The sequence below is a fragment of the Aulonocara stuartgranti genome (assembly GCF_965226115.1).
Source record: "Aulonocara stuartgranti genome assembly, chromosome: 9".
NCBI lineage: Eukaryota > Metazoa > Chordata > Actinopteri > Cichliformes > Cichlidae > Aulonocara > Aulonocara stuartgranti.
In genome coordinates this window covers 14452638-14596816 of record NC_138960.1, presented here as the reverse complement: position 1 = coordinate 14596816, position 144179 = coordinate 14452638, and the positions used below count along the sequence as shown (strand labels likewise).

Sequence of the window (144179 nt, the reverse complement as noted above, 5' to 3'; positions counted from 1 at the left end):
GCACTCCTGGCTGCGTCAAACAATGGGTCAGAAAAGACTTCACAGTCTTGCAGTCATGTCTATTGAAAAAGACACGCTTCAGCATCTGAGTCACAACAGAGTGATTGACCGATTTGCCACTCTTAAAAACAGACGTCATTCTTTGATGCTTCCACCCACCAAGTAACTGGTGATTGCAGCCAGAAAAATGTACTTTTTTATTTTCAGTTTTTTTTCTTGTTATTGATGCGGCAAACACATTTCCTCTGTTTTTTTGTTGTACTGTATTATAAAGCAGACTGAAATAAAACAATAGATCTATTGGTGGCCTAGGATGTTTAATCTGTCCAAAAAAGTAGGAAAACAATTTCTCAGTCTTTGTTTTCTGTTTGTGAAATTTTGTGCTCATTCACTACGTTCGTTCATGTCGTGTACATCTCTTGGGGGTTAAGCCCCCCCTGTCCTTAAAACCTAGTGACGCCCCTGTTCCTCACCAAAACTGACTGTTGGACCACACCCCTGGTTTCATGAGAAGTTGTTTCAGCCATGATTTCTCTTCCTGTATTTCAGAGTAAAGACTGAAGTGACAAATGGAAACATGTTTAAAAAACGCAATGTGAGAGAGACGTTGAGGTCCTTGGAAGTTACCCTGGGTTTTTCTGTCACCCTGCTAGATGTTACACACCTTGTCATTGGACTGATTTCTACTGCTGGACTACTCCTGGGGAGAGTAACAATACTCTTACTAATTAGCTCCCTTTCACACCTTTGGGGATATTTATTTTTGTGCTTGCAGCGCTGTGAGCCAGAACAGCGAGAGAAAAATCTGCAACAGCAACGAGCCGAATGCTTAAGTGAATCCCAGCAGCTGCACATGTGCTACGCTGATTTAGAGGATATCTTTGCTCTTCATAATTCATAACTTCATAATTACACCCTGTGTAATTATGAAGTTATTGAGCTGCACATACTTTACGACCTGCTTAAGTTCGAGGTCACAGCGTCTGTAGAGCAGCTGGAACATAATGAAGTCTACAAGGTTAAAGTTTTATCTTCACTTGTTGTTCTCTCTGCTGCTTGGTTTGATGGATCTGAGAGCTTTTGTTTTTATTACTGTTATTATAATTATCATTAATATTTTACTCTTTAAAAGCTTTAAAATAGTGTTTGTGTTTTGAAAAGTTGATTTAAGAATTGAACAGAAACATCTGTCATAAAAATCGCCCAAAGGCACAGAGACAAACTCAAAGGATGCAACCTGTAACTTTCTCTTCCTTCATGTCAGCACCATCATCGATTATTTATAGTAAATGCATATAGCAACAGTAACACTTTAGTTTGGATTTCATAATTTCTGTAACTGGAAAATATTATTTTGTTTAAAGACAGAAGTGAGTGCGTAGTTGCAACATTAAAGTGAAATATTTAATAGTCTAATAACAGATTATGTGTTGAAGCTGTCGTTTCAGGAGGAGAGAAGCTGCAGAGAGGCGTGTAAGACTGCAACTCTGCTTCCTGGTCCCAGCTCTGGATAGTCATATTTTAGGGGGTTTAATAAATGTGTCCATATTTCTAGAAATGAGAGCTGCTCCATCCAAAGTGGGATGGATGCCGTCTCTCCTAACAAGACCAGGTTTCCTCCAGAAGATTTGCCAATTATCTATGAAGCCCACATCGTTTCTTGGACACCACTCAGACAACCAGCAACTTAAGGAGAACATGTGGCTAAACATGTCACTCCTGGGCTGTATCCCAATTCAGGGTCTGCCGCGTTTTAAGGCCGATTACGTCACAGCAACGCGACGAAGGCTGTCCCAATTCGAAGGCTGCTCGAAATGCGGCCCTCAAATGTGTCCTTCATTTCCCTGAATTTTAAAGATGTGTCGGTGTAGACTTCGTGGCCCAACATATCCCAGATTGCATAGCGCGGCGGTGGGTGTGGATAATTTTGCCGAAAAAAATGGTGGAAGCGGAGCGGCCAAAGTGTAAACGTTTAAAAGTAAGTACTGTTATGATGTCTCAACAGGACCTGGAAAAACTAGTCCATGCATTCATTTTTAGTAGGCTTGATTATTGTAACAGCATCTTTACAGGTCTACCTAAAAAAATCAGTCAGACAACTGCAGCTCATTCAGAACTCTGCTGCTCGAGTCCTCACTAAGACCAAACAAGTGGACCACACCAGTCCAGCTCTGAGGTCTTTACTCTGGCTGCCTGTCCGTCAGAGGATAGACTTTGAAGTTCTGATGCTGGTCTATAAAGCTCTGAATGGTTTAGGACCAAGATACATCAGTGACCTCCTGACCCAGTATGAACCTTCCAGATCCCTCAGGTCACCTGAATCCGTTTTTTTTATCAGTTCCCAGAGTCAGAACCAGACACGGAGAAGCTGCATTCAGATTTTATGCTCCATATATCTGGAACAAACTCCCAGAAACCTCAGATCAGCTGAAACACTCAGTTTATTTAAATCCAGGTTGAAGACTCACCTGTTCTCAGCTGCATTTGAATTACATTTTGAATTGCATTTGAATTGCATTTGAACTACACCTCTTATAAGGTGTAGTTACACACCTTATAAGAGAAGCACATGAGAAGAGAGGCGACCTAGCTGTATTGTGGCTGGACCTAAGTAATGCGTATGGGTCGATCCCACACAAACTGGTTGAGCATGCTTTGCACCTCCACCATGTCCCCAGCAAGATCAAGGACCTAATCCTGGACTATTACGCCAATTTCAGGCTTAGGGTCACTTCTAGGGCAGTTACTTCAGACTGGCACCGACTCCAAAAAGGTATAATAACAGGCTGTACCATCTCAGTTACGCTCTTTGCCCTGGCAATGAACATGGTGGTAAAGGCTGCGGAGGTGGAGTGCAGAGGGCCGTTAACAAGGTCAGGTGTTCGTCAGCCCCCTATCAGAGCCTATATGGATGACCTCACCATTACAACATCATCAGTTCCCGGGTGTAGGTGGATCTTGCAAGGTCTTGAGAGACTCATCTCATGGGCAAGGATGAGTTTTAAACCTTCCAAGTCAAGATCGATGGTACTGAAGAAGGGCAAGGTGACGGACAAGTTCCGGTTCTCAATTTCAGGAACCATTATTCCATCCATAACGGAACAACCAGTTAAGAGCTTGGGGAAACTCTTTGACTCCAGCCTGAAAGACTCTACTGCTATTCAGAAGGCAAATGAGGAGCTGGGAGCGTGGCTTATTAAGGTGGATAAGTCCGGCTTGCCTGGAAGATTTAAAGCCTGGATCTACCAGCATTCCATCCTGCCCCGAATCCTGTGGCCCTTGCTTGTCTATACAGTTCCAATAACTACTGTGGAATCCCTTGAAAGAAAGATCAGTGGCTTTCTTCGTAAGTGGCTGGGACTTCCTCGCAGTCTCACCAGCGCTGCCTTGTATGGGACAAGCAACAGCGTGCAGTTACCCTTCAGTGGTCTCACAGAAGAGTTCAAGGTGGCTCGCACACGAGAAGCCCTACAGTACAGAGATTCTAAAGACTGCAAGGTGGCATCAGCAGGCATTGAGGTAAGGACAGGAAGAAAGTGGAAGGCTGAGAAGGCAGTTGAGGTGGCGGAGTCACGCCTAAGGCAGAAAACACTAATGGGGGTCTTAGCAACAGGGGGAGCAGGCTTGGGGTACGTCCCAAAGGCCCAGGTCAGCAGGGCACAGGGAAAGGAGAGACACCAGCTACTCCAGGAAGAGGTCCGAGCAGGTGTGGAGGAGGAGCGAGTAAGCAGAGCTGTAGGCCTTGAGCGGCAGGGAGCATGGACAAGGTGGGAGGGCACCTTGCAGCGCAAGGTCACCTGGGCAAACATCATGCAGGCAGACTTCCACCGGATCCGATTCCTAGTGCAGGCAGTATACGACACTCTGCCAAGCCCAGCAAACCTCCATCTGTGGGGAAAGCGCGAGACACCTGCCTGTCCCCTGTGCTCTGGAAGAGGGACCCTAGAACACCTCCTTAGCAGCTGCCCAAGGGCCCTGGCCGATGGTCGGTATCGTTGGCGGCACGACCAGGTGCTCAGAGTAGTTGCTGAAAAGATTGCCTCAGCAATCAGCACCAGCAAGCATCATCATGCTCCGAGGAAGGCAATCTCTTTTATTAAGGCTGGAGAGAAACCCGAAACACCTGATGACCGTAGGATACATCACTGAAGATGCGTACCAGTGCATCCAGGAGATGTGTCTTTATAGAATAAAGCACCAAATCCACACTTTTAAGCTTAAATTCTTTTTAATCAATTTTAAATCATGCTTTTTATTTTTGTTTTTTAATGTCTCTGTAAAGCACTTTGAATGACCTTGTTGTTGAATTGTGCTATATAAATAAACTCGCCTTACTGAATACTATGTCACTTATTTATGTGCAAATGTTTAATAATGAAGAACATTAAAGCATTACTGTTGGCCACATGTCGGCAAAGTTATGTGACATTAGTGATGTTTGTACTAACTTGGTTTTAAAGCCTTTAAAATATTCGCTGTTCAATAGTCGACCTTAATCTTACAGAGAATGTGATGATTTTATGGATAATTAAAGTCAGTCATATATCCACAAACACAACAAGCTGAAAGTCAGTGATGCTGCTCGGTTTGCAGTCCTGAATATCACGGCACAAGCAGGATTCACTGCACTGTTAATGTTAGCTATGTTATATTGCTGCCTCTGTTCGGTGGTGTCGAGCCAAACGGACTTTAACGTGTGTTTGAACGAGCTGACGGTTCACTCGTTAAGCTGAAAGAAAGATGCCTCCGTGCAAGCTTGAACATGTTGCGTGTGCCGTCGGAACTGGATTTCAGTCTAAACTGGTGTCCGTGTTGGTCCTGCAGAGAATCAGAGTTGGAAAAGTTGTTAATGTAGCAAAAAACAAAATGTAATGCATTTTGTTCATAATCTCTTTAAAGTCATGATCTTTTTTTTTATCGCTGTCACTGGAGTGGGTAAATGAGTCTGCAAAGTTAAAAAAACAGATTTACATTTATTGTTTATTACTTTTATCGTCATCATCCCATTTATACACATTTAAGAAATAACGTGTAAAATAACCTTTTGTTTGCATTTGGAGACTCGGCGTTTGAACCATCCCAGATATCTGCACCAGGGAACCAACTTCTCAAGCCGGTAAAAAGGTCAAGGACACAGTTACACGATCGCTAAACTAACCTGTTTTTGAATAAAAGAAAACCATATAAGCATGATCCCTGGAATCTCGGTTTAAAAAAAGAGAAGCACTACAAATTACTTTTCTTATGTTTAGTATACAGGAGTTGCTGCTCACACTCTGAGTTGCACTAGTGTGTCTGTCAGACGCCCGCACGCGCAGTCACGCCGGACACTTCCTGACCTTATTTCCACGAGCCCTCGACTCAGCTGCAAAGTTCTTACGGGGTCAGTTTCATCAGAATTATCTGCCATCATTCAGACATAAGTTGAGCAATGGTTTAACCAATTTTTTCCATCAAGCCATGAAGGGATGCCGGAATTAAACAGAACATAGGATGTAAGTTAAGGAAATATAAGTTTGACCTTGGAGCACATCTCCTTCAGCGTTCACAATAATGGATTGCATTTCTCTCAGTCAACTGACTGTTTAGGGGGGAAAGCGGCTAATAGTTAGTGGGCTCTGTGTTTGTTGTTTTTTAATCACACTAGGAGTGAACAAAAGCAGAAAACAACCCTGTAAAGATGCAGACTGTGATAGTCTGGTATATACCACAAATCTTACCAGCTGTAACTGAGTTTTTTGTGGTTTAAGTTATAAGTACGTGTCAAGACTTCTGTCTCGCAGCAACATTGCCGATGTGATCCTTCTTTTTTGTTCCCTATTAATGATCTACGGTAATATGTGATATTGCCCCCATAAAATAATAAGGCTTTAATGAAATCATTGTGATACAGAGATTTGGATTCTTGTGCGTGCAATGTGCATGAAGTAGATAAACAAGAAATTTAGTCAAGATTGGATGTACTTCTGTGTTTACCAACTGCTCCAAACTGACTTTATGCTTCATACGTGTCAACTCAGGGAACTCCTGTTGTGACCTCCCCTCTGTGAGCACACACACACGCACACACACGCACGCACACACACACATGCACACACACACACATGCACACACACACATGCACACACAGAAAGAGAGAAACAGAGATCATTAATGCAGAGGATTGCAGCAGCTCTTGTATTTTCACTCTCTGCTGGATTTTAGATGAACAGTCACATAAATCTCGCTCCAAATTATTTGAAAAAAACATCAAAGTATCACAGTATCGTGTTTTTTTGTTAGGGTCAAACTTCTCTTTGGGTAAAAATTAAGCCAACATCCAAGTGTCAAAGGTCGGTTCCAGGATGAAGGTCAAAGGGAAAGTCCCTGGGACGCTTCCGGTTATGTTTCCATCCGGCGTAGTCATCTGACGGGTCCGTGCTATATCGCCCTTCCTGACCCGGACTGGTATAACGTTTTGTAGAAAAGTTTGATCGATTCGCATGTCTGTCTGTGCTATGCTTTACAAACACTCTTAAAGAAAAACAAACATCAGCCAAACACACGGTTCATCCTGATTGTCAGGTGTCGGCCATCCAGATTCCAGAGGTGCTGTGAAAGGTCATAAAGTTAACACTGTGCTGTAAAAAGAAGGCTGGAGTGCACCGAAACTGGTAGAGATGCAGGTATCTGGTCGTCCTGGGTTCCACAGACTATAAGCTAAAAAGAATAAACACATTAAATTGCTGCACATTTGTAGAATAACATTTAAGATTACTTTAAAAATATTTTTTTATTACATTAAATGTAAACAGTCAAATGGAAGTCTTTCTAAAGTTATATCATGATATTTATATTATGAAAAGCAGATTTTTGACAATTTAAGGTTTTTACATTTTTAGATAAAATAAACACAAAAAAACAAATAACAAGAACACAAAACTGGCAAACCCAACCAAAACTGACCAAAATCTACTGAAAATACTCCCACATGACAGAACCTCTCCTCTGCCTCTCTGGCTCCATATCTCTCAATAGAACGATCTGTGGTTTGCTATCTCTCACCATCAGAACACTCCACAAATCCTGCGAATGACTCACTTCCTTATAAACAGTGTTGGCAAGTTATTTTGAAAAAGTAATTAATTATAGTTACTAGATACTTCTTCAAATAAGTCACTTAGTTAGTAACTGAGTTACAAGATTCTGAAAGTAATGAATTACTTGAAAAGTAACTATAGCGTTACTTTAAAAAAACGTTTAACCCTCTGGGCTCCAGGGGATAATTGGCCATTTTTAACTACTTTTGATTTTACCTCCATATTTCACCTTTACAAACGATTTACTTTGCCTTGTTTGGCATCATTCTTTTCAGCACAACCTCACATGTCTGAATTTACAGTCATGTTCTCATTTTGACATACTGTACTGACACAATTGATCTAAAATCAGACAAAAACATAAAATCCGAGTAGAAAAAGTTATATATTTTACTGTAACAACCACAAACATGTTTAATGAATCACATTTCATAATTTTACATGCAAATATTAATTGACAATTTTAAAATCATATGCAACAGTTTGTCGATGCAAGGCTGAGGGTGCTTTTGTAAGATCCAGGAAGAGGTGGCTGGAGGAGGGAGAACAAAATTCTGCTTTTTCAGGCTTGAAAAATACAGATCCAAAATCAACTAAATATTAATGGCACTGTCTTTGACAATCCTAGAGAAATTTCACATTTCTGTGCCAAATTCTATACTAAACTGTACAACTCAAACTATAATGAGGATGTCTCAACACTGTTTCTCAATAATATTAAAAACCTAAAAACTATTGTTGTGGAAGATAGAAGTCTCTGTGACAGCCCTCTGACTGTGGAGGAAGTTTGTAATTCTATTTCTGCACTTCAGGCCAACAAATCTCCTGGCACAGATGGTTCAACTGCAGAGTTTTATACATCATTTTCTAATCTCCTGGCTCCGTTCTTACTGCAGGTTTTCATAGAAAGTATAGAGAATAACACCCTCCCTCCTACTCTTACTCAGGGTCTCATAACACTTATTCCAAAGCCAAACAAAGACTTACTTCTTATTGATAGTTGGAGACCCGTCTGTCTGCTCAATAATGACTATGAGATTATGGCTTTAGTACTTACTAACAGAATTAAAGAGGTCTTGGATACAATTATCGATGAGACACAATCAGGCTTTATAAGAAATAGATACATTTCTAATGACATTAGACTGGTTTTAGATCTACTTGATTACTCTGATTTGGTATCTGACAATAGCTTCATTCTCTTCCTGGATTTTTAAAAGGCTTTTGATACAATTGAACATCCATTTATTTTCCACTCTTTGGAAAAATTTAGCATTTTTCTGTAAAGCTTCAAAACCTTGTACACAAATGGCAATAGCTCAATTAAAATGACTAACGGCTCCACCCCGAGATTTGACCTGTTATACAAGGAATCACCATAGCTGATAAGGAGCTCATCATCAGCCAGCAAGCTGATGACACCACACTCTTCTTGAAGAATGCAAATCAAATCCGTCCAGCCCTTAGTGTTATTAGTGATTTCTCTGAGGCATCTGGTTTATGTCTAAATCTAAAAAATGTGAATTACTAGCAATTAAAGGCTGCACTGCAAATGCTATCTGTAACATTTCTGTTAAAAAAGAAGTCACATACCCAGGACTGTTAATATCCCAAGACCAAAAGTCAAGATGCTCATCAAACTTCACTCCGATTATACAAAGTGTCGCGGTTCGAATTTTGAGGAAGAGACCTACGACTGAAAGTCCAGAGTGGGTCAACACAAAATATTTTATTAAAACACCTATAAATGGTGAAAATAGACACTGCAAAACATCAGGCTCCATCTCCCTCCGCAGGGAGCGCAGACAGAGTCCTCGGAGGTGTTCAAAAAGTGTTTTATTACACACACACAGTACACGTACAGTGTGCGGGGAAGCCTTGATCTTTCGTCTTCTCCTTTCTGCTCTTTACAGAAAGCTTTATAGCCTTTAATGACGTCAGGACAATTCCCAGACCTCCTCTATGTTCAGAACAACAAGACTTTCCCAGAATTAATACCAGATGTTTCCACTCATGTTTCCTGGGAACCTAACCAATAGTGTGTAGAGTGTGTAGTTTTGTGAAATTGTGGGTTCAGGCCAAAGAGAGTTGACTATCCTTATCTGACCTGGGCCTGCCTGGACCTGCAGCCAAGCTGGTGCTTTCTAGAATGTGTTTTATTCTGTGTGCTCTGAAATAACTGATAAATGATACATGATAAACTGATGATAAGCTGATGATAAGTAATACAGACTAATGAAGTAATGATGAAATAATGACAGTGCATGTAAATGATAACACAGTGACAGTAAAATAACATGTTTTTCTTGACAAAAGAAACACAAAAAAAAGTTCAACCAGTGGCTGCAAAGGGATTTATCTCTGAAAGGTAGAGTTTTAATTACTAAAGCTGAAGGGATATCCCGACTGGCATATGCTGCTCTCTCCTTACATCTGGATAAGAAAATTAGTAAAGACATCGACCGCATGCTCTTTAATTTTATATGGAAAAACCATAAGCAGGTCCTCTTAGCGTGGACCCTCATTTATAAACACAACTTTTCACCACACATATAACTCATCTGGAACAACAGAGATATTTTATTTCTTTTATTATCACTTTTCCTGGAAACTTGGGTCCAAAATGGGATCCTATTGGTGGCTCAGCTGGTTAATAAAGAGGGAGTACGACTTACTTACAATGAATCCCTTACACTATATAATTTCCCGTAAGTGTTTGGGAATTCTCAATGGTGCTTGGTGCCATACCCTCAGGTACTTTAATGTTATATAAAAACACTGACAGTTCAATATCTACCTCAGTCACTCTCCCTGATCCAGCTGAGTCAGCAGTGGGAAAAATCTGCTTTTCACAGGAACTTGGTAACAGCAATAAGAGAATACGTAGTTTATTCCAAGAAGATATCGTGTCTCTCCCATATATATAATATCTTACTGGAACCAACATGTTCCAGATATCACCTGGAAGACCGTCTGGATGATCCCATAAATATCTAATTGTAAACAAGGTGAAGGAAATCTCATATAAAATTCTTCATAAATGTTACCCAGCCAGTCACTATATGGTAACATTTAAAAGAGACATAAATACTAATTGAACTTTCTGTGGGGATCATCCAGAAACTGTAGCACATCTTTTTTGGTACTGTTCCTCTACACAGAGATTCTGGAAGAATTTAGCAGTTTTGTTATTGTCCATATTTTAAGGGAGTTTTCTTAATGATGGGGAAATGTTTTATTCTGTTTCTTTAAGTTCACCAGGAAGAATGATAAATGTTTTTTATAATACATTTCTTAATACGTTTAGCTAAATGTTCTATCCATAAATGTAAGTTTATTAATAAAACACCACATTTCTGCTTTTTTTATAAGGATATGGAATTGTACATACAATCAATATCAGACTCAACCAACAAAAAGGAGCAATATTTATATATGTTGATTTTTGCACGTACTCATATAATTATTTTTTTTACCCCTGGTTTTGTATGTTCATGTTCTGTTCTTTCTTAAACTTCATCTATTTGTATGTTGTATACTTATTGTGTTTCAATAAAGTTCAGTAAAAAAGTACGTTCTAAATGAAGCTTCAGACGTCACTAATCACGTGACTCTGGCCAAACGAATCAAGCCTCGACACAGTGCTTCTGAAGCAGTTAATCTTTCTGACACACGCACCGGAGCGTCAGCTTCAAGCGGACCATCACTACCTCTCACATCTAAAGGTAAGTGTCAAGGTAACTTTGAACTGAGTTCAGTCAATCTCGAGTTTTTCGAAGTTTTCTGAATGAAGTTTTCTGTTGCTCTCTGTGAGAGGAGACCGTTAAAAGCGAGGCTCTCCAGAGTGTAGCAAAACAGGAAACCACAGCTGTGTGTGTAAGTGTGCAAACGAATAGATTAGAAGTGCAAGTGAGCCACGAGTAAAGAAAGGTCAAGTTTCGTGAGTTGTTTTTCTCAACACTGATCACGCGCTCAACACTCTACACATACTTGCATCACACGCGCGCTCTCGAGCATCAGTATTGTACAATTCTGGGCGTCACGTGAGTTGCAGGCGTTACCATATAACGGAAATCTCCATTGTTCTGTAGCTGAAGGCTTTTCAGTGAGTTTTTTGGACATCCTGATAATAATGAATTACAGTCGTTCAGCCTGGAAGTAATAAATGCATGAACTAGTTTTTCAGCGTCACTCTGAGACAGGATATTTCTAATTTTAGAGATGTTGCGCAAATGGAAGAACGCAGTCTTGCATATTTGTTTAATATGTGCATTGAAGGACATGTCCTGGTCAAAAATGACTCCAAGGTTCCTCACAGCGTTACTGGAGGCCAAGGTAATGCCATCCAGAGTAAGAATCTGGTTAGATACCATATTTCTAAGCTTTTCAGGGCCGAGTACAATAACCTCAGTTTTATCTGAATTAAGAAGCAGAAAGTTAGCGGCCATCCAGGTCTTTATGTCTTTAAGACATTCCTGCAGTTAATCGACCTCTGTTGGGGGTAACGTTCAGATAGCTGCTCTGCTCTATGTTGGTACAGGGCATTGAAGATGATAACAGTGGGTGGATTATATTCTTAAACTTAGTTACAGCGCTTTCAGAAAGACATCTACTTTGATAAAGTCTACTCTCCACCGCTGTGTAATCAATTATTGTAAATGTAAATGTTATCAGGAAATGATCAGACAGGAGAGGGTTTTCAGGAAACACTGTTAAATGTTCAGTTTCTATGCCATATGTTAAAACAAGATCTAGAGTGTGATTAAAGTGGTGGGTGGGTTCTTTTACATTTTGAGAGAAGCCAATTGAGTCTAATAACAGATTAAATGCCATGCTGAGGCTGTAATTTTTAGCATCTACATGGATGTTAAAATCACCCACAATAATTGTTTTATCTGAGCTCAGAACTAAATTAGATATAAAGTCTGAGAAATCAGACAAACTCTGTGTAAGGCCCAGGTGGACGATAGATGATAACAAGTAAGACTGGTTTTACAGCTGGGGTGGAGAATGTTAAGCATCAGGCTTTCAAATGAATTGAAAGTCTGTCTTGGTCTTTCATTAATTAATAGGCTAGTGTGAAAAATTGCTGCCACACCGCCCCCTCGGCCTGTGCTTCGAGATTTCTGGTAGTTAGAATGACTCGGGGGTGTTGATTCATTTAAACTAACATAATCATCCTGCTGCAACCAGGTTTCTGTAAGGCAGAGTAAATCAATTTGTTGATCAATTATTAAGTCATGTACTAACAGGGACTCTGAGGAGAGAGATCTAATATTTAATAATCCACATTTCACTGTTTTACTCTTTGGTTCAGAGGTGGATACTGTATTGTTCTTTCTTTGTAATTGTTTATGTTTAAGTTGTTTGTTGCTGGTTTTTAGTTTGTTTTTGTCTTTTTGGAAGCTGACACAGTCTCTATGGAGATGGGTTTTTTGGGGGGGGGGGGTAGCAGGAGGAGAGAAGCTGCAGAGAGGCGTGTAAGACTGCAACTCTGCTTCCTGGTCCCAACTCTGGATAGTCATATTTTGGGGGGTTTAATAAATTTGTCCATATTTCTAGAAATGAGAGCTGCTCCATCCAAAGTGGGATGGATGCCGTCTCTCCTAACAAGATCAGGTTTCCTCCAGAAGGTTTGCCAATTATCTATGAAGCCCACATCATTTCTGGGACACCACTCAGACAGCCAGCAATTTAAGGAGAACATGCGGCTAAACATGTCACTCCTGGTCTGATTGGGGAGGGGACCAGAGAAAACTACAGAGTCCGACATTGTTTTGGCAAAGTTGCACACCAATTCAATATTGATTTTAGTGACCTCCGATTGGTGTAACCGGGTGTCATTACTGCCGATGTGAATTATGATCTTACTGAATTTACGTTTACCCTTAGCCAGCAGTTTTAAATTTCCTTCAATGTCGCCTGCTCTGGCCCCTGGAAGACAATTGACTATGGTTGCTGGTGTCTCTAGCTTCACATGTCTGAGAACAGAATCACCAATTACCAGAGTTCGACCCCCGGCGGGTGTGTCGCCGAGTGGGGAAAAACGGTTAGACACATGAACGGGTTGGTGGTGTACCTGGGGCTTCTGTTTAGGACTATGCTTCCTCCTCACCGTCACCCAGCCGCCCTCTTTCCCCAGCTGCTTGGGGTCTGCCGGGGAACAGCTAGCGGGGCCTACGCTATCTTCGGCTGCACCAGCTACAGGGGCCTGACTAGCTATGGGTGAATGAAGGGTGCGAAGCCTCCTGAGTCTCCAATTCAGTAATCCTGGCCTCAAGAGCTGCAAATATGCTACATTTGTTACAGATATCATTACTGCTAAAGGAGGCCGAGGAGTAACTAAACATCTGACACAATGAGCAAGAAAGTGCAGGAGGGACAGGTGAAGTAGCCATGGTGCTAACGAGTCGGCTACGAGCTAAGCTAAGCTAGCGAAACAGTACAGAGAAAGTGAGTGAATACTTTGGCTATAAATTAGGTAGTGAGTACACAGAAAGTGTGCTTCGCATGAAGCACGTGAAGATTATACTATGAAAAAGAATGTATTTAAAAGTTGTTAATTAAATTGCTAAGCAAATAAGCTACTCAGAAACACCACTGTGTTTGAGCAGGAACAGGAAGTGATACTCTACCGCAGAGCGAGCGAACACCAAGTGACAGCGCCACCAAGAGTCTTATCGTTGCAAATCGGTGTGTCGGCCCACTGGGCATTTGATTCTAATAACAGGCCTCAGTCTCTCCTGCTACTGGTCTGCCATACTGCTAAATTTGGTATCCGTGCTCAAACCTTTTGTGTCTGTTTGCCCACTTGGGGAAGCAAAATTTTTTTGTTTTTTGTTGTCAGATGAACATATGAGACACTTTGACTCTTCAGTGCAGTGTGGAGCCTAACAAAGATCTGTTTTGTGTCCCAGCTGATCAGCAGGAGGAGAAGAGTCTGACGGAGCAGCAGAGGAACATTTTCAGCTACTTGGACTCAGCTCAGCCACTACAGAGAAAACAATGAGCTCAACACAGAAGGTGACAGACAGAGCAGGGTGATATGACCAAAAATATTTATCACGATATACATTTGAAAATTTGCGATAACAATATAACTGACGATATAATTGATGCAAGACAAAATACTTTACAACTCCACAACTTTATTAGTGCAAAAAAAACCCCATCAATGTATTTGCACTTAAACAAGTATGGGCTCAAAATGTGGTCATAAATATTTTGTACTTGTAAAAAAGATTTGTATGTGTAAAAAAGATTTTTGTATGTGTAAAAAAGATTTGTGTGTGCGTAAAAAAGATTTGTGTGCGGACTTAGAAAAAAAAACCCTGCAAGTTACAAGTGCGGATTTTGACCCTATTTTTCTTCCTTTCATCTGATTGTTACATTTGTGATTGACATGACATTGACCAATCAGATGAAAGGAAGAAAAATAGGGTCAAAATCCGCACTTGTAACTTGCAGGGTTTTTTTTTCTAAGTCCGCACACAAATCTTTTTTACGCACACACAAATCTTTTTTACACATACAAAAATCTTTTTTACACATACAAATCTTTTTTACGCACACACAAATTCGTTTTTACAAGTACAAAATATTTATGACCACATTTTGAGCCCATAAACAAGCAGCTGTTTTTTATGTGTATTAAAATTATATAAAAATTTAACAGTGCAAATGCAAATGTCAGCCAATTTCCTCTGGAAATGCCTTTTGGTTAAACTGTCAGCAAGCAATTTGCATTTGCACTGTTACATTTTTATATAACTTTAATGCACATAAAAAACAGCTGCTTGTTTAAGTGAAAATACATTGATGGATTTTTTGCACTAATAAAGTTGTGGAGTTGTAAAGTATTTTGTCTAGTGTCAATTATATCGTCAGTTATATTGTTATCGCAAATTTCCAAATGTATATCGTGATAAATATTTTTGGTCATATCGCCCTGCTCTACTTTCATGTGTTACTGTTTAGGCTTAAATTGGTTTGATGTTTGGTGCCTTTTTCTTAATGTAAAAAAACCCTCAGGTTACAATCAGACATTTTTCTTGCATTTGATTTGATAAATTTTGATCTTTTGATTGATAAACTAAAATGTTATGGATTTTCACCAGCTGCTTTGTGCTGGAAAAAAAAGTTATTTGGACAGAAGATAGCAGAAGGTTTATTGTAATGGTTATTTCTCAGTTATGAACTGCGGTTTACCCCAAGGCAGCTGCCTCGCTCCACTTCTCTATTCAGTTTTCACTGACGATCTGCAATATGTCTTGGCTTAATCTTGGGTATGCCAATGATTCCACCATGTTTTATTCAGCCAGTGACAATTCTGAATTGACCAACGTGTCACAACAAAATTTGCTGAATATGTTTGACTGGATAAGTAAAAACAACATGATTTTAAATGTATTTAAATCCAAATCTATGTTAATTAGAAGCAGATTAGTCAACAGCCCACAACTGAGTCTTTCCATAGCCAGTGTTAGAACACGTCACCCAGATGAAACTACTCGGCGTTACCATAAATCACCACCTTTCATGGTCTCAGCACATCGATTGTTTTTAAGAAAATGGGACAAGGCATAGCTATGGCTATGAAATGCTCTTTCTGTATCACTTCAATTATGAAAGATGTCATTAATGCACTAGTAATGTCTCATCTGGAGTATTGTTCAATCATTTGGTCAGCAGCTAATAAGACAGATCTTAACAGACTTCAGTTAGTCCAGAATAAGGCGTCCAGATTAGTGTTAAGATGTTCATGCTATAATAATATTGATAAAATGCATAATCAACTTTCTTGGCTTCCTGTACAGACTAAAATATTCTATGGCTTACTTGTATTTAGGGCTGCTCGATTATGGCAAAAATGATAATCACGATTATTTTCACTGAAATTGAGATCTCGATTATTTGACGATATTTATTTAACCCTTGAAGACCTACCATAGAACCAAGTCCGCCAGAGCTTATATTTTTTTTTTACATGTTGTAGTGCCATTTGTGGGAGCATTTCAAGTTGCTATACATCAATACAACTGTTATAGCCCATATTTTAATAACATGTATGCATTAAGTCCATAGTAACTACATTAATTGCAAAAAAGTGCAATAAACTACAAATAAAATTGAAAATCGTTTTTGTTTTGTTACATATATTTCTACTTGGAGAAATTTAAGAAGCTTATCCCTCAAAACTTTAAATACAAAAAAGTTGCAAAAAATAGTTTACAACAGGAAATTTATTTTGAGTGTCTTCATAGTTTTATTTTGGAGATACAGCAATTTTTATATACTGCAGGAAAAACAAAAAAACAATCCTATGATGCAAATTTGCAAAGAAAACAGCAGGTGCATCAAAATAAACTATTTAAAGCAGTGCAATTCGAGTTTTAAGCATCCCAGCAACTATTCAGAAAAGTATAGAGTTAAACATGACTTATAAAAGCATCAGTATTGGCTTTTAAGGCCTACAAGTAAAAAACTTCATTTTCCGCGAAAATGACGTCACTTCCTGTTTCGGGCAGGAAATGACGTACATGCGATAGTTCGCGTTGACGTCTTGTTCAATGTGGGAAGTGTTATGAACAGCTGATTGGATCGGCAAAGCGTGTTTCTGGAATATTATGTTTTTGTTCCTGCAAGCGCTTTTTATGCAATTTTTGCAAAGCTATATGTGGAAGGAAACCGTGACAGAGGACAAGCTGGTGGCATAAGATGTAAGTACAACTCCTCCGGTTTCATATGCAAAAAAAATTATTGCGCTAGCTTACGCGGTTCAGGTTCTACAGGGATTTAAAAATAGTTACGCAAAACGGAGCGTGCTGCTCTGACCGGCTTTAAAGGGTTAACAATAACAATGTATTGAATAATGACTTTAAAAAAATAATATAAAATAGTGTGCAAATACTGATAACAGCGCAAATGTTTGCAATATAAAAAATAAATGAAAAATGTAAACATCTATGTTTAGTGAACTTTGCAGTGTTGCTCTGTGGTGCAGCTACGACACCGTAGCAAAGTTTACACACTGTCTACTTGATCCACGTCTGACTCCGTGAACCCATAATGTTTCCACACCACTGAAGTTTTATTTTTTTTACCTCTCTTTTCAACCAACGGCAGTCACTCTTCTTTCCAAATAAGCTCTGCTTAACTTTCCGAGCTTCCCTCGGGTCCTCTTAATTGTTGTGACGTCTGTTCGAAATGCAGAGAAGTGCGCTCGATTTGCCACACGGAGCAGCGCGAGAGTAAAGCACGAGGGAGGGGCTAATAATCGGCTCAGTCATTTTTAATGATCGCTGAAAGCCCAGATCGTAATTGTGATTAAAATGCGATTAATTGAGCAGCCCTACTTGTATTTATAAAGAAAGCAATTCTGTTAAACACACCACATTTATTTCTGCTCAGCTGCAGTATCCAGATGAAATACATAATCATATTACACAGTTTTCAGCAAACTGCAATTTAGTAAATGCTCGAGTTAAAAGTAACTTTTAGAGCAACGTTTAAGTGGAATAAATTGCCTTATAACATTAGAGAATTATTCAAACTATTCAGAACTTCAATGAACACTTAACTATGGAAGCCCGTTTCCGCCACTAAAAAAAAAAAAAAAAGGATCCATAACTCAAAATTTCGAGTTAATTTCTCGAAATTTCGACATATTAACTTGAAATTTCGACATACACTCAACAAAAATATAAACGCCATACCTTTGTTACTGCTCCCATTCCCCATGGGATGGACGTAGAGACCTAAAATTCATTCCAGATACACAATATAACCATCCCTCCCAAACAGTGGTCACAAATCAGTCCAAATGTGTGGTAGTGGGCACATCTGCTATATTGAGATAATCCATCCCACCTCACAGGTGTGCCACATCAGGATGCTGATCTGACATCATGAGTAGTGCACAGGTGTACCTCAGACTGCCCACAACAAAAGGCCACCCTGGAATGTGCAGTTTTGTCTCACAGCAAAATGCCACAGATGCCACAAGCAATGAGGGAGCGTGCAATTGGCATGCTGACAGCAGGAATGTCAACCAGATCTGTCGCCCGTGCATTGAATGTTCATTTCTCAACCATAAGCCGTCTCCACAGGCGTTTCAGAGAATATGGCAGCACATCCAACCGGCCTCACAACCGCAGACCTCATGTAACCACACCAGCCCAGGACCTCCACATCCAGCAGGTTCACCTCCAAGATCGTCTGAGACCAGCCACCCAGACAGCTGCTGGAACAATTGGTTTGCACAACCAAACAATTTCTGCACAAACTGTCAGAAACCGTCTCAGGGACGCTCAACTGCATGCCCGTCGTCCTCATCGGGGTCTTGACCTGACTCCAGCTCGTCGCCGTAACAGACTTGTGTGGGCAAATGCTCACATTCGATGGCGTCTGGCACGTTGGAGAGGTGTGCGCTTCACGGATGAATCATGGTTCACATTGTTCAGGGCAGATGGCAGCTGAGAATGTCCCAGTTCTTGCATGGCCAGCATACTCACCGGACATGTCACCCATTGAGCATGTTCGGGATGTGCTTGACCGGCGTATACGACAGCGTGTACCAGTTCCCACGAATATCCAACAACCTCGCACAGCCATTGAAGTGGAGTGGACCAACATTCCACAGGCCACAATTGACAATCTGATAGACTCCATGCGACGATGTGTTGCACTGCATGAGGCAAATGGTGGTCACACCAGATACTGACCGGTTCTGGGTCCCCAGACCCCCAATAGCGCAAAAAACTGCACATTCCAGGGTGGCCTTTTGTTGTGGGCAGTCTGAGGTACACCTGTGCACTACTCATGATGTCAGATCAGCATCCTGATGTGGCACACCTGTGAGGTGGGATGGATTATCTCAATATAGCAGATGTGCCCACTACCACACATTTGGACTGATTTGTGACCACTGTTTGGGGGGGATGGTTATATTGTGTATCTGGAATGAATTTTAGGTCTCTACGTCCATCCCATGGGGAATGGGAGCAGTAACAAAGGTGTTGCGTTTATATTTTTGTTGAGTGTATTAACCCGAAATTTCGATTTATTAACTCGAAATTTTGAGTTAGCGCTGCCAATCAGTAATTTCCTCGTCATTTCCTCGTTACCCGGAAGCTGAAGCCCTCAGCTACAAATGCTACAGCTAAGCTACCGGTATTACATCCAGTCGTGAATGCACAGATTGCTGAGTGTTTTCAGCCTGGCTTCACAAATGATGAAATCCCTGTGTTATTAGCTGAATCACATGGTGTTACTATCAGCAAACGTACTCGCAAAAGCGCCAATTTGTTGGGATCCGTTTTTGAGTGCACGTTCCTCTGCGCCATATGCTTCTTGGTAACAAGAAAGCGACCTCATTCACCTATATTTTTGATTGGCAGAGCTAACTCGAAATTTCGAGTTATATTTCTCAAAATTTCATCTTATGGATACTAGCTGTTTTGTTTTTATTTAGTGGCGGAAACGGGCTTCCATACTTAAAAGCCGATTCACAGAGCTTTTAGTTGTTGTAAATATTGTAAGAGATGATTTGTTTTTGAAATTTGTGTAATGTGCCTGAATGTTATTGATATTATTATTATTATTATTATTGATTGCTTATATTTTAACAATTGTGAAACCTCACTGTGGATGTAAGAGCCAAATTATGTGGATATCTTGAATCCACGTTATTGTATAATATTTTATGTGATAGTATTTGACGGAAGATGAGCAACATCTGTTGTGGAAGCTAATGGGGTTCTTTTTGAATAAACAAATAAACAAACATAGGATTTATTATCACTGAATAATTATGTATAAATCTATAAAAATTAAAGAAATATGTAATAGGAAACGCACACATTTTTATATTATAAAATAATATAAAAGTGTGTGTGCATGTGCGCGTGCAATCAGGAGGAATGGGCATGATTTTAGTGTTTGAACAGTCATGAATTATTTTTAACAGCAGGTTGGATGTAATGTGTTAGAACTACCAGCAGGTGGGGATAAGAGACCTTTAAGGTGTTTGGTGCCACACTCCACCTTCATGTTTAAAACTAGTGTTAATGGAGGGAGTTTGAAGGTTGAGTTTGTTCCACGACTGCATTTCACTCACTGCCTCTGTTTGTATCTCTGTCACTGCAGGACCAACATGGAGCGAGAAGTCAGCGCTCTCAGGAGGCCGACAAACCTCACAGAAGAAAGAGAGAGAAAAAACACACCTGTGACGAGTGTGGGAAGGATTTTACTTTGAAGGCTAATCTAAAACAGCATCAGGTCGTCCACAGTGGAGAGAGACCGTTCAGCTGTGACTTGTGTGGAAAGTCTTTTTCCTGGAAGGATTCCCTAAAACAACACCAACTCATCCACAGTGGAGTTAAAGCGTACAGCTGTGATCAGTGTGGCAGAGCTTTTACTCACAGTAGCAGCTTACAGAAGCATCTACTTACCCACTCTGGAATTAAGCCATACAGCTGTGACGAGTGTGGGAAGGAGTTTGCTAGGAAGGATAAACTAAAACAGCATCAGGTCATCCACACTGGAGAGAGACCGTTCAGCTGTGAGTTGTGTGGAAAGTCTTTTTCCTTGAAGCGTTACCTAAAAGGACACCATCTCATCCACAGTGGAGTTAAAGCGTACAGCTGTGATCAGTGTGGCAGAGCTTTTACTCACAGTAGCAACTTACAGAGTCATCTAGTTACCCACTCTGGAATTAAGGCATACAGCTGTGACATCTGTGGAAAAACTTTCAGCCAGAGAGGGAAACGAAATATACACCTACGCATTCACACCAGACATGATGTGTACTGCTGTGAACAGTGTGGCAAAGAGTTTATAACACACACACAGTTACAACAACACATGTTTATCCACACTGAGGAGAGACGTTATAAATGTGACCTGTGTGAGAAGACTTTTAAAGCTCCACATTACCTGAGACTACACCAACAGATCCACACCAGAAAGAGACTCTACAAGTGCAGTTACTGTGAGGTATGTATTTATATTGTTATCTTGTCATTTTAGCCTGACTGTTTGGAACAACTCTGCTCATTAAACTTTGTTAGCATGTTAGCAATTCTACTGCATGGAAAAGCAGCTCTGAGTGATTATTCAGATTTTCATGTCAGTTATGATTTTAGTATTACTGTAGTATTATGGTGGTAGTATTGTAGTTATTGCAGCCCAGTAAACTGAGTGTGTTAACTGAAACAGTCAAATGTAATTGGACGTCTGCAGAGATGCTCTTTATTTCAGGTGACGTTCAGGATAAAAATGTTGAAGGACTGACTTACACTGTCTTTGTGTCTTTGTTTAGAAGCAGAGCGACACAGATGGATCCAGTTCTCAACCCTGTCATCACCGTGGTGGTGGGAAAGACTTTCATTGTGACCTTTGTGGAAAAACTTTCAGTCACCAACACACCCTAAAAACACATCAACGTAGACACACTGGAGACAAACTGAAATACTGCAAAGAATGTGGGAGAAGCTTCACCACATCAGGTGCATTAAAACGGCATGAACTGATTCACAGTGGGGTTAAAAAGCACCTCTGTGATCAGTGTGGGTCATCCTTCACCACTGCATGTAAGCTTAAAACACACAAACGAGTCCACACAGGAGAGAAACCATACAAGTGCAGACACTGTGACAAAAGCTTCTCAGATTCAGGTAATCGTTACTATCATGAACGTGCACACATGGAAGGAAACTACAGCTGTGACCAGTGTGACAAGAGCTTCAGGAATCTCAGTTCATACTCCACACACAAACGATCCCACGTTACTAATAAACTGTTTCACTGTTACCAATGTGCCCAAACATTCACCTCATTGTCTGCTCTGTGCAAACATCAGCGTGATCACTCAGGGCTGAAATCACTCCCATCACTGGATCACAGTGAATCTGAAGAGACAGAAAGATCCTCTGGTTTCAGTGTCAGACTCAAAAAGCTTGAGATCAGGCTCCACAGAGTTCAGATAGAATCATTTAAACTTGTGTTGAACTGAACTGGTTGCTGGGCTGAACTTCTACATAATACAGATTTACATGGGATCTTATTTTCTGTTGTTTTACTGAGTCAGTTTTGTCCTTTTTTCTCTGTCCTGGTTTTGCTCGTCTGTAAATAATTGAAACTCAGTCAAATAGTTCATTGTTCTCCAGCAAAACGTTTTGGAAACTCATGTTTAACCTTTAAACTCTGACATGTTTTAGCACACAAGGCTTCATCGGGGAGTTCACTCATGATTGGACCATGAGAATAAAGGTTTTTAGTTCTTTCAAAGAGAGTCTTGGAGGTGTTTGATGTTTTTGTTTTTTCTACAGAAAGGAAGAAACTATTTTTCTTGCTTTGTGTAGTGTGGAAGTTTTTAATGTTTCTTTCATCTGTGATGTTCTTGAATGTGTTGACATGAAGATGGTACAAATAAACTGTCCTTTTAGCTTCAGCTCCTAATTTATTCATTATTTATGGATGTAGCACAGCAGCAGTGTCTTGATTAACACATGGAGGGCTCGGGATCTGATGGTAAATAATGTTTTGTGTCCTTGTACACATCATACAGCTCAGCTGTTCCACAGATGTCAGGTTTACACAGTGGGATGGTTTGTAAGAACGCAGCTCTCCTGTGGATAAATCCTTACTCTTAGCCTCAGGACCTCACACAGTCCCAGCAGGTTTGGTCAGAAGATTTATACCTTATACCAAAACGTCACTGAGTCTCCTGGTTGAACTGGCTGCATGCATCTCTGAATGTAAATTGGTGCACTATTAATAGATCACTCTTGAACGGTATCGTCACCCTAATTTGCCCACTTAGTAAATCTCACTCATGGCCAAGAAATTGAAATAAATCTTGTTTCCCTGCTGGATAGTGATCCACTGTAACTCTGCTCCTCCTTTTTGTTTAGGATTTCTGTGGCTGAAGTAAAATTCCCTCCATCCATCACTTATCCCAGCTAACCCAAAGTAAAAGAAAGTTTTGCTCATCTTAACAAAGCATTACAATAATGGGCATTACCAATGCAAACTGAACTAGAAAAATTTGCATTTCCTGCGAAAATGCAGTGTGGATGCTTAAAGCTGAAGCTGTATGCAAAAAGTAGCTGAAAAAGCTGAAAAGTTGCAGAAATTGTAAAAACTTTGCAGAAGCAAAAGAAGTTTGCTAAAATGGAATAACTTAGCAGAACTGCAATATCTTAGAGGAAACATAATACTTGGCAGAAATACAATAGCATAGCAGAATTTAGCAGAAATATTGTAACTTACCAGAAACATGATAACTTCTCAAAAATACAAGAATTTAGGAGAAATAGTATAAGATAACAGAAAGAATATATTTAGCCAAAAATACTTAAACATTACAGAAACACTATGATTTAGAAAAATAGTACAACAGAGCAGAAATATTGTGATTTACCAGAGACACTGTGATGAACTATGAATATTGTAATTTTAAATTAAGACTTTGTTTTAGCACAAATATTATAATTTGGCAGAAATACTATAATTTAGCAGAAATACTATATTAAGCACAAATCCTATAAAAAGCAGAAATGGTATGATTAAGCATAAATACTACATTTAGTAGAAATACTTTGTTTTAGCACAAATCCCATAAAAAGCAGAAATACTGTACTATGATTTAGTAGAAAAACTATAATTAATCAGAAATACTAAATTTAGCAGAAATACTATATTAAGCACAAATCCTATGAAAAGCAGAAATAGTATGATTAAGTATAAATACTACATTTAGCAGAAATACTATATTAAGCACAAATCTTATAAAATAGCAGAAATGCTATGATTTAGCACAATAGTAATAAGTTAAACAGAAAAATTGGAAAAGCAAAATGGACAGCTGAAAAAATGCTGAACATGCTGAGGTTCCCTCAAATATACTTGTTAAATGACAAAAATCTGCAAAAAAATTTATTACAGCCACACAATCACAAATATGTACACATGAGGAAACACACATGCACATAGAGACCCACACACAAGATCCAATTCAGTCAACCAGTCTAAATATATTGAATTTAAATCTTAGAATGAGATCATCCCATTAAAAGCCTCTCTCTCTCTCTCTCTCTCTCTCTCTCTGTCACAGACACACACACACACACACACACACACACACACACACACACACACACACACACACACAGGGAGAGAGGACTAAGTTTCTAGGTTAGCCTGGGAACTGCTGAATTTGAATCCACCAATCAGAGAGCCTGTGCACTTTTCCCCACCAAAACAGGTGCATCTGTTTACACACGCAGCAGCACAGAGAGACACAGGATTTTTGCAGTCTATTTCTCATAGTGACGACTCCCTCAAACAACTGACCGTAATTTCCTAACCGTAGGGGCTAGAACGGTCATTCTTACACCGTTTTGTTCAGAAGAGGTGGGGGAATCCTCAAGTGTTGACAATTTAATATTAAAATATGAATTTTTAGAGATATATGACATGGATGACTTGTTGACTTAGAAGCCACGAATTCCCCAATATGCAAATTTGAATGCCTGAGACCACATATGTGATTGGCTGGCTGGGAAGCCGTGCAGGCCCTGATTTGTGGATTTGAATTCCTCAGCCCTCAGATATGATTGGCTGGCTTAGAAGCCACGAAGGCCCCAATATGCAAATTTGAATGCCTCAGGACACTTATTTGATTGGCTGGGAAACTGTGCAGGCCCTGATTTGAAAATTTGAATGTCTCAGTCCTCACAGAGGATTGGCTGCCTGGGGACCTGGCAGAAATATATAGAAATACTATTATTAAGCATAAATACTACATTTAGTAGAAATACTATGTTTTAGCACAAATACTATAAAAAGAAGAAAAACTATAATTTAGCAGAAATACTATATTAAGCACAAATCCTATAAAAAGCAGAAATACTATAATTTAGAACAAATAGTATAAAAAGCAGAAATACTATAATTTAGCAGAAATACTATGTTAGGCACAAATCCTATAAAAAGCAGAAATACTATAATTTAGCAGAAATACTATGTTAGGCACAAATCCTATAAAAAGCAGAAATACTATAATTTAGCAGAAATACTATATTAGGCATAAATCCTATGAAAAGCAGAAATACTATGATTTAGCAGAATAGTAATAACTTATTGAAACACAAATGCACAGAGGGACACACAAACACAGGCTCTAATCCAGTCAACCAGTCTAACTATGTTCAATTTAAATCCTACAATGACATGCTGCCAAATAAGGGCAGGGTCCTCTCTCTCCCACTAAACACACACACACACACACACACACACACAGGGAGAGAGGACTAAGTTTCTAGGTCAGCCTGGGAACTGCTGAATTTGAATCCACCAATCAGAGAGGCTGTTTACGTTTTCCCGCCAAAACAGGTGCATCTTTTTACACACGCAGCACAGAGACATAGACCTGCTTCTTTCAGTTTATTTCACATAGTGAGGATTCCCCTCAAACAAATGACCATAATTTCCTAACCATAGCGGCTAGAGCGGTCATTCTTACACCGTTTTGTTCAGAAGAGATGGGGGAATCTTCAAGTGTTGACAATTTATCATTAAAATATGAATTTTTAGAGATATATGACATGGATGACTTGTTGACTTAGAAGCCACGAATTCCCCAATATGCAAATTTGAATACCTGGAGCCCACATACATGATTGGCTGGCTGGGAAGCTGTGCAGGCCCTGATTTGTGGATTTGAATTCCTCAGCCCTCAGATATGATTGGCTGGCTTAGAAGCCATGAAGGCCCCAATATGCAAATTTGAATGCCTCAGGACACATATATGATTGGCTGGGAAACCGTGCAGGCCCTGATTTGAAAATTTGAATGTCTAAGTCCTCACAGAGGATTGGCTGCCTGGGGACCTGGCAGAAATATATAGAAATATATAGAAATACTATGATTAAGCATAAATACTACATTTAGTAGAAATACTATGTTTTAGCACAAATACTATAAAAAGCAGAAATACTATAATTTAGCAGAAATACTATATTAAGCACAAATCCTATAAAAAGCAGAAATGGTATGATTAAGCATAAATACTACATTTAGTAGAAATACTTTGTTTTAGCACAAATCCCATAAAAAGCAGAAATACTGTACTATGATTTAGTAGAAAGACTATAATTAATCAGAAATACTAAATTTAGCAGAAATACTATATTAAGCACAAATCCTCTGAAAAGCAGAAATAGTATGATTAAGCATAAATACTACATTTAGCAGAAATACTATATTAAGCACAAATCTTATAAAAAGCAGAAATACTATATTAAGCACAAATCCTATAAAAGCAGAAATAGTATATTAAGCACAAATCTTATAAAATAGCAGAAATAGTGTGATTTAGCACAATAGTAATAACTTAAACAGAAAAATTGGAAAAGCAAAATGGACAGCTGAAAAAATGCTGAACATGCTGAGGTTCCCTCAAATATACTTGTTAAATGACAAAAATCAGCAAAAAAATTTATGACTGCCACACAATTACAAATATGTACACATGAGGAAACACACATGCACAGAGAGACCCACACACAAGATCCAATTCAGTCAACCAGTCTAAATATATTGAATTTGAATCTTACAATGGGATCATCCCATTAAAAGGCTTTCTCTCTCTCTCTCTCTCTCTCTCTGTCACACACAAACACACACACACACACACACACACACACACACACACACACACACAGGGAGAGAGAAGTAAGTTTCTAGGTCAGCCTGGGAGCTGGTGAATTTGAATCCACCAATCAGAGAGGCTGTGCACTTTTCCCCACCAAAACAGGTGCATCTGTTTACACACGCAGCAGCACAGAGAGACACAGGATTTTTGCAGTCTATTTCTCATAGTGACGACTCCCCTCAAACAAATGACCGTAATTTCCTAACCGTAGGGGCTAGAACGGTCATTCTTACACCGTTTTGTTCAGAAGAGATGGGGGAATCTTCAAGTGTTGACAATTTAATATTAAAATATGAATTTTTAGAGATATATGACATGGATGACTTGTTGACTTAGAAGCCACGAATTCCCCAATATGCAAATTTGAATGCCTGAGACCACATATGTGATTGGCTGGCTGGGAAGCCGTGCAGGCCCTGATTTGTGGATTTGAATTCCTCAGCCCTCAGATATGATTGGCTGGCTTAGAAGCCACGAAGGCCCCAATATGCAAATTTGAATGCCTCAGGACACTTATTTGATTGGCTGGGAAACTGTGCAGGCCCTGATTTGAAAATTTGAATGTCTCAGTCCTCACAGAGGATTGGCTGCCTGGGGACCTGGCAGAAATATATAGAAATACTATTATTAAGCATAAATACTACATTTAGTAGAAATACTATGTTTTAGCACAAATACTATAAAAAGCAGAAATACTATAATTTAGCAGAAATACTATATTAAGCACAAATCCTATAAAAAGCAGAAATAGGATGATTAAGCATAAACACTACATTTAGTAGAAATATTATGTTTGAGCAAAAATCCTATAAAAAGCAGAAATACTATATTAGGCACAAATCCCATAAAAAGCAGAAATAGTATGATTAAGCATAAATACTACATTTAGTAGAAATACTATGTTTTAGCACAAATAGTATAAAAAGCAGAAATATTGTAATTTAGCAGAAATACTATATTAGGCACAAATCTTATAAAATAGCAGAAATAGTATTATTTAGCACAATAGTAATAAGTTAAACAGAAAAATTGGAAAAGCAAAATGGACAGCTGAAAAAATGCTGAACATGCTGAGGGTCCCTCAAATATACTTGTTAAATGAAAAAATCAGCAAAAAAATGCACAGGGAGAGAGAAGTAAGTTTCTAGGTCAGCCTGGGAGCTGCTGAATTTGAATCCACCAATCAGAGAGCCTGTGTACTTTTTCCCGCCAAAACATGTGCCTCTTTTTACACACGCAGCACAGAGAGGCACAGGATTATTGCAGCCTATTTCTCATAGTGAGGACTCCCCTCAAACAAATGAAAATAATTTCCTAACCGTAGGGGCTAGAGCGGTCATTCTTACACCGTTTTGTTCAGAAGAGATGGGGGAATCTTCCAGTGTTTACAATTTATCATTAAAATATGAATTATTAAAGATATTTGACTTCTAATGCACCATAACTGAGTAGAGCGAAGCAAAAACTGCCTTGACTTGCCCTCAAACAACGCTTTCTAACTCGAAATCTATTTGGAGTATCGATATCATTCTTTCACCGTAAGAGACAGCAGGCTTTGGTGAACAATCATGGAAATTTTCAGGTCTCTGTGGAAATCCAACAAAAAGTTATGACGAGAGAAAAAAGTGGTTCATTTCCACAGTTTGAAATCTGAAGAAATCTGAGCGAAGGACAAATTTCCTACCCTCAAACAAGTCCAACTCATTTCAGAACGGTAATAGGTGAGAAAATAATTCTTGAATTGTGAGCGTCACGAGTGTCTGAAGATATACCGGGACAAGCCTCATGTCTTAACTTTGCTTCGTTAAGGAGATATGACGATTCGAATATGCCTCTCATTACAGAAATGCAGCGGTGATTTTGAACAAACTCTCCATTGACTTTATATGGAGAGTTTTCTGACCTTGTGTTAGTCTGAGGAGATTTGCCAAAATTATATAAATCCCACAACAATGATGGTGACATTTTCTGAAAGCCAGCAAAAATACCTACGTTTTGATGTATAATTTGTGGAAGTTGAGTGAAAATTGAGCAAGTAGCAGGAAGTTGTTCGGACATGAAGTGAAAATTGCAAAACCTTCAGTGGCACACTGGAAGCCAAGAGCATAGCAACCATAACAACACATGTATTTTGTGAAAAATCACAATTTTGCAACTGAAAACTTTAAGAGGCATAAAAGTAAAACGGTAAAAGATTTGAAAAAGCTGAATCATACCTGAATAGCCCAATAATTTGTGAACATTTTAAAATTTGAATGGTTGTTCTAGGTGAAAGTATGAGGAAGTAGTTAAGTTTCAAAAACAAGCAAATTTTAGCAGAATTGCTGAAGTTTCCCATTCATTTCAATGGGACAAATTAAAGGAAAAAAGCTTAATATTTTAAAAAGTATAATAGCAAAAAATAGCAAAAGTCATAGCCGGAAAGAGCAAAAATAGCAGAATAGTTTAAAATTTGAACGGTGAAAATCGGCTGAAAATTGTGGAAGTAGTTCTACGGCGAAAAGTGTACGGAAGCAACTTGAAGAATAACTAGAAAAATTTGCATTTCCTGCGAAAATGCAGTGTGGATGCTTAAAGCTGAAGCTGTATGCAAAAAGTAGCTGAAAAAGCTGAAAAGTTGCAGAAATTGTAAAAACTTTGCAGAAGCAAAAGAAGTTTGCTAAAATGGAATAACTTAGCAGAACTGCAATATCTTAGAGGAAACATAATACTTGGCAGAAATACAATAGCATAGCAGAATTTAGCAGAAATATTGTAACTTACCAGAAACATGATAACTTCTCAAAAATACAAGAATTTAGGAGAAATAGTATAAGATAACAGAAAGAATATATTTAGCCAAAAATACTTAAACATTACAGAAACACTATGATTTAGAAAAATAGTACAACAGAGCAGAAATATTGTGATTTACCAGAGACACTGTGATGAACTATGAATATTGTAATTTTAAATTGAGACTATGTTTTAGCACAAATATTATAATTTGGCAGAAATACTATAATTTAGCAGAAATACCATATTAAGCACAAATCCTATAAAAAGCAGAAATGGTATGATTAAGCACAAATACTACATTTAGTAGAAATACTTTGTTTTAGCACAAATCCCATAAAAAGCAGAAATACTGTACTATGATTTAGTAGAAAAACTATAATTAATCAGAAATACTAAATTTAGCAGAAATACTATATTAAGCACAAATACTATGAAAAGCAGAAATAGTATGATTAAGCATAAATACTACATTTAGCAGAAATACTATATTAAGCACAAATCCTATAAAAGCAGAAATAGTATATTAAGCACAAATCTTATAAAATAGCAGAAATAGTATGATTTAGCACAATAGTAATAAGTTAAACAGAAAAATTGGAAAAGCAAAATGGACAGCTGAAAAAATGCTGAACATGCTGAGGGTCCCTCAAATATACTTGTTAAATGACAAAAATCTGCAAAAACATTTATTACAGCCACACAATCACAAATATGTACACATGAGGAAACACACATGCACAGAGAGACCCACACACAAGATCCAATTCAGTCAACCAGTCTAAATATATTGAATTTAAATCTTAGAATGAGATCATCCCATTAAAAGCCTTTCTCTCTCTCTCTCTCTCTCTGTCACACACACACACACACACACACACACACACACACACACACACACACACACACACACAGGGAGAGAGAAGTAAGTTTCTAGGTCAGCCTGGGAGCTGGTGAATTTGAATCCACCAATCAGAGAGGCTGTGCACTTTTCCCCACCAAAACAGGTGCATCTGTTTACACACGCAGCAGCACAGAGAGACACAGGATTTTTGCAGTCTATTTCTCATAGTGACGACTCCCCTCAAACAAATGACCGTAATTTCCTAACCGTAGGGGCTAGAACGGTCATTCTTACACCGTTTTGTTCAGAAGAGATGGGGGAATCTTCAAGTGTTGACAATTTAATATTAAAATATGAATTTTTAGAGATATATGACATGGATGACTTGTTGACTTAGAAGCCACGAATTCCCCAATATGCAAATTTGAATGCCTGAGACCACATATGTGATTGGCTGGCTGGGAAGCCGTGCAGGCCCTGATTTGTGGATTTGAATTCCTCAGCCCTCAGATATGATTGGCTGGCTTAGAAGCCACGAAGGCCCCAATATGCAAATTTGAATGCCTCAGGACACTTATTTGATTGGCTGGGAAACTGTGCAGGCCCTGATTTGAAAATTTGAATGTCTCAGTCCTCACAGAGGATTGGCTGCCTGGGGACCTGGCAGAAATATATAGAAATACTATTATTAAGCATAAATACTACATTTAGTAGAAATACTATGTTTTAGCACAAATATTATAAAAAGAAGAAAAACTATAATTTAGCAGAAATACTATATTAAGCACAAATCCTATGAAAAGCAGAAATAGTATGATTTAGCAGAAATACTGTATTTAGCACAAGTACCGAAAAGTACCAGAAATACTATGATTTAGCAGAATAGTAATAACTTATTGAAACACAAATGCACAGAGGGACACACAAACACAGGCTCTAATCCAGTCAACCAGTCTAACTATGTTCAATTTAAATCCTACAATGACATGCTGTCAAATAAGGGCAGGGTCCTCTCTCTCCCACTAAACACACACACACACACACACACACACACGGAGAGAGGACTAAGTTTCTAGGTCAGCCTGGGAGCTGCTGAATTTGAATCCACCAATCAGAGAGGCTGTTTACGTTTTCCCGCCAAAACAGGTGCATCTTTTTACACACGCAGCACAGAGACATAGACCTGCTTCTTTCAGTTTATTTCACATAGTGAGGATTCCCCTCAAACAAATGACCATAATTTCCTAACCATAGGGGCTAGAGCGGTCATTCTTACACCGTTTTGTTCAGAAGAGATGGGGGAATCTTCAAGTGTTGACAATTTATCATTAAAATATGAATTTTTAGAGATATATGACATGGATGACTTGTTGACTTAGAAGCCACGAATTCCCCAATATGCAAATTTGAATACCTGGAGCCCACATACATGATTGGCTGGCTGGGAAGCTGTGCAGGCCCTGATTTGTGGATTTGAATTCCTCAGCCCTCAGATATGATTGGCTGGCTTAGAAGCCATGAAGGCCCCAATATGCAAATTTGAATGCCTCAGGACACATATATGATTGGCTGGGAAGCCGTGCAGGCCCTGATTTGAAAATTTGAATTTCTCAGTCCTCACAGAGGATTGGCTGCCTGGGGACCTGGCAGAAATATATAGAAATACTATGATTAAGCATAAATACTACATTTAGTAGAAATACTATGTTTTAGCACAAATACTATAAAAAGCAGAAATACTATAATTTAGCAGAAATACTATATTAAGCACAAATCCTATAAAAAGCAGAAATAGGATGATTAAGCATAAACACTACATTTAGTAGAAATACTATGTTTGAGCAAAAATCCTATAAAAAGCAGAAATACTATATTAGGCACAAATCCCATAAAAAGCAGAAATAGTATGATTAAGCATAAATACTACATTTAGTAGAAATACTATGTTTTAGCACAAATAGTATAAAAAGCAGAAATATTGTAATTTAGCAGAAATACTATATTAGGCACAAATCTTATAAAATAGCAGAAATAGTATTATTTAGCACAATAGTAATAAGTTAAACAGAAAAATTGGAAAAGCAAAATGGACAGCTGAAAAAATGCTGAACATGCTGAGGGTCCCTCAAATATACTTTTTAAATGAAAAAATCAGCAAAAAAATGCACAGGGAGAGAGAAGTAAGTTTCTAGGTCAGCCTGGGAGCTGCTGAATTTGAATCCACCAATCAGAGAGCCTGTGTACTTTTTCCCGCCAAAACATGTGCCTCTTTTTACACACGCAGCACAGAGAGGCACAGGATTATTGCAGCCTATTTCTCATAGTGAGGACTCCCCTCAAACAAATGAAAATAATTTCCTAACCGTAGGGGCTAGAGCGGTCATTCTTACACCGTTTTGTTCAGAAGAGATGGGGGAATCTTCCAGTGTTTACAATTTATCATTAAAATATGAATTATTAAAGATATTTGACTTCTAATGCACCATAACTGAGTAGAGCGAAGCAAAAACTGCCTTGACTTGCCCTCAAACAACGCTTTCTAACTCTAAATCTATTTGGAGTATCGATATCATTCTTTCACCGTAAGAGACAGCAGGGTTTGGTGAACAATCATGGAAATTTTCAGGTCTCTGTGGAAATCCAACAAAAAGTTATGACGAGAGAAAAAAGTGGTTCATTTCCACAGTTTGAAATCTGAAGAAATCTGAGCGAAGGACAAATTTCCTACCCTCAAACAAGTCCAACTCATTTCAGAACGGTAATAGGTGAGAAAATAATTCTTGAATTGTGAGCGTCACGAGTGTCTGAAGATATACCGGGACAAGCCTCATGTCTTAACTTTGCTTCGTTAAGGAGATATGACGATTCGAATATGCCTCTCATTACAGAAATGCAGCGGTGATTTTGAACAAACTCTCCATTGACTTTATATGGAGAGTTTTCTGACCTTGTGTTAGTCTGAGGAGATTTGCCAAAATTATATAAATCCCACAACAATGATGGTGACATTTTCTGAAAGCCAGCAAAAATACCTACGTTTTGATGTATAATTTGTGGAAGTTGAGTGAAAATTGAGCAAGTAGCAGGAAGTTGTTCGGACATGAAGTGAAAATTGCAAAACCTTCAGTGGCACACTGGAAGCCAAGAGCATAGCAACCATAACAACACATGTATTTTGTGAAAAATCACAATTTTGCAACTCAAAACTTTAAGAGGCATAAAAGTAAAACAGTAAAAGATTTGAAAAAGCTGAATCATACCTGAATAGCCCAATAATTTGTGAACATTTTAAAATTTGAATGGTTGTTCTAGGTGAAAGTATGAGGAAGTAGTTAAGTTTCAAAAACAAGCAAATTTTAGCAGAATTGCTGAAGTTTCCCATTCATTTCAATGGGACAAATTAAAGGAAAAAAGTGGAATATTTTAAAAAGTATAATAGCAAAAAATAGCAAAAGTCATAGCCGGAAAGAGCAAAAATAGCAGAATAGTTTAAAATTTGAACGGTGAAAATCGGCTGAAAATTGTGGAAGTAGTTCTACGGCGAAAAGTGTACGGAAGCAACTTGAAGAATAATAATAATAAAGAATAAAGAGAAACAGGAACTCAATAGTGTGGATGCTTAAAGCATCCACACAATAATAATAAAGATAATAATAAAGAATAAAGAGAAACAGGAACTCAATAGTGTGGATGCTTAAAGCATCCACACAATAATACAGAAGATGAAAGAAGAGACTTTGATCAGTTAATAAAGCTCATGATCTTGATTCATTGTGGCTGCTACACAGATACTTCTGGGTCACTTCTCTCAGTTAGGAACCTTCCTCACCAAACTGACTGTTGGACCACACCCCTGGTTTCATGAGAAATTGTTTCAGCCACGATTTCTCTTCCTGTATTTCAGAGTAAAGACTGAAGTGACAAATGGAAACATGTTTAAAAAACGCAATGTGGGAAAGACATTGAGGTCTTTAGAAGTTACCCTGGGTTTTTCTGTCACCCTGCTAGATGTTACACACCTTTTTATTGGACTGATTTCTAAATTAAATGCGACGTAATATTTGCTCTTGGTTTGTTTCTCCTGTACAGAACCTTGCAGTACAACAGAAACCTAAAAACATTATTTGTAGTTGTTATTCTTAGTTGTTCTGCTGCCTAAATACCACAGGGTGTAATTATGAAGTTATTGAGCTGCACATACTTTACGACCTGCTTAAGTTCGAGGTCACAGCGTCTGTAGAGCAGCTGAAACATAATGAAGTCTACAAGGTTAAAGTTTTATCTTCACTTGTTGTTCTCTCTGCTGCTTGGTTTGATGGATCTGAGAGCTTTTGTTTTTATTACTGTTATTATAATTATCATTATTATTTTACTCTTTAAAAGCTTTAAAATAGTGTTTGTGTTTTGAAAAGTTGATTTAAGAATTGAACAGAAACATCTGTCATAAAAATCGCCCAAAGGCACGGAGACAAACTCAAAGGATGCAACCTGTAACTTTCTCTTCCTTCATGTCAGCACCATCATCAATTATTTATATAAAATGCATATAGCAACAGTAACACTTTAGTTTGCATTTCATGATTTCTGTAACTGGAAAATATTATTTTCTGTAAAGACAGAAGTGACCGCATAGTTGCAACATTAAAGTGAAATATTTAATAGTCTAATAACAGATTATGTGTTGAAGCTGTCGTTTCAGGAGGAGAGAAGCTGCAGAGAGGCGTGTAAGACTGCAACTCTGCTTACTGGTCCCAGCTCTGGATAGTCATATTTTAGGGGGTTTAATAAATGTGTCCATATTTCTAGAAAGGAGAGCTGCGCCATCCAAAGTGGGATGGATGACGTCTCTCCTAACAAGACCAGGTTTCCTCCAGAAGGTTTGCCAATTATCTATGAAGCCCACATCGTTTCTTGGACACCACTCAGACAGCCAACAACTTAAGGAGAACATGTGGCTAAACATGTCACTCCTGGGCTGTATCCCAAAGGCTGCTCGAAATGCGGCCCTCAAATGTGTCCTTCATTTCCCTGAATTTTAAAGATGTGTCGGTGTAGACTTCGTGGCCCAACATATCCCAGATTGCATAGCGCGGCGGTGGATGTGGATAATTTTGCCGAAAAAAACGGTGGAAGCGGAGCGGCCAAAGAGTAAACGTTTAAAAGTAAGTACTGTTATGATGTCTCAACAGGACCTGGAAAAACTAGTCCATGCATTCATCTTTAGTAGGCTTGATTACTGTAACAGCATCTTTACAGGTCTACCTAAAAAATCAGTCAGACAACTGCAGCTCATTCAGAACTCTGCTGCTCGAGTCCTCACTAAGACCAAAAAAGTGGACCACACCAGTCCAGCTCTGAGGTCTTTACTCTGGCTGCCTGTCCGTCAGAGGATAGACTTTGAAGTTCTGATGCTGGTCTATAAAGCTCTGAATGGTTTAGGACCAAAATACTAGTGATGGTGATATAAAGCCTCGTGATGAACTGAAGCTTTCATCCAACTGGTCGACTCATGGTTCGAAGCATTGTGATGATTCATTTGCTGTACTTCGCCATCAAGTGGACGATTCAAGTGAAACAAGCTCTGTGATTATAATGATGTGACGTGTAAACCGCTAAACTGAATAAATAAATTGTTTTCATGATTATTTATCCCGAATATTGTCTCAGTATGTCTGATACAAAAGAGAAAGTGGAACCTATCAGGACAGAGTTTTGGTATGATTGTGTAACTGTTAGAGCTGGGTATCGTCACTGATTTCTAGAATCGATTCGATCCGATCTGGGTAAATTTTTCCACAGACAGTCAGAAATGTTATAATTCAGATCACGGATCAGTACATTTCCATAATTTTATATCTATAAAAAGAAAGATGAGATTTGCGAGACTTTATCAAAGGTGTAAGCATCACAGCAGATGCCTTTGTATCAAAGTAGCTGAGGCTAAAACAGAAAAACGATTTTATAAAAATATTCTGCAGTAGATCAAAAACGAAAGAAAACCATTAATCAACATATGAACATTACCTGATGCTGCTGAAGTGAAGCAGAGAAAAGTTACAGAGGTTTAGAGACACGGCTAAGCGTTTTGCATTTTGCATAATTTTAAAAAGTTTACATTTGTTCAGTAGCCTACTGATAAAATCACACTTCATGTAGCCTACTGAACAGCAGAAATCAGGTTTTCTTTTTGGAAGTAAGTAAAAGGGAAAAAAACAGCGACCGACAGCGCTGTAAACAACGGTAGACTTGTGCATAACAAGCAAGCGAATAATGCAGAAAACTGATTTTTAGACGGGAAACTGTTCTTGGAGTACAGAGAGAGACCACGAGCTGTGCATGAAGTGTGATTTTATCGTGGTGGAAGCAAAATAGCAAAAGTCAGAGGGAATTCATGGCTATGTTTATGTGAAGCGTAGTTTGGATCTTCTTTTGCTGCTGGTTCAGTCAATATTGTTTGGAGAGGTAAAACCTACAGCTTCAGAATCAGCGCAAAAAGGGCGTAAAACACAAGGCCCGCCGACAGATCAGAACCAGCGAGCTGTCGGATTTCGGCCCTAACCGTGTCCGTGCCGTCGGGTGAGAAAGGCCACATCTCACTGATTCTGATGTGTCGGCGGGTCCGCGCTTTGTGTTTACGTCTTTGTGCATAATAGCCTACGTGTATCTGCTGTCATTTACTGTTTTAGCTGTTTGGTGGTTGTTGAAATTTAGTGAAGTTTAACCTGAGATTCTGGCGTTTGGGGCAAAATAAATTTATATTAAAAATCGATTCAGGATTTTAATGAATCAATATCACGTTATCCAAGCTAGAATCGATTTTAATCGATAATCAAAACCCACCCCTAGTAACTGTGTAATCATGCTTATGTACATCTGGATAATGACACAAACTGTGTGGCGCTCCACTTTTTAATAAAGTAAAAGACATTATAGGATCTGTAGTGTTGTTTATTTATATTATGGTACTTATCAGTTGTGATATTTATTACTGTGTGCATACTTTATTAGAAGAGAAAAAAAATCTCTTCCTTGCTGGTTCCATCGAAGAAGAAATGCTCAAGTAACTGTGTAGCACGTAGGTAATCCAATTCCACAACACAGCGTGATGAGGGAATCAGCTGTGTTTTGCTGCCCATTTTATTTCGAATCTGGCGCGAACCGGAGAGCCAGTTCCTGAATCAGTCACGTGGTACGGACTGCCCACGAGGCCTCGAACGTCACTGCATACGTAATCAAAGCGAGCCTCGATACGCGCTTCACAAAAATTCCCCCGAGATTACTCGACACGCTTCGAAGCTTCGACACATCACTACCTCTCACATCTAAAGGTAAGTGTCAAGGTAACTTTGAACTGTTCAGTCAATCTTGAGTTTATCGAAGTTTTCTGAAGGACGCTTTCTGTTGCTCTCTGTGAGAGAAGACCGTTAAAGGCGAGGCTCTCCAGAGTGTAGCAAAACAGGAAACCACAGCTGGGTGTGTGTAATGCTGGGCTTATGCTGGGCTTACACTGTGCGATTTTTGGCCCATTTTGAGCCGATTTTTGAGTCGTGCGACCGTTTTGGCGATCGGCCCGATTTTGGCCTTCATCGTGCGTCGTGCATCGCGTAGTATACGTGGGCTAATGCTGGGCAGACACTGCGATTTTTTTCAGTCGCGCGATTCAGCTCCTACTCAAACTGTACGTTGACTCGCAGGGGTTAGAAGTTCATAGGTCACGGTGCAGGGTCTCACACTATACGGCCCGATGCTCTGATGCGACCTGAGTGCTCACACTGTGCGTCCATAAAATGAAGGTTATAACGGAAATTCTGTCGCTCGCTCTCCCTCTCTGTCTTTCACTCACACAAACACACCACCACCATCAACTTTGCTAAATTGCTAATGAAAAACATTGATCAGGCAGCTGTGATTGAGCAGCAGTGTAGATCCAACTATTTTCACCGTTGTTGTGGTCGTGATAATTTTGTGAGGCCACATCGAAAAGGCTCGAATGAGCTTTCCAAAGTTCTACAAGTTGTGCTCCCATCGCTTGTGTCCAGATCACACACATGTGCTGTGCCGTCTTTTTCGCTGACATTTGTGTTTGCGCGTGCGCAGTGTGACAAACTGCAGTGACACCCTGGTCAGTTCTTCTTTCATTGACTGAAGGGTACCAACAATTTTGTCCACGTCTACGGCGCTACTCCCTCGGACCGAGAAACCCCTCTCTCTCGGGCCTGGGTGACGGTATTGCTCTTGAGCTCATGTAGAGCACACTGTCCTTGCTAGAGACAGATGAAGGCGGATTCCTCTTCACTCAAGTCTTCCTCCGACAGCTGGCTTCACCAATTCACTGTTGCTGGCTGCAAAGGGTTACTACTCACTTGCAGGAGTGGCCGCAACCACTGGCAATAAGCTGCTCTTTATAGAGGACTCATGCTCGGGGAGACGTTTTCTGGTCCACCCTCTCTCCCAGAAGAGCCCCGGGAACGCTTGTGTCATCTTTGCATACCTCCACAATTACATATTGTTTAGTCTTTAAAAAAAAAATTGAGGTTTTCCGTGTACCACCAGAGAGAGACTAAGTACTACTAGTGGTATGTGTACCACAGTTTGAGAACCACTGTTCTAAACCATGCTGTGAAACTCCTGGGGACCACCCCTTAAGGGTGAGATTAAAAGTATATGTGTATGACTGAGGGGCTGCCCCTCAGATCTGCTCTGGGAGAAACATAAGAATGTAGAAGAGGTGAAGGGAGTGTGTTTTTAAAAAAACAAAACAAACAAATACGTTCGATAAAGTGCTTTCGGTTCGGTATGCATATGTATCGAACAATACAAAATCTTTTATTTGTTTTATCAACTTTTCTTCCAACGATGCTGTCTGTGTTGAGCGCTCAGTAGATCTGTGTTCGACTACCCCGCCTAGGCTGCACTGTCGAGTGCAGATCCACTGAGCGCAGCGCAAGCTAGCAAGACAGAAGCCAAGCTCGTTGCAATATGGCAACTGCCTCAACGCTACCCGAAATTGAACCTCCCCCACCTTCATTCAGATCTGGCGTTTGAAACTATCGTGATGTTCATGTGAAGCATGACCCTGAAGGTAAGCGCGTCATGGACAAAAGTAAAACAGTATGTCCGATGTGCCACGCAATGCTCAATTGGTGGGAACTATTGCGTTATCGCAGTTAGCTCGTTAACGTGTTGATGCCGTCCAGCCCCACGCACGGGGCGATCCATGGTAACTCGTTAAGGGAGATTTGCAGCGTTATGGCGTTAACGTCATTTTAACGAGTTTAACGCTGACAGAACTAGTGGGAACACAATGAATATGACTGCACATTTATGCCGACATCATCCTAGTGCAAAGACAAGTGGAAGCAGACAAAAACAACAAGCACACATGCCACAAACGTTACCAGAGTCATTTAGGCAGCCGTTAGCACATGATTCTCCTTATGGGGACCTGATATGTTTAATATGCTGCTGAGAGTATAGCCCAGAAGAAGCGTATAGAATAGCTTTTTTTTTTTGGAAAGAGCCATTTCTCTGTAATAAACTCTCTTTTCCAAAGATGAGTGATTCCTCAATCAGATTTATTTATTTATTTATTTTTGTTGTTTCATCAACATTAAATTTAAAAACTGTACTTTTGAGTTAAAATATATATTTATAATGTTAATAAATGACTAATTAAAAAGGCATGAACTTTTTTTTTTTGTATCGAAAAAATATCGAACCGTGACACCAAAGTATCGAACAGAACTGAACTGTGAATTTTGTGTATCGTTGCACCCCTAGTTGGAGGTAAAAGTGCTATAATGAAAAACATTTCAAGAAAATGTAAAATAAATGTATTCCAGGATAAAACACAGCTGTCTTTGTCTTAACGCTGCAAATCGGTGTGTCGGCCCACTGGGCATTTGATTCCAATAACAGGCCTCAGTCTCTCCTGCTACTGGTCTGCATACTGCTAAATTTGGTATCGGTGCTCAAACCTTTTGTGTCTGTTTGCACACCTCGGGAAGCAAAAATTTGTTGAACATATGAGACACTTTGACTCTTCAGTGCAGTGTGGAGCCTAACAAAGATCTGTTTTGTGTCCCAGCTGATCAGCAGGAGGAGAAGAGTCTGACGGAGCAGCAGAGGAACATTTTCAGCTACTTGGACTCAGCTCAGCCACTACAGAGAAAACAATGAGCTCAACACAGAAGGTGACAGACAGAGCAGGGCGATATGACCAAAAATATTTATCACGATATACATTTGAAAATTTGCGATAACAATATAGCTGACGATAAAATTGACACTAGACAAAATACTTTACAACTCCACGACTTTATCAGTGCAAAAAAACCCCATCAATGTATTTTCACTTAAACAAGCAGCTGTTTTTTATGTGCATTAAAGTTATATAAAAATTTAACAGTGCAAATACAAATGCCTTGGAGCAAATGTCAGCCAATTTCCTCTGGAAAATCCTTTTGGTTAAACTGTCAGCAAGCAATTTGCATTTGCACTGTTAAAAATTTATATAACTTTAATACACATAAAAACAGCTGCTTGTTTAAGTGAAATTACATTGATGGGATTTTTAATAAAGTTGTGGATTTTTAAAGTATTTTGTCTCGCCTCAATTATATCGTCAGTTATATTATTATCACAAATTTTCAAATGTATATCGTGATAAATATTTTTGGTCATATCGCCCTGCTCTACTTTCATGTGTTACTGTTTAGGCTTAAATAGGTTTGATGTTTGGTGCCTTTTTCTTAATGTAAAAAAAACCCTCAGGTTACAATCAGACATTTTTCTTCACTGAACCAAGCTGGTCATTTTACCAGCTCAGCTCTAATCATATGACAGATAATTTATGGTATAAACATCTAGATGATGGGAAAGTGATGTTCTTGGACATGATTGTTGGGCTTCATTTCTGTACTGAACAGTCATTTTAAGTTTAGCTGGTAAATAACAATTAGCTAATGTTGTTCATGAGACTAAAGTCATCTCACTTTGGTAACGTAACTATAATATGGCCAATAATATAGTTATTATGTTAATCACTTCACTCAAAGACAAGTATCTTTGACAGTGTATATATAGATGTATCATATATAAGAGACAAATATTGTTCCTTTAATTTGTTGGCATTACTAAATTTGGCTCAATGCTTACATATCTGTGTAAAAAGCAAATGTACGAGCTGTGATAACTATTTCTGATAGAATGAAGAGTAGACTGATATGAAATATTCCTTTATTGGGTGAGAAAATCAGACCATGTCATAACTGCTTTAAGTCACACAGAATAGACATCAGAGCCTTAAACAGGCTGACTTCTGCTAAATGGGTGAAACTGGGCAGAAAGTATACAAACACATAACATCCTTATAGAATATGATGTAACACTATAGATCAACTTACCTCAGAATATATAAAGCATATAAACAATTACAGCAATATGATGCAACAAACACAGCAGTGCTACTAATGCAAAATACTCAAAGCTTCATAGAACTGAAACAAACATTTATTTTTAGCTCCATTCTGCTGCTGATACATACTTTAGGTTTCTGAACATTAAACTTGTTGCTGCCTTTCATAGTGTGTAACTTGAAGGCCCTGAGTACTTTCTCCCACACTGAAAACACTGGGATGATAAAATTATTTGAACATTACCTAATAAGACTGATTCAGGACAGACAGTTAGTTATGTTAAACTTTCCTAGCAGTCCTTCACAAACAGGGAACAGTCTGTCTATTCTCTCCATCTGTCAGCTGCTGCTGGCTCTTCCTCCTCCTCTTCCTCACACACTGCTGAGTTTGTCTTGGTGGATCATCAGGGGTGCAAAGCCTCACAGATGATGTGCAGCAGTGGGTCCCTCAGTCTGTCCTCACTCTGGACACTTGCAGTTGTCACACATGGAAATCAAACGTGTGATAAGCTGCAGGATTCAAACACAAGTGTAACTTATAAACACATGTTCATACTTTTATTACACAATCAGAGAGAAAGAAACAGAGAGAGAGTGCAGGACAGACAGACAGGTGACAGTCTCAGGTGTATACACTGCTACAAAACAGCACAAGAGAAGGAGGATTTAGTGTTTGTGTTATTACGAGTGCTACACAAGAAGAGTTCCCAGATGGTGCAGTGGACACATGTGTGACTCCTGTGATTAAAGCATCTTTTTTTCAGCTTAACGAGTGAACCGTCAGCTCGTTCAAACACACGTTAAAGTGCGTTTGGCTCGACACCACCGAACAGAGGCAGCAATATAACATAGCTAACATTAACAGTGCAGTGAATCCTGCTTGTGCCGTGATATTCAGGACTGCAAACCGAGCAGCATCACTGACTTTCAGCTTGTTGTGTTTGTGTATATATGACTGACTTTAATTATCCACAAAATCATCACATTCTCTGTAAGATTAAGGTCGACTATTGAACAGTGAATATTTTAAAGTAAAGGCTTTAAAACCAAGTTAGTACAAACATCACTAATGTCACATAACTCTGCCGACATGTGGCCAACAGTAATGTTTTAATGTTCTTCATTGTTCAACATTTGCACATAAATAAGTGAAATAATATTCAGTACTCACTTTTAAAAGTTTACTCGCAGTTTTTTCGGCAAACTTATCCACATCCACCGCCGCGCTATGAAGTCTGGTATATGTTGGGGCATGAAGTTTACACTGACCCATCCTTAAAATTCAGGGAAATCAAGGACGCATTTGAGGCTGCATTTCGAGCAGCCTTTGAATTGGGACAGCCTCACTGTCGCTGTGACGCAATCGGCCTTATAATGCGGCCTTTAAGGCTGCAGACCCTGAATTGGGATACAGCCTATGTCAGGCTGATTGGGTTAGAATGGCAGACCTGACATGTTAAAAGGAGGGTGGTGCTTGAAATCATTGTTCTTCCATTGTTAACCATGGTGACCTGCAAAGAAACGCGTGCAGCCATCATTGCGTTGCATAAAAATGGCTTCACAGGCAAGAATATTGTGGCTACTAAGATTGCATCTAAATCAACAATTTATAGGATCATCAAGAACTTCAAGGAAAGAGGTTCAATACTTGTTAAGAAGGCTTCAGCACATCCAAGAAAGTCCTGCAAGCACCAGGATCGTCTCCTAAACACGATTCAGCTGCGGGATCAGAGTGTCACCAGTGCAGAGCGTGCTCAGGAATGGCAGCAGGCAGGTGTGAGCGCATCTGCACGCACAGTGAGGCGAAGACTTTTGGAAGATGGCCTGGTGTCAAGAGGGGCAGCAAGAAGCCCCTTCTCTCCCCCCAAAAAAACATCAGGGGCAGATTGATCTTCCACAGAAAGTATGGTGAATGGACTGCTGAGGACTGGGGCAAAGTCATATTCTCGGATGAAGCCTGTTTCCGATTGTTTGGGGCATCTGGAAAAAGTCTTGTCTGGAGAAGAAAAGGTGAGCGCTACCATCAGTCCTGTGTCAGGCCAACAGCAAAGCATCCTGAGACCATTCATGTGTGGGGTTGCTTCTCATCCAAGGGAGTGGGCTCACTCACAATTTTGCCCCAAAACACAGCCATGAATAAAGAATGGTACCAAAACGGCCTCCAACAGCAACTTCTTCCAACAACAGTTTGGTAAACAACAATTCCTACATAAGACACACGGGATTATAAGGGGCACCGTCGATTTTCAGAAAAATGAAAGGATTGATTTTAAGTGTGCCGTATTTTCCAAAAAACACGGTAATAACGACGGCCTGCTAGCATGCTCTACCACAAATAGTGCTTTGTTGTGTATCTGAAGGACGAAAGCTAAACCAGTTCCACACCACTGAAGTTGAAGCATTTTTACAAACCAATTCTGGTTCATCTGTTTCATTCAACGATCCGCTTTCACCCTTCTCATTCTCCGTCACCGCCATGCTTTTTCCTCCATGTGTGTGTGAAAACAAAAGCACTGCGCAAGCGTGTTTTACCCATATTCTATCGTAATATTTGAATTTCTTATTGTTTCCCATCATTATACCGGTATTACCGTATGGGGGTGCCTACTGGGGTCAGCGGGGTCACTTGCCCCTCCCTTCCTTCCCTCCCCATCTCCAGCTGCCTCCCTCTTCCCGCTCCACCACAACCACCCACACATGCAGGGCCTTGGAGTAGGGGTGTGTCACCAGGGTGCAGAGGAGGCTACCCCCCCCCCCCCCCCCTCTGTCCCCTTCTGGCTGCCTCTGCCTCAATTTTATCCCACAACTTAGACATTCACATTACTCACACTCTCATTACACATACATATAGGATCTTGGGGGTGGGCACGCTACACGGATTCCAAAGTACCATCAGGGTGTATACCTCACCCCTGGCGTCGTTGCCCACCTCTCAATTTTAAATACACGTAGACATTGAGGGCTAGCAGGAGGGACTATGCGCTTACCTGCTGCTCTCTGGCAGGTAGCTCCATGCCCTCCTGGGTTTTAAATGCACCTTAGAACACAAATGCATCAACACTACAATGAGCGGGTGGAGGGAGGTTTTGGAGTCTTCTCTCACCCCCGTTCTCTGCGGCCTGCTGGAGCGGGGGGGCTAGAAGGAGGAGTTGGCCGTCCGACTGGGGTCTGGAGTATGGGGCCTCCCTGCTGCTGCGGAGTCGGGGCGGTCTGCCTCTCCCCACCGCAGGCAAAAGGGTAACACCACCTGGGTCTGGGTGCAGTTCCCCCCTCCAGGGGCAAGGGTACCTAGACCCGGTTCGTAGAGTACGCTTGGGGAGTGTGATCGTGTGTACAGCGTCTCTTTATGTCTGTCTCCACGTTGGTTGAGTGTGGAGTAAGTGCATATGAGAGCATGAGGGTGGGAATGGATGTTTGTATCTGTGTGTGCCTGTATGTCTGTGTCTATATGTCAGGTTGGGTATCAGACGCCACCTCTCTGGGGACATCTCAGGCCCTCCAAGGTTTGGAGGCCTATCTCCACCCACCACCACTTCCCCTGCCAGTGGCGGACTCCCTCAGGTGTCGGTGCGTTGGTGGTTCTTTGTGTCCGGGGATGGGCGTCCAGGTACACACCAGCTCACTCCTTGGCGGCCGCTTATCGGGGCTTGGAGCCTGGGGCTCGCTCGGGCCACTTCGGAGGTGGGGTGCCCCCGGCCTCTCGGCCTGGGGCTCGGTCACTCAGGCACGGCTGGCTGCCGGCGGAGCTCACGGGCTCGTCACTGCAACTCCCCCTGGCTTCTGCTCCGCGGCTGCTGAGTGAGCCCTCATCTGGGACTCTCCTCAGCTTTTTCTGGGACAGTGGCGCAGCTGCCCCTCTGTTGGTCTTCCTTGGTCTCTTGTGTTCTGGGGGCCTCTGGATGTCTGGAGTTTTGATCTCCTCCATACCTGCTTCATGCCCTGGAGGACGGGGCTGTGCCCCCCCCCCCACCCTCTAGCAGATCATTACATGAAGGAACCTTTAAAAAAAAACAAGCGCGTCCATGCTCACAGGTGTACACACGGGTGATCACACCCACAAACTACACCTTTTTTGGCTCCTACCTCAAAGCACACTGTGTTCTGTTGATCTTATGAGCTGCACAATAATGTTTAACATTTAGTATTTACTGTCATATTCCCATATATCATTGTGATGTTGTTTTTTCTATTACTCTTGTTCTCTTCTGCTTGTTTTCTTTTTTCTTTCTCAACAGGTGATCCAGGTGATTGATATATGCATTTTTTTTCTCTGCCCATTCTGTTGGTTTTTGTTTTTTGCCCTTCTCCCCCGTCCCTCTTCTCAGCTGTTTCTCTTTCCCTCTTTCTTTCTCCCCTTCTTTCCCCCAGTCAAGTCTGTCCCATATTCAGTAAGTGAAAATAAAATAAACAATAAAAGGTGAATCAAATGGACCATTATGGCAAGGCTGGGATGGTCAATTTGGTAAAGTAAATCCGTTGGGCATCTTTCTTTGCCTTTAGACAATAATTCTGATGGCAAAAGAGCCAAACAGGACAGGCAAAAAAAAAAAAAAAAAGATGTTCATACTACACTAATATTGATAAAATGCATAATGAACTTTCTTGGCTTCCAGGCTAAAATATTCTATGGCTTACTTGTAGTTATAAAGAAAGCAATTCTGTTAAACACACCACATTTATTTCTGCTCAGCTGCAGTATCCAGATGAAATACATAATCATATTACAGTTTTCAACAAACTGCAATTTAGTAAATGCTCGAGTTAAAAGTAACTTTTGTAAAACTGTTATAGTTAGAGCAATTTTGAAGTGGAATAAATTGTCTTATAAAATTAGAGAATTAGCAACTATTCAAAACTTCAATGAACATTTAAAAGCTGATTTACAGAACTTTTAGTTGTAAATATTGTAAGAGATGGTTTGTTTTTGAAATTTGTGCAATGTGTCTCAATGTTATTGATATTATTATTATTATTATTATTATTATTATTATTGATTGCTTATGTTTTAACAATTGTGAAACCTCACTGTGGATGTAAGAGCCAAATTATGTGGATATCTTGAATCCACTTTATTGTATAATATTTTATGTGAGTATTTGACGTGAGACGAGCAACATGGAAGCTAATGGGGTTCTTTTTGAATAAACAAATAAACAAACATAGGATTTATTATCACTGAATAATTATGTATAAATCTATACAAACTATAGAAATATGCATTAGAAACAACAAGTGTGTGTGTGTGTGTGTGTGTGTGTGTGTACACAATCAGGAGGGATGGGCATGATTTTAGTGTTTGAACAGTCACGAATTATTATTATTATTATTATTTTTATTTATTTATTTATTTATTTATTTATTTATTTTTTTTCCAGCCTGATATTTTTATTAAAGTTTTTGCATCGACTTTTACAAAAGACAAATTGAACAATATGCCGTTTTCTTTTTAAAGAACATAAAGCAATATAAGACATACACTCCCACCTCATAATTATAGCAGTACCAGTGGGTGTACAAACAGAAAAAGGAAAAAATCCAATCTAATAATACTAGTAACAAACCCTAGGGTACAAGACAACAGTTCCTGAGTGTACAAGGGAGATGTGGAGAGTATCCAAAACCCCCACCTCCACACAGACACATAAAAACCAAAACGCACAAACAAAAAAAAAAAAAAACCAAAAAAAAAACCCCACACATGATAAATGGTCAACTTAGTTATAGGGATAAATCAATTCTGTTAGAGAAAAGAAATATGTATAAAGTAGTTAAATAAATACCATCATAGAACGCAGGCACAATAGAATCCATATACTTAAACTTAGGCCTCTTACTTGAACATAAGATAAGAAAAAATAAAATATGATAGAGTCTGAGCTGGCTAATTGGGAGCATTGCGAGACCGCAAAGTCTGAACATGATCAAAAAAGGGTTGCCAGGTCTTAAAAAATTTGGCCGTAGACCCGCGCAGGGTGAATTTAATCTTTTCGAGTTTGCTAAAATGCAGAACGTCTCTGATCCAGATTTCCCAGGATGGGGCAGAAGGGGACTTCCAACATAGCAATATTCTGCGTCTTGCCAATAAGGTGAGAAATGCGACCAGATCCGCTTGAGGCGTCGGCAAGGCAACTGAATCAGGAAGAACCCCAAACAAAGCAGTTAAGGGCACAGGTTGGAGGGTTAGCTGGATGATCTTAGATAAAATCAAGAAAATATTAATCCAGTATTGTTTGAGGGATGAACATGACCAAAACATATGCATTAAAGAGGCAGGTGTTTGATGACAACGGTCGCAGTCAGGGCTAAGATTGGGGTATATTTGAGCTAGTCTGGCCTTAGTCCAATGTACACGGTGCAGAATCTTACATTGAATCAGCCCATGTTTGGCACAGAATGAGGAGCCATGGACCCGGTAAAGAATTTTATCCCAAGAGTCATCCTGAATCACACACCCCAGATCCTGCTCCCATGCCAATTTAATAGCCGAGATTGAAGAGTTGCCAAAGGAACATATTCTCCCATACAAACAGGAGATCAGGCCCTGTAATGAGGGCGGAGGCAATAGAAGGTTATCAAAGTCATGATAAGAAGGTCTAGATGGGAACTGAGAGGAACGAATTATTTTTAACAGCAGGTTGGATGTAATGTGTTAGAACTACCAGCAGGTGGGGATAAGAGACCTTTAAGGTGTTTGGTGCCACACTCCACCTTCAGGTTTAAAACTAGTGTTAATGGAGGGAGTTTGAAGGTTGAGTTTGTTCCACGACTGCATTTCACTCACTGCCTCTGTTTGTATCTCTGTCACTGCAGGACCAACATGGAGCGAGAAGTCGGCGCTCTCAGGAGGCCGACAAACCTCACAGAAGAAAGGGAGAGAAAAAACACACCTGTGACGAGTGTGGGAAGGGTTTTACTTTGAAGGGTCATCTAAAACAGCATCAGGTCATCCACACTGGAGAGAGACCGTTCAGCTGTGACTTGTGTGGAAAGTCTTTTTCCTTGAAGCGTTCCCTAAAAACACACCAACTCATCCACAGTGGAGTTAAAGCGTACAGCTGTGATCAGTGTGGCAGAGCTTTTACTCACAGTAGCAGCTTACAGAATCATCTAGTTACCCACTCTGGAATTAAGGCATACAGCTGTGACATCTGTGGAAAAACTTTCAGCCAGATAGGGAACCGAAATACACACATACGCATTCACACCAGACATGATGTGTACTGCTGTGAACAGTGTGGCAAATACTTTGCTACAGACACACAGTTACAACAACACATGTTTACCCACACTGAGGGACGACCTTATAAATGTGACCTGTGTGAGAAGACTTTTAAATCTCCACATTACCTGAGACGACACCAACAGATCCACACCAGAAAGAGACTCAACAAGTGCAGTTACTGTGAGGTATGTATTTATATTGTTATCTTGTCATTTTAGCCTGACTGTTTGGAACAACTCTGCTCATTAAACTGTGTTAGCATGTTAGCAATTCTACTGCATGGAAAAGCAGCTCTGAGTGATTATTCAGATTTTCATGTCAGTTATGATTTTAGTATTACTGTAGTATTATGGTGGTAGTATTGTAGTTATTGCAGCCCAGTAAACTGAGTGTGTTAACTGAAACAGTCAAATGTAATTGGACGTCTGCAGAGATGCTCTTTATTTCAGGCGACGTTCAGGATAAAAATGTTGAAGGACTGACTTACACTGTCTTTGTGTCTTTGTTTAGAAGCAGAGCGACACAGATGGATCCAGTTCTCAACCCTGTCATCACCGTGGTGGTGGGAAAGACTTTCATTGTGACCTTTGTGGAAAAACTTTCAGTCGACGAGACACCCTCAAAAGACATCAACGTAGACACACTGGAGACAAACTGAAATACTGCAAAGAATGTGGGAGAAGCTTCACCACATCACATCACTTAAAACGACATGAACTGATTCACAGTGGGGTTAAAAAGCACCTCTGTGATCAGTGTGGGTCATCCTTCACCACTGCAGGTGAGCTTAAAACACACAAACGTGTCCACACAGGAGAGAAACCATACAAGTGCAGACACTGTGACAAAAGCTTCTCAGATTCATGTAATCGTAACAAGCATGAACGTACACACATGGAAGGAAACTACAGCTGTGACCAGTGTGACAAGAGCTTCAGGAATCTCAGATCATACTCCGAACACAAACGATCCCACGTTACTAATAAACTGTTTCACTGTTACCAATGTGCCCAAACATTCACCTCATTGTCTGCTCTGTGCAAACATCAGCGTGATCACTCAGGGCTGAAATCCACTCCCATCACTGGATCACAGTGAATCTGCAGAGACAGAAAGATCCTCTGGTTTCAGTGTCAGACTCAAAAAGCTTGAGATCAGGCTCCACAGAGTTCAGATAGAATCATTTAAACTTGTGTTGAACTGAACTGGTTGCTGGGCTGAACTTCTACATAATACAGATTTACATGGGATCTTATTTTCTGTCGTTTTACTGAGTCAGTTTTGTCCTTTTTTCTCTGTCCTGGTTTTGCTCGTCTGTAAATAATTGAAACTCAGTCAAATAGTTCATTGTTCTCCAGCAAAACGTTTTGGAAACTCATGTTTAACCTTTAAACTCTGACATGTTTTAGCACACAAGGCTTCATCGGGGAGTTCACTCATGATTGGACCATGAGAATAAAGGTTTTTAGTTCTTTCAAAGAGAGTCTTGGAGGTGTTTGATGTTTCTGTTTTTTCTACAGAAAGGAAGAAACTATTTTTCTTGCTTTATGTAGTGTGGAAGTTTTTAATGTTTCTTTCATCTGTGATGTTCTTGAATGTGTTGACATGAAGATGGTACAAATAAACTGTCCTTTTAGCTTCAGCTCCTAATTTATTCATTATTTATGGATGTAGCACAGCAGCAGTTTCTTGATTAACACATGGAGGGCTCGGGATCTGATGGTAAATAATGTTTTGTGTCCTTGTACACATCATACAGCTCAGCTGTTCCACAGATGTCAGGTTTACACAGTGGGATGGTTTGTAAGAACGCAGCTCTCCTGTGGATAAATCCTTACTCTTAGCCTCAGGACCTCACACAGTCCCAGCAGGTTTGGTCAGAAGATTTATCCCTTATACCAAAACGTCACTGAGTCTCCTTTGCTGTGTTGTTTTCACAAAGAAACGTAAACTGAAGACCTGAACTTACAATGTTTTAATTAGTTTAGCAGATTCAGTGTCTCCATGTGCTGCTGTTGGTAGAAAGCCGGTTAATGCTGAAATGAACTGGCTGCATGCATCTCTGAATGTAAATTGGTGCACTATTAATAGATCACTCTGGAACGGTATCATCTCACTAATTTGCCCACTTAGTAAATCTCACTCATGGCCAAGAAATTGAAATAAATCTTGTTTCCCTGCTGGATAGTGATCCACTGTAACTCTGCTCCTCCTTCCTGTTTAGGATTTCTGTGGCTGAAGTAAAATTCCCTCCATCCATCAGTTATCCCAGCTAACCCAAAGTAAAAGAAAGTTTTGCTCATCTTAACAAAGCATTACAATAATGGGCATTACCAATGCAAACTGAATAATACAGAAGATAAAAGAATAGACTTTGATCAGTTAATAAAGCTCATGATCTTGATTCATTGTGGCTGCTACACAGATACTTCTGGGTCACTTCTCTCAGTTAGGAACCTTCCTCACCAAAACTGACTGTTGGACCACACCCCTGGTTTCATGAGAAGTTGTTTCAGCCATGATTTCTCTTCCTGTATTTCAGAGTAAAGACTGAAGTGACAAATGGAAACATGTTTAAAAAACACAATGTGAGAGAGACGTTGAGGTCCTTAGAAGTTACCCTGGGTTTTTCTGTCACCCTGCTAGATGTTACACACCTTGTTATTGGACTGATTTCTACTGCTGGACTACTCCTGGGGAGAGTAACAATACTCTTACTAATTAGCTCCCTTTCACACCTTTGGGGATATTTATTTTTGTGCTTGCAGCGCTGTGAGCCAGAACAGCGAGAGAAAAATCTGCAACAGCAACGAGCCGAATGCTTAAGTGAATCCCAGCAGCTGCACATGTGCTCCACTGATTTAGAGGATATCTTTGCTCTGGATTTACAACACGCACAACAAACTTGTAAGCCCTAGTTCAGCTCCCGAAAAATATGCTTAAGTTGTTCTTGTGTCCAACAAAAATGAGTTCTAATATGTTTTATTTTTAATGGTACTGCATTGAAGTTAGCACAATTTAAATTCCAAAAATTAATAAACTCTTAAATGAATGGCATCTTGACGTGGACTCGGTGAACGGCTTAAAAAACTAATACATTGTTTTACATCTGTGTTGCTACCCTACAATCCATCCTGCTCTGTATTAAAATTTATAGCCTGTTTAAAATCTAAAACGTAACATTGTCCGTAGCCTGCTGCTGTACCACTGTCCTGTTTGAAATGTAATGAGAGAAACTGGTTATTTTGTCATATTGCATGTGCTGATATTTAACCCAAGGTACTAACTAGCTAACTGACTGGATTCCCATTAACCTTATAACTCCTGTTTTGTGTGTGTGCGCGTGCGTGCGTGCGCGTGTGCGTGCGTGCAGAGAGACAGCCTGGTTCATAATGGATATGAGGAAGTTTATTCAAAAAAAGAAGCTACATTTAGGTAAAGGTGTAAGGTCAAATTATCCCTTAATAAAGGATAATGTTGGATCAGTGTTTCAATATTTATATCCTTTCTTAGATGTACGTACATGTGGTTTGGTTATTTGTCTTTTGGTTGAAAGTACATTGAGAGAGGACGTTTTTCTTAGTACTCTTAATAGTATTTTTTTTTTTTTTTTATCTGATTGAATACAATCTATTTGTGTATGACTGTCAGTCCAAAGAGGGAGAGAGGAAAGAGGGGAACCTGAGGAGAAAGTACAAGGTCAGGAAGAACCAGGTAAGAAAACAGACGGGGAATACTAACAGGCAAAACAGAAAAAGAAAAAAAAAAAACTAATTTTACAATCTGGAAGTTATGTTCTCCCTATATTAAAGCTGTTATACAGAATCTGCAAAACAAACTGGGTTGTCAGCCCTGGCACTGCATTACTATATTGAAATTCAGTCAGAGGAAAAAACTTTGCCAAAAACTTTTTGAAGCTCAAGAGTGAGGCTGGTGTCATTCCAGATATGTTAACATTGTACAGTCTTCTGGATAATCCGATCTTCCCCACACTGAAAACTGTTATTCAGGTTGCCCTAACAAACCCAGTTAGCAGCTGTAGCTGTGAGAGGTCATTTAGTCTCTTGCGTCAGCTCCATACCTGGCTGAGAAGGACCATGGGTCAAAGCAGACTCCAGCACCTGGCTGTGATGTCATCTGAGAAAGAGATGCTTGAGAGACTTGACCACCAAAATGTGATAGACAGGTTTACCAACCTCAAGGTGAGGCGACATAGGTTAAAAGAAAAGAAAAAATCTGCAGGGCCATAGTAGTATCTGCAGTAAAGATCTTTTAATACATTGTATACATTGTACCATAGGCCAAGGTGTCTCAATTTTTCAAATTTTTGTAATAATATTTTGTACACTCTTCTATTTTTGGAGTGTATTTTTTTCATGTATGTCTGTATTATATTATACATACACTTTAAAAGTGAATCTCTGTCCAAAAAATGCACCCAGTTTACCTTTTACTGACTATGAGCATCATTCATTATTCATTATTCAATATTTCATATATCAAATTATATTCGAATTGGTGATATGTTGTGGCGAACAAAGACCAAACAGTAAACCATGATTTAAATCAACTCTCAGGACGTACCACAATTCACAGATCACATTTACTTGGTGGACCGACACATCAAATTCACCAGGGAGGATATGAAAAGTGGCAGGTTAGCCTTCTTAGACTGTGAGATTTCCATCAGTAATGGGGGACATCTAAAAGCTGACGTGTATCGTAAACCTACACATATGGATCAGTATCTAAGGTTTGACTCTCATCATCCACTGGAGCACAAACTGGGTGTCATCAGGACGCTACAACACAGAGCGAACACCATCCCCACTGACACAGCGGCCAGGGAGGCAGATGAACAGCACATCAAGAAGGCCCTGAGTAAATGTGGTTATCCCAGCTGCACTTTTGTCAAAGCGGGAAAGGCACCTAAAGAAAGCTCCGGCCAATCCAGGAGAGAAGGACAACCGCTGCCTAAGCGAAAGCCTGTAGTGATCCCATATGTGGCAGGAGTATAGAGCAGTTGAGACGCATATTTCTAAACACCGGGTCTCTGTGGCTTTTAAACCTCAAAAGACGCTGTGCCAAAAATTGGTCCACCCTAAGGATCGGGTCCCTCGACACAGAGTAACATAGTGTACGCTGTTAAGTGCCAGGAGGATTGCCAGGATTTATACATCGGGGAAATTAAACAACCTCTGGCGAAGCAGATGGCACAACACAGAAGAGCGGCCTCGTCAGGCCAGGACTCTGCAGTCTATTTACACCTACAGGCCAGTGGACACTCTTTCAATGATGAGGATGTACACATCCTGGACAGGGAGGAATGCTGGTTTGAGGGCGGAGTCAAGGAGGCCATTTACGTGAACAGGGAAAGACCATCTCTGAATCGAGGAGGGGGCCTAAGGGTACATCTTTCGCCATCTTACAATGCTGTGATTGCAGCCATTCCCCAACTCTCTGTGAATGGTACTCATGGACATTGATCAGTATTCATTGATCAGTGGGTTTTGGTCAGTGGTTGATCAATGGTCATGAGAATTTGCATAATTAAGATTAAGGAACCTCCCAGCCCATTTTTCCTTCAGTGGGCTGGTTTCTGTTTATAAGATTGGGGAAACCTGCAGTCAGCTGAGACTGAAGAAGTCACTTGGATGAGTGACGAAACGTTTCTCCCACAAAACGCTACGTCCAGATGAACAGAATCAACTTTTTGGAGATTTACTTTCCTGGATGATTGAGAATGAATCAAGAAGAATAAATCAATTTACACATCATATTCATATGAGTACGGTCCTATTAACCCTCATGCTGTACAGCAGCGGTCCCCAACCTTTTGTGCGCCACAGACCGGTTTATGTCGGACACGGACCGGCCTTTAAGGTATCGCGGATAAATACAACCACATAAAATGATCCAACCAAGACAAAAACTGTGGTATTTTGTAATTATAATAATAAACGTAAACACACTGTTTAATTGTGTAACTTTATTAGCAGCGTCCTCCTGAAAATGCGCCAACATTGAGAGTAAAATCCTCCTCTCTGCCGCTTAATGCTCTCTGGTCGCTATGGTAACGACTACAACACGGGAAAAGACCCGGGGAAACCGAGTTAATGATAAAAAGCCTGAAATACATAAATTTCATACTGAAGCCTTAACTCCTGTGGCCTGGTACTAAACGAGGCTGAGGAGAGGAGAGCAGGGAGAGGATGGACAGACTGTTTTCACTTCTAGAAAGATTAGTTCCCAAATGAGTTATGTATTGAGAAATTTATTTATTTGAATATATTTGTTACATTGTTATATGTGTTGCATTAGTTAAAAGGTTTTATGTTATTAATAAATTGATTCAAACAAAGTAATTGTCACTGAATTCAATTTGATTTACAGGCATTTTTAACATGTATGAACGTAACGCTAACTTGGAAGAATATTACATGGATATTTATTTGATAGCAATAAAGTAAATAACAATAACAATTAAATAAGAATATTTCAAATACACAGTATGTAAAGATGGAAAAACAATATTTACAGTTGTTCACACAGGATCAACCTGTTCCTGGACCGTTTTTTGAACAACTGTAATAGATTACAGGAAATCTCTGACAGTGTTGCTGAATCTGCCTGAGCAAGATCAGACATGGATGGGGTGCTGCAACTGAGACCTGCGGTTTGTCTTTTCTGGTGTGCGAGTGGAGAATCACACAGTCTGCAAAGAGAGCTTTAGGATGCTTCCTCCCACTGTCCACTGCATCGTCCATCCACAGGGTTTGCAGGGCTGGCTCAATCGTGGCTGCCACACCACTAAGATGTTTTCAGATATATGCAAGCAGGAGTGTCACGGCTGGGGCAGCAGTCATGTGGTGGACCCAAGATGCAGATGGCAGTGGAGATGCGAATGGAGATTTATTTACAGCGAAAATAACAAAGGTGGGGGCAGAACTGAACATAACCCTAAACTGGGAAAAACTAACAAACAAACCTGAAAAACACAAGGACAGCGGGAGATGTACAGAGGGGGCAGATGAAGAATGCTGGGCAGAGAGACATGGAAAAATACAGAGCAGATGTTGAGTAGCACAGAAGACTCACGGAGAAACACAGACAACGGGACGAGGAGCACAGGCAGACACTCAGTATAAATACACACACCAGGTAATTAGGAAATGAGAGACAGGAGGGCAACACACCTGGGAGAGATCGGAACAGAACAGAAACCTAACAAATGGCAAATCATAACACAATACATACTCAGAATAAACAGATTGCTTGTATTTAACCTGTTATAAATAACTTGTTGGTCTATAATACGTGAAACATGTGTCAAATGTATTCCTCATTAATGATATCAAGTCACTTTGAGCCACCAGCAACATTCCTGTAACAAGGTAGAAGCTGCAATCAGTTGTTGGCAGTGACTTTTATATATCCTTTATTTATCCAGTTCAAAAACAATCTTGTTGACATTATAAATGTATTTTTTATAGGTAATCTGGTCAAGAAGACAGCAGACAGTGCAACAAATATATCAGTTGTACTTACATTATAACCAGAGTTAAACCAACAGTGACTTTCTAGCAAAAGTGTGAGGATTATAATATAGGTAATAAAAAGACACTGTGTATATCTGTCTAATGGTGCTTCTTCTTTTTCCTTTCATGTCACCTTCTCTCTTTCACCACCACAGGAATCACAGATATCAGATGCAGTAAGATGAACACAGCTTCAACCGTCTGTTTGTTGAAAAACAGTAACGTGACCGCACCGCATTTTCTTGTTAGTAACGGTAACGGCGTTGTAACGATAGAAAGAGTAATTAGTTATATTACTCGTTACTGAAAAAAGTAATGCCGTTAGCTGCTTATAAACCACTGAATCAGGTACGTTCTAAATGGGGCGTTGTGCCAAGATGGTGGAGTGAATAGATGCTCTCTACCGATTTCTGCACAGAAAATTTGTGAGCAATGGTAAAACCTCAAATTTATGCTGCTAACACTAACAATTCACTAAACAAGGGAAGATACAACAATCATAAGGAAAGAAGCAGAAAAATGCCAAATCAGAAAGAAGCAAAAAGGGGTCTGGACAGTTCCAAGTCTAAGACAACGCCTGAGAATGCTAACAAGGAGAATGCTACGCCCAGCAACGTGCTAATGGATAGCCGCCATAACTACGCAGCTACTGCAGTAACACTCACGTTAGCCAAAGAGGAAATGAATGAGTTCCCACCTCTCCCTCTTAACCTCTTAAATCACCAGCTCTGAAGAAGGTGATGTACGAACGCAGCTCTGACCCAGTTGATGTAAACCAGATAATTTCCAGTTTATCGGCACTAATAAACACCAGGTCTGATAACATCGAGAGCATGGTGAGAGATAATACGATAAAGATTGAGGGTCTCAAAAAGACGATTGGTCTCGTGTGCGCGGAAATGAAAGACATGAAGGGGAAAGTTCGCGACCTGGAAAAAAAAGTCACTAAAGAGGAAGGCCGGGTGGACAACGGCCATCAGAGAATATCTGAGCTGGAAAGATATTCCAGGAGTTGGAATCTCAGACTACATGGAGTCAAGGAGACTGAGAAAGAGGGTGTAAGGGGAAAGGTGATAGAGATATGCCGATCTGTTCTGGCAGAACAAAATCACAGGCTGCCTGATGCCATCGACACCGACTTGGAGCCAAGCGCCAAAATAGCACCAGACCCAGAGGCATCATTGTGCAGTTCACCTCCCACGTCTACAGGGATGCTGTATGGAAAGCAGCCAAAACATCCCCCTAGCTGCAGGACAATCATTGTTGGGGAGTAATGGAATACATGTACCGCCTATACGTATTTAAAATACAAAATATGAGTAACTGTATTCCGTTACAGTTACAGTTTAAAAAGGTGGTATTTAGAATACAGTTACTTTGTTGAAATAAATGGATTACTTTCCTGTTTCATATTGTCGCAGGTCAGGACTGTTTGGGTTTTGTTTGACAGCTACGTTCTGTTGTTCCAGGCGGCAGCGTTACGGTTGCCATGGTTACAGGGTGACGCTCTCTCTCTGCATGTTTCCTGGGTGAGAGAGCGCCTTTTTGTTGTTGTTGTTGTGCTAAGCTAATAGACAGAATGCTACTGCTCTGAAGAATGTAGCATCATGGGCAGTGTAGTCCGTGCTGCAGGGAGAATGGACTGCCATACTCGTTATGTGTCTGTGAGCGAGGGAGGGAGAAAAAGGCGAGTGGAAAAGTACGAGCTGTCATCGAGCAAAAACGGGAGCTGGAAGCATGTAAATATAATAATAACCACTGCAGCCAAGAAGAGTGCCTGACGAGCCCAGTTGTAAGTAAGCTATTAAGACTCGACTGTACACCGTGTTCGTGTTTTCCTCCGAAACAATAAGTTCCGTTGGAGCAGCCTTTCAACGCCTCTCTCTGTCCCTTGCAAGCAAAGTTGATCCAGACAACAAAGTAAAGCTAGTTTTCAGCTACCAACCCGACACGAACCCGACACGAACCCGACGTATTAGCCAGAGGTCCCTTTACTACGGTTCGGACCTTGAGAAACAGTAATAAATCACAGCAATAGCACATTCATGTAGTTGTGAAAGCATGATAATATATTAAGTAATCCAAAGTATTCAGAATACGTTACTGTCATTGAGTAATGCAACGGAATACGTTACAGAATACATTTTGGGGCATGTATTCTGTATTCTGTAATGGAATACATTTTAAAAGGAACCTTCCCAACACCTAGGACAATCACTACCTTTGTTCAATAATTAGACACAGTAACAGTACTTTCATTACAGTAAATATATATGGTTACAATAATAAAACTGAAAATGATAAATTACTTGACTCCTTAGAAGAAAGAATTAATTTCTGTCTCTCCAAATACCCAAATTCAATCCTCTCAATTGGTGGAGACTTTAACATCTCTTTAGATAATGCAGTAGATAGATGGTCTCCAGGGCAGCAATCTTCATACAGTGCAAACTTAAAAAATTTCATGGCAAAATTTTATGTCATGATTATTTGGAGAGAAAAATTTCCAGATGATAGACTTTTTACCTGGAGCAATAAGACAGGATCCAGGCAATCATGTATTGATTTCTGGCTTGTTTCTTACTGCATTGATAAAGATAATATTACTGTTTTTTGGTTTTTTGGGTTTTTTTGCCTGTCCCATTTGGTTCTTTAGCCATCAGAATTGTTGTCTGAAGACCAACAAGGATACCCAATGGATTTACTTTGCCAAATGGATCATCGTGGCATTGCCGTATTGGTCCATTTGATCGACCTTTGTTTTTATTATTTATTATATTTTATTTTCAGATGTTACAGACGGGACAGACATGAGTGAGGGATAGGAAAGGGAGAGAGAAAGAGGAAGGAAAAGAAAAACAGAAGGGGAGAGGGACAGTGAGAAAGGGGGGAGAAAAAAAATCTCCTGGATCACCTGTTGAGAGGAGAAGAATAGAAAACAAGAAAAAAAAAAAAAAAAACCAAAGCAACATACTAAACACAACACCATCGCATTAATCTGTAAACAGCAGTAAATACTAAAAATTCAATGTTGTTGTGCAGCACGCAGGACAGACAGCGCACAATGTGCTTTGAAGTAGCAGCCAAGAAAGGTGTAATTTAAGTCTAAGAGCAGTGAACACCCGTGTGCAAACCTGTGTGGATCAGCGCGCTTGTATTCAAATGGTTTCCACATGTAATGGTCTGCAAGAGGATGTAGCGAGCCATAGCCCCGTACCCCAGGGCATGAAGCAGGCATGGAGGAGATCCAGGCCCCAGACATCCAGAGGCCCCAGAGTGCGAGAGCCCAAGGAGGACCACCGGAGGGGCATCCGTGCCACCCTCATGGGAAGGGCTGAGGATCCCCAGACGAGGCGTCACCCAGTAGCCACCGAGCAGAAGCTAGAGGGGGCTGCACCGGCATGCCCGCCGGCTCTGCCGGCAGCCAGCTGTGCCAGAGTGAACCGAGCCGCAGGCCCAGAGGCCGGAGGCCCGAGGGCCCCCCGCACCCCAGAGGAGGCCTGACCGAGAAACAGGCGCCAGGCCTCGCCAGGTAGCCACCGGGAGTGAGCCGGTACATACCTGAGTGCCCAGCCCCGGACACCAAGAACTACCAATGCACCGACCCCTGAGGGCATCAGTCACCGTCAGGGAGTGTGGTGAGGGGAGATAGGCCTTGGAGGGCCTGGGAGTTCCCAGAGAGGTGGATTCTAAGACCCGACCTGACATATAGACACAGACAAACAGGCACACACAGACACAAACATGCGTTCCCACCCTCCTGCACACATATACAAACACTCAGCACTCACCCAACGTAAGGACTGACATAAATGGACATGTACACACAATCACACTCCCCAAACATACTCTATACCCCGGGTCCAGGTACCCTCGCCCCCAGAGGGGGAAACAGAACCCAGACCCAAGAGATAATATTACTGTTAATATACTCGCCACCCCCTCACTGATCATAGAGCAATTTACATTAACATCCAAATGCTCACACTGGATAATATACCTTATAAATTCTCATTGGAAGTGAAATAACTCCTTACTAAAAGATAAAATGGTTAACATGCAGATTAATAAATTAATGGCTCATTATTGGAATAAAGCTAACACAGAGAAGTCTTTTTGTACCAATTGGGAACTTTTTAAATTTGAAGCATGCAAATTCAAAAGACTTGCATAAGATGTGGCCTACTTCATATAGTGAATCATATAAGGCTTATATGATTTACTCATGAAAGTGGCCACTTTCATATATTGTTTTTGTAAGTATCCAAAACATACAAGTTTCATTTATATAATTTTTCTATGGATCTTGTATCTGTTTTCACTATTGTATGCTTTTCATACAAGTTTCACACAAGACAGATACAAACTTTATAAGATTTATATATATCTTTTCCATGTGCGTTATTACCAGAAATCCCCAGAAGAAATCTCAGAGGAAGATAAATTAACTTTACTAGACCTTCAAAATAAATTGGTCAGTTTATATCGACACAAGGCTGGGGGTGCTTTTGTAAGATCCAGGAAGAGGTGGCTGGAGGAGGGCGAACAAAATTCTGCTTTTTCAGGCTTGAAAAATACAGATCCAAAACCAACTAAATATTAATGGCATTGTCTCTGACAATCCTAGAGAAATTTCAAAGTTTTGTGCCAAATTCTATACTAAACTGTACAACTCAAAATATAATGAGGATGTCTCAACACTGTTTCTCAATAATATTAAAAACCTAAAAACTATTGTTGTGGAAGATAGAAGTCTCTGTGACAGCCCTCTGACTGTGGAGGGAGTTTGTAATTCTATTTCTGCACTTAAGGCCAACAAATCTCCTGGCACAGATGGTTCAACTGCAGAGTTTTATAAATCATTTTCTAATCTCCTGGCTCCGTTCTTACTGCAGGTTTTCATAGAAAGTATAGAGAATAACACCCTCCCTCCTACTCTTACTCAGGGTCTCATAACACTTATTCCAAAGCCAAACAAAGACTTACTTCTTATTGATAATTGGAGACCGATCTGTCTGCTCAATAATGACTATGAGATTATGGTTTTAGTACTTGCTAACAGAATTAAAGAGTTTTTGGACACAATTATCGATGAGACACAATCAGGCTTTATGAGAAATAGACAAATTTCTAATAACATTAGACTGGTTTTAGATCTACTTGATTACTCTGATTTGGTATCTGACAATAGCTTCATTCTCTTCCTGGATTTTTAAAAGGCTTTTGATACAATTGAACATCAATTTATTTTCCACTCTTTGAAAAAATTTTGACATTTTTCTATAAAGCTATCAAAACCTGTTTTTGGCGACTGTCAAGCCTTTGAGTCGCCGAGCAGCTGAATAGGGGAATAATGTTGATGCGCCCACTGTTTAAAACGTAAGTCAAAGTTCCAGGTTAAAACTCCTTTATTTGTTATTAAATCCTTAAAATCCGTAGAAAAACAGTGATCAAAAACATTCTAAGCTTGAGCGGTCAGCAAAAGTTGACTTCCCCCATCATCCACTCATTCACAAAAATTCCCTCGGGCCGTGAACAGGTGATATAGCAATCACTATTACTATTACTGACACCGCGTGACCCAAAGCTACGCCTATCCACAACATTCCGGCCCCTAATTATTCATTTTTACAGTAATAATTACACATCCAACACCATAACTCACGACACACACTTCATCACATCACAGACACACTTCATCACATCACAGACACACTTCATCACATCACAGACACCCAGTGAGACAACATAACATACTCAAAAGTCCACCAAAGTTATTTTCTCATTTCTTCTCTTCTTTTCTTCTGTTTGCACATGAGTCAGTCATAGGCCAGAGGTTACCAGCACTTAGCCTAAATATAGTCAGTCTGTGATGTACATCTCATAACATTAAAGTCAATTCAAAGTTAGTTATGTCACACTGTGTCAAAAATGTCATCGTCATGGGTCAGAGGCCTCCTGAAGAAGGCATATCTTTGTGACAGGTCTGCACACATGGCTGGTTGGGGTCTTAATCCAGACCTGACGCACAAGCCCCTTTTCATCTGGTGCATCTCCGGTGACTCTCCCAATGATCCAGGAACCACGAGGTGCAGAATCATCCACTATAAGGACCACATCTCCAGGAACAAAGTTGCGTTTAATCCTTCCCCATTTCTGGTGTTGCTGAAGTTGTGGCAAGTACTCTTTAGTCCATCTTTTCCAAAACCGGTCAGATATATATTGAACTTGCCTCCATCGTTTACGTGCGTAGAGATCGTCCCTCCGGAACAGGCCAGGTGGTAAAGACGGGTTGGAGTTGAGAAGAAGGAGATGGTTTGGTGTTAAGGCTTCCAAATCATTTGGATCGGTGGATTCCAGCGTAATGGGTCTACTGTTGAGGATTGACTCCACTTCACAAAGAGCAGTTTGGAGCCCTTCCTCGTCCAAATGCTGTGTTTGGAGAGTGGAATTAAGGACCTTTCTGACAGAACGAATCAACCGCTCCCATGCTCCGCCATGATGCGATCCAGTTGGAGGATTAAAGATCCATTTCACTCCCTTCAAAGACACAGCATCAGAGATCTTTTCCTGATTCCACTGTTCCATAGCTCGTCTCAGCTCGCGCTCTGCGCCCACAAAGTTAGTCCCGTTGTCTGAGCGCAGTTCTTGTACCTGACCTCATCTAGTGATGAAACGTCGTAAGGCGTTAATGAAAGAGTCAGTGTCAAGAGATGAGGCAACCTCAATATGTACTGCTCTAAATACCAAACAAGTAAAAATAACACCATACCGCTTTACAAGACTTCTCCCACGCTTCACTTCAAATGGACCAAAATAGTCTACTCCAACAAAGCTAAATGGGGGTTTCTCAGGGGTCACTCTGCTTTCAGGCAATTCAGCCATCTGCTGCTGGCCTGCAGCTCCATGAAACCTTCTGCAGGTCACACACCTCGACATGATGCTTCGAATCAAAGCACACACACACACCAAATCCAACAGCAAACGTAGCGGTGGGCGTTTCACAAAAACATCTTCATATGGTCAGAATCCAAACTGTGTTTAAACAGACAACACGGAGCACAAAAACACCGTTTACATACCACCGTCGTCTTCTCCTTATCTGTCAGACTAGCCGATTTTATGGGTGTAGTGGCGGCGGTGTGTGAGCTCGCGTCGGCGTTTATTCAGTGCTGATTGCAGGAGGCTCCATTGCCGTCGCACATTTTGCTGACAAATATTGACGACTGATTGGCGACTGTCAAGCCTTTGAGTCGCCGAGCAGCTGAATAGGGGAATAATGTTGACGCGCCCGCTGTTTAAAACGTAAGTCAAAGTTCCAGGTTAAAACTCCTTTATTTGTTATCAAATCCTTAAAATCCGTAGAAAAACAGTGATCAAAAACATTCTGAGCTTGAGCGGTCAGCAAAAGTCGACTTCCCCCATCACCCACTCATTCACAAAATTTCCCTCGGGCCGTGAACAGGTGATATAGCAATCACTATTACTACCGACGCCACGTGACCCAAAGCTACGCCTATCCACAACCCCTGTTATACAAGGAATCACCATAGCTGATAAGGAGCTTGCTGTCATCAGCCAGCTACCTGATGACACCACACTCTTCTTGAAGAATGCAAATCAAATCCGTCCAGCCCGTAGTGTTATTAGTGATTTCTCTGAGGCATCTGGTTTATGTCTAAATCTAAAAAAATATGAATTACTAGCAATAAAAGACTGCACTGCAAATGCTATCTGTAACATTTCTGTTCAAATTCAAATAAAAATTTTATTTGTCACGTACACAGTCATACACAGTACGATATGCAGTGAAATGCTTAGACAACTGCTCGTGACCTAAAGAAAAAAAAGAAAAGGCCATGAATAAGATAGGAAATAAATATGAAAATTAAAAAGGGTAAATTTAACTAGGAAGGAATAAGATAAAATATATAAATTAAAGTTGAAAATAAAATAAGGCTACATTCACACTGCAGGTCTTAATGCTCAATTCCGATTTTTTGATCAAATCTGATTTTTCTGTCTGCTCGTTCACACTACAACTAAAATGCGACAGCAAACGCGCTCTAGTGTGAACCCTCAAAGCGGCCCGCATGTGCAAAAGAAGGCGTCACACACAACGCACTCTGTTTAGACCCAGAGCAAACAGTATTGTTTGACTGATGGCCATTAATATAAAGACTTCAGACTTTACGTTTCCCAATTTTTGCTTTAAGTTATTTTGTTATTTACATATGGCCTAATAATGATCCTTATTGCTGTTTTAGAGAGGAGCGGTGCTTCAAAGGCTATGCAGATTTCTGTCAGAATCTGCAGATTATACAGTATAAATAAAATGTTCACGTCGTCTTCCCAATAGTTTCACTGACATCTACACTGGGTGGACAGGAAGCGTTCGCGATGTCTTCTCGGGCGCCTTTCTGGAGGTGATAATTGGCATCTGTCTCTTGTCGGTGACGTAAAAGACGGATTTAATGCGACTTGATCGTTCACACAGCAGTCGCTTTCTAAAACATCTGATATGTATCGGATTCAGTACCACATACGAAAGTGACCCAGATCGGATTTGAAAATATCGGATTTGTGGCGTTCACACTGTCATAGCATGATCGATATGGGTCGCATAGGGTCAAAAAAATCGGATTTGATGCGCTTTCGCCTGCAGTGTGAACGTAGCCTAACTGTACAACAAAATACACAATACACAGTATAGAAATATATAAGAATGTATGAAGAAATATAAATATCATATACACAATAACAGCAGCTGTACAAGTATTAACTGGAAATGAAGAATATAATGACCAGTGTTGTGCAAACCACATTATTTAGTGTCTTGTGCAGTGCAAATATGCTTAAAGTGATTTAAGTGATGAAGTGAAAACAATGTCCAGAATGTCCAGTGTGTGTAAGAACCATGTGTGGGTCAGTACTGTGTGGTGGTGTGATTGAGAGACCGTATCACCTGCGGGAAGAAGCTCCTCCTCAGTCTCTCTGTGTTGGTCTTCAGGGAGCGGAATCACTTTCCTGACCTCAGCAGAGAGAACAGTCTGTTGTTGGGTTGGCTGAGGTCCTTCACGATCTTCCTGGCCTTGGTCCAGCACCGCCTGCTGTAGATTGAGTGCAGGTCAGGGAGCTCGGAGCGGATGTTGCGCTCAGCTGACCGCACAACCCTCTGTAGAGCTCGTCTGTCCTGCATGGTGCTGTTCCCGAACCAGGTTAAGATGTTTCCCGTCAGGATGCTCTCTATGGTGCAGGAGTAAAAGTTCCCGAGCACCTTGGAGGGCAGTTGGAAGCCTCTCAAGCGTCTGAGGTGGTAGAGACGCTGTCGGGCCTTTTTCACCACGGTGTTGATGTGACAGGAACATGACAGGTCCTGTGTGATGTGAACTCCGAGGTATTTGAAGCTGTCCACTCTCTCCACTGGGCACTCGTTGATGACGGGGGTCTGGTAGTTCCTCTCCTGCTTAGTGCTGAAGTCCACTATCAGCTCCTTTGTCTTACTGACGTTTAGAAGGAGGTTGTTCCTCTGGCACCAGTTCTCCAGATTCCTAATCTCCTTCAGGTAGGCCGTCTCGTTGTTATCAGAGATCAGGCCCACCACGACGGTGTCGTCAGCAAACTTGATGATGGTGGTGGAGCTGGTAGTGGCCACACAGTCATATGTGTACAAAGAGTACAGCAGGGGGCTCAGAACACACCCCTGGGGGCTCCAGTGCTGAGAGTGGTGGAGGCTGAGACATGTCCGCCCATCCTTACTGCCTGTGGTCTGCCAGTTAGGAAGTTGGAGATCCACAGACACATAGATGAGCTGAGTCCCAGATGCTCCAGCTTGGTGGTGAGTGTGGAGGGAATTATGGTATTAAATGCAGAGCTATGAAGAGCATTTTAACATAATTCCCCCTTCTAGTGTCCAAGTGAGTGAGTGATGTGTGGAGGAGATGAGAGATGGCATCGTCTGTGGAACGATTTGGACGGTAAGCGAACTGTAGTGGGTCCAGTGTGTCTGGTAGTGAAGAAATGATGAAGTCTCTGACCAGGCGTTCAAAGCACTTCATCACTACTGAGGTGAGGGCTACAGGGCGATAGTCATTGAGAGAAGCAGGGTGGGGTTTCTTCGGGACAGGAACAACGATGGACTCTTTGAAGCATGTGGGGATCACCGACTGAGATAAAGAGATGTTGAATATCTCAGTGAACACAGGAGCTAGCTGGTATGCGCAGTCTCTTAGGATACGACCTGGGATGCCGTCTGGTCCTGCTGCTTTCCTGGTGTTCACTCTCTTGAAGGCTCTCCTTACTTCATGCTCGGAGATGACGAGCACGTTTCCGGTGCTGGCAGTATCTTCCTGTCTGCAGTTATTAGCGCCGCTAGCACTAGCATCGTTGGAGTCCTTAGCTGCAGTCACGGCCGCGTTCGTCATACCGGTTGTTGGTGCTTTATAATCCGTTATTGTCCTTAGTCCCTGCCACAGGCTCCTAGAGTCACTCTGTTGGAGTTGTGACTCTAGTTTCCTCCCATAGCGCTGCTTCGCCTCTTTCACCGCCTTCCGCACGTTATATGACGTGGCTTTGTACGGGTCCATGTCCCCCGTCGTGAGTCCCGTGTTGTAGGCAGCGGTGCGGGATCTCAGAGCGTCGCGGATGGTTTTATCCACCCACGGCTTCTGGTTGGGAAACGTTGTGATAGTCTTTGTCTCCACGGTATCATCCGCTAGTTTCCCGATGAATCCCACAACCGCTTCCGTAAACACGTTGACGTCATCGTCGGAGCTGTTTCTGAACATGCCCCAGTCTGCGTCATCGAGTGCGTCCTGTAACGCGGCCACCAATTGATCCGTCCAGCGCGCGACCTCTGAACCGGAACTTCCTGTTTCAGCCTTTGTTTGTATTTTGGCATGAGGAAGATGGCGGCGTGATCGGATTTGCCAAACGGAGGGTGGGATTGTGCCTTGTAGCCGTCCTTGACCGTAGTGTAGCAGTGGTCCAGTGTCATTTCACCTCTGGTGGGGCAGGTGATGTGTTGATAAAAGTTCGGCGCTGCGCGTTTGAGGTTGGCGCTATTAAAGTCCCCCGTCACAATAAGCGCAGCATCCCAGTGTTGTGTCTGGTGCTGTGTGAATGCCTCATACAGCTCGCATAAGGCGGTGACCGTGTCCGCTTGTGGTGGAATATAAACGGGACTTATAATGACAGATGTAAATTCTCGAGGTAGATAAAAAGTACGACACATGATGGACAGTAGTTCCAGATTTGGTGTGCAGGAGCGTGTGAGAGGAACAGCGTTTGCACTGTTGCACCAATTGTTGTTCACCATTAAACACACGCCGCCTCCCCTTGACTTCCCCGAGTCCCGTGTCCTGTCCATGCGGTGAACCGAGAAGAACTTGGCCGGCTGGCTTCAGCCATGTCTCGATGAAGCAGAGGAGATTGCAGTCCCAAATGTCTCTCTATCCTGGCCCCGAGGTCATCAAGCTTGTTCTCCAGTGACTGGACGTTGGCGAGCAGGATGCTAGGCAGAGGTGTGCGGTGTGCACGAGCTCTCAGCCTGTTCCTGACGCCGGCTCGTTTCCCTCGAGGCCGTCCTTTGTTCTCTCTCAAGATCTCACTCGGCCAGCTCGGATCCGGAGTCAAAAACTTCGAATTGTGAGTACATTGTTATACCAATAGAAACAAGAGTGTCTCTGTCATACCTAATGTATCCAATGGTGATGATTTTGCCGATTTAGAAACGCTGAAAACTAACTTAAAAAACAAAGACAAAGAAAAGGTGGTCGGAGCAGTCGTGACGGCAGCCGACCTCACCGGCGCCATCTTGTTAAACAAGAAGTCACATACCCAGGACTGTTAATATCCAAAGACCAAAAGTCAAGATGCTCGTCAAACTTCAATCCGATTATACAAAAAACATGAAAAAAGTTCAACCAGTGGCTGCAAAGGAATTTATCTCTGAAAGGTAGAGTGTTAATTATTAAAGCTGAAGGGATATCCCGACTGGCATATGCTGCTCTCTCCTTACATCTGGATAAGAAGATTAGTAAAGACATTGACCGCATGCTCTTTAATTTTATATGGAAAAACCATAACAACAGAGATATTTTATTTCTTTTATTATCACTTTTCCTGGAAACCTGGATCCAAAATGGGATCCTATTGGTGGCTCAGCTGGTTAATAAAGGGGGAGTACGACTTACTTACAATGAATCCCTTACACTATATAATTTTCCAAGCAGTGTTTGGGAATTCTCCATGGTGCTTGGTGCCATACCCTCAGGTACTTTAATGTTATATAAAAACACTGACAGTTCAATATCTACCTCTGTCACTCTCCCTGATCCAGCTGAGTCAGCAGTGGGAAAAATCTGCTTTTCACAGGAACTTGGTAACAGCAATAAGAGAATACGTAGTTTATTCCAAGAAGATATCGTGTCTCTCCCATATATATAATATCTTACTGGAACCGACATGTTCCAGATATCACCTGGAAGACAGACTGGATGATCCCATAAATATCTAATTGTAAACAAGGTGAAGGAGATCTCATGTAAAATTCTTCATAAATGTTACCCAGCCAGTCACTATATGTAAAATTGAAAAGAGACATAAATACTAATTGCACTTTCTGTGGGGATCATCCAGAAACTGTGACACATCCTTTTTGGTACTGTTCCTCTACACAGAGATTCTGGAAGGAATTTAACAGTTTTGTTATTGTCCATATTTTAAGGGAGTTTTCTTAATGATGGGAAAATGTTCTATTCTTTTTCTTTAAGTTCTCCAGGAAGAATGATAAATGTTTTTTATAATAAATTTTTTCATACTTTTAGCTAAATTTTTTATCCATAAATGTAAGTTTATTAATAAAACACCATATTTCTGCCTTTTTATAAGGATATGGAATAGTACATACAATCAATATCAGACTCAACCAACAAAAAGGCTCACAGAACAATATTTATATATGCTGATTTTTTCGTGTACTCATATGATAATTTATTTACCCCTGATTTGTATGTTCATGTTCTGTTCTTTCGTAAACTTCATCTGTTTGTATGTTGTATACTTATTGTGTGTTCAATAAAGTTCAATTAAAAAAAAAAAAGTACATTCTAAATGAAGCTTCAGACGTCACTAAACACGTGACTCTAGCCAAACGAATCAAGCCTGCACACGGTGCTTCTGAAGCAGCGTGTTGATTAGTGATGCTAAATTTGATTCTTTTTACTGAATCGAGTGTTAATGAGTCACTCATCAAAGTGAATCGGATGTGTTGAGTCATTTGATTCACTGAGTCAGTTGACCAGAGAGTGCAAAAATTTTACATTTTCACTCAAACTTAATTTGTTTCCCTTTTCATGTAAATCCCACTGCTAAGATGAATGATTAAAAAAACCAAAAAAACCCCAACTATTTTATAGAGAACAAAGAGCAAAAACATTTCTAAAATTAAGCAATTTCTTATCAAAATTGCTTAATAAACATTTATTTTGTTTATTTGTATTTTATTAGTATTTTCCTTAAGTGTGTCAAATATATATTTTCTCATCTAAATGTCCACTGCGCTGTGAGCCAGGGGGCGGTAATGCGCCTTAACATTGGTTGCCAACCAAGAAGAAGAAGAAGCTGTGAGCCACGAGGGAGGGGGTGAGCGAGTCCTGAGTGATTCGCACATCACTAGTGTTGATCTTTTTCACACACGCACCGGAGCGTCAGCTTCAAGCGGACCATCGCTACCTCTCACATCTAAAGGTAAGTGTCAAGGTAACTTTGAACTGAGTTCAGTCAATCTCGAGTTTTTCGAAGTTTTCTGAATGAAGTTTTCTGTTGCTCTCTGTGAGAGGAGACCGTTAAAGACGAGGCTCTCCAGAGTGTAGCAAAACAGGAAACCACAGCTGGGTGTGTGTAAGTGTGCAAACGAATATATTAGAAGTGCAAGTGAGCCACGAGTAAAGAAAGGTCAAGTTTCGTGAGTTGTTTTTCTCAACACTGATCACGCGCTCAACACTCTACACATACTTGCATCACACGCGCGCTCTCGAGCATCAGTATCCGGTTTTTCAGTCTGACGTCACTAGCCGTGTCTGGACCTAAACTCCGCTGCAGGTCCATATATAAAATCGATCACTGTGGCATTACTGAGAGTTGAAAAACTGTCTTAAGTCTTTCATCTTTAATAAAATGATCAGCGTTCTGCTCTACCAGGTGTAACAATTGAGTTTAACATCCAGGCATCCATAAAAACGGAATTTATGACATTTAACGGAGTTAGAAGTAGTGATGGGCAGATGAAGCCTCATGAAGCACTGAAGCTTTTCATCCAATTGGTTCACCCCAACGCGAAGCTTCTTGAAGCTTCATTTGCTCTAGCAGGACACCTACTGGATGTAAAAATATTAGTTGGCATGAATTTGAAGAGTGTGGCATTTTGCACACAGCCTGTAAATGTCAACAACAAAAGGAGTGTGTAAAACATCTATATTGTAGTGATGGCAGTATACTGTGTATATTTATGCTGGCAGTATGGAAAATTATTATTTGGAAATGCCTAAAATGGAAATGATCATATACTGTGAGGTGAGGTGTGGACAGTGGTTGTGCTTTTGTAACATTGAGGCAAGGACAGTGATTAGTGTTTAGGGGACACATCATTGGTTTTTATTTAAAAACAACAGTTTCTCCACTGTGGCAGGTCATAGGCGATTTCTTTTTTTGGACAATATTTCCCCTGCCTTTGAAAACACTCGCTCACAGGGCACAGATGAGGCAGGGGTACACAGGTATGTCAGTGCTAACTTATATAAGTGAGGGTAGACATATTTCTGTCTCTCCCAGTATTTAAGGGGGTCCTCCAGCCTTCCAATATTTGGCTCCATCATGTACCGTTGGACCTCAATATTTGCGTCTGCTGTCACATTTTGTGTCTGTGTCTGCCTGACACTCTCATCCAGGCGACGCCGCAGGTTGTTACCTAAACAAAAAGGAGAGTCTTATGAGATACTACCAATTCAATTTTCAATTCAATGTTATGTCTATAGTGCCAAATAACAACAGTCGCCTCACGGCGCATTATATTGTACAGTAGATCATACAATAATAGATACAGTGGAAAACCCAACATTCAGTTTCTATAAATGCAACTAAAATGCAATAACAATGGTACCGTGGGAAACAGCCTCAACAGATTGTGACGTTGATGGCTGTGGTGGTGGTGGTGCGGAGGAAGAGGTGGTGGAGGCCCTCATTACAGAAGCACATTCTGCTTTCAGTCTTTTTTCTGCTTTGCTAGCTCTTGCAGGGCTGAGAAACCCGAGTTTTCTGAACCTTGGGTCCAGCAGTGTCGCAAGGAACATAATGCTCATGGTCTGTATTTTATCTAGCTTCTCTCTCAATAGCATCCTAAGCTTCTGAGCCAGGGAAGATCCAATGGATGGTGGTTTTTCCATTTGTTCATTGAGGCAATGATCCAGCATAGTGAGCAAAGGTATGACCTTTGACCCAGACACCCTTTTTTCCTGAGAGAGCTCAGTGGTTGCATCGTTAAATGGTGCTAGGACAACCAGACACGCTGAAATTATACCAAATTCCTCAGATGACATAGGCCACTTAAGAACTTACCTTTGCAGAGGTACTGCTCCTGAAATATCCCATGATCTTCCTGGGCTTGGCTCGGATGTCAGAGAGCTCAGGGGTCTGGTCAAGGGCCTTCTTCACCACTAAGTTCAGGGTGTGAGCTATGCATATGGCATGTTTAAGTCTTAGCTCCCTTGCACAAGCCCCCATATTGGCAGCCCCATCTGTTACTAGGCATGTGACTTTGTCAGTAATTGCCCATTCTGCCATGAGTGAGCCTTTCACCTGTGCAATGTTTTCTGCAGTGTGTGCATTAGGAAAATATTGCACTCCTAAAACAACGGTGTTTAATGTGCTGGACTCATCAACAAAATGGCAGGTGACTGCAAGATAGGCCTCTGTGTTGATGGAGGTCCACATATCTGATGTCAGACTCACAGCTGCTGCCTTCTCAACGCTGGCCTTAGCTTTCTCCTTCATCTCCTGGTACCTGGCCTCCACCATGACTTTCAGGGCCTAAAGGAAAGTAAAAACATTTTGTTCTAAAGTACGACGTGGCTGTGAAGCAGTGTGTAGTGTAGCTACACACTGAGGCTTTGAGCCTCAGTCCTGCCTGTTCACATTTAACTCTGTAGAAACGAAATCTTCACTGCTTTTATGACCTTTTTAGTGGGGAGAACATAGCTAGGATTTAATGACTTAACAAATCTTTTGAATCCTTTGTCCTCCACAATGCTAAATGGCTGGGAGTCCTCAATCACCATGCTGACCAGGTCTTCATCTATTTGAGATTGTTCTCCTGAGGAAAGACAATAAAGATAAAGCACAAATATAAATATCACACACATCACTTATTGCATTGTATGATATTGTTATATCATTTAGTAACATTACTGCATCCTATATTATCATTGCATTTGATGGCTCACCTGGTCTTGCTCCACAATCGGTGTCCCCCTTATTCTCATGCAAAGCTCTGTAGTGCCTAAGCATGGATGAGGTGTTGTTGTTATATCCCAGCTCCCTGGCACATAGCAAACACCTCACCTTGTACAAAAGTACAGACAGCTTAACATATTTTTTATTGCACCATCAGTATTATGAAAATACATCTTCTGTGGAAATTTACATACCTTGTTGGGAGATATAAGCTCAAAATGTTCCCACACAGGGGAGGACATCCTTCTCTTCGTAGCTGGCTCCATTCTCTCCTGACTTTCTCTCCTCACTCTCCTAAACCTCTAAACTGTCTCTAACTCTCACTAACCGCAACTCTCCATCAAACGCCCACATTTTGAATGGGGTCTGAGGGGTTTATATCGCTGTCATAGCTCGCGGCAAAGTTCGAGCCGCTTCCTGAACCAGTCACGTGGTACAGCCGGGCAGCGAGGCTTCGGACGTCATCATTTTTAGCTCCTCCCATAAATGAAGCAAGCCTCGATACGCGTGTCACTACCCGATCCGTACCGGAAACCCGATCGGTACCCCGCATGCGCAAATCTTACGTCACTTCCTCTCTTTGCCAACATTGTGACATTCAATATATTTGAATGATACGGTTAGCGCCCAGTTAGCTCCTAGCATTTCTCAACAGCTCTGCCTCCTTTTCGACTGCCCGGGACATTTAAACAATGGATAATTCGTATACAAAGAAATTCATGCTTTTCTCCTCAACAGAGAGTGTCCCCCGATTGAGCAACAGCGCCGTAAAATAAGAAGAATGGCGCCTAATTACAGAGTTAATAATGCAGACTTTGTAATATCTCACGTGTAGATTCATCAGCCAGATTAAGTGTTTACTGACAATTGACAGTGATAGCGCACATCATCATCACTATTCCAACAATCCTCTCCTCACAGACAAGCATAAACACACTCGACTATCGCTAAATCAGATTTAACACACGTTTGTAATGACGATAATTCAGTTTATAATAGGGTTTATTCGCTCCGTCAGCAGGTGGCGGTATCCTCGTACACTGGGGAGTAAACTGCCATTAAACGAACAGAAGAAGAAGAAAACATCTGCACATGCGCGGTACGGATCGGGTTGACCCGATTTGTACGGTCAGACTTTACACACGCGCAGTAAGGATCGGAGAGTCCTGATCCGTAACTTTCTTTTTATTTTTCGTTTTTGTCTACATTGTACTGAAATGCTTCATTATTGCAAACATTTTAAGATATACTTGTTATTCTTAACATCTTAACAGATACTCTGACCCATAACTATCGTAAAACGCTACGACCGGAAGTAGAAACCTTTCGCGCATGCGGGGTACCGATCGGGTTTCCGGTACGGATCGGGTAGTTTTTTTTTTTGTTGTTTTTTTCTCTTTTTTTATTTTATTTTTATTTTATTTTTTGTTTTTTAATACTTTAATTAAATTTATGCACATATTACAATCTCTCGTTGGGAGACAACATTTGTGCAACAACATCTCGAAAAGGTTGAATAAGAAACCAAACGGAAAAAAAACAAAACAAAAACAAAAAAAACAAAACAAAAACAAAACACATATATACATATACATAAATATATGAAGGCCATTTTTATGACATATAACAGTTTCCTTTCTGCGAACACTTTAACATACATGTGGCTTACTTAGTACACCAAAAACACAATCATTAAAAGGATAGAGATTGAGTCCCATTGTCGCATATCAAAGCAGCCTCTTTACATGAATCCCTCAGTAATTCTAAAGATGACAAAAAAGATTTTAATTCAATTTTCAATACAGTTAGGGAAGGTCTTTTACTTTGCCATTTGCATTTGTGTATGTGGTATTTGCCCATAATTATCACCACCTTGTGTAGCATGGACAGTTCCTTAGATGGATCACCATTATTAAATAAAACTTGTGTTAGAGTCAGTGGGGTCATCCCATCTATTCTTATACTCAACCAGTCTACTAGATCTTGCCAGAAGTCAGTTGTTACTGAGCAGGAAAAAAACAAATGATCAATACTTTCCGCATTTTGTGAACAAAATCCACATGGCTCTACCTCAAACCCAAACCTTTTTTTAAGCATTTCAGCTGCTGGGTAATATCCATTAATTATTTTAAATTGCATTTCTTTGACTTTGGGGGGGATAGGCCATTTTAAAAAGTGCGTATATTTGTTCGTTATTTTAACATTACTCCCTTTTAGTTTTGTGTTACTGTTAAAGTCGTGAAATAATTTGTTTTTAAATATCTTGTTCATGGTTTTATTATTACAGTTTTTATCCGTCAAAGGAATCTGGTTTAGATGTAAAGAAGGTAGACTAATTTGTGCCTTAGAGTAATACAAATAACCTTGAATCAAACTCAACAGAGGTAAGGGGATTGCCTTACAAACCTTGTCATATTCTCTAAGGGAACACTGAATGTTAAACTTAGCATTAAAAACACCCACTGAGAGAAACTGACCCCTTTCATCAAGTAAGTCTGTTATAAAGATTATGTTTTTTTCAAACCACTCTTTAATAAACAATGACTTCTTATTAATTGTAATTGTTCTGTTATTCCACAAGGTGGAGCAATGTGGTGAAAAGTTATGGGCAAACACCATCTTCCAATAAGACAAGACCTGCTTATGATATTCTGACAGTTTCACAGGCAACTTCAATATATCAAAATCACATTTCAGGAGAAAATCCAACCCTCCCATCTTTTTGAAAATATTTTTTGGGATATGGAACCATATGGAGTCAGGTTTCAAGAGGAAGGCTTTTATCCAGTTTATTTTAAATACTCCAACCATTGATTGAAAATCAATTGACTTTATACCACCTTTAGCGTAATCTTTGACAAGTTGTGATTTTTTAATGTAATGTGTTTTATTGCGCCAAATGAATTGATAGATTATAGAGTTAGGGTATAGGGTAATGTATAGTGAGTATGCTGGATAAACCATCTTTGAGACGCCCTCTGATTTGGATAATAGATTGTGTCCAAAAATTGTAATATCTCTCGTCAACCAATGATTTAGTGTTTTGGACATGCCATCAATTTTGTCTTTTAGGTTTTTTGATTCTCTAGTGTTTATTACGGATCGGGTAGTGACAACGCGCTTCGCGGAAACGCCTCCTCCATTACTCGACACACGCTTCAAAGCCTCGATACAGAACGTCACATCACTAGTTAGAAGTTAGCAGGGAGTTAGCTCGCTAGCTTCTATCTAAATCCAGTATGTCCTGACTGCGGGGTTTTGGAAACAAATTAAAACGTACAACTCTGTTATCACTTCCAGCATAAATGAAGACAGGAAAATTAACAGCAGTGACGTTTGTAGGGTTACTGAAGTTTGGCTAGCTGGTATATAATGATGTGCTACGTGACCGCTAGCAACACAGCCATGTTAGCATAATATAAACAAGCTAACTTTTTTTCCACTCGATAAAAGTTAATGTGAGTGTACTCGGTGGTCAGGAACAAATGTAATCGCATGGCAGGATGCTGTAAAACGACCAAACTTCAGCCAGGAGAACAACTGAGATAATCCATCCTAGGGCTGGGCGATATGACCCAAAATTCATATCTCGATATTTTTTAGCTGGATGGCGATATAAGATATATATCTTGATATTTTTTTTAAAGCCATAAGTTGAGAACAAAAAGAGAGTTCTTAGTCACACTGTGTCCCAGATGTCACACGGGCACTTTTATTTACATACAGCGTAGATGTACATGAAGAAATTACTTAAAAATAAATTATCAGCATTTATTAAATAATCATGGTCCATAAATAAAAGAAAACAATGTTGTTTTTGTGCATAACAAAAAACTCACAATTGTGCAGTCAAAATGTAAACTAATAGACGCTGAGCGTAATAACAAAGAGACAGATTTCACAGCTGCACCACGTCTCTGAACAGGTGCCATTTGTGGTCCTTATACACACACAGTACGTATCACTCCGCGAGGCTCCTCCCCGGTAGCCGTAATCCTCCGACAATCCATCAAGCGGTGCAGCTCCGTAGCTTAGCAAAGTCATATTAAAACATTTTTTGACAGATTGCTGAGCGCTGTGTACCACATAAAATCGGTTCGCGGTCAGTAAGCACAACCAGAATTCATACATAAGGCGCACTGACGATTTTTGAGAAAATGAAAGGATTTTAGGCCGTGCAGCCCCTCCGGGCTGCATGTCGTTAGCGCGGTTAGCTCGCTAGCGCGGTTAGCTCGCTAACACGTTGACGCCGTCCAGCCCCACGCACGGTAACTCGCTAACGGAGATTTTCCGCTTTCATCTTGTCATTGCCTGCAGGTGAAGCAATGAGGGAGGCGGAGTTGTGTTCAGTGAATGAGAGGCGAGGCAGAGTAACATTGCGTAGAGACAAAAGTGGACGAAAGAGAGGCAAACCTGCGGCTCCACAAGTATAATTATAACATAACATAGACTATATCGATATAAACAATATTGTCACATCTTATATCTCGTATGAAAATATATCGATATTTTTTAAAAACTCGATATATCGCCCAGCCCTAATCCATCCACAATACGAGGTTAGTCATTCATATACTGCTGTATGGGCTGGGCTGTAGTTACATCCTAAGGTTTTAAAAACTGAGCTTAAATAAATGATTAGCGGTAATAAAAGCCGAGGGAGGTCAACAGTGATCACTGAATGTTTTAGGAGCTTTTTGAGATCAAATAGAAGAAAATACATAACATTCGTATATTCGTATACCTTCGTATATTTTATTTATATTGTCTCTGTATTTATATATATATGTGTGTGTGTGTGTGTGTGTGTGTGTGTGTGTGTGTGTGTGTATATATATAATATTCTGTAACTCTGTAACTTCTGTCGGTGCTGTGCTTTTTTGGAAATCGAATGTCCCAGAGGAACCCACCCGAGGGATTAATAAAGTTCTATCTAATCTAATCTAATTAAACATGTTAACAACACAAAAGCCATATTAAACGCAGACTACTTTAGGCCCGGAAGTAGGATTCGTCCCGTCATCACTTAACAATCGGATTGTACAATTCTGGGCATCACGTGAGTTGCAGGCTTTACCATATAACGGAAATCTCCATTGTTCTGTAGCAGTGGTTCTCAAACGTTTCACCTTTACGAGCGACATCAAAGCACAGTAGTATAGGCAGTAGCGGTTTTTGATACGGGCGATTTTCAATTTCGCTTCACAACTAAAGCGTGCAATTTACTTTTTGTGCACTCAAATGGAGTCAAGTCAACCAGCGCAACCTCTGGCCAAGTACCATAGCCTACAGCCAGATTAACTTGTGACACACACAGTAGCGGTTTTTGATACGGGCGGTTGCCCGTATGAAAAAATAGTGGTGGAGGTTAGTTGTCTTTGCTTGAGCACTGATACCTGCCATTGCTGGCATTGAAAGATGCAATGCCAGCAATGCCAGGTATCGGTGCTCAAGCCTTTTGTGTTTGTTTCCAATAAGTTTCCCACCTCGGGAAACAAATGTGTTCTTTTACTTGTGAGATGAACATATGAGACACTTTGACTCTTCAGTGCAGTGTGGAGCCTAACAAAGATCTGTTTTGTGTCCCAGCTGATCAGCAGGAGGAGAAGAGTCTGACGGAGCAGCAGAGGAACATTTTCAGCTACTTGGACTCAGCTCAGCCACTACAGAGGAAACAATGAGCTCAACACAGAAGGTGACAGACAGAGCAGGGCGATATGACCAAAAATATTTATCACGATATACGTTTGAAAATTTGCGATAACGATGTAGCTGATGATATAATTGACGCGAGACAAAATACTTTACAACTCCACAAAAAACACGGTAATAACGACGGCCTGCTAGCATGTCCTACCACAAATAGAGTTTGTTGTGTATCTGACGTACGAAAGCTAAACCAGTTCCACACCACTGAAGTTGCAGCATTTTTACAAACCAATTCTGGTTCATCTGTTTCATTCAACGATCCGCTTTCACCCTTCTAATTCTCCGTCACCGCCATGTTTTTTCCTCCATGTGCGTATGAAAACAAAAGCACTGCGCATGCGCGTTTTACCCATATTCTATCGTGATATTTCATTTTCTTATCGTTGCCCAACATTATACCGGTATTACCGTCAACGGTATGATATAGCCCAGCCCTACATGAAAGGCACCCTGATTGTGCACTAATCACACATTAAAATGAGCAAAAGAGGCAAAACTGTGTGCCAGAGTCTCGGGTCAGCGTTTGTTTTTATGTCACAGCACCAGAACGATTGCAGGTGCTCATAAGAAGTTACCATAAATCACCACCTTTCATGGTCTCAGCACATCGACTCTGTTATTAAGAAAATGGGACAAGGCATAGCTATGGCTATGAAATGCTCTTTGTGTATCACTTCTTCAGTTATGAAAGATGTCATTAATGCACTAGTAATGTCTCATCTGGAGTATTGTTCAATCATTTGGTCAGCAGCTAATAAGACAGATCTTAACAGACTTCAGTTAGTCCAGAATAAGGCGTCCAGATTAGTATTAAGATGTTCATGCTATAATAATATTGATAAAATGCATAATCAACTTTCTTGGCTTCCTGTACAGACTAAAATATTCTATGGCTTACTTGTATTTATAAAGAAAGCAATTCTCTTAAACACACCACATTTATTCCTGCTCAGCTGCAGTATCCAGATGAAATACATAATGATATTACACAGTTTTCAACAAACTGCAATTTAGTAAATGCTCGAGTTAAAAGTAACTTTTTGTAAAACTGTTACATTTAGAGCAACTTTTAAGTGGAATAAATTGCCTTATAAAATTAGAGAATTATTCAAACTATTCAAAACTTCAATGAACATTTAAAAGCCGATTTACAGAACTTTTAGTTGTTGTAAATATTGTAAGAGATGGTTTGTTTTTGAAATTTGTGTAATGTGCCTCAATGTTATTGATATTATTATTATTATTGATTGCTTATATTTTAACAATTGTGAAACTTCACTGTGGATGTAAGAGCCAAATCATGTTGATATTTTGAATCCACTTTATTGTATAATATTTTATGTGATTGTATTTGACGGAAGACGAGCAACATGGAAGCTAATGGGGTTCTTTTTGAATAAACAAACATAAGATTTATTATCGCTGAATAATTATGTATAAATCTATACAAATTATAGAAATATGTAATAGGAAACAACACTATAAAATAAATTATAAAATAATATAAAAGTTTGCGTCTGTTTATGTGATTGTGTGTGTGTGTGTGTGTGTGTGTGTGTGTGTGTGTGTGTGTGTGTGTGTGTGTACAATCACGAGGGATGGGCATGATTTTAGTGTTTGAACAGTCATGAATTATTTTTAACAGCAGGTTGGATGTAATGTGTTAGAACTACCAGCAGGTGGGGATAAGAGACCTTTAAGGTGTTTGGTGCCACACTCCACCTTCAGGTTTAAAACTAGTGTTAATGGAGGGAGTTTGAAGGTTGAGTTTGTTCCACGACTGCATTTCACTCACTGCCTCTGTTTGTATCTCTGTCACTGCAGGACCAACATGGAGCGAGAAGTCAGCGCTCTCAGGAGGCCGACAAACCTCACAGAAGAAAGGGAGAGAAAAAACACACCTGTGACGAGTGTGGGAAGGATTTTACTTTGAAGGGTCATCTAAAACAGCATCAGGTCATCCACACTGGAGAGAGACCGTTCAGCTGTGATCAGTGTGGCAGAGCTTTTACTCACAGTTGGAACTTACAGAATCATCTACTTACCCACTCTGGAATTAAGGCATACAGCTGTGACGAGTGTGGGAAGGAGTTTGCTAGGAAGGGTCATCTAAAACAGCATCAGGTCATCCACACTGGAGAGAGACCGTTCAGCTGTGACTTGTGTGGAAAGTCTTTTTCCTTGAAGCGTTACCTAAAAAGACACCAACTCATCCACAGTGGAGTTAAAGCGTACAGCTGTGATCAGTGTGGCAGAGCTTTTAATTGCAGTAGCAACTTACAGAGTCATCTAGTTACCCACTCTGGAATTAAGGCATACAGCTGTGACATCTGTGGAAAAACTTTCAGCCAGAGAGGGTTCCTAAATAGACACCTACGCATTCACACCAGACATGATGTGTACTGCTGTGAACAGTGTGGCAAATACTTTGCTACAGACACACAGTTAAAACGACACATGTTTATCCACACTGAGGGACGACCTTATAAATGTGACCTGTGTGAGAAGACTTTTAAAGCTCCACATTACCTGAGACTACACCAACAGATCCACACCAGAAAGAGACTCAACAAGTGCAGTTGCTGTGAGGTATGTATTTATATTGTTATCTTGTCATTTTAGCCTGACTGTTTGGAACAACTCTGCTCATTAAACTGTGTTAGCATGTTAGCAATTCTACTGCATGGAAAAGCAGCTCTGAGTGATTATTCAGATTTTCATGTCAGTTATGATTTTAGTATTACTGTAGTATTATGGTGGTAGTATTGTAGTTATTGCAGCCCAGTAAACTGAGTGTGTTAACTGAAACAGTCAAATGTAATTGGACGTCTGCAGAGATGCTCTTTATTTCAGGCGACGTTCAGGATAAAAATGTTGAAGGACTGACTTACACTGTCTTTGTGTCTTTGTTTAGAAGCAGAGCCACACAGATGGATCCAGTTCTCAACCCTGTCATCACTGTGGTGGTGGGAAAGACTTTCGTTGTGACCTCTGTGGAAAAACTTTCAGTTGCCAAGCTGACCTAAAAACACATCAACGTAGACACACTGGAGACAAACTGAAATACTGCAAAGAATGTGGGAGAAGCTTCACCACATCAGGTGGATTAAAAACACATGAACTGATTCACAGTGGGGTTAAAAAGCACCTCTGTGATCAGTGTGGGTCATCCTTCACCACTGCATGTAAGCTTAAAAGACACAAACGAGTCCACACAGGAGAGAAACCATACAAGTGCAGACACTGTGACAGAAGCTTCTCAGATTCAGGTAATCGTAACAATCATGAACGTACACACATGGAAGGAAACTACAGCTGTGACCAGTGTGACAAGAGCTTCAGGAATCTCAGTTCATACTCCACACACAAACGATCCCACGTTACTAATAAACTGTTTCACTGTTACCAATGTGCCAAAACATTCACTAAATTATCTGCTCTGTGCAAACATCAGCGTGATCACTCAGGGCTGAAATCACTCCCATCACTGGATCACAGTGAATCTGAAGAGACAGAAAGATCCTCTGGTTTCAGTGTCAGACTCAAAAAGCTTGAGATCAGGCTCCACAGAGTTCAGATAGAATCATTTAAACTTGTGTTGAACTGAACTGGTTGCTGGGCTGAACTTCTACATAATACAGATTTACATGGGATCTTATTTTCTGTCGTTTTACTGAGTCAGTTTTGTCCTTTTTTCTCTGTCCTGGTTTTGCTCGTCTGTAAATAATTGAAACTCAGTCAAATAGTTCATTGTTCTCCAGCAAAACGTTTTGGAAACTCATGTTTAACCTTTAAACTCTGACATGTTTTAGCACACAAGGCTTCATCGGGGAGTTCACTCATGATTGGACCATGAGAATAAAGGTTTTTAGTTCTTTCAAAGAGAGTCTTGGAGGTGTTTGATGTTTCTGTTTTTTCTACAGAAAGGAAGAAACTATTTTTCTTGCTTTGTGTAGTGTGGAAGTTTTTAATGTTTCTTTCATCTGTGATGTTCTTGAATGTGTTGACATGAAGATGGTACAAATAAACTGTCCTTTTAGCTTCAGCTCCTAATTTATTCATTATTTATGGATGTAGCACAGCAGCAGTTTCTTGATTAACACATGGAGGGCTCGGGATCTGATGGTAAATAATGTTTTGTGTCCTTGTACACATCATACAGCTCAGCTGTTCCACAGATGTCAGGTTTACACAGTGGGATGGTTTGTAAGAACGCAGCTCTCCTGTGGATAAATCCTTACTCTTAGCCTCAGGACCTCACACAGTCCCAGCAGGTTCGGTCAGAAGATTTATCCCTTATATCAAAACGTCACAGAGTCTCCTTTGCTGTGCTGTTTTCACAAAGAAACGTAAACTGAAGACCTGAACTTACAATGTTTTAATTAGTTTAGCAGATTCAGTGTCTCCATGTGCTGCTGTTGGTAGAAAGCCGGTTAATGCTGAAATGAACTGGCTGCATGCATCTCTGAATGTAAATTGGTGCACTATTAATAGATCACTCTGGAACGGTATCATCTCACTAATTTGCCCACTTAGTAAATCTCACTCATGGCCAAGAAATTGAAATAAATCTTGTTTCCCTGCTGGATAGTGATCCACTGTAACTCTGCTCCTCCTTCCTGTTTAGGATTTCTGTGACTGAAGTAAAATTCCCTCCATCCATCACTTATCCCAGCTAACCCAAAGTAAAAGAAAGTTTTGCTTATCTTAAAAAAGCATTACAATAATGGGCATTACCAATGCAAACTGAATAATACAGAAGATAAAAGAAGAGACTTTGATCAGTTAATAAAGCTCATGATCTTGATTCATTGTGGCTGCTACACAGATACTTCTGGGTCACTTCTCTCAGTTAGGAACCTTCCTCACCAAAACTGACTGTTGGACCACACCCCTGGTTTCATGAGAAGTTGTTTCAGCCATGATTTCTCTTCCTGTATTTCAGAGTAAAGACTGAAGTGACAAATGGAAACATGTTTAAAAAACGCAATGTGAGAGAGACGTTGAGGTCCTTGGAAGTTACCCTGGGTTTTTCTGTCACCCTGCTAGATGTTACACACCTTCTTATTGGACTGATTTCTACTGCTGGACTACTCCTGGGGAGAGTAACAATACTCTTACTAATTAGCTCCCTTTCACACCTTTGGGGATATTTATTTTTGTGCTTGCAGCGCTGTGAGCCAGAACAGCGAGAGAAAAATCTGCAACAGCAACGAGCCGAATGCTTAAGTGAATCCCAGCAGCTGCACATGTGCTACGCTGATTTAGAGGATATCTTTGCTCTGGATTTACAACACGCACAACAAACTTGTAAGCCCTAGTTCAGCTCCTGAAAAATATGCTTAAGTTGTTCTTGTGTCCAACAAAAATGAGTTCTAATATGTTTTATTTTTAATGGTACTGCATTGAAGTTAGCACAATTTAAATTCCAAAAATTAATAAACTCTTAAATGAATGGCATCTTGACGTGGACTCGGTGAACGGCTTAAAAAACTAATACATTGTTTTACATCTGTGTTGCTACCCTACAATCCATCCTGCTCTGTATTAAAATTTATAGCCTGTTTAAAATCTAAAACGTAACATTGTCCGTAGCCTGCTGCTGTACCACTGTCCTGTTTGAAATGTAATGAGAGAAACTGGTTATTTTGTCATATTGCATGTGCTGATATTTAACCCAAGGTACTAACTAGCTAACTGACTGGATTCCCATTAACCTTATAACTCCTGTTTTGTGTGTGTGCGCGTGCGTGCGTGCGCGTGTGCGTGCGTGCAGAGAGACAGCCTGGTTCATAATGGATATGAGGAAGTTTATTCAAAAAAAGAAGCTACATTTAGGTAAAGGTGTAAGGTCAAATTATCCCTTAATAAAGGATAATGTTGGATCAGTGTTTCAATATTTATATCCTTTCTTAGATGTACGTACATGTGGTTTGGTTATTTGTCTTTTGGTTGAAAGTACATTGAGAGAGGACGTTTTTCTTAGTACTCTTAATAGTATTTTTTTTTTTTTTTTATCTGATTGAATACAATCTATTTGTGTATGACTGTCAGTCCAAAGAGGGAGAGAGGAAAGAGGGGAACCTGAGGAGAAAGTACAAGGTCAGGAAGAACCAGGTAAGAAAACAGACGGGGAATACTAACAGGCAAAACAGAAAAAGAAAAAAAAAAACTAATTTTACAATCTGGAAGTTGTGTTCTCCCTATATTAAAGCTGTTATACAGAATCTGCAAAACAAACTGGGTTGTCAGCCCTGGCACTGCATTACTATATTGAAATTCAGTCAGAGGAAAAAACTTTGCCAAAAACTTTTTGAAGCTCAAGAGTGAGGCTGGTGTCATTCCAGATATGTTAACATTGTACAGTCTTCTGGATAATCCGATCTTCCCCACACTGAAAACTGTTATTCAGGTTGCCCTAACAAACCCAGTTAGCAGCTGTAGCTGTGAGAGGTCATTTAGTCTCTTGCGTCAGCTCCATACCTGGCTGAGAAGGACCATGGGTCAAAGCAGACTCCAGCACCTGGCTGTGATGTCATCTGAGAAAGAGATGCTTGAGAGACTTGACCACCAAAATGTGATAGACAGGTTTACCAACCTCAAGGTGAGGCGACATAGGTTAAAAGAAAAGAAAAAATCTGCAGGGCCATAGTAGTATCTGCAGTAAAGATCTTTTAATACATTGTATACATTGTACCATAGGCCATGGTGTCTCAATTTTTCAAATTTTTGTAATAATATTTTGTACACTCTTCTATTTTTGGAGTGTATTTTTTTTCATGTATGTCTGTATTATATTATACATACACTTTAAAAGTGAATCTCTGTCCAAAAAATGCACCCAGTTTACCTTTTACTGACTATGAGCATCATTCATTATTCATTATTCAATATTTCATATATCAAATTATATTCGAATTGGTGATATGTTGTGGCGAACAAAGACCAAACAGTAAACCATGATTTAAATCAACTCTCAGGACGTACCACAATTCACAGATCACATTTACTTGGTGGACCGACACATCAAATTCACCAGGGAGGATATGAAAAGTGGCAGGTTAGCCTTCTTAGACTGTGAGATTTCCATCAGTAATGGGGGACATCTAAAAGCTGACGTGTATCGTAAACCTACACATATGGATCAGTATCTAAGGTTTGACTCTCATCATCCACTGGAGCACAAACTGGGTGTCATCAGGACGCTACAACACAGAGCGAACACCATCCCCACTGACACAGCGGCCAGGGAGGCAGATGAACAGCACATCAGGAAGGCCCTGAGTAAATGTGGTTATCCCAGCTGCACTTTTGTCAAAGCTGGAAAGGCACCTAAAGAAAGCTCCGGCCGATCCAGGAGAGAAGGACAACCGCTGCCTAAGCGAAAGCCTGTAGTGATCCCATATGTGGCAGGAGTATAGAGCAGTTGAGACGCATATTTCTAAACACCGGGTCTCTGTGGCTTTTAAACCTCAAAAGACGCTGTGCCAAAAATTGGTCCACCCTAAGGATCGGGTCCCTCGACACAGAGTAACATAGTGTACGCTGTTAAGTGCCAGGAGGATTGCCAGGATTTATACATCGGGGAAATTAAACAACCTCTGGCGAAGCAGATGGCACAACACAGAAGAGCGGCCTCGTCAGGCCAGGACTCTGCAGTCTATTTACACCTACAGGCCAGTGGACACTCTTTCAATGATGAGGATGTACACATCCTGGACAGGGAGGAATGCTGGTTTGAGGGCGGAGTCAAGGAGGCCATTTACGTGAACAGGGAAAGACCATCTCTGAATCGAGGAGGGGGCCTAAGGGTACATCTTTCGCCATCTTACAATGCTGTGATTGCAGCCATTCCCCAACTCTCTGTGAATGGTACTCATGGACATTGATCAGTATTCATTGATCAGTGGGTTTTGGTCAGTGGTTGATCAATGGTCATGAGAATTTGCATAATTAAGATTAAGGAACCTCCCAGCCCATTTTTCCTTCAGTGGGCTGGTTTCTGTTTATAAGATTGGGGAAACCTGCAGTCAGCTGAGACTGAAGAAGTCACTTGGATGAGTGACGAAACATTTCTCCCACAAAACGCTACGTCCAGATGAACAGAATCAACTTTTTGGAGATTTACTTTCCTGGATGATTGAGAATGAATCAAGAAGAATAAATCAATTTACACATCATATTCATATGAGTACGGTCCTATTAACCCTCATGCTGTACAGCAGCGGTCCCCAACCTTTTGTGCGCCACAGACCGGTTTATGTCGGACACGGACCGGCCTTTAAGGTATCGCGGATAAATACAACCACATAAAATGATCCAACCAAGACAAAAACTGTGGTATTTTGTAATTATAATAATAAACGTAAACACACTGTTTAATTGTGTAACTTTATTAGCAGCGTCCTCCTGAAAATGCGCCAACATTGAGAGTAAAATCCTCCTCTCTGCCGCTTAATGCTCTCTGGTCGCTATGGTAACGACTACAACACGGGAAAAGACCCGGGGAAACCGAGTTAATGATAAAAAGCCTGAAATACATAAATTTCATACTGAAGCCTTAACTCCTGTGGCCTGGTACTAAACGAGGCTGAGGAGAGGAGAGCAGGGAGAGGATGGACAGACTGTTTTCACTTCTAGAAAGATTAGTTCCCAAATGAGTTATGTATTGAGAAATTTATTTATTTGAATATATTTGTTACATTGTTATATGTGTTGCATTAGTTAAAAGGTTTTATGTTATTAATAAATTGATTCAAACAAAGTAATTGTCACTGAATTCAATTTGATTTACAGGCATTTTTAACATGTATGAACGTAACGCTAACTTGGAAGAATATTACATGGATATTTATTTGATAGCAATAAAGTAAATAACAATAACAATTAAATAAGAATATTTCAAATACACAGTATGTAAAGATGGAAAAACAATATTTACAGTTGTTCACACAGGATCAACCTGTTCCTGGACCGTTTTTGAACAACTGTAATAGATTACAGGAAATCTCTGACAGTGTTGCTGAATCTGCCTGAGCAAGATCAGACATGGATGGGGTGCTGCAACTGAGACCTGCGGTTTGTCTTTTCTGGTGTGCGAGTGGAGAATCACACAGTCTGCAAAGAGAGCTTTAGGATGCTTCCTCCCACTGTCCACTGCATCGTCCATCCACAGGGTTTGCAGGGCTGGCTCAATCGTGGCTGCCACACCACTAAGATGTTTTCAGATATATGCAAGCAGGAGTGTCACGGCTGGGGCAGCAGTCATGTGGTGGACCCAAGATGCAGATGGCAGTGGAGATGCGAATGGAGATTTATTTACAGCGAAAATAACAAAGGTGGGGGCAGAACTGAACATAACCCTAAACTGGGAAAAACTAACAAACAAACCTGAAAAACACAAGGACAGCGGGAGATGTACAGAGGGGGCAGATGAAGAATGCTGGGCAGAGAGACATGGAAAAATACAGAGCAGATGTTGAGTAGCACAGAAGACTCACGGAGAAACACAGACAACGGGACGAGGAGCACAGGCAGACACTCAGTATAAATACACACACCAGGTAATTAGGAATGAGAGACAGGAGGGCAACACACCTGGGAGAGATCGGAACAGAACAGAAACCTAACAAATGGCAAATCATAACACAATACATACTCAGAATAAACAAAAGCATAAAGAAACACAAAACACTGAGTCGGCAGACTCAGGACCATGACAAGGAGATGGTTAAATGCTATATTATTAGTATAATACTTGTAACTCTGGAGCAGACAACAGTCGGATAAAGTGCTATGTAAAAAAACAATCAAACAAAAGATTAGATTCTATACGTTTCAAAGATATTTAGTTTATATATTTTATATGATACAGTACATGTACGGGCAGGAGAAAGGATCATCGGCGCCCCCCTGCCCTCCGTCCAGGATCTGTACCTCTCAAGAACCAGAAAACAGGCAGGGAAAATCATCACAGACCCCTCACACCCTGGACACAGATTTTTTGATCTGCTGCCCTCTGGCAGACGGTACAGAAGCCTGCAGACCAGGACCACCCGACACAGGAACAGTTTCTTTCCCCTCGCCATCTCCCTTCTTAACGGTTGACCTGTCACACTGCTCCCACTGCCAGACTGCAACTGCACCTTATGTACATTCTGTAGTATTCATTCCACCTCATTTCATTTCTGTATTTTATGTATATAAGTTTAGATTAGTTATTTATAGTTGGTTTACACAGCTTTGTGTATGTATGTGTATGTATGTGTAATGTGTGTGCATATAGACACGTGTGTGTGTGTGTGTGTGTGTGTGTGTGTGTGTGTGATTTACATTGCTGTGCTTGAGAGCCTCCATCTGCCGGAACCAAATTCCCTGTATGTGTCTGCGCATATACTTGGCCAATAAACACGATTCTGATTCTGATGCGTAAGAATGACCGATGTTGCGCCATAAAATGATCGTCTACCAAGAACTGATTTCCGGTTTTTGCCCTAAACTGATTGCTTGTATTTAACCTGTTATAAATAACTTGTTGGTCTATAATACGTGAAACATGTGTCAAATGTATTCCTCATTAATGATATCAAGTCACTTTGAGCCACCAGCAACATTCCTGTAACAAGGTAGAAGCTGCAATCAGTTGTTGGCAGTGACTTTTATATATCCTTTATTTATCCAGTTCAAAAACAATCTTGTTGACATTATAAATGTATTTTTTATAGGTAATCTGGTCAAGAAGACAGCAGACAGTGCAACAAATATATCAGTTGTACTTACATTATAACCAGAGTTAAACCAACAGTGACTTTCTAGCAAAAGTGTGAGGATTATAATATAGGTAATAAAAAGACACTGTGTATATCTGTCTAATGGTGCTTCTTCTTTTTCCTTTCATGTCACCTTCTCTCTTTCACCACCACAGGAATCACAGATATCAGATGCAGTAAGATGAACACAGCTTCAACCGTCTGTTTGTTGAAAAACAGTAACGTGACCGCACCGCATTTTCTTGTTAGTAACGGTAACGGCGTTGTAACGATAGAAATAGTAATTAGTTATATTACTCGTTACTGAAAAAAGTAATGCCGTTAGCTGCTTATAAACCACTGAATCAGGTACGTTCTAAATGGGCGTTGTGCCAGATGGTGGAGTGAATAGATGCTCTCTACCGATTTCTGCACAGAAAATTTGTGAGCAATGGTAAAACCTCAAATTTATGCTGCTAACACTAACAATTCACTAAACAAGGGAAGATACAACAATCATAAGGAAAGAAGCAGAAAAATGCCAAATCAGAAAGAAGCAAAAGGGGTCTGGACAGTTCCAAGTCTAAGACAACGCCTGAGAATGCTAACAAGGAGAATGCTACGCCCAGCAACGTGCTAATGGATAGCCGCCATAACTACGCAGCTACTGCAGTAACACTCACGTTAGCCAAAGAGGAAATGAATGAGTTCCCACCTCTCCCTCTTAACCTCTTAAATCACCAGCTCTGAAGAAGGTGATGTACGAACGCAGCTCTGACCCAGTTGATGTAAACCAGATAATTTCCAGTTTATCGGCACTAATAAACACCAGGTCTGATAACATCGAGAGCATGGTGAGAGATAATACGATAAAGATTGAGGGTCTCAAAAAGACGATTGGTCTCGTGTGCGCGGAAATGAAAGACATGAAGGGGAAAGTTCGCGACCTGGAAAAAAAAAGTCACTAAAGAGGAAGGCCGGGTGGACAACGGCCATCAGAGAATATCTGAGCTGGAAAGATATTCCAGGAGTTGGAATCTCAGACTACATGGAGTCAAGGAGACTGAGAAAGAGGGCGTAAGGGGAAAGGTGATAGAGATATGCCGATCTGTTCTGGCAGAACAAAATCACAGGCTGCCTGATGCCATCGACACCGACTTGGAGCCAAGCGCCAAAATAGCACCAGACCCAGAGGCATCATTGTGCAGTTCACCTCCCACGTCTACAGGGATGCTGTATGGAAAGCAGCCAAAACATCCCCTAGCTGCAGGACAATCATTGTTGGGGAGTAATGGAATACATGTACCGCCTATACGTATTTAAAATACAAAATATGAGTAACTGTATTCCGTTACAGTTACAGTTTAAAAAGGTGGTATTTAGAATACAGTTACTTTGTTGAAATAAATGGATTACTTTCCTGTTTCATATTGTCGCAGGTCAGGACTGTTTGGGTTTTGTTTGACAGCTACGTTCTGTTGTTCCAGGCGGCAGCGTTACGGTTGCCATGGTTACAGGGTGACGCTCTCTCTGCATGTTTCCTGGGTGAGAGAGCGCCTTTTTGTTGTTGTTGTTGTGCTAAGCTAATAGACAGAATGCTACTGCTCTGAAGAATGTAGCATCATGGGCAGTGTAGTCCGTGCTGCAGGGAGAATGGACTGCCATACTCGTTATGTGTCTGTGAGCGAGGGAGGGAGAAAAAGGCGAGTGGAAAAGTACGAGCTGTCATCGAGCAAAAACGGGAGCTGGAAGCATGTAAATATAATAATAACCACTGCAGCCAAGAAGAGTGCCTGACGAGCCCAGTTGTAAGTACGCTATTAAGACTCAACTGTACACCGTGTTCGTGTTTTCCTCCGAAACAATAAGTTCCGTTGGAGCAGCCTTTCAACGCCTCTCTCTGTCCCTTGCAAGCAAAGTTGATCCAGACAACAAAGTAAAGCTAGTTTTCAGCTACCAACCCGACACGAACCCGACACGAACCCGACGTATTAGCCAGAGGTCCCTTTACTATGGTTCGGACCTTGAGAAACAGTAATAAATCACAGCAATAGCACATTCATGTAGTTGTGAAAGCATGATAATATATTAAGTAATCCAAAGTATTCAGAATACGTTACTGTCATTGAGTAATGCAACGGAATACGTTACAGAATACATTTTGGGGCATGTATTCTGTATTCTGTAATGGAATACATTTTAAAAGGAACCTTCCCAACACCTAGGACAATCACTACCTTTGTTCAATAATTAGACACAGTAACAGTACTTTCATTACAGTAAATATATATGGTTACAATAATAAAACTGAAAATGATAAATTACTTGACTCCTTAGAAGAAAGAATTAATTTCTGTCTCTCCAAATACCCAAATTCAATCCTCTTAATTGGTGGAGACTTTAACATCTCTTTAGATAATGCAGTAGATAGATGGTCTCCAGGGCAGCAGATCTTCATACAGTGCAAACTTAAAAAATTTCATGGCAAAATTTTATGTCATGATTATTTGGAGAGAAAAATTTCCAGATGATAGACTTTTTACCTGGAGCAATAAGACAGGATCCAGGCAATCATGTATTGATTTCTGGCTTGTTTCTTACTGCATTGATAAAGATAATATTACTGTTTTTTGGTTTTTTGGGTTTTTTTGCCTGTCCCATTTGGTTCTTTAGCCATCAGAATTGTTGTCTGAAGACCAACAAGGATACCCAATGGATTTACTTTGCCAAATGGATCATCGTGGCATTGCCGTATTGGTCCATTTGATCGACCTTTGTTTTTATTATTTATTTTATTTTATTTTCAGATGTTACAGACGGGACAGACATGAGTGAGGGATAGGAAAGGGAGAGAGAAAGAGGAAGGAAAAGAAAAACAGAAGGGGAGAGGGACAGTGAGAAAGGGGAGAAAAAAAATCTCCTGGATCACCTGTTGAGAGGAGAAGAATAGAAAACAAGAAAAAAAACAAAAAAAACAAAGCAACATACTAAACACAACACCATCGCATTAATCTAGCTAAGTGTAAACGATCGTGGCTCAAGAGTTGGGCGTTCGCCTTGTAATCGGAAGGTTGCCGGTTCGAGCCCCGGCTTGGACAGTCTTGGTCGTTGTGTCGTTGGGCAAGACACTTCACCCGTTGCCTACTGGTGGTGGTCAGAGGGCCCGGTGGCGCCAGTGTCCGGCAGCCTCGCCTCTGTCAGTGCGCCCCAGGGTGGCTGTGGCTACAATGTAGCTTGCCATCACCAGTGTGTGAATGTGTGTGTGAATGGGTGGATGACTGGATATGTAAAGCGCTTTGGGGTCCTTAGGGACTAGTAAAGCGCTATATAAATACAGGCCATTTACCATTTACCATTTAAACAGCAGTAAATACTAAAAATTCAATGTTGTTGTGCAGCACGCAGGACAGACAGCGCATAATGTGCTTTGAAGTAGCAGCCAAGAAAGGTGTAATTTAAGTCTAAGAGCAGTGAACACCCGTGTGCATACCTGTGTGGATCAGCGCGCTTGTATTCAAATGGTTTCCACATGTAATGGTCTGCAAGAGGATGTAGCGAGCCATAGCCCCGTCCCCCAGGGCATGAAGCAGGCATGGAGGAGATCCAGGCCCCAGACATCCAGAGGCCCCAGAGTGCGAGAGCCCAAGGAGGACCACCGGAGGGGCATCTGTGCCACCCTCATGGGAAGGGCTGAGGATCCCCAGACGAGGCGTCACCCAGTAGCCACCGAGCAGAAGCTAGAGGGGGCTGCACTGGCATGCCCGCCGGCTCTGCCGGCAGCCAGCTGTGCCAGAGTGAACCGAGCCGCAGGCCCAGAGGCCGGAGGCCCGAGGGCCCCCCGCACCCCAGAGGAGGCCTGACCGAGAAACAGGCGCCAGGCCCCGCCAGGTAGCCACCGGGAGTGAGCCGGTACATACCTGAGTGCCCAGCCCCGGACACCAAGAACTACCAATGCACCGACCCCTGAGGGCATCAGTCACCGTCAGGGAGTGTGGTGAGGGGAGATAGGCCTTGGAGGGCCTGGGAGTTCCCAGAGAGGTGGATTCTAAGACCCGACCTGACATATAGACACAGACAAACAGGCACACACAGACACAAACATGCGTTCCCACCCTCCTGCACACATATACAAACACTCAGCACTCACCCAACGTAAGGACTGACATAAATGGACATGTACACACAATCACACTCCCCAAACATACTCTATACCCCGGGTCCAGGTACCCTCGCCCCCAGAGGGGGAAACAGAACCCAGACCCAAGAGATAATATTACTGTTAATATACTCGCCACCCCCTCACTGATCATAGAGCAATTTACATTAACATCCAAATGCTCACAATGGATAATATACCTTATAAATTCTCATTGGAAGTGAAATAACTCCTTACTAAAAGATAAAATGGTTAACATGCAGATTAATAAATTAATGGCTCATTATTGGAATAAAGCTAACACAGAGAAGTCTTTTTGTACCAATTGGGAACTTTTTAAATTTGAAGCATGCAAATTCAAAAGACTTGCATAAGATGTGGCCTACTTCATATAGTGAATCATATAAGGCTTATATGATTTACTCATGAAAGTGGCCACTTTCATATATTGTTTTTGTAAGTATCCAAAACATACAAGTTTCATTTATATAATTTTTCTATGGATCTTGTATCTGTTTTCACTATTGTATGCTTTTCATACAAGTTTCACACAAGACAGATACAAACTTTATAAGATTTATATATATCTTTTCCATGTGCGTTATTACCAGAAATCCCCAGAAGAAATCTCAGAGGAAGATAAATTAACTTTACTAGACCTTCAAAATAAATTGGTCAGTTTATATCGACACAAGGCTGGGGGTGCTTTTGTAAGATCCAGGAAGAGGTGGCTGGAGGAGGGCGAACAAAATTCTGCTTTTTCAGGCTTGAAAAATACAGATCCAAAACCAACTAAATATTAATGGCACTGTCTCTGACAATCCTAGAGAAATTTCAAAGTTTTGTGCCAAATTCTATACTAAACTGTACAACTCAAAATATAATGAGGATGTCTCAACACTGTTTCTCAATAATATTAAAAACCTAAAAACTATTGTTGTGGAAGATAGAAGTCTCTGTGACAGCCCTCTGACTGTGGAGGAAGTTTGTAATTCTATTTCTGCACTTAAGGCCAACAAATCTCCTGGCACAGATGGTTTAACTGCAGAGTTTTATAAATCATTTACTAATCTCCTGGCTCCGTTCTTACTGCAGGTTTTCATAGAAAGTATAGAGAATAACACCCTCCCTCCTACTCTTACTCAGGGTCTCATAACACTTATTTCAAAGCCAAACAAAGACTTACTTCTTATTGATAATTGGAGACCCGTCTGTCTGCTCAATAATGACTATGAGATTATGGTTTTAGTACTTGCTAACAGAATTAAAGAGTTTTTGGACACAATTATCGATGAGACACAATCAGGCTTTATGAGAAATAGACAAATTTCTAATAACATTAGACTGGTTTTAGATCTACTTGATTACTCTGATTTGGTATCTGACAATAGCTTCATTCTCTTCCTGGATTTTTAAAAGGCTTTTGATACAATTGAACATCAATTTATTTTCCACTCTTTGAAAAAATTTTGACATTTTTCTATAAAGCTATCAAAACCTGTTTTTGGCGACTGTCAAGCCTTTGAGTCGCCGAGCAGCTGAATAGGGGAATAATGTTGATGCGCCCGCTGTTTAAAACGTAAGTCAAAGTTCCAGGTTAAAACTCCTTTATTTGTTATCAAATCCTTAAAATCCGTAGAAAAACAGTGATCAAAAACATTCTAAGCTTGAGCGGTCAGCAAAAGTTGACTTCCCCCATCATCCACTCATTCACAAAAATTCCCTCGGGCTGTGAACAGGTGATATAGCAATCACTATTACTATTACTGACACCGCGTGACCCAAAGCTACGCCTATCCACAACATTCCGGCCCCTAATTATTCATTTTTACAGTAATAATTACACATCCAACACCATAACTCACGACACACACTTCATCACATCACAGACACACTTCATCACATCACAGACACACTTCATCACATCACAGACACCCAGTGAGACAACATAACATACTCAAAAGTCCACCAAAGTTATTTTCTCATTTCTTCTCTTCTTTTCTTCTGTTTGCACATGAGTCAGTCATAGGCCAGAGGTTACCAGCACTTAGCCTAAATATAGTCAGTCTGTGATGTACATCTCATAACATTAAAGTCAATTCAAAGTTAGTTATGTCACACTGTGTCAAAAATGTCATCGTCATGGGTCAGAGGCCTCCTGAAGAAGGCATATCTTTGTGACAGGTCTGCACACATGGCTGGTTGGGGTCTTAATCCAGACCTGACGCACAAGCCCCTTTTCATCTGGTGCATCTCCGGTGACTCTCCCAATGATCCAGGAACCACGAGGTGCAGAATCATCCACTATAAGGACCACATCTCCAGGAACAAAGTTGCGTTTAATCCTTCCCCATTTCTGGTGTTGCTGAAGTTGTGGCAAGTACTCTTTAGTCCATCTTTTCCAAAACCGGTCAGATATATATTGAACTTGCCTCCATCGTTTACGTGCGTAGAGATCGTCCCTCCGGAACAGGCCAGGTGGTAAAGACGGGTTGGAGTTGAGAAGAAGGAGATGGTTTGGTGTTAAGGCTTCCAAATCATTTGGATCGGTGGATTCCAGCGTAATGGGTCTACTGTTGAGGATTGACTCCACTTCACAAAGAGCAGTTTGGAGCCCTTCCTCGTCCAAATGCTGTGTTTGGAGAGTGGAATTAAGGACCTTTCTGACAGAACGAATCAACCGCTCCCATGCTCCGCCATGATGCGATCCAGTTGGAGGATTAAAGATCCATTTCACTCCCTTCAAAGACACAGCATCAGAGATCTTTTCCTGATTCCACTGTTCCATAGCTCGTCTCAGCTCGCGCTCTGCGCCCACAAAGTTAGTCCCGTTGTCTGAGCGCAGTTCTTGTACCTGACCTCATCTAGTGATGAAACGTCGTAAGGCGTTAATGAAAGAGTCAGTGTCAAGAGATGAGGCAACCTCAATATGTACTGCTCTAAATACCAAACAAGTAAAAATAACACCATACCGCTTTACAAGACTTCTCCCACGCTTCACTTCAAATGGACCAAAATAGTCTACTCCAACAAAGCTAAATGGGGGTTTCTCAGGGGTCACTCTGCTTTCAGGCAATTCAGCCATCTGCTGCTGGCCTGCAGCTCCATGAAACCTTCTGCAGGTCACACACCTCGACATGATGCTTCGAATCAAAGCACACACACACACCAAATCCAACAGCAAACGTAGCGGTGGGCGTTTCACAAAAACATCTTCATATGGTCAGAATCCAAACTGCGTTTAAACAGACAACACGGAGCACAAAAACACCGTTTACATACCACCGTCGTCTTCTCCTTATCTGTCAGACTAGCCGATTTTATGGGTGTAGTGGCGGCGGTGTGTGAGCTCGCGTCGGCGTTTATTCAGTGCTGATTGCAGGAGGCTCCATTGCCGTCGCACATTTTGCTGACAAATATTGACGACTGATTGGCGACTGTCAAGCCTTTGAGTCGCCGAGCAGCTGAATAGGGGAATAATGTTGACGCGCCCGCTGTTTAAAACGTAAGTCAAAGTTCCAGGTTAAAACTCCTTTATTTGTTATCAAATCCTTAAAATCCGTAGAAAAACAGTGATCAAAAACATTCTGAGCTTGAGCGGTCAGCAAAAGTCGACTTCCCCCATCACCCACTCATTCACAAAATTTCCCTCGGGCCGTGAACAGGTGATATAGCAATCACTATTACTACCGACGCCACGTGACCCAAAGCTACGCCTATCCACAACCCCTGTTATACAAGGAATCACCATAGCTGATAAGGAGCTTGCTGTCATCAGCCAGCTACCTGATGACACCACACTCTTCTTGAAGAATGCAAATCAAATCCGTCCAGCCCGTAGTGTTATTAGTGATTTCTCTGAGGCATCTGGTTTATGTCTAAATCTAAAAAAATATGAATTACTAGCAATAAAAGACTGCACTGCAAATGCTATCTGTAACATTTCTGTTCAAATTCAAATAAAAATTTTATTTGTCACGTACACAGTCATACACAGTATGATATGCAGTGAAATGCTTAGACAACTGCTCGTGACCTAAAGAAAAAAAGAAAAGGCCATGAATAAGATAGGAAATAAATATGAAAATTAAAAAGGGTAAATTTAACTAGGAAGGAATAAAATAAAATATATAAATTAAAGTTGAAAATAAAATAAGGCTACATTCACACTGCAGGTCTTAATGCTCAATTCCGATATTTTGATCAAATCTGATTTTTCTGTCTGCTCGTTCACACTACAAATAAAATGCGACCGCAAACGCGCTCTAGTGTGAACGCTCAAAGCGGCCCGCATGCGCAAAAGAAGGCGTCACACACAACGCGCTCTGTTTAGACCCAGAGCAAACAGTATTGTTTGACTGATGGCCATTAATATAAAGACTTCAGACTTTACGTTTCCCAATTTTTGCTTTAAGTTATTTTGTTATTTACATATGGCCTAATAATGATCCTTATTGCTGTTTTAGAGAGGAGCGGTGCTTCAAAGGCTATGCAGATTTCTGTCAGAATCTGCAGATTATACAGTATAAATAAAATGTTCACGTCGTCTTCCCAATAGTTTCACTGACATCTACACTGGGTGGACAGGAAGCGTTCGCGATGTCTTCTCGGGCGCCTTTCTGGAGGTGATAATTGGCATCTGTCTCTTGTCGGTGACGTAAAAGACGGATTTAATGCGACTTGATCGTTCACACAGCAGTCGCTTTCTAAAACATCTGATATGTATCGGATTCAGTACCACATACGAAAGTGACCCAGATCGGATTTGAAAATATCGGATTTGTGGCGTTCACACTGTCATAGCATGATCGATATGGGTCGCATAGGGTCAAAAAAATCGGATTTGATGCGCTTTCGCCTGCAGTGTGAACGTAGCCTAACTGTACAACAAAATACACAATACACAGTATAGAAATATATAAGAATGTATGAAGAAATATAAATATCATATACACAATAACAGCAGCTGTACAAGTATTAACTGGAAATGAAGAATATAATGACCAGTGTTGTGCAAACCACATTATTTAGTGTCTTGTGCAGTGCAAATATGCTTAAAGTGATTTAAGTGATGAAGTGAAAACAATGTCCAGAATGTCCAGTGTGTGTAAGAACCATGTGTAGGTCAGTACTGTGTGGTGGTGTGATTGAGAGACCGTATCACCTGCGGGAAGAAGCTCCTCCTCAGTCTCTCTGTGTTGGTCTTCAGGGAGCGGAATCACTTTCCTGACCTCAGCAGAGAGAACAGTCTGTTGTTGGGTTGGCTGAGGTCCTTCACGATCTTCCTGGCCTTGGTCCAGCACCGCCTGCTGTAGATTGAGTGCAGGTCAGGGAGCTCGGAGCGGATGGTGCGCTCAGCTGACCGCACAACCCTCTGTAGAGCTCGTCTGTCCTGCATGGTGCTGTTCCCGAACCAGGTTAAGATGTTTCCCGCCAGGATGCTCTCTATGGTGCAGGAGTAAAAGTTCCCGAGCACCTTGGAGGGCAGTTGGAAGCCTCTCAAGCGTCTGAGGTGGTAGAGACGCTGTCGGGCCTTTTTCACCACGGTGTTGATGTGACAGGACCATGACAGGTCCTGTGTGATGTGAACTCCGAGGTATTTGAAGCTGTCCACTCTCTCCACTGGGCACTCGTTGATGACGGGGGTCTGGTAGTTCCTCTCCTGCTTAGTGCTGAAGTCCACTATCAGCTCCTTTGTCTTACTGACGTTTAGAAGGAGGTTGTTCCTCTGGCACCAGTTCTCCAGAGTCCTAATCTCCTTCAGGTAGGCCGTCTCGTTGTTATCAGAGATCAGGCCCACCACGACGGTGTCGTCAGCAAACTTGATGATGGCGGTGGAGCTGGTAGTGGCCACACAGTCATATGTGTACAAAGAGTACAGCAGGGGGCTCAGAACACACCCCTGGGGGGCTCCAGTGCTGAGAGTGGTGGAGGCTGAGACATGTCCGCCCATCCTTACTGCCTGTGGTCTGCCAGTTAGGAAGTTGGAGATCCACAGACACATAGATGAGCTGAGTCCCAGATGCTCCAGCTTGGTGGTGAGTGTGGAGGGAATTATGGTGTTAAATGCAGAGCTGTAGTCTATGAAGAGCATTTTAACATAATTCCCCCTTCTAGTGTCCAAGTGAGTGAGTGATGTGTGGAGGAGATGAGAGATGGCATCGTCTGTGGAACGATTTGGACGGTAAGCAAACTGTAGTGGGTCCAGTGTGTCTGGTAGTGAAGAAATGATGAAGTCTCTGACCAGGCGTTCAAAGCACTTCATCACTACTGAGGTGAGGGCTACAGGGCGATAGTCATTGAGAGAAGCAGGGTGGGGTTTCTTCGGGACAGGAACAACGATGGACTCTTTGAAGCATGTGGGGATCACCGACTGAGATAAAGAGATGTTGAATATCTCAGTGAACACAGGAGCTAGCTGGTATGCGCAGTCTCTTAGGATACGACCTGGGATGCCGTCTGGTCCTGCTGCTTTCCTGGTGTTCACTCTCTTGAAGGCTCTCCTTACTTCATGCTCGGAGATGACGAGCACGTTTCCGGTGCTGGCAGTATCTTCCTGTCTGCAGTTATTAGCGCCGCTAGCACTAGCATCGTTGGAGTCCTTAGCTGCAGTCACGGCCGCGTTCGTCATACCGGTTGTTGGTGCTTTATAATCCGTTATTGTCCTTAGTCCCTGCCACAGGCTCCTAGAGTCACTCTGTTGGAGTTGTGACTCTAGTTTCCTCCCGTAGCGCTGCTTCGCCTCTTTCACCGCCTTCCGCACGTTATATGACGCGGCTTTGTACGGGTCCATGTCCCCCGTCGTGAGTCCCGTGTTGTAGGCAGCGGTGCGGGATCTCAGAGCGTCGCGGATGGTTTTATCCACCCACGGCTTCTGGTTGGGAAACGTTGTGATAGTCTTTGTCTCCACGGTATCATCCGCTAGTTTCCCGATGAATCCCACAACCGCTTCCGTAAACACGTTGACGTCATCGTCGGAGCTGTTTCTGAACATGCCCCAGTCTGCGTCATCGAGTGCGTCCTGTAACGCGGCCACCAATTGATCCGTCCAGCGCGCGACCTTCCTCTGAACCGGAACTTCCTGTTTCAGCCTTTGTTTGTATTTTGGCATGAGGAAGATGGCGGCGTGATCGGATTTGCCAAACGGAGGGCGGGATTGTGCCTTTTAGCCGTCCTTGACCGTAGTGTAGCAGTGGTCCAGTGTCATTTCACCTCTGGTGGGGCAGGTGATGTGTTGATAAAAGTTCGGCGCTGCGCGTTTGAGGTTGGCGCTATTAAAGTCCCCCATCACAATAAGCGCAGCATCCCAGTGTTGTGTCTGGTGCTGTGTGAATGCCTCATACAGCTCGCATAAGGCGGTGACCGTGTCCGCTTGTGGTGGAATATAAACGGGACTTATAATGACAGATGTAAATTCTCGAGGTAGATAAAAAGTACGACACATGATGGACAGTAGTTCCAGATTTGGTGTGCAGGAGCGTGTGAGAGGAACAGCGTTTGCACTGTTGCACCAATTGTTGTTCACCATTAAACACACGCCGCCTCCCCTTGACTTCCCCGAGTCCCGTGTCCTGTCCATGCAGTGAACCGAGAAGAACTTGGCCGGCTGGCTTCAGCCATGTCTCGATGAAGCAGAGGAGATTGCAGTCCCAAATGTCTCTCTATCCTGGCCCCGAGGTCATCAAGCTTGTTCTCCAGTGACTGGACGTTGGCGAGCAGGATGCTAGGCAGAGGTGTGCGGTGTGCACGAGCTCTCAGCCTGTTCCTGACGCCGGCTCGTTTCCCTCGAGGCCGTCCTTTGTTGTCCCTCAAGATCTCACTCGGCCAGCTTGGATCCGGAGTCAAAAACTTCGAATTGTGAGTACATTGTTATACCAATAGAAACAAGAGTGTCTCTGTCATACCTAATGTATCCAATGGTGATGATTTTGCCGATTTAGAAACGCTGAAAACTAACTTAAAAAACAAAGACAAAGAAAAGGTGGTCGGAGCAGTCGTGACGGCAGCCGACCTCACCGGCGCCATCTTGTTAAACAAGAAGTCACATACCCAGGACTGTTAATATCCAAAGACCAAAAGTCAAGATGCTCGTCAAACTTCAATCCGATTATACAAAAAACATGAAAAAAGTTCAACCAGTGGCTGCAAAGGAATTTATCTCTGAAAGGTAGAGTGTTAATTATTAAAGCTGAAGGGATATCCCGACTGGCATATGCTGCTCTCTCCTTACATCTGGATAAGAAGATTAGTAAAGACATTGACCGCATGCTCTTTAATTTTATATGGAAAAACCATAACAACAGAGATATTTTATTTCTTTTATTATCACTTTTCCTGGAAACCTGGATCCAAAATGGGATCCTATTGGTGGCTCAGCTGGTTAATAAAGGGGGAGTACGACTTACTTACAATGAATCCCTTACACTATATAATTTTCCAAGCAGCATTTGGGAATTCTCCATGGTGCTTGGTGCCATACCCTCAGGTACTTTAATGTTATATAAAAACACTGACAGGTCAATATCTACCTCAGTCACTCTCTCTGATCCAGCTGAGTCAGCAGTGGGAAAAATCTGCTTTTCACAGGAACTTGGTAACAGCAATAAGAGAATACGTAGTTTATTCCAAGAAGATATCGTGTCTCTCCCATATATATAATATCTTACTGGAACCGACATGTTCCAGATATCACCTGGAAGACAGACTGGATGAGCCCATAAATATCTAATTGTAAACAAGGTGAAGGAGATCTCATGTAAAATTCTTCATAAATGTTACCCAGCCAGTCACTATATGTAAAATTGAAAAGAGACATAAATACTAATTGCACTTTCTGTGGGGATCATCCAGAAACTGTGACACATCCTTTTTGGTACTGTTCCTCTACACAGAGATTCTGGAAGGAATTTAACAGTTTTGTTATTGTCCATATTTTAAGGGAGTTTTCTTAATGATGGGAAAATGTTCTATTCTTTTTCTTTAAGTTCTCCAGGAAGAATGATAAATGTTTTTTATAATAAATTTTTTCATACTTTTAGCTAAATTTTTTATCCATAAATGTAAGTTTATTAATAAAACACCATATTTCTGCCTTTTTATAAGGATATGGAATTGTACATACAATCAATATCAGACTCAACCAACAAAAAGGCTCACAGAACAATATTTATATATGCTGATTTTTTCGTGTACTCATATGATAATTTATTTACCCCTGATTTGTATGTTCATGTTCTGTTCTTTCGTAAACTTCATCTGTTTGTATGTTGTATACTTATTGTGTGTTCAATAAAGTTCAATTTAAAAAAAAAAAGTACATTCTAAATGAAGCTTCAGACGTCACTAAACACGTGACTCTAGCCAAACGAATCAAGCCTGCACACGGTGCTTCTGAAGCAGCGTGTTGATTAGTGATGCTAAATTTGATTCTTTTTACTGAATCGAGTGTTAATGAGTCACTCATCAAAGTGAATCGGATGTGTTGAGTCATTTGATTCACTGAGTCAGTTGACCAGAGAGTGCAAAAATTTTACATTTTCACTCAAACTTAATTTGTTTCCCTTTTCATGTAAATCCCACTGCTAAGATGAATGATTAAAAAAAACCAAAAAAACCCCAACTATTTTATAGAGAACAAAGAGCAAAAACATTTCTAAAATTAAGCAATTTCTTATCAAAATTGCTTAATAAACATTTATTTTGTTTATTTGTATTTTATTAGTATTTTCCTTAAGTGTGTCAAATATATATTTTCTCATCTAAATGTCCACTGCGCTGTGAGCCAGGGGGCGGTAATGCGCCTTAACATTGGTTGCCAACCAAGAAGAAGAAGAAGCTGTGAGCCACGAGGGAGGGGGTGAGCGAGTCCTGAGTGATTCGCACATCACTAGTGTTGATCTTTTTCACACACGCACCGGAGCGTCAGCTTCAAGCGGACCATCGCTACCTCTCACATCTAAAGGTAAGTGTCAAGGTAACTTTGAACTGAGTTCAGTCAATCTCGAGTTTTTCGAAGTTTTCTGAATGAAGTTTTCTGTTGCTCTCTGTGAGAGGAGACCGTTAAAGACGAGGCTCTCCAGAGTGTAGCAAAACAGGAAACCACAGCTGGGTGTGTGTAAGTGTGCAAACGAATATATTAGAAGTGCAAGTGAGCCACGAGTAAAGAAAGGTCAAGTTTCGTGAGTTGTTTTTCTCAACACTGATCACGCGCTCAACACTCTACACATACTTGCATCACACGCGCGCTCTCGAGCATCAGTATCCGGTTTTTCAGTCTGACGTCACTAGCCGTGTCTGGACCTAAACTCCGCTGCAGGTCCATATATAAAATCGATCACTGTGGCATTACTGAGAGTTGAAAAACTGTCTTAAGTCTTTCATCTTTAATAAAATGATCAGCGTTCTGCTCTACCAGGTGTAACAATTGAGTTTAACATCCAGGCATCCATAAAAACGGAATTTATGACATTTAACGGAGTTAGAAGTAGTGATGGGCAGATGAAGCCTCATGAAGCACTGAAGCTTTTCATCCAATTGGTTCACCCCAACGCGAAGCTTCTTGAAGCTTCATTTGCTCTAGCAGGACACCTACTGGATGTAAAAATATTAGTTGGCATGAATTTGAAGAGTGTGGCATTTTGCACACAGCCTGTAAATGTCAACAACAAAAGGAGTGTGTAAAACATCTATATTGTAGTGATGGCAGTATACTGTGTATATTTATGCTGGCAGTATGGAAAATTATTATTTGGAAATGCCTAAAATGGAAATGATCATATGCTGTGAGGTGAGGTGTGGACAGTGGTTGTGCTTTTGTAACATTGAGGCAAGGACAGTGATTAGTGTTTAGGGGACACATCATTGGTTTTTATTTAAAAACAACAGTTTCTCCACTGTGGCAGGTCGTAGGCGATTTCTTTTTCTGGACAATATTTCCCCTGCCTTTGAAAACACTCGCTCACAGGGCACAGATGAGGCAGGGGTACACAGGTATGTCAGTGTTAACTTATATAAGTGAGGGTAGACATATTTCTGTCTCTCCCAGTATTTAAGGGGGTCCTCCAGCCTTCCAATATTTGGCTCCATCATGTACCGTTGGACCTCAATATTTGCGTCTGCTGTCACATTTTGTGTCTGTGTCTGCCTGACACTCTCATCCAGGCGACGCCGCAGGTTGTTACCTAAACAAAAAGGAGAGTCTTATGAGATACTACCAATTCAATTTTCAATTCAATGTTATGTCTATAGTGCCAAATAACAACAGTCGCCTCACGGCGCATTATATTGTACAGTAGATCATACAATAATAGATACAGTGGAAAACCCAACATTCAGTTTCTATAAATGCAACTAAAATGCAATAACAATGGTACCGTGGGAAACAGCCTCAACAGATTGTGACGTTGATGGCTGTGGTGGTGGTGTGGAGGAAGAGGTGGTGGAGGCCCTCATTACAGAAGCACATTCTGCTTTCAGTCTTTTTTCTGCTTTGCTAGCTCTTGCAGGGCTGAGAAACCCGAGTTTTCTGAACCTTGGGTCCAGCAGTGTCGCAAGGAACATAATGCTCATGGTCTGTATTTTATCTAGCTTCTCTCTCAATAGCATCCTAAGCTTCTGAGCCAGGGAAGATCCAATGGATGGTGGTTTTTCCATTTGTTCATTGAGGCAATGATCCAGCATAGTGAGCAAAGGTATGACCTTTGACCCAGACACCCTTTTTTCCTGAGAGAGCTCAGTGGTTGCATCGTTAAATGGTGCTAGGACAACCAGACACGCTGAAATTATACCAAATTCCTCAGATGACATAGGCCACTTAAGAACTTACCTTTGCAGAGGTACTGCTCCTGAAATATCCCATGATCTTCCTGGGCTTGGCTCGGATGTCAGAGAGCTCAGGGGTCTGGTCAAGGGCCTTCTTCACCACTAAGTTCAGGGTGTGAGCTATGCATATGGCATGTTTAAGTCTTAGCTCCCTTGCACAAGCCCCCATATTGGCAGCCCCATCTGTTACTAGGCATGTGACTTTGTCAGTAATTGCCCATTCTGCCATGAGTGAGCCTTTCACCTGTGCAATGTTTTCTGCAGTGTGTGCATTAGGAAAATATTGCACTCCTAAAACAACGGTGTTTAATGTGCTGGACTCATCAGCAAAATGGCAGGTGACTGCAAGATAGGCCTCTGTGTTGATGGAGGTCCACAAATCTGATGTCAGACTCACAGCTGCTGCCTTCTCAACGCTGGCCTTAGCTTTCTCCTTCATCTCCTGGTACCTGGCCTCCACCATGACTTTCAGGGCCTAAAGGAAAGTAAAAACATTTTGTTCTAAAGTACGACGTGGCTGTGAAGCAGTGTGTAGTGTAGCTACACACTGAGGCTTTGAGCCTCAGTCCTGCCTGTTCACATTTAACTCTGTAGAAACGAAATCTTCACTGCTTTTATGACCTTTTTAGTGGGGAGAACATAGCTAGGATTTAATGACTTAACAAATCTTTTGAATCCTTTGTCCTCCACAATGCTAAATGGCTGGGAGTCCTCAATCACCATGCTGACCAGGTCTTCATCTATTTGAGATTGTTCTCCTGAGGAAAGACAATAAAAACAAAGCACAAATATAAATATCACACACGTAACTTATAACAGTTGTATAATATTGTTATATCATTTAGTAACATTACTGCATGCTATATTATCATTGGATTTGATGGCTCACCTGGTCTTGCTCCACAATCGGTGTCCCCCTTATTCTCATGCAAAGCTCTGTAGTGCCTAAGCATGGATGAGGTGTTGTTGTTATATCCCAGCTCCCTGGCACATAGCAAACACTTCACCTTGTACAAAAGTACAGACAGCTTAACATATTTTTTATTGCACCATCAGTATTATGAAAATACATCTTCTGTGGAAATTTACATACCTTGTTGGGAGATATAAGCTCAAAATGTTCCCACACAGGGGAGGATATCCTTCTCTTTGTAGCTGGCTCCATTCTCTCCTGACTTTCTCTCCTCACTCTCCTAAACCTCTAAACTGTCTCTAACTCTCACTAACCGCAACTCTCCATCAAACGCCCACATTTTGAATGGGGTCTGAGGGGTTTATATCGCTGTCATAGCTCGCGGCAAAGTTCGAGCCGCTTCCTGAACCAGTCACGTGGTACAGCCGGGCAGCGAGGCTTCGGACGTCATCATTTTCAGCTCCTTCCATAAATGAAGCAAGCCTCGATACGCGTGTCACTACCCGATCCGTACCGGAAACCCGATCGGTACCCCGCATGCGCAAATCTTACGTCACTTCCTCTCTTTGCCAACATTGCGACATTCAATATATTTGAATGATACGGTTAGCGCCCAGTTAGCTCATAGCATTTCTCAACAGCTCTGCCTCCTTTTCGACTGCCCGGGACATTTAAACAATGGATAATTCGTATACAAAGAAATTCATGCTTTTCTCCTCAACAGAGAGTGTCCCCCGATTGAGCAACAGCGCCGTAAAATAAGAAGAATGGCGCCTAATTACAGAGTTAATAATGCAGACTTTGTAATATCTCACGTGTAGATTCATCAGCCAGATTAAGTGTTTACTGACAATTGACAGTGATAGCGCACATCATCATCACTATTCCAACAATCCTCTCCTCACAGACAAGCATAAACACACTCGACTATCGCTAAATCAGATTTAACACACGTTTGTAATGACGATAATTCAGTTTATAATAGGGTTTATTCGCTCCGTCAGCAGGTGGCGGTATCCTCGTACACTGGGGAGTAAACTGCCATTAAACGAACAGAAGAAGAAGAAAACATCTGCACATGCGCGGTACGGATCGGGTTGACCCGATTTGTACGGTCAGACTTTACACACGCGCAGTAAGGATCGGAGAGTCCTGATCCGTAACTTTCTTTTTATTTTTCGTTTTTGTCTACATTGTACTGAAATGCTTCATTATTGCAAACATTTTAAGATATACTTGTTATTCTTAACATCTTAACAGATACTCTGACCCATAACTATCGTAAAACGCTACGACCGGAAGTAGAAACCTTACGCGCATGCGGGGTACCGATCGGGTTTCCGGTACGGATCGGGTAGTTTTTTTTTTTGTTGTTTTTTTCTCTTTTTTTATTTTATTTTTATTTTATTTTTATTTTATTTTTTGTTTTTTTAATACTTTAATTAAATTTATGCACATATTACAATCTCTCGTTGGGAGACAACATTTGTGCAACAACATCTCGAAAAGGTTGAATAAGAAACCAAACGAAAAAAACCCAAAACCAAAACAAAAAAAACAAAACAAAAACAAAACACATATATACATATACATAAATATATGAAGGCCATTTTTATGACATATAACAGTTTCCTTTCTGCGAACACTTTAACATACATGTGGCTTACTTAGTACACCAAAAACACAATCATTAAAAGGATAGAGATTGAGTCCCATTGTCGCATATCAAAGCAGCCTCTTTACATGAATCCCTCAGTAATTCTAAAGATGACAAAAAAGATTTTAATTCAATTTTCAATACAGTTAGGGAAGGTCTTTTACTTTGCCATTTGCATTTGTGTATGTGGTATTTGCCCATAATTATCACCACCTTGTGTAGCATGGACAGTTCCTTAGATGGATCACCATTATTAAATAAAACTTGTGTTAGAGTCAGTGGGGTCATCCCATCTATTCTTATACTCAACCAGTCTACTAGATCTTGCCAGAAGTCAGTTGTTACTGAGCAGGAAAAAAACAAATGATCAATACTTTCCGCATTTTGTGAACAAAATCCACATGGCTCTACCTCAAACCCAAACCTTTTTTTAAGCATTTCAGCTGCTGGGTAATATCCATTAATTATTTTAAATTGCATTTCTTTGACTTTGGGGGGGATAGGCCATTTTAAAAAGTGCGTATATTTGTTCGTTATTTTAACATTACTCCCTTTTAGTTTTGTGTTACTGTTAAAGTCGTGAAATAATTTGTTTTTAAATATCTTGTTCATGGTTTTATTATTACAGTTTTTATCCGTCAAAGGAATCTGGTTTAGATGTAAAGAAGGTAGACTAATATGTGCCTTAGAGTAATACAAATAACCTTGAATCAAACTCAACAGAGGTAAGGGGATTGCCTTACAAACCTTGTCATATTCTCTAAGGGAACACTGAATGTTAAACTTAGCATTAAAAACACCCACTGAGAGAAACTGACCCCTTTCATCAAGTAAGTCTGTTATAAAGATTATGTTTTTTTCAAACCACTCTTTAATAAACAATGACTTCTTATTAATTGTAATTGTTCTGTTATTCCACAAGGTGGAGCAATGTGGTGAAAAGTTATGGGCAAACACCATCTTCCAATAAGACAAGACCTGCTTATGATATTCTGACAGTTTCACAGGCAACTTCAATATATCAAAATCACATTTCAGGAGAAAATCCAACCCTCCCATCTTTTTGAAAATATTTTTTGGGATATGGAACCATATGGAGTCAGGTTTCAAGAGGAAGGCTTTTATCCAGTTTATTTTAAATACTCCAACCATTGATTGAAAATCAATTGACTTTATACCACCTTTAGCGTAATCTTTGACAAGTTGTGATTTTTTAATGTAATGTGTTTTATTGCGCCAAATGAATTGATAGATTATAGAGTTAGGGTATAGGGTAATGTATAGTGAGTATGCTGGATAAACCATCTTTGAGACGCCCTCTGATTTGGATAATAGATTGTGTCCAAAAATTGTAATATCTCTCGTCAACCAATGATTTAGTGTTTTGGACATGCCATCAATTTTGTCTTTTAGGTTTTTTGATTCTCTAGTGTTTATTACGGATCGGGTAGTGACAACGCGCTTCGCGGAAACGCCTCCTCCATTACTCGACACACGCTTCAAAGCCTCGATACAGAACGTCACATCACTAGTTAGAAGTTAGCAGGGAGTTAGCTCGCTAGCTTCTATCTAAATCCAGTATGTCCTGACTGCGGGGTTTTGGAAACAAATTAAAACGTACAACTCTGTTATCACTTCCAGCATAAATGAAGACAGGAAAATTAACAGCAGTGACGTTTGTAGGGTTACTGAAGTTTGGCTAGCTGGTATATAATGATGTGCTACGTGACCGCTAGCAACACAGCCATGTTAGCATAATATAAACAAGCTAACTTTTTTTCCACTCGATAAAAGTTAGTGTGAGTGTACTCGGTGGTCAGGAACAAATGTAATCGCATGGCAGGATGCTGTAAAACGACCAAACTTCAGCCAGGAGAACAACTGAGATAATCCATCCTAGGGCTGGGCGATATGACCCAAAATTCATATCTCGATATTTTTTAGCTGGATGGCGATATAAGATATATATCTTGATATTTTTTTTAAAGCCATAAGTTGAGAACAAAAAGAGAGTTCTTAGTCACACTGTGTCCCAGATGTCACACGGGCACTTTTATTTACATACAGCGTAGATGTACATGAAGAAATTACTTAAAAATAAATTATCAGCATTTATTAAATAATCATGGTCCATAAATAAAAGAAAACAATGTTGTTTTTGCGCATAACAAAAAACTCACAATTGTGCAGTCAAAATGTAAACTAATAGACGCTGAGCGTAATAACAAAGAGACAGATTTCACAGCTGCACCACGTCTCTGAACAGGTGCCATTTGTGGTCCTTATACACACACAGTACGTATCACTCCGCGAGGCTCCTCCCCGGTAGCCGTAATCCTCCGACAATCCATCAAGCGGTGCAGCTCCGTAGCTTAGCAAAGTCATATTAAAACATTTTTTGACAGATTGCTGAGCGCTGTGTACCACATAAAATCGGTTCGCGGTCAGTAAGCACAACCAGAATTCATACATAAGGCGCACTGACGATTTTTGAGAAAATGAAAGGATTTTAGGCCGTGCAGCCCCTCCGGGCTGCATGTCGTTAGCGCGGTTAGCTCGCTAGCGCGGTTAGCTCGCTAACACGTTGACGCCGTCCAGCCCCACGCACGGTAACTCGCTAACGGAGATTTTCCGCTTTCATCTTGTCATTGCCTGCAGGTGAAGCAATGAGGGAGGCGGAGTTGTGTTCAGTGAATGAGAGGCGAGGCAGAGTAACATTGCGTAGAGACAAAAGTGGACGAAAGAGAGGCAAACCTGCGGCTCCACAAGTATAATTATAACATAACATAGACTATATCGATATAAACAATATTGTCACATCTTATATCTCGTATGAAAATATATCGATATTTTTTAAAAACTCGATATATCGCCCAGCCCTAATCCATCCACAATACGAGGTTAGTCATTCATATACTGCTGTATGGGCTGGGCTGTAGTTACATCCTAAGGTTTTAAAAACTGAGCTTAAATAAATGATTAGCGGTAATAAAAGCCGAGGGAGGTCAACAGTGATCACTGAATGTTTTAGGAGCTTTTTGAGATCAAATAGAAGAAAATACATAACATTCGTATATTCGTATACCTTCGTATATTTTATTTATATTGTCTCTGTATTTATATATGTGTGTGTGTGTGTGTGTGTGTATATATATATAATATTCTGTAACTCTGTAACTTCTGTCGGTGCTGTGCTTTTTTGGAAATCGAATGTCCCAGAGGAACCCACCCGAGGGATTAATAAAGTTCTATCTAATCTAATCTAATCTAATTAAACATGTTAACAACACAAAAGCCATATTAAACGCAGACTACTTTAGGCCCGGAAGTAGGATTCGTCCCGTTATCACTTAACAATCGGATTGTACAATTCTGGGCATCACGTGAGTTGCAGGCTTTACCATATAACGGAAATCTCCATTGTTCTGTAGCAGTGGTTCTCAAACGTTTCACCTTTACGAGCGACATCAAAGCACAGTAGTATAGGCAGTAGCGGTTTTTGATACGGGCGATTTTCAATTTCGCTTCACAACTAAAGTGTTCAATTTACTTTTTGTGCACTCAAATGGAGTCAAGTCAACCAGCGCAACCTCTGGCCAAGTACCATAGCCTACAGCCAGATTAACTTGTGACACACACAGTAGCGGTTTTTGATACGGGCGGTTGCCCGTATGAAAAAATAGTGGTGGAGGTTAGTTGTCTTTGCTTGAGCACTGATACCTGCCATTGCTGGCATTGAAAGATGCAATGCCAGCAATGCCAGGTATCGGTGCTCAAGCCTTTTGTGTTTGTTTCCAATAAGTTTCCCACCTCGGGAAACAAATGTGTTCTTTTACTTGTCAGATGAACATATGAGACACTTTGACTCTTCAGTGCAGTGTGGAGCCTAACAAAGATCTGTTTTGTGTCCCAGCTGATCAGCAGGAGGAGAAGAGTCTGACGGAGCAGCAGAGGAACATTTTCAGCTACTTGGACTCAGCTCAGCCACTACAGAGAAAACAATGAGCTCAACACAGAAGGTGACAGACAGAGCAGGGCGATATGACCAAAAATATTTATCACGATATACGTTTGAAAATTTGCGATAACGATGTAGCTGATGATATAATTGACACTAGACAAAATACTTTACAACTCCACAAAAAACACGGTAATAACGACGGCCTGCTAGCATGTCCTACCACAAATAGAGTTTGTTGTGTATCTGACGTACGAAAGCTAAACCAGTTCCACACCACTGAAGTTGCAGCATTTTTACAAACCAATTCTGGTTCATCTGTTTCATTCAACGATCCGCTTTCACCCTTCTAATTCTCCGTCACCGCCATGTTTTTTCCTCCATGTGCGTATGAAAACAAAAGCACTGCGCATGCGCGTTTTACCCATATTCTATCGTGATATTTCATTTTCTTATCGTTGCCCAACATTATACCGGTATTACCGTCAACGGTATGATATAGCCCAGCCCTACATGAAAGGCACCCTGATTGTGCACTAATCACACATTAAAATGAGCAAAAGAGGCAAAACTGTGTGCCAGAGTCTCGGGTCAGCGTTTGTTTTTATGTCACAGCACCAGAACGATTGCAGGTGCTCATAAGAAGTTACCATAAATCACCACCTTTCATGGTCTCAGCACATCGACTCTGTTATTAAGAAAATGGGACAAGGCATAGCTATGGCTATGAAATGCTCTTTCTGTATCACTTCTTCAATTATGAAAGATGTCATTAATGCACTAGTAATGTCTCATCTGGAGTATTGTTCAATCATTTGGTCAGCAGCTAATAAGACAGATCTTAACAGACTTCAGTTAGTCCAGAATAAAGCGTCCAGATTAGTATTAAGATGTTCATGCTATACTAATATTGATAAAATGCATAATCAACTTTCTTGGCTTCCTGTACAGACTAAAATATTCTATGGCTTACTTGTATTTATAAAGAAAGCAATTCTCTTAAAGACACCACATTTATTTCTGCTCAGCTGCAGTATCCAGATGAAATACATAATCATATTACACAGTTTTCAACAAACTGCAATTTAGTAAATGCTCGAGTTAAAAGTAACTTTTTGTAAAACTGTTACATTTAGAGCAACTTTTAAGTGGAATAAATTGCCTTATAAAATTAGAGAATTATTCAAACTATTCAAAACTTCAATGAACATTTAAAAGCTGATTTAAAGAGCTTTTAGTTGTTGTAAATATTGTAAGAGATGGTTTGTTTTTTAAAATTGTGTAATGTGCCTCAATGTTATTGATATTATTATTATTATTGATTGCTTATATTTTAACAATTGTGAAACTTCACTGTGGATGTAAGAGCCAAATCATGTTGATATTTTGAATCCACTTTATTGTATAATATTTTATGTGATTGTATTTGACGGAAGACGAGCAACATGGAAGCTAATGGGGTTCTTTTTGAATAAACAAACATAAGATTTATTATCGCTGAATAATTATGTATAAATCTATACAAATTATAGAAATATGTAATAGGAAACAACACTATAAAATAAATTATAAAATAATATAAAAGTTTGCGTCTGTTTATGTGATTGTGTGTGTGTGTGTGTGTGTGTGTGTGTGTGTGTGTGTGTGTGTGTGTGTGTGTGTGTACAATCACGAGGGATGGGCATGATTTTAGTGTTTAAACAGTCATGAATTATTTTTAACAGCAGGTTGGATGTAATGTGTTAGAACTACCAGCAGGTGGGGATAAGAGACCTTTAAGGTGTTTGGTGCCACACTCCACCTTCAGGTTTAAAACTAGTGTTAATGGAGGGAGTTTGAAGGTTGAGTTTGTTCCACGACTGCATTTCACTCACTGCCTCTGTTTGTATCTCTGTCACTGCAGGACCAACATGGAGCCAGAAGTCAGCGCTCTCAGGAGGCCGACAAACCTCACAGAAGAAAGAGAGAGAAAAAACACACCTGTGACGAGTGTGGGAAGGATTTTACTTTGAAGGCTAATCTAAAACGTCATCAGGTCATCCACACTGGAGAGAGACCGTTCAGCTGTGATCAGTGTGGCAGAGCTTTTACTCACAGTTGGAACTTACAGAAGCATCTACTTACCCACTCTGGAATTAAGCCATACAGCTGTGACGAGTGTGGGAAGGAGTTTGCTAGGAAGGGTCATCTAAAACAGCATCAGGTCATCCACACTGGAGAGAGACCGTTCAGCTGTGACTTGTGTGGAAAGTCTTTTTCCTTGAAGCGTTACCTAAAAAGACACCAACTCATCCACAGTGGAGTTAAAGCGTACAGCTGTGATCAGTGTGGCAGAGCTTTTAATTGCAGTAGCAGCTTACAGAGGCATCTAGTTACCCACTCTGGAATTAAGGCATACAGCTGTGACATCTGTGGAAAAACTTTCAGCCAGAGAGGGTTCCTAAATAGACACCTACGCATTCACACCAGACATGATGTGTACTGCTGTGAACAGTGTGGCAAATACTTTGCTACAGACACACACTTAAAACGACACATGTTTATCCACACTGAGGGACGACCTTATAAATGTGACCTGTGTGAGAAGACTTTTAAAGCTCCACATTACCTGAGACTACACCAACAGATCCACACCAGAAAGAGACTCTACAAGTGCAGTTACTGTGAGGTATGTATTTATATTGTTATCTTGTCATTTTAGCCTGACTGTTTGGAACAACTCTGCTCATTAAACTGTGTTAGCATGTTAGCAATTCTACTGCATGGAAAAGCAGCTCTGAGTGATTATTCAGATTTTCATGTCAGTTATGATTTTAGTATTACTGTAGTATTATGGTGGTAGTATTGTAGTTATTGCAGCCCAGTAAACTGAGTGTGTTAACTGAAACAGTCAAATGTAATTGGACGTCTGCAGAGATGCTCTTTATTTCAGGCGACGTTCAGGATAAAAGTGTTGAAGGACTGACTTACACTGTCTTTGTGTCTTTGTTTAGAAGCAGAGCGACACAGATGGATCCAGTTCTCAACCCTGTCATCACTGTGGTGGTGGGAAAGACTTTCGTTGTGACCTTTGTGGAAAAACTTTCAGTCAGCAAAAGACCCTAAAAATACATCAACGTAGACACACTGGAGACAAACTGCAATACTGCAAAGAATGTGGGAGAAGCTTCACCACACCAAGTGAGTTAAAAAAACATGAACTGATTCACAGTGGGGTTAAAAAGCACCTCTGTGATCAGTGTGGGTCATCCTTCACCACTGCAAGGGAGCTTAAAAGACACAAACGAGTCCACACAGGAGAGAAACCATACAAGTGCAGACACTGTGACAAAAGCTTCTCACAGTCAAATGGTCGTAACAATCATGAACGTACACACATGGAAGGAAACTACAGCTGTGACCAGTGTGACAAGAGCTTCAGGAATCTCAGTTCATACTCCACACACAAACGATCCCACGTTACTAATAAACTGTTTCACTGTTACCAATGTGCCAAAACATTCACTAAATTATCTGCTCTGTGCAAACATCAGCGTGATCACTCAGGGCTGAAATCACTCCCATCACTGGATCACAGTGAATCTGAAGAGACAGAAAGATCCTCTGGTTTCAGTGTCAGACTCAAAAAGCTTGAGATCAGGCTCCACAGAGTTCAGATAGAATCATTTAAACTTGTGTTGAACTGAACTGGTTGCTGGGCTGAACTTCTACATAATACAGATTTACATGGGATCTTATTTTCTGTCGTTTTACTGAGTCAGTTTTGTCCTTTTTTCTCTGTTCTGGTTTTGCTCGTCTATAAATAATTGAAACTCAGTCAAATAGTTCATTGTTCTCCAGCAAAACGTTTTGGAAACTCATGTTTAACCTTTAAACTCTGACATGTTTTAGCACACAAGGCTTCATCGGGGAGTTCACTCATGATTGGACCATGAGAATAAAGGTTTTTAGTTCTTTCAAAGAGAGTCTTGGAGGTTTTTGATGTTTTGTTTTTTCTGAAATCACCTGAAAGAAAAACTATTTTTCTTGCTTTATGTAGTGTGGAAGTTTTTAATGTTTCTTTCATCTGTGATGTTCTTGAATGTGTTGACATGAAGATGGTACAAATAAACTGTCCTTTTAGCTTCAGCTCCTAATTTATTCATTATTTATGGATGTAGCACAGCAGCAGTTTCTTGATTAACACATGGAGGGCTCGGGATCTGATGGTGTCATCTCCCTAATTTGCCCACTGCGTAAATCTCACTCTTTGCCCAAGAAATTGAAATAAATCTTGTTTCCCTGCTGGATAGTGATCCACTGTAACTCTGCTCCTCCTTCCTATTTAGGATTTCTGTGACTGAAGTAAAATTCCCTCCATCCATCACTCATCCCATCTAACCCAAAGTAAAATAAAGTTTTGCTCATCTTAAAAAAGTAACATACAAACAATAACTATAATACAGAAAAGGGCCATTAGATTAATAAATAATGTAGGGTACAGGGACCATACAAATGCACTCTTTGTCAAAATGCAAGCTATCAAATTCCAAGACTTGGTGAAGCTTAAAACAGCGCAGATAATGTATAAAGTAAGAAATAAATTGCTTCCCAAAGAAATCTGTAAATTGTTCATAGAAAGAGAAGGTGGGTATAACTTAAGAGGGAAATGGAATTTAAGAATACAAAGTGCTAGAACAACTTTAAGAACTATGTCTATCTCAATTGCAGGAGTTAAATTATGGAACAGTCTAACAGAAGAAATAAAAGACAGTCAAAACATAAAACAGTTTAAAGTAAAATATAAAAACCTAATTTTAAATAAGTATAAGAATGAAGAAAACGGGGTTAACCCAGGACGGTAATGTTGCTGGTAATGGTGTTGCGGTTCTTTTTTGTTATTTTGTTTTGTTTTGGTTTGTTGTTTTTCCATAACTTGTGTATCTGCAAATATACACATTTTGTATTTTTCATATGAAAGAAACTATACTGTGGTGGGGCTTGCTAATTTCTTGTTTTGATTTATGTATGTTATGTTTTGTTTTACTTCATATGTTTCATATGTTGTTTGTTTAATTTAAGACAAAAAAAATTAAATGAATGAGAGGTAAAACTTGAGGGGGTAGGGACAAATAAGTAAATACTTCAGCCTACTCCTTTTCAAACAAATAATGGAATGATATTTTGTAATGATTGTGAAGGCACATGTTTGAAATGTTTGAAATAAAAATGAACTGAACTGAACTGAACTAAAAAAGCATTACAATAATGGGCATTACCAATGCAAACTGAATAATACAGAAGATGAAAGAATAGACTTTGATCAGTTAATAAAGCTCATGATCTTGATTCATTGTGGCTGCTACACAGATACTTCTGGGTCACTTCTCTCAGTTAGGAACCTTCCTCACCAAAACTGACTGTTGGACCACACCCCTGGTTTCATGAGAAGTTGTTTCAGCCATGATTTCTCTTCCTGTATTTCAGAGTAAAGACTGAAGTGACAAATGGAAACATGTTTAAAAAACGCAATGTGAGAGAGACGTTGAGGTCCTTGGAAGTTACCCTGGGTTTTTCTGTCACCCTGCTAGATGTTACACACCTTGTTATTGGACTGATTTCTACTGCTGGACTACTCCTGGGGAGAGTAACAATACTCTTACTAATTAGCTCCCTTTCACACCTTTGGGGATATTTATTTTTGTGCTTGCAGCGCTGTGAGCCAGAACAGCGAGAGAAAAACCTGCAACAGCGACGAGCCGAATGCTTAAGTGAATCCCAGCAGCTGCACATGTGCTACGCTGATTTAGAGGATATATTTGCTCTTCATAATTCATAACTTCATAATTACACCCTGTGTAATTATGAAGTTATTGAGCTGCACATACTTTACGACCTGCTTAAGTTCGAGGTCACAGCGTCTGTAGAGCAGCTGGAACATAATGAAGTCTACAAGGTTAAAGTTTTATCTTCACTTGTTGTTCTCTCTGCTGCTTGGTTTGATGGATCTGAGAGCTTTTGTTTTTATTACTGTTATTATAATTATCATTAATATCTTTAAAAGCTTTAAAATAGTGTTTGTGTTTTGAAAAGTTGATTTAAGAATTGAACAGAAACATCTGTCATAAAAATCGCCCAAAGGCACGGAGACAAACTCAAAGGATGCAACCTGTAACTTTCTCTTCCTTCATGTCAGCACCATCATCGATTATTTATAGTAAATGCATATAGCAACAGTAACACTTTAGTTTGGATTTCATGATTTCTGTAACTGGAAAATATTTTGTTTAAAGACAGAAGTGACTGGGTAGTTGCAACATTAGAGTGAAATATTTAATAGTCTAACAACAGCTTAAATGCTGTGTTGAAGCTGTCGTTTCAGGAGGAGAGAAGCTGCAGAGAGGCGTGTAAGACTGCAAGTCTGCTTCCTGGTCCCAGCTCTGGATAGTCATATTTTAGGGGGTTTAATAAATGTGTCCATATTTCTAGAAATGAGAGCTGCTCCATCCAAAGTGGGATGGATGCCGTCTCTCCTAACAAGACCAGGTTTCCTCCAGAAGGTTTGCCAATTATCTATGAAGCCCACATCGTTTCTTGGACACCACTCAGCCAGCCAGCAACTTAAGGAGAACATGTGGCTAAACATGTCACTCCTGGGGCCCGTTCTTCGTACCTCGCTAAGTAGGCTAGCTGGATTTGATTGTTGACGATTTCACGTGATCTTGGATCGTTCGGTTCCCCGAAGCTCATCCGGGACTTGCTGTCATAGCAGCAGGGCCGTAAGCATAAACCTGCTCGGGAGCAGGCTTACTTTATGTAAACAGGATTAGATCGCGGCCATGCAGGTATGTCCGCTTCATTTATACGAAAGCAACAGCGATATTCCACCACTGTTTCACCATAAATAAATAACATCAATGTAACTAAAGACAATGCAGCACTTGATCCATTTATTGATTTCACACAGATACATACAGGTCATTTCCTAAAAAAGGGAAATGTACTATTAACATTCTATTACATGTATGTGATTATTACAGATGTAATTCATATTTCAGAGCAGTAATTGCAAATTACTTCGTGTAATCAAGATGAGAGACCACGGCTATAAAAGCGAAGGTGGATTTGGGAAGTCTGTCGCAGCCATGTCCTGTCCGTATACGCGAGCCACCCATTGCGGAAGGTGCAAGATTGATAAGGAGAGTCCTCAGAATTCAGCGTATATTGCGGGATAGACAGGATCCTTCAGCTCAGCGTGACACTGTGCTCATTGAGAGATATCGATATTCCCGTGAGGGTATTATTTACTTAACCAACTTGTTGACGAGGGGGTGCAGGACCACCACCTGTCTTTTTTTGCTCTGCCCTTTTCTTGGTTGCTGTTATAAACAAACAGATTATTTCAGGGTCTCTTTCCAAGAAACGAAAAGCAATATAAGTGATAAATATTACCATTCTGTAGAATATTCTTATATTTCACTTTTACCTCTTCCCATGTTCTAGTGGGTCCTGTTGTGGCTCTAATGTGAAAGGGGATATAATATAACATATTATAATATAATGTAATATAATATTGGATAATATAGTGTAATATAATAAATCTACCCTACCGCCTACTGGTGTTGGCCAGAGGGGCCGATGGCGCGATATGGCAGCCTGGCTTCTGTCAGTCTGCCCCAGAGCAGCTGTGGCTACAACTGTAGCTGCTTCCACCAGTGTGTGAATGTGAGAGTGACTGAATAGTGGCATTGTAAAGCGCTTTGGGTGCCTTGAAAAGCGCTATATAAATCCACTCCATTATTATTGTTATTATTAAATTACTTACGAGTTTAATTTGTCAGCAACTTTCTGCCAGCCCTCTCTCCTTGCTTTTGCAGCCTTTGCAGTGTTCCCTTGCGTTCTGATTAAACTCTGAAACTCCTGAAATCCCTCAATCAAGAGTTCTTGCTCTGCTGCCGAAAAATACCGAGCCGAGCGCGCTCCGTCGACATTTTCGCCGACCAATCAGAGGGTTGCCGATCAATGTTTCCACTATCGATGCGTAGCCCCTTTTACGACACCCAGTGATGTCACATTACTGCGTCCAGCTGTACTAATCGTCAACAGCAGGTGTGTTCGGGGAACCGGATTAGCGAGCTCACGGTTAGCGCGATGGTTTGGTCTTGGATGTGTCATTTGATCTTGGATGTAGTGAGCGACGTACGAAGAACGGGCCCCTGGTCTGTATCCCAATTCAGGGTCTGCAGCCTTAAAGGCCGCATTTTAAGGCCGATTACGTCACAGCAACGCGACAAAGGCTGTTCCAATTCAAAGGCTGCTCGAAATGCGGCCCTCAATGCGGCCCTCAAATGTGTCCTTCATTTCCCTGAATTTTAAAGATGTGTCGGTGTAGACTTCGTGGCCCAACATATCCCAGATTGCATAGCGCGGCGGTCGATGTGGATAATTTTGCCGAAAAAAACGGTGGAAGCTGAGCGGCCAAAGAGTAAACGTTTAAAAGTAAGTACTGTTATGATGTCTCAACAGGACCTGGAAAAACTAGTCCATGCATTCATCTTTAGTAGGCTTGATTACTGTAACAGCATCTTTACAGGTCTACCTAAAAAATCAGTCAGACAACTGCAGCTCATTCAGAACTCTGCTGCTCGAGTCCTCACTAAGACCAAAAAAGTGGACCACACCAGTCCAGCTCTGAGGTCTTTACTCTGGCTGCCTGTCCGTCAGAGGATAGACTTTGAAGTTCTGATGCTGGTCTATAAAGCTCTGAATGGTTTAGGACCAAAATACTAGTGATGGTGATATAAAGCCTCGTGATGAACTGAAGCTTTCATCCAACTGGTCGACTCATGGTTCGAAGCATTGTGATGATTCATTTGCTCTACTTCGCCATCAAGTGGACGATTCAAGTGAAACAAGCTCTGTGATTATAATGATGTGACGTGTAAACCGCTAAACTGAATAAATAAATTGTTTTCATGATTATTTATCCCGAATATTGTCTCAGTATGTCTGATACAAAAGAGAAAGTGGAACCTATCAGGACAGAGTTTTGGTATGATTGTGTAACTGTTAGAGCTGGGTATCGTCACTGATTTCTAGAATCGATTCAATCCGATCTGGGTAAATTTTTCCTCAGACAGTCAGAAATGTTATAATTCAGATCACGGATCAGTACATTTCCATATTTTTATATCTATAAAAAGAAAGATGAGATTTGCGAGACTTTATCAAAGGTGTAAGCATCACAGCAGATGCCTTTGTATCAAAGTAGCTGAGGCTAAAACAGAAAAACGATTTTATAAAAATATTCTGCAGTAGATCAAAAACGAAAGAAAACCATTAATCAACATATGAACATTACCTGATGCTGCTGAAGTGAAGCAGAGAAAAGTTACAGAGGTTTAGAGACACGGCTAAGCGTTTTGCATTTTGCATAATTTTAAAAAGTTTACATTTGTTCAGTAGCCTACTGATAAAATCACACTTCATGTAGCCTACTGAACAGCAGAAATTAGGTTTTCTTTTTGGAAGTAAGTAAAAGGGAAAAAAACAGCGACCGACAGCGCTGTAAACAACGGTAGACTTGTGCATAACAAGCAAGTGAATAATGCAGAAAACTGATTTTTAGACGGGAAACTGTTCTTGGAGTACAGAGAGAGACCACGAGCTGTGCATGACGTGTGATTTTATCGTGGTGGAAGCAAAATAGCAAAAGTCAGAGGGAATTCATGGCTATGTTTATGTGAAGCGTAGTTTGGATCTTCTTTTGCTGCTGGTTCAGTCAATATTGTTTGGAGAGGTAAAACCTACAGCTTCAGAATCAGCGCAAAAAGGGCGTAAAACACAAGGCCCGCCGACAGATCAGAACCAGCGAGCTGTCGGATTTCGGCCCTAACCGTGTCCGTGCCGTCGGGTGAGAAAGGCCACATCTCACTGAGTCTGATGTGTCGGCGGGTCCGCGCTTTGTGTTTACGTCTTTGTGCATAATAGCCTACGTGTATCTGCTGTCATTTACTGTTTTAGCTGTTTGGTGGTTGTTGAAATTTAGTGAAGTTTAACCTGAGATTCTGGCGTTTGGGGCAAAATAAATTTATATTAAAAATCGATTCAGGATTTTAATGAATCAATATCACGTTATCCAAGCTAGAATCGATTTTAATCGATAATCAAAACCCACCCCTAGTAACTGTGTAATCATGCTTATGTACATCTGGATAATGACACAAACTGTGTGGCGCTCCACTTTTTAATAAACTAAAAGACATTATAGGATCTGTAGTGTTGTTTATTTATATTATGGTACTTAGCATTTGTGATATTTATTACTGTGTGCATACTTTATTAGAAGAGAAAAAAAATCTCTTCCTTGCTGGTTCCATCGAAGAAGAAATGCTCAAGTGACTGTGTAGCACGTAGGTAATCCAATTCCACAACACAGCGTGATGAGGGAATCAGCTGTGTTTTGCTGCCCATTTTATTTCGAATCTGGCGCGAACCGGCGAGCCAGTTCCTGAATCAGTCACGTGGTACGGACTGCCCACGAGGCCTCGAACGTCACTGCATACGTAATCAAAGCGAGCCTCGATACGCGCGTCACAAAAATTCCCCCGAGATTACTCGACACGCTTCGAAGCTTCGACACATCACTACCTCTCACATCTAAAGGTAAGTGTCAAGGTAACTTTGAACTGTTCAGTCAATCTTGAGTTTATCGAAGTTTTCTGAAGGACGCTTTCTGTTGCTCTCTGTGAGAGAAGACCGTTAAAGGCGAGGCTCTCCAGAGTGTAGCAAAACAGGAAACCACAGCTGGGTGTGTGTAATGCTGGGCTTATGCTGGGCTTACACTGTGCGATTTTTGGCCCATTTTGAGCCGATTTTTGAGTCGTGCGACCGTTTTGGCGATCGGCCCGATTTTGGCCTTCGTCGTGCATCGCGTAGTATACGTGGGCTAATGCTGGGCAGACACTGCGATTTTTTTCAGTCGCGCGATTCAGCTCCTACTCAAACTGTACGTTGACTCGCAGGGGTTAGAAGTTCATAGGTCACGGTGCAGGGTCTCACACTATACGGCCCGATGCTCTGATGCGACCTGAGTGCTCACACTGTGCGTCCATAAAATGAAGGTTATAACGGAAATTCTGTCGCTCGCTCTCCCTCTCTGTCTTTCACTCACACAGACACACCACCACCATCAACTTTGCTAAATTGCTAATGAAAAACATTGATCAGGCAGCTGTGATTGAGCAGCAGTGTAGATCCAACTATTTTCACGGTTGTTGTGGTCGTGATAATTTTGTGAGGCCACATCGAAAAGGCTCGAATGAGCTTTCCAAAGTTCTACAAGTTGTGCTCCCATCGCTTGTGTCCAGATCACACACATGTGCTGCGCCGTCTTTTTCGCTGACATTTGTGTTTGCGCGTGCGCAGTGTGACAAACTGCAGTGACACCCTGGTCAGTTCTTCTTTCATTGACTGAAGGGTACCAACAATTTTGTCCACGTCTACGGCGCTACTCCCTCGGACCGAGAAACCCCTCTCTCTCGGGTCTGGGCGACGGTATTGCTCTTGAGCTCATGTAGAGCACACTGTCCTTGCTAGAGACAGATGAAGGCGGATTCCTCTTCACTCAAGTCTTCCTCCGACAGCTGGCTTCACCAATTCACTGTTGCTGGCTGCAAAGGGTTACTACTCACTTGCAGGAGTGGCCGCAACCACTGGCAATAAGCTGCTCTTTATAGAGGACTCATGCTCGGGGAGACGTTTTCTGGTCCACCCTCTCTCCCAGAAGAGCCCCGGGAACGCTTGTGTCATCTTTGCATACCTCCACAATTACATATTGTTTAGTCTTTAAAAAAGAAATTGAGGTTTTCCGTGTACCACCAGAGAGAGACTAAGTACTACTAGTGGTATGTGTACCACAGTTTGAGAACCACTGTTCTAAACCATGCTGTGAAACTCCTGGGGACCACCCCTTAAGGGTGAGATTAAAAGTATATGTGTATGACTGAGGGGCTGCCCCTCAGATCTGCTCTGGGAGAAACATAAGAATGTAGAAGAGGTGAAGGGAGTGTGTGTTTTTAAAAAAACAAAACAAACAAATACGTTCGATAAAGTGCTTTCGGTTCGGTATGCATATGTATCGAACAATACAAAATCTTTTATTTGTTTTATCAACTTTTCTTCCAACGATGCTGTCTGTGTTGAGCGCTCAGTAGATCTGTGTTCGACTACCCCGCCTAGGCTGCACTGTCGAGTGCAGATCCACTGAGCGCAGCGCAAGCTAGCAAGACAGAAGCCAAGCTCGTTGCAATATGGCAACTGCCTCAACGCTACCCGAAATTGAACCTCCCCCACCTTCATTCAGATCTGGCGTTTGAAACTATCGTGATGTTCATGTGAAGCATGACCCTGATGGTAAGCGCGTCATGGACAAAAGTAAAACAGTATGTCCGATGTGCCACGCAATGCTCAATTGGTGGGAACTAGTGCGTTATCGCAGTTAGCTCGTTAACATGTTGATGCCGTCCAGCCCCACGCACACGATCCATGGTAACTCGTTAAGGGAGATTTGCAGCGTTATGGCGTTAACGTCATTTTAACGAGTTTAACGCTGACAGCACTAGTGGGAACACAATGAATATGACTACACATTTATGCCGACATCATCCTAGTGCAAAGACAAGTGGAAGCAGACAAAAACAACAAGCACACATGCCACAAACGTTACCAGAGTCATTTAGGCAGCCGTTAGCACATGATTCTCCTTATGGGGACCTGATATGTTTAATATGCTGCTGAGAGTATAGCCCAGAAGAAGCGTATAGAATAGCTTTTATTTTGGAAAGAGCCATTTCTCTGTAATAAACTCTCTTTTCCAAAGATGAGTGATTCTTCAATCAGATTTATTTATTTATTTTTGTTGTTTCATCAACATTAAATTTAAAAACTGTACTTTTGAGTTAAAATATATATTTATAATGTTAATAAATGACTAATTAAAAAGGCATGAACATTTTTTTTTTTGTATCGAAAAAATATCGAACCGTGACACCAAAGTATCGAACAGAACTGAACTGTGAATTTTGTGTATCGTTGCACCCCTAGTTGGAGGTAAAAGTGCTATAATGAAAAACATTTCAAGAAAATGTAAAATAAATGTATTCCAGGATAAAACACAGCTGTCTTTGTCTTAACGCTGCAAATCGGTGTGTCGGCCCACTGGGCATTTGATTCTAATAACAGGCCTCAGTCTCTCCTGCTACTGGTCTGCCATACTGCTAAATTTGGTATCGGTGCTCAAACCTTTTGTGTCTGTTTGCACACCTCGGGAAGCAAAAATTTGTTGTTTTTGTTGTCAGATGAACATATGAGACACTTTGACTCTTCAGTGCAGTGTGGAGCCTAACAAAGATCTGTTTTGTGTCCCAGCTGATCAGCAGGAGGAGAAGAGTCTGACGGAGCAGCAGAGGAACATTTTCAGCTACTTGGACTCAGCTCAGCCACTACAGAGAAAACAATGAGCTCAACACAGAAGGTGACAGACAGAGCAGGGCGATATGACCAAAAATATTTATCACGATATACATTTGAAAATTTGCGATAACAATATAGCTGACGATAAAATTGACACTAGACAAAATACTTTACAACTCCACGACTTTATCAGTGCAAAAAAACCCCATCAATGTATTTTCACTTAAACAAGCAGCTGTTTTTTATGTGCATTAAAGTTATATAAAAATTTAACAGTGAAAATACAAATGCCTTGGAGCAAATGTCAGCCAATTTCCTCTGGAAAATCCTTTTGGTTAAACTGTCAGCAAGCAATTTGCATTTGCACTGTTAAATTTTTATATAACTTTAATGCACATAAAAAAAACAGCTGCTTGTTTAAGTGAAAATATATTGATGGGTGTTTTGCACTAATAAAGTTGTGGAGTTGTAAAGTATTTTGTCTCGCGTCAATTACATCGTCAGTTATATTGTTATCACAAATTTTCAAATGTATATCGTGATAAATATTTTTGGTCATATCGCCCTGCTCTACTTTCATGTGTTACTGTTTAGGCTTAAATAGGTTTGATGTTTGGTGCCTTTTTCTTAATGTAAAAAACCCTCAGGTTACAATCAGACATTTTTCTTCACTGAACCAAGCTGGTCATTTTACCAGCTCAGCTCTAAATCATGTTACAGATGACATATGGTATAAACATCTAGATGATGGGAAAGTGGTGTTCTTGGACATGATTGTTGGGCTTCATTTCTGTACTGAACAGTCATTTTAAGTTTAGCTGGTAAATAACAATTAGCTAATGTTGTTCATGAGACTAAAGTCATCTCACTTTGGTAACGTAACTATAATATGGCCAATAATATAGTTATTATGTTAATCACTTCACTCAAAGACAAGTATCTTTGACAGTGTATATATAGATGTATCATATATAAGAGACAAATATTGTTCCTTTAATTTGTTGGCATTACTAAATTTGGCTCAATGCTTACATATCTGTGTAAAAAGCAAATGTACGAGCTGTGATAACTGTGTCTGATAGAATGAAGAGTAGACTGATATATTAAATATTCCTTTATTGGGTGAGAAAATCAGACCATGTCATAACTGCTTTAAGTCATACAGAATAGATATCAGAGCCATAACCCTTTAGAGCCGATCGGAGCGGGAACGCTCTGTTATGCGTAACTATTTTTAAATCCCAGTAGCACTGCAACCACGTAAGCTAGCGCAAAAATTTTTTTTGCATATGAAACCGGAGGAGTTGTACTTACATCTTATGCCATCAGCTTGTCCTCGGTCACGGTTTCCTTCCACATAAAGCTTTGCAAAAACTGCATAAAAAGCGCTTGCAGGAACAAAAACATAATATTCCAGAAACATGCTTTGCCGATCCGATCAGCTGTTCATAACACTTCCTACGTTGGAATAGACGTCAGCGCGAACTTTTGCATTTCCGCCATTACCTGCCCGAAACCGGAAGTGACGTCATTTTCGCGGAAATGTAGTCTTTTTTGCGATCAGGGCCTCAGGGCCTATACTGCTCTTTTTAAAAGTTATCTTTGACTTTATGACTTTCTGTGTCGTTTCTGGGATGCTTAGGACTCATATTGCACTGCTGGAAATAGTTTATTTTGATGCATATGCTGCTTTTTTGCAAATTTGCAGTATAATATTTATTTTCGTTTTTCCTGCAGTGTATAAAAATTGGTGTATTTCAAAAATAAAACTATGAAGACACTCAAAATAAATTTCCTGTGGTGGGAAACTATTTTGTGCAACTTTTTTGTATTTACAGTTTTGAGGGATAAGCCTCTTAAATTTCTCTAACTACAAATATATGTTAAAAAATCAAAAACGATTTTCAATTTTTTTGTAGTTTATTGCACTTTTTTGCAATTTATGTAGTTACTATGCACTTAATGAATACATATTATTAAAATCTGGGCTATAATGGTTGTATTGATGTATAGCAACTTGAAATGCTCCCAAAAATGGCTCCACAGCATGTAAAAATATAATATAAGCTCTGGCGGACTTGGTTCTATGGTAGGTCTTAAAGGGTTAAACAGGCTGACTTCTGCTAAATGGGTCAAACTGGGCAGAAAGTATACAAACACATAACATCCTTATAGAATATGATGTAACACTATAGATCAACTTACCACAGAATATATAAAGCATATAAACAATTACAGCAACAAACACAGCAGTGCTACTAATCCAAAATACTCAAAGCTTCATAGAACTGAAACAAACATTTATTTTTAGCTCCATTCTGCTGCTGATACAGACTTTAGGTTTCTGAATATTAAACTTGTTTCTGCCTTTCATAGTGTGTAACTTGAAGGCCCTGAGTACTTTCTCCCACACTGAAAACACTGGAATGATACAATTATTTGAACATTACCTAATAAGACTGATTCAGGACAGACAGTTAGTTATTTTAAACTAGAGCTGGGCGATAAAACGATAACGATATGTACTGCGATATAACTTTTTCTCGATAGAAAAATTAAACTATTGCGATAGACCTCACTGCTCTTGTCCTCTTAAAAAAAGGAAAAAAGAAGAAAAAAAAGAACAGCCAATCCAAATTAAGTAGTGCAGAGCCGAACCAATCACAGCCGCAGCGTCACGTCACGTGACTTGTTACGTACAGCACAAGTGCCAAGCCGCACATGTGTATTTGTTTGGGAAGCAGCCAGCCACCGTACCGCCCGGGTAATGGAGGAAATGAGTGTGCAGACTAGAGAAAAAACAACCGAGAGCGTGACTGAAGAGAAAACAGATGATGGTTCCAATGCCGGAGAGATTGTCGAACGGAAAAGCCATAGAAGTTCCGTAGTGTGAAGGTATTTCGGCTATTTCAAGTCTGACAAAAACAGAGTAGCGTTCACTGTAAATTGTACTGAAAGCAAGTCTGGAAATACAATAAACCAGTGCATGCTCAGTCTCTGACTGGAAGCGCTAATTTGTCATTCGGCTTTTGTCAGACTAAAGTAACTGTTAAAACTGTTTGAAAAGCTAAGCTATACAACAAGGAGAGATTGAGAATTTCCTTTTAGTTCTCAGTTTATTTGATATTGACAAAAGTTAGTCAATTTTGTCTGTTCTTCTGTAAAACAAACTAAGATTTATTTTAAGAATTAATATTTTGTTTCTAAGTGGAATTGACAATTTAGTAGCCTGTTTTGTTTGTTCTATTTTGAAACTTAAACTCTTTAGCGGCTGCCTTTTGTGTAGTTTGCAATATTTGCCTTTATTTATCTGAAAAAGTCTCATGTTCCTTAAGTACATCTACCCTGTTGAACTTATTATGGGAAATAAATATATAAAATAAAAACAAGCTGCTGATTATTTCACATTTTACTTGTAAGCAACGGCACATTTAAATCTTACAAATATAGTTATTTGGCTTATATCGTGATAGATATCGTTATCGCCTGAAATGAAAAAAACATATCGTGATATGAAAAAAATCATTTTGAGCAGCCTTTGAATTGGGACAGCCTCGCTGTTACCGTGACGTAATCGGCCGTATAATGCGGCCTTTAAGGCTGCAGACCCTGAATTGGGATACAGCCTATGTCAGGCTGATTGGGTTAGAATGGCAGACCTGACATGTTAACAGGAGGGTGGTGCTTGAAATCATTGTTCTTCCATTGTAAACCATGGTGACCTGTAAAGAAACGCGTGCAGCTATCATTGCGTTGCATAAAAATGGCTTCACAGGCAAGAATATTGTGGCTACTAAGATTGCATCTAAATCAACAATTTATTGGATCATCAAGAACTTCAAGGAAAGAGGTTCAATTCTTGATAAGAAGGCTTCAGCACATCCAAGAAAGTCCAGCAAGCACCAGGATCGTCTCCTAAAGAGGGCTCAGCTGCAGGATCGGAGTGCAGAGCGTGCTCAGGAATGGCAGCAGGCAGGTGTGAGCGCATCTGCGCGCACAGTGAGGCGAAGACTCTTGGAAGACGGCCTGGTGTCAAGAGGGGCAGCAAGAAGCCCCTTCTCTCCCCCCAAAAAAACATCAGGGGCAGATTGATCTTCCACAGAAAGTATGGTGAATGGACTGCTGAGGACTGGGGCAAAGTCATATTCTCGGATGAAGCCTGTTTCCGATTGTTTGGGGCATCTGGAAAAAGTCTTGTCTGGAGAAGAAAAGGTGAGCGCTACCATCAGTCCTGTGTCAGGCCAACAGCAAAGCATCCTGAGACCATTCATGTGTGGGGTTGCTTCTCATCCAAGGGAGTGGGCTCACTCACAATTTTGCCCAAAAACACAGCCATGAATAAAGAATGGTACCAAAACTGCCTCCAACAGCAACTTCTTCCAACAACAGTTTGGTAAACAACAATTCCTACATAAGACACACAGGATTATAAGGGGCACCGTCGATTTTCAGAAAAATCAAAGGATTGATTTTAAGTGTGCCGTATTTTCCAAAAAACACGGTAATAACGACGGCCTGCTAGCATGCTCTACCACAAATAGTGCTTTGTTGTGTATCTGATGTACGAAAGCTAAACCAGTTCCACACCACTGAAGTTGAAGCATTTTTACAAACCAATTCTGGTTCATCTGTTTCATTCAATGATCCGCTTTCACCCTTCTCATTCTCCGTCACCGCCATGCTTTTTCCTCCATGTGTGTGTGAAAACAAAGGCACTGCGCATGCGCGTTTTACCCATATTCTATTGTAATATTTCATTTTCTCATCGTTGCCCAACATTATATCAAATCAAAATCAAATCACTTTTATTGTCACACCAATGTACCTGCACATGTGATGTGACAATAAAAGTGATTTGATTTTGATTTGATTTGATTTATACCGGTATTGCTGTGAACGGTATGATATAGCCCAGCCCTACATGAAAGGCACCCTGATCGTACACTAATCGCACATTAAAATGATCAAAAGAGGCAAAACTGTGTGCCAGAGTCTCGGGTCAGTGTTTGTTTTCATGTCACAGCACCAGAACGATTGCAGGCGCTCATAAGAAGTTACCATAAATCACCACCTTTCATGGTCTCAGCACATCGACTCTATTATTAAGAAAATGGGACAAGGCATAGCTATGGCTATGAAATGCTCTTTGTGTATCACTTCTTCAGTTATGAAAGATGTCATTAATGCACTAGTAATGTCTCATCTGGAGTATTGTTCAATCATTTGGTCAGCAGCTAATAAGACAGATCTTAACAGACTTCAGTTAGTCCAGAATAAGGCGTCCAGATTAGTATTAAGATGTTCATGCTATACTAATATCGATAAAATGCATAATCAACTTTCTTGGCTTCCTGTACAGGCTAAAATATTCTATGGCTTACTTGTATTTATAAAGAACGCAATTCTGTTAAACACACATTTATTTCTGCTCAGCTGCAGTATCCAGATGAAATACATAATCATATTACACAGTTTTCAACAAACTGCAATTTAGTAAATGCTCGAGTTAAAAGTAACTTTTTGTAAAACTGTTATATTTAGAGCAACTTTTAAGTGGAATAAATTGCCTTATAAAATTAGAGAATTATTACCAACTATTCAAAACTTCAATGAACACGTAAAAACCGATTTACAGAACTTTTAGTTGTTGTAAATATTGTAAGAGATGATTTGTTTTTGAAATTTGTGCAATGTGTCTCAATGTTATTGATATTATTATTATTATTATTATTGATTGCTTATATTTTAACAATTGTGAAACCTCACTGTGGATGTAAGAGCCAAATTATGTGGATATTTTTTATTTTTTTTAATAAATTTTATTTTCAGTCACAGCAGAATATTAACAACAAAACATTGAACATACAGTAGTTTGCTGTTCAGTATTTACAATACCCCAAAAGATAACAGAAATAGAGAAGGAAAACAAACAAACCAACCAAAGAAACCCCTACAAAACAACAAAAAACAAACAAACAACAACAAACAAATATAAAAATAAAATGTATAAGGGACATTCAGTGTACAGTTAACTATGATAGTGGTATAGAGATATGGCATCCGGTCATGATAGGGTGGTCATTTTAAATGTTTCCATGTACATCAGGAATGGCTGCCATGCCTTAAGAAATTTGGTGGTTGAACCTGCCAGTGTATATCTCATCTTTTCTAAATGTAAAGACCTCATGAGCTCTGCAAGCCACTGTTCATGTGTGGGAGGAGCTTCCTGCTTCCATTTTAAAAGTATAAGGCGCCTTGCGATAAGTGAAGCAAAGGCAATAGAATTCGAATAGTGTTTTGGCAAAGTGATGTCTTGAGGTATCACCCCAAAGATAGCTGTTAGAGCAGAAGGATCATATTTAACGTTATACATCTCTGACAGAGTGTTAAATATAGACACCCAATAGTTATGAAGATTGGGGCATGTCCAAAAGGTATGAAGGAGCGAACCTGTTTCTGCTTTACATCTGTTACACAGAGGGTCAGCTCCTGGATAGAACTTTGCTAACTTTTCCTTGGAGATATGTAATCGGTGTAGGACCTTGAATTGCAGGAGCCCATGCCTGGCACATATCGAAGAAGAGTGTACCCTCCGGAGAAAAGATTGCCAGAGTTCATCTGTTATAGTCATCCCAAGGTCTTTCTCCCACTGTGCTTTAAGGATGAAGAGAGAAGGAGATTGAAGATCTGATAATATAGCATAGATTTCTTTAATCGCCCCTCTCTTATGAACGTTTATATTGATAATTTTATCCAAAGAAGTTTCCTCAGGTAGTTCCGGAAATGAAGGAAATCGACTCTTTGCCGAGGAACATTAAACTGCTTCAGGAGCTGCGTGAATGAGGCAAAAATCCCATCTACAAAAAGGTCTTTGATATTTCTAAGGCCATTACTTTCCCATATTTTAAAGGCAGAATCCATCATGGAGGGTGGGAACATATGATTAGAGCAGATAGGTGCTTTAATTGACATTAAGTGTAACCCCAACCTTTTCCTACATTGCACCCAGATTCTGAGCGAGTCATACAACAAAGGGTTACATTTATAGGTGTAGAGTTCTAATGGGAGAGCTGAACTCAACAAAGCTGATAGGCAAATTTTGCCACAACTGGATGACTCAATTTGGAGCCAAGCTGGAGTCTCTGTAGTAACATTACTCATCCAGTACAGCATATTACGAATATTTGCTGCCCAATTATAAGACTGAAAGTTTGGCAAGGCTAATCTTTATTTATTTTATTTATTTATTTATTTATTGTCATTGTCAAGAACAATGAAATTGCGTTTGGGGCTTCCATACAACCCAAAAAAAAGAAGAAAATAATAAATACCCCTTAAAACCCAAGTGTACATATTTAACCCAGTGTGACTCCAATGCAATAAGACAATCCTTAGCAATAATGTTCGTAGAAATTCAGACAAAGACCTGAGAAACATGACAAAATACAACAATGCAACCCATTCAATATTATTGTACTGTGAGATATGATATCAGATATGATAGTTATCTATTTAAGAAAGAGGGGGGGGGGGGGGCAGGAGGGGGAAGAGAATAAAGATATGATGCACCAATGCAGACCAGTTCATTGCTATTAAGAAGTTGGATATGGTTATTGTCCGTGAGAGGGGGGCAGAGAGGGGAGGGGGGCAGAGAGTTCAGGAGCCTCACAGCCTGTGGATACAGGCTGTTGGCCAGTCTGGATGTTCTGGCCTGTATAGACCTGTACCTTCTCCCTGAGGGCAGCAGATGGAAAAGGTGGCGCGCAGGGTGATGTTGGTCCCGCAGGATACTGTGCACCCTCCTCAGACAGCGAGTGGGGAAGATATTACTGATCTCTGGCAGACTTGTTCCAATAATTCTGCCAGCTTCTTTCACCACCCGCTGGAGTGCTTGCTGATTGGCCTTGGTGCAGCTGGGGAACCACACTAGAAATCCATACGTCAGAACGCTGCTGATGGCACAGTTGTAGAAGTTCAACATCAGAGATCTGGGAATGTGTGCGCTCCGCAGTCTCCTCAGGTAGTAGAGGCGCTGTTGGGCCTTCCGTACAACTGAGGTGATATGGTTGCCCCAGGACAGGTCCTCGGTCACAGTTACCCCCAAGAATTTAAAACTGCTCACCCTCTCCACCGCCTCACTGCCAATGAAGAGAGGCAGATGGTTGTTATGGCCCCTCTTCCGGAAATCTACAATGATCTCCTTGGTCTTTTTGGTGTTTAAGACCAAGTTATTGTCGTGGCACCATGACTCTAGTTGTTGCACCTCTGTCCTATAGTTTGTCTCATCATTGTTGGATATAAGTCCGAGCACTGTAGTGTCATCTGCAAACTTAACAATGAGATTGGACGCGCAGGAGGAAATACAGTCATGGGTGAAGAGAGTGTATAGCAGAGGGCTCAGAACACACCCCTGAGGGGCACCGGTGTTGACCACAAGGGTGGAAGAGGTGTTCTTACCCACTCTGACACTCTGTCTACGGTTAGTGAGGAAGTCCACAATCCAGTTGCACAGAGAGGAGTTAAGTCCCAGTTGGTGGAGTTTGGGACGGAGTTTGTATGGCCGGATGGTATTAAAAGCCGAGCTGTAGTCTACAAAGAGGAGCCGTGCATAGGTGTTCCTGTGTTCCAAGTGCTTCAGTAATGTGTGCAGCACCCATTGGCCTAGTCCTCTGCATGAAATCTTTACGAATTCGTGGACTTTTGCCATTCCAAATAAATGCAGAGATATGCTTATTCAGTGTTATAAAATACTTATTGGGTAAGTAGCATGGGATACATTGAAATAAATAAAGGAACTTGGGTAGTATGTTCATTTTGATAGAATTGATGCGACCAATTAATGACAGTGGTAAATTGTTCCATCTCTGAAGATCTGTCTCAGTATTCTTAAGCAGCGGGACAAAGTTTCTTTCATATAGACCTTTGTATGAGTGGGTAACCTTAACCCCCAGATAGGTCACATACCTTGATTTAACGTTAAATTGAAAATCTGAAAACGAAATCTTCCTGGCTATAGAGTTGACACAGAGAAGTTCACTTTTATGCAGGTTCAACTTGTAACCTGAAATATTACCAAAACATTCAAAAATGGCAAGAGCACGGGGAAGAGAGCATAAAGACTCTGACATATACAGCAGTAGGTCGTCAGCATATAAGGATATTTTGTGCTCCTGGTCACCTCTGAAGATGCCCTTAATGCAACTGTCAGCTCGCAGTTTAATCGCCAGTGGTTCAATTGATAATGCAAAAAGAAGAGGGGATAAGGGACAACCTTGTCTTGTACCACGGAGAAGTGGGAAATAAGAAGAGAATAACGAATTTGTTCTAACACGTGCCATAGGTGAGGAGTAAAGTAACTGAATCCATGAAATGAAATTAGGGCCAAATCCAAATTTATGTAGAGTACAAAACAGATAATCCCACTCCACCCGGTCAAATGCCTTCTCAGCATCGAGTAATAAGGCAATTTCAGGGGTTGTAGTTGACTTTGTGTGTAATATGTTTAAAAACCTGCAATTATGTGGATATTTTGAATCCACTTAATTGTATAATATTTTATGTGATTGTATTTGTATTGTATCTCTGTCACTGCAGGACCAACATGGAGCGAGAAGTCAGCGCTCTCAGGAGGCCGACAAACCTCACAGAAGAAAGAGAGAGAAAACATACACCTGTGACGAGTGTGGGAAGGATTTTGCTAGGAAGAATGAACTAAAACGTCATCTGGTCATCCACAGTGGAGTTAAAGCATACAGCTGTGATCAGTGTGGCAGAGCTTTTACTCGCAGTAGCAGCTTACAGAGGCATCTACTTACCCACTCTGGAATTAAGGCATACAGCTGTGACGAGTGTGGGAAGGATTTTACTGGGAAGGATGACCTAAAACATCATCAGGTCATCCACACTGGAGAGAGACCGTTCAGCTGTGACTTGTGTGGAAAGTCTTTTTCCTGGAAGGATTCCCTAAAACAACACCAACTCATCCACAGTGGAGTTAAAGCGTACATCTGTGATCAGTGTGGCAGAGCTTTTACTCACAGTAGCAACTTACAGAGGCATCTAGTTACCCACTCTGGAATTAAGGCATACAGCTGTGACATCTGTGGAAAAACTTTCAGCCAGAGAGGGCACCGAAATATACATCTACGCATTCACACGAGACATGTTGTGTACTGCTGTGAACAGTGTGGCAAAGAATTTATAACAGACACACAGTTAAAACAACACATGTTTACCCACACTGAGGAGAGACCTTATAAATGTGACCTGTGTGAGAAGACTTTTAAAGCTCCACGTCACTTGAGAGAACACCAACAGATCCACACCAGAAAGAGACTCAACAAGCGCAGTTGCTGTGAGGTATGTATTTATATTGTTATCTTGTCATTTTAGCCTGACTGTTTGGAACAACTCTGCTCATTAAACTTTGTTAGCATGTTAGCAATTCTACTGCATGGAAAAGCAGCTCTGAGTGATTATTCAGATTTTCATTTCAGTTATGATTTTAGTATTACTGTAGTATTATGGTGGTAGTATTGTAGTTATTGCAGCCCAGTAAACTGAGTGTGTTAACTGAAACAGTCAAATGTAATTGGACGTCTGCAGAGATGCTCTTTATTTCAGGCGACGTTCAGGATAAAAGTGTTGAAGGACTGACTTACACTGTCTTTGTGTCTTTGTTTAGAAGCAGAGCGACACAGATGGATCCAGTTCTCAACCCTGTCATCACCGTGGTGGTGGGAAAGACTTTCGTTGTGACCTTTGTGGAAAAACTTTCAGTCAGCAAAAGACCCTAAAAAGACATCAACGTAGACACACTGGAGACAAACTGAAATACTGCAAAGAATGTGGGAGAGGCTTCCCCACATCGCATCACTTAAAACAACATGAACTGATTCACAGTGGGGTTAAAAAGCACCTCTGTGATCAGTGTGGGTCATCCTTCACCACTGCATGTGAGCTTAAATCACACAAACGAGTCCACACAGGAGAGAAACCATACAAGTGCAGACACTGTGACAAAAGCTTCTCACATTCAAATAGTCGTAACAAGCATGAACGTACACACATGGAAGGAAACTACAGCTGTGACCAGTGTGACAAGAGCTTCAGGAATCTCAGTTCATACTCCGAACACAAACGATCCCACGTTACTAATAAACTGTTTCACTGTTACCAATGTGCCCAAACATTCACCTCATTGTCTGCTCTGTGCAAACATCAGCGTGATCACTCAGGGCTGAAATCACTCTCATCACTGGATCACAGTGAACCTGAAGAGACAGAAAGATCCTCTGGTTTCAGTGTCAGACTCAAAAAGCTTGAGATCAGGCTCCACAGAGTTCAGATAGAATCATTTAAACTTGTGTTGAACTGAACTGGTTGCTGGGCTGAACTTCTACATAATACAGATTTACATGGGATCTTATTTTCTGTCGTTTTACTGAGTCAGTTTTGTCCTTTTTTCTCTGTCCTGGTTTTGCTCGTCTGTAAATAATTGAAACTCAGTCAAATAGTTCATTGTTCTCCAGCAAAACGTTTTGGAAACTCATGTTTAACCTTTAAAACTCTGACATGTTTTAGCACACAAGGCTTCATCGGGGAGTTCACTCATGATTGGACCATGAGAATAAAGGTTTTTAGTTCTTTCAAAGAGTCTTGGAGGTGTTTGATGTTTCTGTTTTTCTACATAAAGCAAGAAAAATAGTTTCTTCCTTTATGTAGTGTGGAAGTTTTTAATGTTTCTTTCATCTGTGATGTTCTTGAATGTGTTGACATGAAGATGGTACAAATAAACTGTCCTTTTAGCTTCAGCTCCTAATTTATTCATTATTTATGGATGTAGCACAGCAGCAGTGTCTTGATTAACACATGGAGGGCTCGGGATCTGATGGTAAATAATGTTTTGTGTCCTTGTACACATCATACAGCTCAGCTGTTCCACAGATGTCAGGTTTACACAGTGGGATGGTTTGTAAGAACGCAGCTCTCCTGTGGATAAATCCTTACTCTTAGCCTCAGGACCTCACACAGTCCCAGCAGGTTTGGTCAGAAGATTTATCCCTTATATCAAAACTTCACTGAGTCTCCTTTGCTGTGCTGTTTTCACAAAGAAACGTAAACTGAAGACCTGGGCCCTATTTCAGGAAGCCGGTTTAGAAAACTCAGAGTGAAAAACGATACTCAGGGTTGAGTAACCCCGAACTGTCCAACTCGGAATATTCGGTTTCAGAAAGGCTGATAACAAGTAGTTCAGTCAACGCGGAGTTCCTTTAACCCCAAGTTAAGCGCGCGCACGAGGATACGTAAAGCCCTGATTATTGGAGCACAGATTAAGCGAGTCACCATGGAGACGGAGGGAAAGAAGGCGCGGTCAATGTATTTTACAGCGCTTGAGGCCGAAATTCTGATGGCAGCATATGCCGATAACATGAAAATTTTGCAGAAAAAAAGTAACACAGCCTCAGCTGCAAAAGAAAGGGAGCATGCATGGCAAAACATAGCCGACAGAGTCAATGCGTGAGTGTTAATTTAAACATTGATCTAGGGATTTCCACCCATTTAACACGTTATTTTATTATATGTCATTTTTTATTTTATACATTTTATTTTGTGACGTGATGTGAGCGCAGGTGCAACCCAACAGGCCCCAAACGTTCCTGGCAGCAAGTAAAAATGAAATATAAAAATATAGTCCGAACAGGTGAGGTGTAATTGTATTATGAGCCATAGTGCTTGGTCTGTTTGTCCGATGTAAATCAATTGCAGTTAGAGGCTACATTAATTTTCTTTCTGTAAGCACTTATTGAAATTATCTGAGCACATTACAAGTACATATTTGCTTACTCTGTATGCTCAAATGTGACCCGTTATGGCCACTAGAAAAAAAGCGGAGGCCCGAAAAACAGGTGGGGGTCCTCCACCACCACCACTCACAGAGCCTGGCCACTTGGCTTCCACATTTGTGATAATGTTGGCAGCATCACATATGATCTTCACAGTGCAGAGAACACAAATTTGCATCCATTACTATAATGAAATAATTTGTTAGTTTGAAATGCTACGGGGAACTATGTACCTGTACATTAATGCTGTGGAAAGACTTCCTGTTCACATAGTCCCCTTCATTTACTGAAGGAGCAATGATTGGAATGTGAGTGCCATCTGTACAGCCAATCACGCCTGGGAACCGTGAAAATAAATGTAAAATTTAAGTAGTAGTTCAAATATCACCACATCATGAATTAAGTTTTGTTCATCCTGATACCTGCAATTTTGTGGAATCCCTCTTTGATAAATCTTGTGGGTCTATGACCGGGGAACACCACAAACGAATGCAGGAGACGTTTCAGTGCAACTGTAACATTCCTGACTGCGCGACAGACGGTAGCCTTGGAAACGTGCTCAGCATCACCAATATTATACAGAAAGCTCCCGTTTGCAAAAAACCAAAGTGCAATACAAATAATATTACAGAACTGAGAGGATGTCCGCGATGTGTCACACGAGCAATATTAAGCCTGAGGATGTTATTCAAATAAATTATAGATTGTGCTGAAAAACGGTAACGTTCACACAGATAATCATCAGGAAATGATAAAATGTCCAAACGCGCTCTAATCACTCTCTCCCGGCGGAGAGCTCTGCGGAGAATTTGGGCTTCAACATCTACTGGCTCTTCAAGGAAGGAGCACGCCATGTCTGACACTTCCTACAGTCAGGTTTCCGACAAAGAGGCGGAGAAGGTCAGGGTTAGTTGAAGTAAACCTGCTAGGGGGCAGGTTAGCTTCACGAAGTGTGTCGTCATAGTAACTCACTCAGGATTAATCTAAACTCGCTTTGTGAAACCGAAAACCCAGAGTTTTTGTTAACTCAGGGTATACTTACTCAGAGTTTGCTCTAAACCGGCTTCCTGAAATAGGGCCCTGAACTTACAATGTTTTAATTAGTTTAGCAGATTCAGTGTCTCCATGATCAAATCTGCTGTTTTTGTGCTGCTGTTGGTAGAAAGCCGTTTAATACTGAAATGAACTGGCTGCATGCATCTCTGAATGTAAATTGGTGCACTATTAATAGATCACTCTGGAACGGTATCATCTCTCTAATTTGCCCACTGCGTAAATCTCACTCATGGCCAAGAAATTGAAATAAATCTTGTTTCCCTGCTGGATAGTGATCCACTGTAACTCTGCTCCTCCTTCCTGTTTAGGATTTCTGTGACTGAAGTAGAATTCCCTCCATCCATCACTTATCCCAGCTAACCCAAAGTAAAATAAAGTTTTGCTCATCTTAAAAAAGCATTACAATAATGGGCATTACCAATGCAAACTGAATAATACAGAAGATGAAAGAATAGACTTTGATCAGTTAATAAAGCTCATGATCTTGATTCATTGTGGCTGCTACACAGATACTTCTGGGTCACTTCTCTCAGTTAGGAACCTTCCTCACCAAAACTGACTGTTGGACCACACCCCTGGTTTCATGAGAAGTTGTTTCAGCCATGATTTCTCTTCCTGTATTTCAGAGTAAAGACTGAAGTGACAAATGGAAACATGTTTAAAAAACGCAACGTGAGAGAGACGTTGAGGTCCTTGGAAGTTACCCTGGGTTTTTCTGTCACCCTGCTAGATGTTACACACCTTGTTATTGGACTGATTTCTACTGCTGGACTACTCCTGGGGAGAGTAACAATACTCTTACTAATTAGCTCTCTTTCACACCTTTGGGGATATTTATTTTTGTGCTTGCAGCGCTGTGAGCCAGAACAGCGAGAGAAAAATCTGCAACAGCGACGAGCCGAATGCTTAAGTGAATCCCAGCAGCTGCACATGTGCAACGCTGATTTAGAGGATATCTTTGCTCTGGATTTATATTTATACTTTTTCATTTCTATATGATTCTTCTTGCATCTAAACAAAGATGATTCAATTTGATAAATTTTGAAGGCCGGGCAGCACGGTGGCACGGTGGTTAGCACTGTTGCCGCACAGCAAAAAGGTCCTGAGTTCAATTCCACCATCAGGCTGGGGTCTTTCTGTGTGGAGTTTGCATGTTCTCCCTGTGTTTGCGTGGGTTCTCTCCGGGTACTCCGGCTTCCTCCCACCGTCCAAAGACATGCAGCTTGTGGGGATAGGTTAATTGATTAATCCAAATTGTCACTAGGAGTGAGTGTGAATGGTTGTCTGTCCCTGTGTGTTAGCCCTGCGACAGACTGGCGACCTGTCCAGGGTGTACCCCGCCTTTCGCCCTATGACAGCTGGGATAGGCTCCAGCGCCCCCCGCGACCCTGAAAAGGATAAGCGAATGGATGGATGGAAATTTTGAAGGCTCTTCGTGCTCGGGTGTAAATAAGATGTAATATTTGCTCTTGGTTTGTTTCTCTTGTACAGAACCTTGCAGTACAACAGAAACCTAAAAACATTATTTGTAGTTGTTATTCTTAGTTGTTCTGCTGCCTAAATACCACAGGGTGTAATTATGAAGTTATTGAGCTGCACATACTTTACGACCTGCTTAAGTTCGAGGTCACAGCGTCTGTAGAGCAGCTGGAACATAATGAAGTCTACAAGGTTAAAGTTTTATCTTCACTTGTTGTTCTCTCTGCTGCTTGGTTTGATGGATCTGAGAGCTTTTGTTTTTATTACTGTTATTATAATTATCTTTAAAAGCTTTAAAATAGTGTTTGTGTTTGAAAAATGGATTTCAGAATTGAACAGAAACATCTGTCATAAAAATCACCCAAAGGCACGGAGACAAACTCAAAGGATGCAACCTGTAACTTTCTCTTCCTTCATGTCAGCACCATCATTGATTATTTATAGTAAATGCATATAGCAACAGTAACACTTTAGTTTGGATTTCATGATTTCTGTAATTGGAAAATATTATTTTGTTTAAAGACAGAAGTGACTGTGTAGTTGCAACATTAAAGTGAAATATTTAATAGTCTAATAACAGATTATGTGTTGAAGCTGTCGTTTCAGGACGTTTCAGAAGCTGCAGAGAGGCATGTAAGACTGCAACTCTGCTTCCTGGTCCCAGCTCTGGATAGTCATATTTTAGGGGGTTTAATAAATGTGTCCATATTTCTAGAAATGAGAGCTGCTCCATCCAAAGTGGGATGGATGCCGTCTCTCCTAACAAGACCAGGTTTCCTCCAGAAGATTTGCCAATCATCTATGAAGCCCACATCGTTTCTTGGACACCACTCAGACAGCCAGCAACTTAAGGAGAACATGTGGCTAAACATGTCACTCCTGGGCTGTATCCCAATTCAGGGTCTGCAGCCTTAAAGGCCACGTTTTAAGGCCGATTACGTCACAGCAACGTGACAAAGGCTGTTCCAATTCGAAGCCTGCTCGAAATGCGGCCCTCAAATGTGTCCTTCATTTCCCTGAATTCTAAAGATGTGTCGTGTAGACTTCGTGGCCCAACACATCCCAGATTGCATAGCGCGGCGGTGGGTGTGGATAATTTTGCCGAAAAAAACGTTGGAAGCGGAGCGGCCAAAGAGTAAACGTTTAAAAGTAAGTACTGTTATGATGTCTCAACAGGACCTGGAAAAACTAGTCCATGCATTCATCTTTAGTAGGCTTGATTACTGTAACAGCATCTTTACAGGTCTACCTAAAAAATCAGTCAGACAACTGCAGCTCATTCAGAACTCTGCTGCTCGAGTCCTCACTAAGACCAAACAAGTGGACCACACCAGTCCAGCTCTGAGGTCTTTACTCTGGCTGCCTGTCCGTCAGAGGATAGACTTTGAAGTTCTGATGCTGGTCTATAAAGCTCTGAATGGTTTAGGACCAAGATACATCAGTGACCTCCTGACCCAGTATGAACCTTCCAGATCCCTCAGGTCACCTGAATCCGTTTTTTTTTATCAGTTCCCAGAGTCAGAACCAGACACGGAGAAGCTGCATTCAGCTTTTATGCTCCATATATCTGGAACAAACTCCCAGAAACCTCAGATCAGCTGAAACACTCAGTTTATTTAAATCCAGGTTGAAGACTCACCTGTTCTCAGCTGCATTTAAATAAAGCACCAAATCCACACTTTTAAGCTTAAATTCTTTTTAATCAATTTTAAATCGTGCTTTTTATTTTTGTTTTTTAATGTCTCTGTAAAGCACTTTGAATGACCTTATTGTTGAATTGTGCTATATAAATAAACTCGCCTTACTGAATATTATGTCACTTATTTATTTGCAAATGTTTAATAATGAAGAACATTAAAGCATTACTGTTGGCCACATGTCGGCAGAGTTATGTGACATTAGTGATGTTTGTACTGACTTGGTTTTAAAGCCTTTAAAATATTCGCTGTTCAATAGTCGACCTTAATCTTACACAGAATGTGATGATTTTATGGATAATTAAAGTCAGTCATATATCCACAAACACAACAAGCTGAAAGTCAGTGATGCTGCTCGGTTTGCAGTCCTGAATATCACGGCACAAGCAGGATTCACTGCACTGTTAATGTTAGCTATGTTATATTGCTGTCTCTGTTCGGTGGTGTCGAGCCAAACGGACTTTAACGTGTGTTTGAACGAGCTGACGGTTCACTCGTTAAGCTGAAAGAAAGATGCCTCCGTGCAAGCTTGAACATGTTGCGTATGCCGTCGGAACTGGATTTCAGTCTAAACTGGTGTCCGTGTTGGTCCTGCAGAGAATCAGAGTTGGAAAAGTTGTTAATGTAGCAAAAAACAAAATGTAATGCATTTTGTTCATAATCTCTTTAAAGCCATGATCTTTTTTTATCGATGTCACTGGAGTGGGTAAATGAGTCTGAAAAGTTAAAAAAACAGATTTACATTTATTGTTTATTACTTTTATCGAACATCATCCCATCCCATTTATACTATTTAAGAAATAACGTGTAAAATAACCTTTTGTTTGCCTTTGGAGACTCTGCGTTTGAACCATCCCAAATATCGGCACCAGGGAACCAACTCCTCAAGCCGGTAAAAAGGTCAAGGACACAGTTACACGATCGCTAAACTAACCTGTTTTTGAATAAAACAAAACCATATAAGCACGATCCCTGGTGTTTTGGTAGATCCCTGGTTTATGATAGCAGCAACATTAACGAGACTGAGACAGCTCTGTCTTAACGTGGCGACTTCGTTTATTGCCAAACTGCAACAACAAACACACACGACACAACCACCAGAGGGTGCTGCATGAACCATTGAATTAGTCCTTACCATAACATCCCCCCTTCTGAGTACATTATAAACTATAATATTTTCTGTAATAATCCACTTTTATGTCAATACTGAAATTACTGCAACTTAACTTATAGCTGGATACTCCAAGGCTGTTACATTAACTCAAATCTATAACAAACTTTTATTGCTTTTATTTATAACTATTATTTATTTAACTGTGTGAACTTATTCTAACTATGAAGGTGGGGTAGACAACCCAGTCCTTCAACTGAGTGAGGGGATTATTCTGCCCCGGGCTGGTCACTCAGGTGCTCGTGAGTACCTTCTACCTAAATCAAAGTCCTTAAGGTACCTCGGTGGGTTTCTGTCTCTTGTAGGATATCTTCTTTCAGTAGTCTGGTTACTTGGTGGTATAAGAGACTGCTGAACCTGGTTCGAAACAGGGCTGCTGCTGTTCTCTGGTTCTCTGGTTGTTCAGTTGGTTCAGTCT

The 144179-nt window shown here is 40.7% G+C and overlaps 2 protein-coding genes and 1 long non-coding RNA gene across 11 annotated transcripts; 2 read left to right on the top strand and 1 right to left on the bottom strand.

The window, feature by feature from the left end:
• Positions 1–4147: 4147 nt before the first annotated feature.
• On the bottom strand, positions 4148–10142 carry LOC309714086. Of its 2 annotated transcripts, XR_014278802.1 has the most exons (4): positions 8673–10140; positions 5274–6044; positions 5042–5158; positions 4148–4818 (listed from the first exon to the last, which is right to left on the bottom strand). It is a non-coding gene; the product is annotated as an uncharacterized lncRNA (long non-coding RNA). The 2 variants fall into 2 exon arrangements; XR_014278801.1 differs by having other exon boundaries at positions 5042–6044; positions 8673–10142.
• Positions 10143–37630: 27488 nt separating this feature from the next.
• LOC309714055 (uncharacterized protein) lies at positions 37631–137326 on the top strand. 7 transcript variants are annotated; one of them, XR_014278791.1, is made up of 6 exons: positions 70211–70340; positions 78690–78795; positions 80634–80933; positions 114097–114729; positions 115055–116035; positions 137178–137326. XR_014278791.1 is itself a non-coding variant. In XM_082546132.1 (5 exons), exons 2-5 carry the CDS (start codon positions 40591–40593, stop codon positions 115745–115747), a joined length of 1644 nt encoding a protein of 547 aa, XP_082402258.1. In that variant the 5' UTR covers positions 37631–37743; positions 40503–40590; the 3' UTR covers positions 115748–116348. The 7 variants fall into 7 exon arrangements, 6 of the variants coding, with proteins under 6 accessions (XP_082402258.1, XP_082402262.1, XP_082402257.1 ...); XM_082546132.1 differs by lacking the exons at positions 70211–70340; positions 78690–78795; positions 137178–137326 and adding exons at positions 37631–37743; positions 40503–40608 and having other exon boundaries at positions 115055–116348; XM_082546131.1 differs by lacking the exon at positions 137178–137326 and having other exon boundaries at positions 115055–116348.
• Positions 122575–137326, top strand: LOC309714063 (uncharacterized protein). Of its 2 annotated transcripts, none has more exons than XM_082546173.1 (4): positions 122575–122705; positions 125469–125574; positions 135108–135872; positions 136201–137326. In XM_082546173.1, exons 2-4 carry the CDS (start codon positions 125557–125559, stop codon positions 136888–136890), a joined length of 1473 nt encoding a protein of 490 aa, XP_082402299.1. In that variant the 5' UTR covers positions 122575–122705; positions 125469–125556; the 3' UTR covers positions 136891–137326. The 2 variants fall into 2 exon arrangements, with proteins under 2 accessions (XP_082402299.1, XP_082402298.1); XM_082546172.1 differs by having other exon boundaries at positions 122577–122705; positions 136198–137326.
• Positions 137327–144179: the final 6853 nt, after the last annotated feature.

Excerpts from the sequence above, each read along its gene's own strand:
- LOC309714055 (XM_082546132.1), top strand. Across the intron at positions 80,934-114,096 it reads GTCATCTAAAACAGCATCAG|GTCATCCACACTGGAGAGAG; the intron begins GTCATCCACACT and ends AAACGTCATCAG. Across the intron at positions 114,730-115,054 it reads ACAAGTGCAGTTACTGTGAG|AAGCAGAGCGACACAGATGG; the intron begins GTATGTATTTAT and ends GTCTTTGTTTAG.
- LOC309714063 (XM_082546172.1), top strand. Across the intron at positions 135,873-136,197 it reads ACAAGCGCAGTTGCTGTGAG|AAGCAGAGCGACACAGATGG; the intron begins GTATGTATTTAT and ends GTCTTTGTTTAG.